This window comes from Coregonus clupeaformis, chromosome 4, assembly GCF_020615455.1.
Source record: "Coregonus clupeaformis isolate EN_2021a chromosome 4, ASM2061545v1, whole genome shotgun sequence".
Classification (NCBI taxonomy): domain Eukaryota; kingdom Metazoa; phylum Chordata; class Actinopteri; order Salmoniformes; family Salmonidae; genus Coregonus; species Coregonus clupeaformis.
The window spans coordinates 879204-1023382 of NC_059195.1; the positions used below are offsets into that span (position 1 = coordinate 879204).

At 45.5% G+C, this 144179-nt stretch overlaps 3 protein-coding genes and 1 pseudogene across 5 annotated transcripts; 1 reads left to right on the top strand and 3 right to left on the bottom strand.

The window, feature by feature from the left end:
* The first annotated feature begins 1296 nt into the window (after nucleotides 1–1296).
* LOC121549050 (platelet glycoprotein 4) lies at nucleotides 1297–8683 on the top strand. The gene is made up of 12 exons (XM_041860867.1): nucleotides 1297–1503; nucleotides 1864–2024; nucleotides 2362–2509; nucleotides 3042–3188; nucleotides 3410–3501; nucleotides 4414–4463; nucleotides 4677–4746; nucleotides 5525–5709; nucleotides 6039–6157; nucleotides 7836–7909; nucleotides 8008–8062; nucleotides 8213–8683. The coding sequence occupies exons 1-12, from the start codon at nucleotides 1381–1383 to the stop codon at nucleotides 8381–8383; spliced, it is 1395 nt and encodes a 464-aa protein (XP_041716801.1). The 5' UTR covers nucleotides 1297–1380; the 3' UTR covers nucleotides 8384–8683.
* A 1691-nt stretch (nucleotides 8684–10374) lies between these two features.
* On the bottom strand, nucleotides 10375–61092 carry LOC121549059 (semaphorin-3C-like). Of its 3 annotated transcripts, none has more exons than XM_041860876.2 (18): nucleotides 60679–61092; nucleotides 56218–56392; nucleotides 36547–36707; nucleotides 35758–35820; nucleotides 33258–33377; nucleotides 31940–32030; nucleotides 30689–30808; nucleotides 28993–29135; nucleotides 28770–28884; nucleotides 28104–28173; nucleotides 25997–26141; nucleotides 23961–24183; nucleotides 22452–22540; nucleotides 21628–21669; nucleotides 21244–21401; nucleotides 19680–19747; nucleotides 18729–18859; nucleotides 10375–12984 (listed from the first exon to the last, which is right to left on the bottom strand). In XM_041860876.2, exons 2-18 carry the CDS (start codon nucleotides 56351–56353, stop codon nucleotides 12553–12555), a joined length of 2307 nt encoding a protein of 768 aa, XP_041716810.1. In that variant the 5' UTR covers nucleotides 56354–56392; nucleotides 60679–61092; the 3' UTR covers nucleotides 10375–12552. The 3 variants fall into 3 exon arrangements, with proteins under 3 accessions (XP_041716810.1, XP_041716819.1, XP_041716826.1); XM_041860885.2 differs by lacking the exon at nucleotides 60679–61092 and adding an exon at nucleotides 60473–60572; XM_041860892.2 differs by lacking the exon at nucleotides 60679–61092 and adding an exon at nucleotides 60445–60565.
* Nucleotides 61093–88111: 27019 nt separating this feature from the next.
* LOC121547934 lies at nucleotides 88112–89505 on the bottom strand (annotated as a pseudogene).
* Nucleotides 89506–90356: 851 nt separating this feature from the next.
* On the bottom strand, nucleotides 90357–109838 carry LOC121555333 (protein FAM180A-like). The gene is made up of 3 exons (XM_041869164.2): nucleotides 109331–109838; nucleotides 103782–103879; nucleotides 90357–91270 (listed from the first exon to the last, which is right to left on the bottom strand). The coding sequence occupies exons 1-3, from the start codon at nucleotides 109431–109433 to the stop codon at nucleotides 90920–90922; spliced, it is 552 nt and encodes a 183-aa protein (XP_041725098.2). The 5' UTR covers nucleotides 109434–109838; the 3' UTR covers nucleotides 90357–90919.
* Nucleotides 109839–144179: the final 34341 nt, after the last annotated feature.

Sequence of the window (144179 nt, forward strand, 5' to 3'; positions counted from 1 at the left end):
ATTCAGATAGTAGTTTATTATGTGGAATGCATATGCTGCTTTGGCATATTGAAAAAGGAATCACACATAAGCTTTATTCATGTTTGGCCCAGCTTTGTGCACCTGTTGTAGTGATTCTTCAGGTGGAGTTTGATGCCCTCCTGTGGATTAAATACATTTAAATAAAAATGTGTCATTTAGCGGACGCTCTTATCCAGAGCAATTAGGGTTAAGTGCCTTGCTCAAGGGCAAATCAACAGATTTTTCACTTAGTCAGCTCAGGGATTCAAACAAGAAGCCTTTCGGTTACTGGCCCAACGCTCTTAACCACTAGACTACCTGCTGCCCGTAAAGGGGAACAACAGGGTGTGGCAGGTCAGGAGAGCAGAGGAGGCTGGTGGGAGGCACTATAGGAGGATGGACTCATTGTAATGTCTGGAATGGAATATATGGAACGGTATCAAACACATGGAAACCCCACATTTGAATCCGTTCCATTAATTCCAATCCAACCATTACAATGAGTCCGCCCTCCTATAGGTCCTCCCACCAGCCTCTTCTGGGTCAGGGTGGTTAATAAAGTAGAGATATGGATGTTGGACTGAAGGTCACCTGGAGGGAAGAGGAGGAACCTATAAACTTTAAGATAACAACATCTGAATAACAGATGTCAATACGGTATTGCAATAATGAATACACCTGTTCAACAAAATATGTATGTCTATATTTGTAACACCAGGGGGCATATTTGTGACACAGAATCACCCACATACTGTATGACCTGACAAATGACCAGACCGAGGGAGAAGATAACTCCAATATCACTCAAATGTATGGCTGTCATAAGCATGGTTTGCCATAATCATAGAATCAAGATAACATATCTTATTTTTCGTTATCAGCATGGGATTGATAAAGCTCTGCAAATTCCCTGAAAAGTACCCTATTCGTCTCCTCTGACACACCTCCAACAGTGACCATCTCATCTCTTCCACTAAGCAGGGGGAGAGTTTAAAGCAATCTTCACCCCATCAGGAAATAATATTAGAATAGAATATCCAGTTAACACAACACGATATAAAGACACCTGCTCTGTATTTAAAGGTACATAAATCACAGTGCCTCTCAGAGCATCTCCTTCCTTCTAGACTCCTCCTCAGTTAAGCAGAGCTCTAATCAGCTGTCATATAGTACAGTGATACCTGTGGGCCAGGAGTCATCATCACCCAACCTTCAACCCCCAGCTGTGACATTATTATATACCTCCTATCAGTGGGCTGCCTGGTTTATGACCAGCTATGTCTGTCTGTACTTGTCCTTCAGTCTCAGTCTCTCTGTCTCTCCACTGGCACGGCTGCTGCTGGGACCTACATACACCAACAGACAGAAACACACACCACCATGAGTTGCTGTAAAATGCTGTGTGGGCTAAAGGCTGGAATTGCGGCTGGAATTGCGGTGGCCATATTAGGTATAATCCTTATCCCTGTGGGGAACAATATCATCCGTGAGACTATTACAACGGTGAGTGTCAGCTTGCTAGAGGTGTAAACATTGTGGATGTTAATCAAAGCATGAGAGGTGGTCAAGAGAAAAATAGAAATAGGCTATGCATAGAGGATTTCTGAGAGGTCCATTTAGGAAAAAGTGGTTTGATGCTAGCAAGAAAGGGACATGAGTGTAGATTATAAACAGTAAGTGAAAGAAACTTCTCCACTTGTTCAATCTCTTGCGTTACTAGGTCCCAGGTCATATTTTCCAAATGCATCTAAAAAGTTGACAGCCACTTTGGACATAACTTAAATAAATGAGTGAAAAGATTGCTGCTTTACTTAAAACCAGGGCACTGTATAGAAAGTGTTTCTGTCTGTCTGGTGAATGCAGGAGTCGGTCATCGAGCCTGGGACCACAGCCTGGGACAACTGGGTGTCTGCAGAAGTACCTCTGTACAGACAGTTCTGGCTCTTTGACGTGCAGAACCCACTGGACGTGGTGGAGAATGGGTCAAAGCCAAAATTGGTGGAGAAAGGGCCCTACACATACAAGTAGGTCCCTGCTCACTCAAATGTCTCTAAAAGTTCAACAGAATGATGTATATACGATGTGCATAATCTCTGTTAGGTGATTTCAACCCTGTATAGAGAAACAAAACCTATGGTGTTGTTAATCTCCACTTTGTATTCTGAATATAATTGGTTGACTTTGAATTATAAATTGCTCTTTAATATCTACAATGAATATAGATGAAGAGAAAACACCTCTATTTTAATACATCTAATCTAGAGTCTAATCTGATATAATGTACAAGAGAGTCACTGGGTGAGAAAGTAGGAGACGAAAGGGTGTGTGACACTCCTCCGTGTGTCTCTCTCTACCAATCAGGACGCGGTACCTGCCCAAAGAGAACATCACGGCCAACCCAGAGAACCACACCATCTCCTTCCTGCTCCCTGCGGGGGCCATCTTTGAGCCGTCCATGTCTGTGGGGTCTGAGGAGGACAGTGTCACCTCTCTCAACCTGGCTGTGGCTGTAAGTGGGTGACTCCTCAATACCATGTGATGGCTCTCCACCTGTCTGAGTGGATGTTGTGTAATCCACCTCTGTCAGGGTTACTTTGTCTGGAGGAGAGAAGAAGGAGAATAAGGGGAGCTGGGGTTGAAGGGAGCTGAGTGTCTGGATTGTATGAGCACAGTTATGGGGCCCTAGCGTTTACGGTTTCTACAAACCACTACTTATTTTGTTGTGAGTCTGGCTGTGGTGGTCTCGCAACACTCCAGTGTTGTTATTGTGAATGTTTGGTTGAAGTGCACATGTATATACCAGATTGGGACTTTTGTATCCTATATGTTCAATGCTCTATACGGCTAGAGGCAATAATACAGCAATTTGTAGGACACAGCCCTCTCTCGCATGTCACCATATCAGTCATAAAACGTTGTTGTTGTAATCCTCTATCTGTATGAGCTGGGGAAGCAGTAATATGCACGCGTACTGACATTGTGTAACGTACTCGTTTTGAATAATGGAAATGCAACTTCATTTTTCTTCTCCTTCCTTTCAGGGTGGGTACAAGTTGTTTCCCCCATGGGCACTGGAAGCTGCAATAAAGTTAAACAATGTCTCACTCTTCCAGCGACGGACAGTGAGGGAAATACTCTGGGGTTACGAAGACCCCATTCTGAAAGGGACACTGGGCCTCTTTTTTCCTGTAAGCTCACCTGCATATCATTTTCATACACCTTCCCTATATAGAATAATACAAATCCTTTATTTATTTGAATATGTACATTATTTCGAAAATACTAATCTACATTATTTATGTGACATTCACTGAAAATGTGAGAATAACTTAATCAAATGTATTGTTGTAAAACCCTTTTGAGTTGTAGCTACCTAACTGTTCCATGATGTGGTGTGCTGTTTCCTCAGTACAATGGTACCTATGATGGGCCATACAGGGTCTTCACAGGCAAGGATGACATCTCTAAAGTGTCTATCATTGACAGCTGGCAGGGGGAAAAGTGAGTCTTTCTTGAGCCTCAACACACTAAAGTTGATGGAGAGTTGTTGTGAGGGTGGAATCGAAAATTGTGCAATGAGTACTTACTAACCTTCCCCCCATATCATAACAGGGGCCCATGATGTAATTATCTTACCGTTATTCCGTTACCGGATGTAAATCCACTTAATCTACTGTAATTTCAATAACCCAAATAAAATTAAAATAAACTCCAGGTGTCATGTCATAGCTGACACCCCATTCTTTCTGCAGACATCTTTGATATATAACAGATATTTTGGAAAAAGTGGTCGCATAAACAAAATAAGGGACATTTTACCGTAATTCTGTTACCAAAATTTGCAACTGCACAGTTCTTCTAGTAAATGTGTTTTTGTGACATTTTCTGTATACATTGTTCAAAGTAGTCCTTGTGCAATTCAGTCTAATGACATGGTTTGTTAAACTTTTAAATCAATATTTTTTGTTTGGCATACATTTTAAAGTGAAAAATCTGAGTCTGTTACTGTGGAATTGCCAATATTGTCAATTCAGTCTAATGACATTATGTCATGCAGCATCATCTGTAGAACTCTCCCGGCAAACCATGTAAAGCCACAGGTCTTTGGTGATTGTAGGCAGGTGCGGACGGGCCATCTGGTATTTTGGGCAAATGCCAGATGGGCTGGTCCATTTTTAGCCTAGTCTAACTAGTTTTTCTTGCCCAAAATAATTATCTGACTAATAATGGGAGCCTCAAAGAAAAAAAATTGGCCGGAATGGGGGCCTCAAGGAAAAGAAATGGGCCGGTGTGTTTGAAATGCCAGGGCCAATTTATTGTCCCAGTCTGCCCCTGATTGTAGGTAGTTGTGTGTCTGGGTCATATTATCCAATAACTGATGGCTTTACTGATGAGCCCATTTCTCTCTAATAGGAAGGTGTCTTTCTGGAAGGACACATACTGCGACATGATCAACGGCACAGGTACAGTCACCCAAATAGCCAGGCAGCAGACAACTTGCATTGCATCACTGTCTTGTTGAATTACATTTTACTCTATCATCACGTAACTAAAACATTTCAAACCAATTAAGAATACTGGAGAATTATTGCTAAGTCATCTCATACTCTCATGGTTAATATATGAAATTCTAAATGATGTTCTTTACCGTTCTGACTAACTTGTATTTTCACCAGATGGCTCGTCATTCTCTCCCTTCCTGGACAAGAAGAAGCCTCTGTACTTCTTCTCCTCTGACATCACCAGGTGGAGTGATCTTCATTTACATATTGGGGTGGATAGTAATGTTCAGATCTAATGTAGACTGGTGTTATGGTAAACAAAGACAAGTGGAGATGATAACTCATCAATGTTCAGATCTAATGTAGACTGGTGTTATGCTATACGAAGACAAGTGGAAATGATAACTCATCAATGTTCAGATCTAATGTAGACTGGTGTTATGGTAAACAAAGACAAGTGGAGATGATAACTCATCAATGTTCAGATCTAATGTAGACTGGTGTTATGGTAAACAAAGACAAGTGGAGATGATAACTCATCAATGTTCAGATCTAATGTAGACTGGTGTTATGGTAAACAAAGACAAGTGGAAATGATAACTCATCAATGTTCAGATCTAATGTAGACTGGTGTTATGGTAAACAAAGACAAGTGGAAATGATAACTCATCAATGTTCAGATCTAATGTAGACTGGTGTTATGGTAAACAAAGACAAGTGGAGATGATAACTGATTGTTTTGCAGTGGCCCTAATCTGTAAGGCATATTATATCAGCTTTAATCCTGTTCATTGCCATCATACAGCCAATAAGCATTTACTACTTGTTTATCATCCCCCTTGAAGTCTGGAAGGGACTCTTCACTATGTCCTTTGGCCTAATATTCACATACACTGTAGTCAGATCTGGGGCCATATGCATCGAGCATCTCAGAGTAGTTCTAATCATTACCACAAGAGGTCAGGCCCCCGCAAAAACAAAGAGCCTTGTCTCCTAACAGCGCTGTTCTTCAATGTCTTCAGGTCTGTGTCAGCTGAGTATGAGAGGAGCCTGAACCTGAAGGGGATCGAGGTGTACCGGTTCAAACTGCCCCCGCTCACCCTAGCCTCCCCTGCAGTCAACCCAGACAACCAGTGCTTCTGCACAGACTCTGTGGTCACTAAGAACTGCACATTGGCCGGAGTCCTGGACATCAGCGCCTCTCGCGGTAAGGGACACAGGCAACAATCACTAACTGGTTCCTGCACTGCTGGGCATCAGCGGATAAATAACATAATAGGATCTAATCATCTATTAGCACTGTATGAATGGCACAGAAGTCTAATACATTTATATTTTAGTCATTTTAGTAGACGCTCTTATCCAGAGAGACTTACAGGAGCAATTAGGGTTAATAGCACCTAGCATTTACTGCAGTTCCATTGGACTATAAGCAGGTCCCAGAGTTTTTCCTGGTCAGGGAAACTGTTGGTTCTACACATACTGTATGCATGTACTGTATACAGTACCAGGTCCATCTTTGATTTTCTCAACCAGGACAACCAGTCTACATCTCCCTGCCCCACTTCCTGCATGGTAGTCCATACCTGGTTGACGATGTGGAGGGCCTTAGTCCTAGTGAGGAGCATCACGTCACGTTCCTGGATGTGGAACCGGTGAGAGCCCTGCATCCATTCACCTTTAACCTCTGACCTCTAGGATATGTCAAATGACCTTACCAACTAAATCAAATCAAATCAAATCAAATTTTATTGGTCACATGCGCCGAATACAACAGGTGCAGACATTACAGTGAAATGCTTACTTACAGCCCTTAACCAACAGTGCATTTATTTTAAACAAAAAAAGTAAAAATAAAACAACAACAAAAAAAGTGTTGAGAAAAAAAGAGCAGAAGTAAAATAAAGTGACAGTAGGGAGGCTATATATACAGGGGGGTACCGTTGCAGAGTCAATGTGCGGGGGCACCGGCTAGTTGAGGTAGTTGAGGTAATATGTACATGTGGGTAGAGTTAAAGTGACTATGCATAAATACTTAACAGAGTAGCAGCAGCGTAAAAAGGATGGGGTGGGGGGGGCAGTGCAAATAGTCCGGGTAGCCATGATTAGCTGTTCAGGAGTCTTATGGCTTGGGGGTAGAAGCTGTTGAGAAGTCTTTTGGACCTAGACTTGGCACTCGGTACCGCTTGCCGTCGCGGTAGCAGAGAGAACAGTCTATGACTAGGGTGGCTGGAGTCTTTGACAATTTTGAGGGCCTTCCTCTGACACCGCCTGGTATAGAGGTCCTGGATGGCAGGAAGCTTTGCCCCAGTGATGTACTGGGCCGTACGCACTACCCTCTGTAGTGCCTTGCGGTCGGAGGCCAAGCAGTTGCCATACCAGGCGGTGATGCAACCAGTCAGGATGCTCTCGATGGTGCAGCTGTATAATTTTTTGAGGATCTGAGGACCCATGCCAAATCTTTTTAGTCTCCTGAGGGGGAATAGGCTTTGTCGTGCCCTCTTCACGACTGTCTTGGTGTGTTTGGACCATGATAGTTCGTTGGTGATGTGGACACCAAGGAACTTGAAGCTCTCAACCTGTTCCACTACAGCCCCGTCGATGAGAATGGGGGCGTGCTCAGTCCTCTTTTTTTTCCCTGTAGTCCACAATCATCTCCTTTGTCTTGGTCACGTTGAGGGAGAGGTTGTTGTCCTGGCACCACACGGCCAGATCTCTGACCTCCTCCCTATAGGCTGTCTCATCGTTGTCGGTGATCAGGCCTACCACTGTTGTGTCGTCGGCAAACTTAATGATGGTGTTGGAGTCGTGCCTGGCCATGCAGTCATGGGTGAACAGAGAGTACAGGAGGGGACTGAGCACGCACCCCTGAGGGGCCCCCGTGTTGAGGATCAGTGTGGCAGATGTGTTGTTACCTACCCTTACCACCTGGGGGCGGCCCGTCAGGAAGTCCAGGATCCAGTTGCAGAGGGAGGTGTTTAGTCCCAGGATCCTTAGCTTAGTGATGAGCTTAGAGGGCACTATGCAGTCATCTGTCATATGCTAACGCTCCCCAAAAAATAGCAAGTCTTAGCACACATGGTATTCATGTGCTGGCCTCTTAATAAGCTACACCCTTTTGCATTTGCATCTATTTTGATTTTGACAGGGGACCTACATACACCCACAGACAGAAACACACACCACCATGGGTTGCTGTAACATGCTGTGTGGGCTAAAGGCTGGAATTGCGGCTGGAATTGTCTGTTCCTGGCATGTACAGTACAGTAGGCCTAATTGCTGTGGGAATAAATGTGAGTCTGATTTGATTTGGTGTTTGTTTGTTTCTGTCAGACTACAGGGTTCAGTCTGAGGTTCGCTAAGAGACTGCAGGTGAACATGATGTATGGCCCCTCCAAGATCATCACGTAGGTTTAATGTCTTGGTCTATAATTTCCCTGTACTTTACTATTGTATATACAGACACTCATCCAATAACATCTCTCTCTCATTACATATTCTCCAGGGTGTTAAAGAAAGTGAAGGATTACACCATATTCCCTATAGTTTGGCTAAACGAGGTAAGTCATTTGAGTTGTATTTACTGCTGCCAGGTCTTACTTCTAAAGCTTTAACTTGCCTTTGTTATTGCATATTCCCTAAGTATTTCCTAAGTATATAACCTCTCATTTCTGTAAATGCTATACCTCAATGACTGTCTGTTTCTGCAGACGGCATCCCTGGATGACGAGACAGCAGACAGGTTTAAGAAGGAGCTGTTATCTCGTATTGACATGCTGGAGACGGTGCAGTTCACACTGATAGGCTTAGGGTTATCAGCCTTTGTACTCTGCATAGTGGCCCATTGTTTGGTAAGCAGAAACGACAACAAGCTTGCGTGAGAGGGACAATGCAGCTGTACAACAGAGGAACAGCGCGGGTACACGGATATCAGTGTTAATATCATGCACATTCTTAATTTCAATGTTATTTACAACGTAAATATATATTGTAGGCATTGTGTGAGTTAGAATGTACATTTTCTTGTAAAAATTATTATAAACTGTTCTTTCATGTAATTGTAATTTGATTTGCTAGATTTTGGTCAGGGATCTTGAAAGCTAGAATATACAGTGGTTGAAATTGCTGTAACATTCATGTAGCTAACATTCATGACTCCAATAAAAATAAATCAATGCTGATTCAAATGTATTCAGCTTAATCTTGGCTCACACTGAAGTTGAGCTATGAATATCAATGGAGGCAAGAACGGGGAGGAAGTAAAGTAATTGTTTTATGATACCCTGCTTCTCAAGGGGTCTTAACTAGGGTTATGAACATGGCATGAGTCTAGCAAAACTGGTCCATATCCCCATGGGAAGTAACCAGCTTAGGTTCTCTCATTGCTGGAATAAACCGCTCTATTGTACATTTGAAGCCAAATTATTCAGTTTCCCTTTCACCTCATGTGGCCCGTAAATCAAAATGATAGTGAAAACACCCCCATACGGATGGTTATTCTGTGGTTTCTGCATGGCACTTGGGTTTGTTTGGTGAGAAAGCACTGTTTTTGCCCAGCAGGAACCCTCTCTTAGTTTTATGGGGTTTTAAATAACCATCTGCTGGTTCCCGGGGCTCTTTGATACCTCTGTTTACATTTTAGTCATTTAGCAGACGCTCTTATCCAGAGCGACTTACAGTTAGTGAGTGCATACATTAAAAAAAAATTTTTTTTTCATACTGGCCCCCCGTAAAGTAACAGAGGAAAGTGTTTCATTGAGATTGAAGGAGACATCTTTACTTGCCTTCATACTCCTCAGCTCTCTCGCCTTCTCTGCACCAGTGCACTCTGTAAGGCGACCATTTTCTTTCTAAGCCATATGTTCTAAGATGTGTGGCTGTTTGAAAATGAATATTAAGTGCTGAATACGAATCTACAAACGGAAACTAACCAATATTCAATGCTAGTTTCAACAGAAGCTACTGATATCTTTATTGAAATATTCTGAAGGAAAGTAGGCCAGGCCTAAGTATAATTTCTCATGTTTTTAAACTTGTGGGTACATAATAAATCACATTGTAAATCTATTCAGCCATCACTTGGAGTCATTACACTGTTTCCCAGAATTCTTACCCGTTTCCGTTTCCCAGATCCACTGCGTTTGCATGGGCAGCTTCTTCCTACCTAGAATTCCTCAGAAGTGACCCCTGACCACATTCTCAGTATTAATGCCGCGTTCACGTGCTAGTCGGAACTAGGAAACTGAAATTTCCGACTTGCTAACTGGTTGTAGTTATTATACACGTGCGCGGTCAACCAGTTAGCAAGACGGAAATGTAAGTTTCCTAGTTCCGACTAGCACATGAACACGGCAAATATCTAGCCAATAGTACAGTAATGTGATTGTTTTAATTCATAATGCAATTTCATCAGTGGAGGCTGCTGAGGGGAGGATTGCTCATAATAATGGCTGTAGTCCCCTGTAGCTCACTTGGTAGAGCATGGCGCTTGCAACGCCAGGGTTGTGGGTTCGTTTCCCACGGGGGGCCAGTATGAAAATGTATGCACTCACTAACTGTAAGTCGCTCTGGATAAGAGCGTCTGCTAAATGACTAAAATGTACATGTAATTGGAATGAAGTGAATGGAATGGCATCAAACACATGGAAACCATGTGTTTGATACATTCCACCCATTCCGCTCCAGCCTTTACCACAAGCCCATCCTCCCCAATTAAGGTGCCACCAACCTCCTGTGAATTTCATTCATTAAATAAATATATGTAATTCCTAAGCATGAATGTGAAAGTGTATCACATCTGAAGTGAAATATGGTGACTCCCCTGTCAGATTAATCTAGGACTACTTACAGCCAAAATGTATGAAATTCAAAGTAGTTTTTAAATGCATTTATTCAGGCTGTCATTACATCAATAAATAGACATACACAAGTTTCATGATAACATGGAAATGACATTGAACATAGACATTCACTAAGACGACACTTCAACTTCTTCGTTAAAAGTTTGAAATGATCTCAAAACTTAAAATGAGTCATCAGTCTAGAGATTTATGTTAAGGAAAAGCCAGACCTTCAAAAAATATTTTGTCAAAACTAAAATATATCTCTACGATTTGCAGATACGGTCAAGAATATTTGATGAAATATGTTAAATTATATACACTAGGGTCACATTCAAAAGCACAGATCCACAAAAACTGGACACAATGACATAAGTTACAATGATGAAAATACAGAATGAAAAACACACTGTACACATCCCAACCATGACTATATCTACACAGACTATACTTCTGAGACAAACAGGAAAGAGATATTCACACTATATAAACAGAGAACGCCAATCTGACCATCTCACAAACTGTGAATTTAATGCATTATTCAAAATGATTAAAATGATATTCAAGTTAAATGGTCATCATGATTCTTTTTGATCATGCATGTCTGCCTTGCTATACGTGAAATTAAAACTCAGTAAGGAGATGATATATATCTCCTTATCAAATCGTGGATCAAGAAAATGCAAACCCCAAAATCAGGTGTGTATACATGTCTGTACCTGAATACAAAAGCTAGGATGTCTGTGACTGCTATACTCCAGTGGTATAAAACCAATCCAGCGATGTATTGCAAATAGCCACAAAGTTTAGAAGGATTTTATATACATTAACATGCTTATGTGCTGAAAACACAACACAGTATCATACACTATGAAATAGATACTTGTACTGTATGGCACACTTCTTGTCAATGTCCCGTACCATTTAAGAACATCATAATCTTCCAAGTAAGGTGAATAAATACAGGAAAGAAGGCAGAATGTAAGGATGCTGTGACCTAACATTTTACATTACCTTTGTCCTATTAAACGTGATGTTTATAAAATGACTGAGTAAGGATTGTGAACATGCAGGGTAGTCTTGCCTGTGTTCCTGTAATAAATTGAGCAGAATCCCTCCAAACAAAGTATCTTTGCTCACACAGTGCTACATGTTCTAGTGTAATGGTACTGTCCATATGGGTGGCAGCTGAGCTGGAGGTGTACTTTGGCCTAGCCACTATGTTTTAATTTCCAAGGCTGGAATATTTTTATTGGGACCACTTAGTATGGACAATATGCCCTTTGTATAGACAGTGCTGCTATTTTATCTGGTGTTAGACGGGATAGAGTTTCTCCATAGAGACAGAGCTACAATGTGTACATAGAAACGGTTCATACAATGAGAGATTTGTTTTGATCTTGATGATAGCCCTATTGTTTTGTCAAATGTAAAGCTGTAATATGTGTTAGTTGTAAACAGTGTTCATATAGATGAATATTATCTGAATATGACTCAATGTATAGTTGCAGAGCAGAGTGTAAACAGCTAGGGTGCTCCCTATAAAACATCCCTCTCGGATATGCAAATCAAAATGCCAATGATTTCCCTACTCAATCACAATCTTTACCATCTGTAACTCCAGGTTTGTTCTCCTTGGACCAGACATCCATCCATATTAAGCCATTACATGCTGCCTGATGCATTTCCCCATTCTGTAAATGTCTACAGTGCAATATACTACAATACTGCTATTAGACCATTGCCTACAGTATAGCATGACTACAGTATATATGTGTGGCAAGTATTATCATACATCTTTGGGAGCAGCAGTGAATGCAGTAAGTCATCCTGTGTATGTAACCTACAACACCTGAACCTGATGTCTAAATCCACACATCTTCATGTGTCCTGATCCAGGGTCAGTGCTTACACCTCTGTCTAAATGGCGAGTGTGACAGGATGTGAGGTGTGTATGTATATCACAGTCATCTGGTCAGCGTACCTCATGCATATAAGACTACAGACAGCCCCAGGCAGGGTGAGTCCCACTCCCACTTCCTCCTTGTAAACCTGCAGTAGCCTAGGTGGAGCTGGGGAAGCGTGCAGTTCAGGTCCATTGCCTTTGGGCAGGGCAGGAGATCGGGGGTTGTGTGTGTGTGTGGGGCCAGGTGTGTGTGTTCATGTATACCCCCCTCTCCACAGCCCTGTTAACCCCTTGTCTCCTCCAGTCAGACATCATCAGGCAGTTCCAGGTGGTTCCTGCGGTTGCGGCTCTTCCTGCGGTCTAGCAGGGGCTTGAGCTTGGCCATGTCTCCCCGGAGAGGAGGCCCTCCCCTCGGCCCCTGCTGCTGGGCCCCCTGCAGGCTCTGGAGCTGCTTCCTCTCCTTACAGTACTGCTGTATGGCCAGGCTCTCTGCAGGGCTGAAAGCTGAGAGCAGAGCCTTGGGGTGCAGGGTGCTGGCCCAGGCCCAGGGAGACTGCTGCTTGTCCATCAGCACCGACACCATGGCCTCACTCAGGACACGCAGGCGGATCTTGGCCACGGTGCGCTTGAAGGTGTTCTCCGTGGCCAGGCAGTAGTACAGGCCCTGGTCGGACAGCTGGACGGAGCGGATGAGCAGGCCATGGTCAGTGGTGACCAAACGGTCACCCAGCTTCACCTGGAAGGGGGAAAGAGAGGTGTCAGCAGCATGGTCTTAAATTACCTATATCATAACACATTATACCACACCATGATCTATAGTCAAGTAAATCGAGCCAAGACAAATCGACTTAAAGTGGCACTCCAGTCTCCTTTTCACCTAATTGAACACTGGATTTACTGTATGTGAACTTTCATGTGCCTTCATAACAAAGTTGTATGCCATCTGTAAATACGAATAAAAAAAAGTAATAATTACAAGCCTAGTTGGTTTAGCCATGGAAAAAGACAGCAACCTTCCCGCTAGCCATGATTGGCAGAGATAATGAGTGGGCTGGACATGCCGAGAGATGAGTTCGGATTGGTCTACCATGTAACAGCTTCTGTCTATAATATGAGCTGGTCAGTTTGTGTACAGTGAGGGAAAAAAGTATTTGATCCCCTGCTGATTTTGTACGTTTGCCCACTGACAAAGAAATTATCAGTCTATCATTTTAATGGTAGGTTTATTTGAACAGTGAAAGACAGAATAACAACAAAAAAATCCAGAAAAACGCATGTCAAAAATGTTATAAATTGATTAGCATTTTAATGAGGGAAATAAGTATTTGACCCCCTCTCAATCAGAAAGATTTCTGGCTCCCAGGTGTCTTTTATACAGGTAACGAGCTGAGATTAGGAGCACACCTTTAAAGGGAGTGCTCCTAATCTCAGTTTGTTACCTGTATAAAAGACACCTGTCCACAGAAGCAATCAATCAATCAGATTCCAAACTCTCCACCATGGCCAAGACCAAAGAGCTCTCCAAGGATGTCAGGGACAAGATTGCAGACCTACACAAGGCTGGAATGGGCTACAAGACCATCGCCAAGCAGCTTGGTGAGAAGGTGACAACAGTTGGTGTGATTATTCGCAAATGGAAGAAACACAAAAGACCTGTCAATCTCCCTCGGCCTGGGGCTCCATGCAAGATCTCACCTCGTGGAGTTGCAATGATCATGAGAACGGTGAGGAATCAGCCCAGAACTACACGGGAGGATCTTGTCAATGATCTCAAGGCAGCTGGGACCATAGTCACCAAGAAAACAATTGGTAACGCACTACGCCGTGAAGGACTGAAATCCTGCAGCGCCCGCAAGGTCCCCCTGCTCAAGACAGCACAAAAAACAGGGCCGTCTGAAGTTTGCCAATGAACATCTGAATGATTCAGAGGAGAACTGGGTGAAAGTGTTGTGGTCAGATGAGACCAAAATCGAGCTCTTTGGCATCAACTCAACTCGCCGTGTTTGTAGGAGAAGGAATGCTGCCCCACCGTCAAACATGGAGGTGGAAACATTATGCTTTGGGGGTGTTTTTCTGCTAAGGGGACAGGACAACTTCACCGCATCAAAGGGACGATGGACGGGGCCATGTACCGTCAAATTTTGGGTGAGAACCTCCATCCTACAGCCAGGGCATTGAAAATGGGTCGTGGATGGGTATTCCAGCATGACAATGACCCAAAACACACGGCCAAGGCAACAAAGGAGTGGCTCAAGAAGAAGCACATTAAGGTCCTGGAGTGGCCTTGCCAGTCTCCAGACCTTAATCCCATAGAACATCTGTGGAGGGAGCTGAAGGTTTGAGTTGCCAAACGTCAGCCTCGAAACCTTAATGACTTGGAGAAGATCTGCAAAGAGGAGTGGAACAAAATCCCTCCTGAGATGTGTGCAAACCTGGTGGCCAACTACAAGAAACTGCTGACCTCTGTGATTGCCAACAAGGGTTTTGCCACCAAGTACTAAGTCATGTTCTGCAGAGGGGTGAAATACTTATTTCCCTCATTAAAATGCAAATCAATTTATAACATTTTTGACATGCGTTTTTCGGGATTTTTTTGTTGTTATTCTGTCTCTCACTGTTCAAATAAACCTACCATTAAAATTATAGACTGATCATGTCTTTGTCAGTGGGCAAACGTACAAAATCAGTAGGGGATCAAATACTTTTTTCCCTCACTGTTGGTAATCCTTTCTAAAGTGGCTTTTTTACATTTTAGTCATTTAGCAGACACTCTTATCCAGAGCGACTTACAGTTAGTGAGTGCATACATTTTCATACTGGCCCCCCATGGGAAACGAACGCACAAACCTGGCGTTGCAAGCGCCATGCTCTACCAACTGAGCTACAGGGGACTTTTTGAAAGATATCACGTAGTAGAACTGCATAAGTGTTGCTCTCCACTTTCTGGAGGACCGAGTTTTGAAAATCAGTGGAATTAGAGTATGATAGCTAAGGAGATGGAGAAAATTGTGGCGTTTGATTGCAAATATGCAGACGGAGTCGAAAAGAGAACACAGAAAGCTCCGGAAGTTAAAGTGTACTGTTAGCTAGCTAGCTAAAGTTAGCTGGCTAGCTAGCTAATGTTACATGTATGATCTGTGTAGTAATATTATTCGTATCTCAGAGCCATTTGCATTACTAGTTATAGCCTAATGTTAGCTAGCTAACATTGAACCTGGTTGGTTAGCTACCTGCAGATTAATGCAGGGTAGTAATGTTATGAGTTGGGATAATGGTTAATTGTTTAGCTAGCTAGCTACATGTCTAAACAAGACTCCACTATGCAAGTAACTATTTCCATAGAATGTTTATGATGTCACTGCGACACCTGTCGATAGATGTAGCTGGTGAATTCGCTCTGGCTATCTACTCTGATTTCAGAGCACTCTCGTCTGAGTGTGCCAGAGCGCAGAATAACTGACAAATTTACGAACACTCAACACCCGTTGAATATGGCCGGTGTCAGTAAACGTTGCAGTCACCAACACTCCGGATAACATAAAGACAGCCTAACCAGCTCTGCTAGGGTGAGTAAAATGGTCAGAGTGAGCTGTTCTCTCATTTGTGTCTGGAAGTAGCTAGCAAGCTAGCCAACGCTAGCCAGTTAGCTTGGGTGCTTGACTGCTGTTGTTAGGTCAGAACGCTCGGATCAACCCTACTTTTCGGCCAGAGTGTCCAGTGTGCGCTCCAAGAGGGAAACGCTCAGAATTTACAAACGGCCAATCTGACAACGCTCTGAAATTACGAACGCCCAGAGCACACTCTGGCAGATTACATTTACGAAGACACCCGTAGTATAAACCAGCCTTTATTCTTGAAATCTTGGTTGTTTAGTACATAGCCTCACATGTGAATCCTTCAAGAGATGGGTGGGTCGAAAGTTTAAAAGGGTGTGAACGATGCTGAATGGGTGTAGACAAAGAAGAGCTTTCCAGTAGATACCAAAACATTCAAGGGCCATTTTCTCAAAAGTGAGGTTACAAGTTTATCAACTTTCAAAGCAGAATTACTTTCCCATTGTTCCTCAACTGTAGTGTTTTATCCAATGTAAAAAACACAATTTAAAATTTTGCTACATAAGACCGAATCAAGCCGGTCGGTCACATTTTTTTTTACCCTTTAATGTGTCCTTTACTGTATGTATACTGGGGATATCGCTTTTCAATAGTAAAAGGTCAAAAATTGCTGGAGGACGTCTTTAAACAGTTCACCTGGAATACTCATTCTCATAGAATCTCTGATATAAATATTATGCATGAGCTATAAACAACTGTCAAATCTGTAAAATATGTTAATCTTTATCAAAGAGCAGGTGCTCTCTTTGCGCAGCCCCATATAATTTGTAATGGCCTGATTGGGAGCAGTAACAGTTTTAGAGGGTGTCAGTTATTTGTGAAATGTTTCCCCTGTTGAGAATGGACTCATTAATTAGGTCCCATATCATATCTGATCTACAGTATATCACTACTCATTATCTTGTTACACCGCCAATAAAACACTTTGCAATGTCATCCCGAGGCGTGACATGTTAGTGGTCTGATGCTATTTCAAACACGTCATCACAGTCGAATGATTGTGTTGAATGCCTTGATATACAGTACCAGTCAAAAGTTGACACACCTACTCATTCCAGGGTTTTTCTTTATTTTTACTATTTTCTACATTGTAGAATAATAGCGAAGACATCAAAACTATGAAATAACACATATGGACTCATGTAGTAACCAAAAAAGTGTTAAACAAATATATTTGAGATTCTTCAAAGTAGCCACCCTTTGCCTTGAAGACAGCTATGCACACTCTTGGCATTATCTCAACCAGCTTCACCTGGAATGCTTTTCCAACAGTCTTGAAGGAGTTCCCACATATGCTGAGCACTTGTTGGCTGCTTTTCCTTCACTCTGCGATCAGACTCATCCCAAACCATCTCAATTGGGTTGAGGACGGGGGATTGTGGAGGCCAGGTCATCTGATGCAGCACTCCATCACTCTCCTTCTTAGTAAAATAGCCCTTACACAGCCTGGATCATTGTCCTGTTGAAAAACAAATGATAGTCCCACTAAGCCCAAACCAGATGGGATGGCGTATCGCTGCAAAATGCTGTGGTAGCCATGCTGGTTAAGTGTGCCTTGAATTGTAAATAAATCATAGACAGTGTCACCAGCAAAGCACCCCCACACCATAACACCTCCTCCTTCATGCTTTACGGTGGGAACTATACATGCGGAGATCATCTGTTCACCCACATCGCGTCTCACAAAGAAACAGCGGTTGGAACCAAAAATCTCCAATTTGGACTCCAGACCAAAGGACAAATATCCACTGGTCTAATGTCCATTGCTCATGTTTCTTGGCCCAAGGAAGTCTCTTTAGTAGTGGTTTCTTTGTAGCAATTCGACCATGAAGGCCTGATTCACACAGTCTCCTCTGAACAGTTGATGTTGAGAAGTGTCTGTTACTTCAACTCTGTGAAGCATTTATTTGGGCTACAATTTCTGAGGTAACTCTGGGTCAATCTGTGGCGGTCCTCATGAGAGCCAGTTTCATCATAGCGCTTGATGGTTTTGGTGACTGTACTTGTAGAAACTTCTTAAAAGTTCTTGAAATGTTCTGGATTGACTGACCTTCATGTCTTACAGTAATGATGGACTGTCGTTTCTCTTTGCTTATTTGAGATGTTCTTGCCATAATATGGACTTGGTCTTTTACCAAATAGGGCTATCTTCTGTATACCCCCCCCCACCCCACCCTGTCACAACACAACTGATTGGCTCAAACACATTAAGAAGGAAAGAAATTCCACAAATTAACTTAAGGCACACCTGTTAATTCAAATAAAATAAAATTTGTCACATACACGTGTTTAGCAGATGTTATTGCGGGTGTAGCGAAATGCTTGTGCTTCTAGCTCCGACAGTGCAATTGAAATACATTCCAGGTGACTACCTCATGAAGCTGGTTGAAAGAATGCCAAGAGTGTGCCAAGCTTTCATCAAGGCAAAGGGTGGCTATTTGAAGAATCTCAAATATAAAATATATTTTGATTTGTTTAAGACTTTTCTGTTTACTACATGATTCCATATGTGTTATTTCATAGTTTTGATGTCTTCACTATTATTCTACAATGTAAAAAATAGTAAAAAATAAAGTAAAACCATTGAATGAGTAGGTGTGTCCAAATGTTTGACTGGTAGTGTAGATCCAACTAGATCAAGGCATTCGACACAATAATTTGATTGTGATGATGTGTTTGATATCGTAATAGTCCACCAACAGCCTTTGGACTCAGTCTGTCCCGTGTGTTACTGACTGAGGAAAAAGGATGCCTCGGAATTGAACCAATTGAGCCAGCTCTGATGTTGAACACATAGAATGAATCATTCGATTTCTATGGTTCAACCCAGCTTCTCAATTAACTTTGACTCTGGAAGTTGTCTGACCTCTTTCCTTCTGTCATTGTCTCTGTGGATGAGCCAGCGGACGGAGGCCTGGGGGGACTTAGGAAGACACTCTAGGAAGGTGGTGTTGTTCTTCACCCCATATTGGGTAATCTCCACCGCGTTCCTGTACGCTGAAACAAGGGCAGTTCACACACACACACATCAATTCGCTGACAGACATAAACCACACAGCTGGATGATGTACGTCCCAAGACTTTCAACAGTCAGGGTCAAAAGTTGACCTGAGGGTTAGGGACACCTGCAGTACAACCAAACCCTCCCAGTCACTAGGAGGAGAATCCTAACTTAACTTTTCACTTAGTCTCCCATTGACTTCAATGTATGACGAAGTGAACATTTCACTCAAGTTAAGATTATCCCCCAAGCATGCTTGTTTGTCAGATTGTATTCCGACTGAGATGCACTTCATATCTGTATTGTAGAACAAGCTTGGTTGACCTGGTCTTTAACTGTCAGCATTGTCATCTGATGTTTATGTCCCAGCCAATGAGCTCATCCCCATGCTGGATGGATGACAGGGTATAGACTAATTAGCACCAATGACCATATGGTTTAGTCCCATGACACATGTTCATTTACACAGACTTATACTGGAATGTAGCACTCTGGGGACCGTAGCTCCTCCCCTTGTTAGACTGCTTGCCGACAGCTGACTGTGTGAATCATCTCTGTACAGTCTGTTTACACACACACACACACACACGGGGACTATACAGTAAAACACTATGCACCGGCTGCTGAACCATGAGAGGAACTCAAATTACCCATAAACCAACAGAATCTATGACCCTTTTAGAGTAAAATGAGTACAGCTGGTATAGACTAGCCACAGAGCAAATGAGTCAGCACACCAATGCCCTCTGTTGGCCAATTCAACAGAGCTGTGGGCTTCTCAGGCATTTGGTGCACGTTGGCTGGATGTTGTCATACCTTTCAGGTTGAATCCTCTGCACTGAGTTAGTGGGTTGCCATGGATGATGTCCTGTCTTCTGCTCCTTCTGTATAGAAACCATAAATAAATATTTCCAATGCCACAATACAGTACCCTATATATGTTATGTACAGTGAAGTGGCCTAACCGTTGAATCCTGCCAAATATATTGTATATCTAGTTTCAGTGCCTACATAAACTAGTTGGAGAATACATACATTTCACAAAGCCCAGTAGCTTTGAAACCCTGTTATTCCAACCCTCCAGCCCATTATGAAAATCTCTAAAATCCCATAATATCAACAGTTAGGAAGGACCACTTTGAGCCAGACACAGCGGTGTGAGGAACATTTGACAGTATTATTCCACTGTATGGTTCAGTCATCTCCCATCCAACATCTACAGGGAGAGAGAGTTCAACAGCAGGCACATTTCTAGCAGATTTTCTGAGGAGTAAGGGGGCAGAGCCTCTGTTCCCTAACCAAGCTAAACTTGAACTGCGGTTGACTGTAATGGCAGCTGAGCAGCCGGCGAGGAGGGAAACCAGAGGGGGGACTGTTCAAAGTAGAAAGGTATCACTCACTGTGCTACGGCTGTGTTATGGCTATGGTTGGATCAATTCAAGAATACATGGTGTATACACAGTCATTTGGGATGTCCTTTGGGTGGTGGACCATTATTTATACACACAGGAAACTGTTGAGCGTGAAAACCCCAGCTGTGTTGCAGTTCTTGACACAAACCGGTGCGCCTGGCACCTACTATCCCACCCGTTCAAAGGCACTTACATCTTTTGTCTTGCCCATTCACCCTCTGAATGGCACACATACACAATCCATATCTCAATTGTCTCAAGGCATAAAAATCCTTCTTTAACCCATCTCCTCCCTCTCATCTACACTGATTGAAGTGGATTTAACAAGTGACATCAATAAGGGATCATAGCTTTTACCTGGATTCACCAGGTCAGTCTGTCATGGAAAGAGTATGTTTTGAATACATTTTACATTTTTAGTCATTTAGTAGACGCTCCTATCCAGAGCGACTTACAGTTAGTGAGTGCATACATTATTCTTGTTTTTTTGTTTTTTTTCATACTGGCCCCCCGTGGGAATATACGCAGTGTATAATATGATTACAACCTGCAGATACATTGTATAACCAGCCTAATACACTGCCTTATACCAGTGGAATAACCTAGCTATGTAATTACAGTAACAGGCTAGGACGTGCATGCAGTATGCATATCTTTAGCTCAAACCTTTTGGTATTTTTGGGAAAACCAAACAACTAAGAGCTGTATAATTACTTGTACTTATTCCCCACTAATTCCCCATGAATAACACCTAAACTATGTGAAGTGTTGCCCTATACTGCACCCCTTAACATCCTGGGTCCTCAGCACCAATGTTTTATGGTTAAAATAAGACTGCACTGCACCATAGAATGGAATAACACTGTAAAATGTTAATTGTGCCACTTGGTTTGCTTTAAAGTGCTCCTTTCTCACAGCTGGTATTGTACTGTTGATGTTGACCCAAACCAGGGTCTGTAGTACCGTACCTCTTGCCGGTGGGGTAGAAGCGGGAGCAGCTCAGGCCATCCCAAGCACAGTAGGGGTCTCTGGCCAGGCAGCAGTCGGCGCAGGCTGAGCCGTAGGCATGGCAACGGTGCAGAGACACTTGGGACATGCCATGCTCGGAGCTTACGTACAGCTGTTGCTGCAAGGCAAAACAGTTCAAATGTCAACCACACTGTTTGTTTTAATAAGTGGACGAGTGACTTAATTAAGTTAAGCTCACGGACAATTATGGCTTATTAGTTGGCTTTCCGACTGAGTCACAATTTTAATGCAGAAAATAAACTATTGCACTAGGCAATAGCAATGAGCTAATCAGAAACATTTTGAAACAATATTGATATGCATTAAGCACTGCATATACTTACTTTTTTGGAAGATATTCTCAAGTTTGTCACTGGAGCTTGGTTCTGGAAAAGAGAGAAAGATGGCAAAATGTCAACAATCTTATGTAACAAATGCTGTGACCTTATGTCATAAATGTAATGGACTATATAGCGTTCTTATCTTATCATATTACATAAGACTGTAGGTGTGTTTGAGCTAGTTCTTGTTGCACACCGTAAATCTTAGGCAATTCCTTTTTGGTCCTTTACATTCTGTGGAGGGATCTTTTTATCAACACTCTCACATCTCACACTCCGGTCATCTAACATCCTATTGAATACCACACAATCTTCCACTGCGCAGCACTAGTAGGAACACTATGCGAGATCTCTATGACACATCAAACCACACTAGTGGGAGACTGGGAGACCGATGTAGTCCAGGTGCAGAGAGAGATTAAAGCTTGGTTGGGCCTTGATCACACGGATGACTTGCTTTGTTTATCAGGCTAAGATAAAACAGCGCGTGTGAGAGTTGGTATGGGTGACTGGCATTGCCCTCTACTGTCCATATGCTTCCCATTAGTCTTGTGTGGTGGTCTAGTGCCCGGGTCATCACTCTCCTGAATGCCCCTTCCTTAGGAGTACAGTCTGCAACCCTTTCTGAAGAAGCCAAGAGCCCCTAGTCTGTCTGCCTTTGATGTCTGTCTGTCTGTGAGTGAGTGAGTGAGTGAGTGTGAGAGTGTGAGAGTGAGAGAGTGAGAGAGTGAGAGAGTGAGAGAGTGAGAGAGTGAGAGAGTGAGAGAGTGAGAGAGTGAGAGAGTGAGAGAGTGAGAGAGAGAGAGAGAGAGAGAGAGAGTTCAAACCTTAAACACTTCCAGCTCCTCTAGTATCAGATCCTGGTCCAGGGAGCGGTTTGTGGGGAGAGCGATGACCTTTTGCACTGTCCCTTTGTCTGAGGGGACACGGGTCACACACACACAGACAGATTTTGATTAGATTTACTAGGATCCCCATTAGCCGATGCCAATGTTGACAGCTAGTCTTACTGGGGTCCGACACATAACGAAAAATACATTACAGACAAAATACTTTACAATTGACATACATTTAAAAACATGTAATTTAGTATGTGTGTGCATCTATCAGTTCCATATACATGTCAGAGAATGGAGACAGTCATTAGACAACCAGTTCACAGGCACTGACCCCTACACACACCAACCTCACCACAGACCCAAATTAGAGTGGCTAGTGAAATTAGAATGAAAAAGTAAATGAACACAGCTCTGGCTCTTTATTCTCCTCGCACATATTTGGGTTTGAATGAAACATGACTGCTGTGACCGGCATCCACAGTAAAGTCAGTTGTGGGTGTGTGAGCTTTAGAACCCACAGAGAGGAGAACAGACAGAGGCCATGGAAAGGGGAGGAACTCTGTTTGTCCAGGAGTTAGCTAGCGAGCAGAGGGAGGAGAGTTACAGCAAGATCTCCTGGAAATCCCTGATAAAAAACTCTCCACATCCCTGAAACAAAGACCCCGCCTCTCCGCCCTGCAGTCTGATATTACTGGCATGTCTTCAGGAATCCTGGAGGACTGGGAGGCTGATAAACATAAACAGCTGTGTGAGAGAAAGGAGAGAGGCTCCCTGGGATGCAGGACTTACAGCCAGATCCACACTCAGACCTGTACTATTCCTCTTCTACCTCTACCTCCACCCAGTGGGCTGCATCTCCCTCCTGGACGTCTATTTGTCTCTGTTGCAGCTCGTTACAGTGTAGTCTATTGTTCTATTCACTGAAGAGCGAGACAGACTACTTATCTTGTATCTCAGCACGACCAGAGTTCATATCCCCTCTATAATCATTTGCTTATGCAACGCCTGCGTTATGGCACGAGAGAGCAGAGATGGATCATTGCAATATAGAATATAATGGAATTAAGTGGTTTATGGATAATGAGGGCATTGTGGTAGCGCCACACCCTGGTGACAGAGAGAACAGGCTGTTTAGGCTGTCATGTTGAGGGCTGGAGGTCTATTAGCATCTGTAGCACACATGGATGCTCCATCATTGACGATGTCACGCTCTATACTTAGCATCCCACTCATGTAACCCACCGCATTAGTCAGACCTCTTTAAAGCGTATCTCTGATGGTTGTTGAACACAAGTGGCGAGACGAGGAATATGAGAATGTTAGTCTGAAGGAGAGATCCTGAACAGGCATCCTGAACAGCTACTTAGGTGCTGATGTAGGCGACGTACAGGCTTGACCCTGTGCTGCTCCCAGCCTGTGGTGTGTGTATGTTGTATGGTGGGACTGGTTGCTAGTTGTCTCTAATGGAACAATAAATATGTATTATTGAGTACAAACCTGTGCCCAGGAAGAGGACCTGGTAGTGCCCGTCTGCGGCGGTCACCTGGTCCACAGCGATGGAGGTGTACTTGTAGTCAGCATGCGTTCTGACCACCAGGGGCCTCCTACCCACGGGGTAGATAGGATTGAACATGACCGGGTGGTTCCTGACAAACGTCACCACGTCGTCAGGGAACTCCTTGGTGCTCTGAATGTAAGGGGTGAAGGCTCCACCTGGACACTGGAGGGAGCGAGGGAGGCAAAGGGAGAAGGAGAGAAGAAGAGAGAGAGATTTGTTATAAAGGTGAATAAATCCCTACCACTCAGCTCTGTGACAAAGGTACATAAAGGAAAAGCCAACCCCTGACCCTGAACTCTGCTGACACTGTCCTCATCCTCATTGCATAATGTTTCTCTGACCTCATTTCCTCCACTGATAGACACAGTACAGTCGTGGTCAAAAGTTTTGAGAATGACCCAAATATTAATTTTCACAGTCTACTGCCTCAGTTTTTATGATGGCAATTTGCATATACTCCAGAATGTTATGAAGAGTGATCAGATGAATTGCAATTAATTGCAAAGTCCCTCTTTTCCATGAAAATGAACTTAATCCCCCCAAAACATTTCCACTGCATTTCAGCCCTGCCACAAAACGACCAGCTGACATCATGTCAGTGATTCTCTCGTTAACACAGGTGAGAGTGTTGATGAGGACAAGGCTGGAGATCACTCTGTCATGCTGATTGAGTTAGAATAACAGACTGGAAGCTTTAAAAGGAGGGTGGTGCTTGAAATCATTGTTCTTCCTCTGTTAACCATGGTTACCTGCAAGGAAACACGTGCCGTCATCATTGCTTTGCACAAAAAGGGCTTCACAGGCAAGGATATTGCTGCTAGTAAGATTACACCTAAATCAACAATTTATCGGATCATCAAGAACTTCAAGGAGAGAGGTTCAATTGTTGTGAAGAAGGCTTCAGGGCGCCCAAGAAAGTCCAGCAAGCGCCAGGACCGTCTCATAAAGTTGATTCAGCTGCGGGATCGGGGCACCACCAGTGCAGAGCTTGCTCAGGAATGGCAGCAGGCAGGTGTGAGTGCATCTGCACACACAGTGAGGCAAATAATTTTGGAGGATGGCCTGGTGTCAAGAAGGGCAGCAAGGAAGCCACTTCTCTCCATGAAAAACATCAGGGACAGACTGATATTCTGCAAAAGGTACAGGGATTGGACTGCTGAGGACTGGGGTAAAGTCGTTTTCTCTGATGAATCCCCTTTCCGATTGTTTGGGGCATTCGGAAAAAAGCTTGTCCGGAGAAGACAAGGTGAGCGCTACCATCAGTCCTGTGTCATGCCAACAGTAAAGCATCCTGAGACCATTCATGTGTGGGGTTGCTTTTCAGCCAAGGGAGTGGGCTCACTCACAATTCAGCCTAAGAACACAGCCATGAATAAAGAATGGTACCAACACATCCTCCGAGAGCAACTTCTCCCAACCATCTAAGAACAGTTTGGTGACGAACAATGCCTTTTCCAGCATGATGGAGCACCTTGCTATTAGGCAAAAGTGATAACTAAGTGGCTCGGGGAACAAAACATTTACATTTTGGGTCCATGGCCAGGAAACTCCCCAGACCTTAATCCCATTGAGAACTTGTGGTCAATCCTCAAGAGGCGGGTGGACAAACAACATTCTGACAAACTCCAAGCATTGATTATGCAAGAATGGGCTACCATCAGTCAGGATGTGGCCCAGAAGTTAATTGACAGCATGCCAGGGCGGATTGCAGAGGTCTTGAAAAAGAACGGTCAACACTGCAAATATTGACTCTTTGCATAAACTTAATGTAATTGTCAATAAAAGCCTTTGACACTTATGGAATGCTTGTAATTATACTTCAGTATACCATAGTAAAAATATCTAAAAACACTGAAGCAGCAAACTGTGTGAAGACCAATACTTGTAGATACGGGAGAACAACAAGGAACTGTACATTGCATTGGAGAAATTGTCTTATTTTGATTTCAACATGGATATTAGACCCTAAACTCACTGTTCCAGGCCGGGGGTAGGGGATCCGTCCCTGGTACGCCACCCACTGAAAGTTTGGCCCATCCCTGTGAGCGAACGGCCCGTTGAAGACTGTCAAGATGTCTGCCATGTTGTAGACACACACGGCCGAGCCCTTGAACACCGAGCTGTGGGAAACGACACACATACATTCCGGCGGTCAGTGTGATGTGGAGAACTGACATCCAGGAAGCCCCCAGACCCACCCAGTTAAAACATCAGTCCTTTAAACATTTACATTTACATTTTAGTCATTTAGCAGACACTCTTATCCAGAGCGACTTACAGTTAGTGAGTGCATACATCATTTTTTATACTGGCCCCCCGTGGGAATCGAACCCACAACCCTGGCGTTGCAAACGCCATGCTCTACCAACTGAGCTACATCCCTGCCGGTCATTCCCTCCCCTACCCTGGACGATGCTGGGCCAATTGTGCGCCGCCCCATGGGTCTCCCGGTCGCGGCCGGCTACGACAGAGCCTGGATTCGAACCAGGATCTCTAGTGGCACAGCTAGCACTGCTCTTCATAGGATATCCAAGCCATCCAATCCGGGTGAAGCTTATTGCCACCTTACTCTGCCCTACCCCAACTTGCCCCTCTTCCCCCATTCTTGCTCCATTCCCAGAAGGATATGAGGATATGATGTGGTTTGGACCGGACCTAAAAACCACATGACCATCAGTAATACAGAGAGAGCCTTTGTACAGCGAGGGAAACAGAGGAGAAGGCCTGAAGGAGCTGATAGGAATGACAACGTTGCATGGAGACTACAGACTGTTTGTGTTGGCTATAGAGAGAATATGAATCCCAAATGGCACCCCTACTGCCTATATAGTGCACTACTTTAGACCAGAGCCCTATGGGCCGGCTCAAACGATGTGCACTATAAAGGCAATGCGATGCCATTTGAGATGCAGCCTGAGAGTCAAGCTAATCTACTCTTGATCTGCTCCTTGGGATACAAGTGTTTCCTTGGGTTACAAGTGTTTCCTTGGGTTACAAGTGTTTCCTTGGGTTACAAGTGTTTCCTTGGGTTACAAGTGGATCATGGGGATTTATGGAAGGGTTACGGTACATGGTTACAATAGCCAGAAGGTTGAGTAACCCTGATCTAGATGCTGCCCAATTAGCCTTGATGATTGAAGAAACCAGGATTGTATTCATTAGTGCACACCGTAGAACAACATTTCGTAATGTAAAAAATAAAAAGTATGTCTTATTGATAGTTCCCTTCCTGTTTCTGCACGTTTGCTTCCGTTTAGTTACTAGTGGATACAACCCAGTGAGTACACGGTAACAGGCACGTGTAGCCATCCTGCAAAAGCCCTTGAGGATAAATAAAGTTGACTGAAGTTAATTGAACACAGTGTCTGGGTTACCACATACAGTAATAGTAGACCTTAGCAACCAACAGGGTACTACATGGTGATACGCATGCATAATGAACTTGCTGTCAACATTGTGGAAGGAAACAGAGCTCACTAACTGTATTGCTAGTACATCAGGAAATGTAATGCGAACGGTATGGTAAAGTTAAGTCAATGAGCCAAATACTGTAGTACCAGAGGAGGCTGGTGGGAGGAGCTATAGGAGGACGGGGTCATTGTAATGGCTGGAATGGAATAAATGGAACAGTATCAAACGCATCAAACATATGCGGCAGGTAGCTTAGTGGTTAAGAGCGTTGTGCCAGTAACCGAAAGGTCGCTGGTTCTAATCCCCGAGTCGACTAGGTGAAAAATCTGTCGATGTGCCCTTGAGCAAGGCACTTAAACCTAATTGCTCCTGTAAATCGCTCTGGATAAGAGCATCTGCTAAATGACTAAAATGTAAATGGAAATAAATATGGAAACCACATGTATGACTCCGTTCCATTTATTCCATTTCAGCCATTACAATGAGCCCATCCTCCTATAGCTCCTCCCACCAGCCACATCTGGTGCTATATGCAGATCACTAGAGTATGCTACAATAAGGTGATACTGGAGGTCTCTATCCAGGAGCTACTGTCATGTCTGTGATATCCGGTGCTGCCATGCCAGTCAGCATAGTCACTAATGCTTGAGCAATATTACCGTTGGCCTCACCTTGTGGACGTGAAGACGCCGAACACCAGGAGGCTCTTGGGGTGATCGGTTTCCAGCAAAAACACACTCTCTGGAAGGGAAAACACAACGTTGTGTTATGTAGTCAACGTTAATCATGCACCTTATCGTTTAATATTTCCGGAATGGATGAGTCTGAAGTGGAGAGGAATTTAATGAATGTCCGTGTTGATAGACCTCCATAGACTCACAGAAGACTAAAATAATACTAAGGGATGAATTGGGTCACTATTTATTTGGATATTTTGGATTATCATACTATCAACAAACTATCTGTTACTAAGCAACTGCTTGTTAGGTTTAGAATAAGGGTTAGGGTTCAGGTTAGGGCTATGGTTAGTAGATAGTTAGTTGAAATGTTACTAATAGTCTGTAGATAGTCTGTAGAGCATCCACAGATGGACTATCCAAATAAAGTGCTACCATGAGTTTTTTCAATACTGAGGAGCAGGTCAAGAAATGTGTGTAAAGACGCTGTTTATAATCAAAAGCAATCGAAAACACCTGAGAATCTGAGATACATTGGTATTTGTAGAGACTGGCCAGGGAGATGTTTAGTTCTAGGTAAACAGGAGAAGCGGTTTGGGTTGGAATAGAATGTTCCAGGCCTTGGTAAATACAGTAAGTAGGTGTTGGCGTATTCCTCACCGAGCTCGTCAAAGTGTGTCTCGGTGCCGTCCTCCTCCAGAACTGAACACACCATCCGGGCCTTCAGGAACGTGGTCCACTTGTTCACCAGGCTACGCTGGCCACCTATGTCATTCTGTAGACATCGAAAGAGATGCATGTTAATGTCTCATGCATGCACACATATGCAATGCAGACACGCACATACTTCCTGGACACACACACTTCCTGAACACACACTTACAGGACACACTCTAGCCACCATGGTGTGGATGTTCTTGGTATTCCCACTGTTGTCCGTCAGTCTCTCCCGGAAGAAGAAATACAGTTTAGCATCGTTGATATCCGATCCATCTGGGATTAACTGGGCATCTATGAAGATGGGTTCTATGGAAAATAAATAAACAGGCTAAAATGATATAGCATAACATATTCTGTCCAATGTCTCAACATCTTCCTTACATGCAGCACCAGTATCAAAGTAGTTGAAGTACATTTGATGAACTAAATGGGGGTCTCCAACTAACACAGATGTGTTCGTGCAGGGCTGGAACAAAAGCCTGCCCAACCAGTAGCTCTTCAGGGTCACAGTTGGAGACCTCTGGTGTAGAGTATACAGTGGGGAAAAAAAGTATTTAGTCAGCCACCAATTGTGCAAGTTCTCCCACTTAAAAAGATGAGAGAGGCCTGTAATTTTCATCATAGGTACACGTCAACTATGACAGACAAAATGATAATTTTGAATCCAGAAAATCACATTGTAGGATATTTAATGAATTTATTTGCAAATTATGGTGGAAAATAAGTATTTGGTCAATAACAAAAGTTTCTCAATACTTTGTTATATACCCTTTGTTGGCAATGACACAGGTCAAACGTTTTCTGTAAGTCTTCACAAGGTTTTCACACACTGTTGCTGGTATTTTGGCCCATTCCTCCATGCAGATCTCCTCTAGAGCAGTGATGTTTTGGGGCTGTCGCTGGGCAACACAGACTTTCAACTCCCTCCAAAGATTTTCTATGGGGTTGAGATCTGGAGACTGGCTAGGCCACTCCAGGACCTTGAAATGCTTCTTACGAAGCCACTCCTTCGTTGCCCGGGCGGTGTGTTTGGGATCATTGTCATGCTGAAAGACCCAGCCACGTTTCATCTTCAATGCCCTTGCTGATGGAAGGAGGTTTTTACTCAAAATCTCACGATACATGGCCCCATTCATTCTTTCCTTTACACGGATCAGTCGTCCTGGTCCCTTTGCAGAAAAACAGCCAGTTACTGATGGTAGGCTTTGTTACTTTGGTCCCAGCTCTCTGCAGGTCATTCACTAGGTCCCCTCGTGTGGTTCTGGGATTTTTGCTCACCGTTCTTGTGATCATTTTGACCCCACGGGGTGAGATCTTGCGTGGAGCCCCAGATCGAGGGAGATTATCAGTAGTCTTGTATGTCTTCCATTTCCTAATAATTGCTCCCACAGTTGATTTCTTCAAACCAAGCTGCTTACCTATTGCAGATTCAGTCTTCCCAGCCTGGTGCAGGTCTACAATTTTGTTTCTGGTGTCCTTTGACAGCTCTTTGGTCTTGGCCATAGTGGAGTTTGGAGTGTGACTGTTTGAGGTTGTGGACAGGTGTCTTTTATACTGATAACAAGTTCAAACAGGTGCCATTAATACAGGTAACGAGTGGAGGACGGAGGAGCCTCTTAAAGAAGACCAAATACTTATTTTCCACCATAATTTGCAAATAAATAAATTAAAAATCCTACAATGTGATTTTCTGGAGAAAAAAATCTCAATTTGTCTGTCATAGTTGACGTGTACCTATGATGAAAATTACAGGCCTCTCTCATCTTTTTAAGTGGGAGAACTTGCACAATTGGTGGCTGACTAAATACTTTTTTTCCCCCACTGTATGTACTTCATATGTTTCTGCTGTATGTGCTCACCACTCAGCCACTTGGAGTTGTGCTGGTCTGTCCTCACTGCGTTCCTCCTGGTGAGGCTCCTGAAGATGGCAGCGTCCGTCCCCATGAAGTCTATGTACATGCCTGAGAACAGCTCCTGGTCTGGAGCACAACAGAGACGCATTACAGGGCTGTGTTCATTAAGGCACAACATGGAAGAAAACGAAGTGAAACAGGTTAGGTACTACCTGAACTTGTCCACTAAGAAAAGCTTGTTTTCATTTTCCATTGCGAAAAGTTTTGCTATGGTGTGCCACAAATGAACACAACCCTGGCTCACAGCTGAACCATCTCACTCCCATCTGACCAAACAGAACACTTCCCCCCCACCCCACAAGCCCCTGACCCTAAAGACTTGGCAAGACAATATCAATCCCTGACTATTAACAGCCAATGGAACAAATATGTGCCTGTGTCCATTACCATTGACAGCAATGGAAATTATGGGTTCATATTCAATAGTGAATTCAATGGTGATGGATTGATCTACCAGAGACAGGACATCACTGTAGAGAGGGAATGGTGACAGTAAACAGTAATGGAGCCAACAGTGGATATACAGCCATAGTGTTTGATCTCCCTGTACTCTGCTAATGACCCCGGCTGTGAGCTCTCTCCCTCCCTCTTTCTTTCCTCTCTCCATACCCTCTGTGCATTTCATCATTCCATTACTCTATCACTTCATCATTCCATCAGCCCAGCATGCAGCAGCCTGTACTCTGGCGGTATGGCTCAGGTCCAAGTGTGAGTGTGTGTATGTGTATGTGTATGTGTGTGGTTGACTGTTCTGAGTGGAGCAGTGGTGTCAACATCCCCCAGACAGCACTGGCTTATATGAGGGGTTCAGTATGGAGATAGAGCCTTTTATCTAGCCCAGACACAGGCCTGATTGTCCCCTAGTGTGACTCAGAGTCCCCCTCTCTGGTACCACTAACCCTCCTCTCTGCCACCACTACCCCTCCTCTCTGCCAACCCTCCCCTTGTTACCAGATTTCCCGGGCTGGGCTTGAGGGGCTGATGATGGGTAAGGCTGCTGACACCACGGCGCTTGGGTGTCAGAAAGGCGTGCTGTGCGTGCGACGAGGGTGTGCAGCCCGACCCACGGCAGGGTCACCGATAGGTGGGGTTGGGAGTTTGGTTAACCATAGGGTGGAGAAGTATAGCGGGTTGTGTTTTTGTATGATGTGTGCTGCAGGGACATACATAGAGCCAACAGAGGGAGAGAGAACTTACTAAGCATGACGGAGACGGTGTTGACTCTAGGATTGAAGGAGCACCTTCCCTTCCCAGATTCCGCTCTGGAGTCAATGTGGAACACCTGCTCCTGCAGGAAAATAAAATGTAAATAACAGATTTTATATGGGAATTTGGCGGAATTCTACCCTCCGCTCTTTTTAGCAACAAATATGAGATTATTATCCAAATGTTCTTAAGGTTTTTTCCCTCTGGTTGAAAGAGTTACAAAGCCAGCGCTGGGCTTTACCTTTACTGGTCTGTACGCGACATTAAAATAACTTTCCATTAGGGAGGAATGTCCTCCGATGGGCAGAGATGCTGTGATTCCATCTCAGACCTGGCCCTCTGCCACCCCTCACAGTGAAATGGATCATCCGGCATTACAATCTCTGCGGTCAGCGGGAAAATCCCCCCGTCCCATCCCCCGGTTTGGTTCAACCCACACTTCGACAGCTCTGACTGGGGGAATAAAGGGGAAGGAGGCGCCATCAGCCCAGGGACGTGATGCGTGAAGATTTGGACTCTGCCTCATTCCCTTTGGCTCTGGCGGAGAACCGTGGCCATTCATCACAGGGTCTGAACGGCAATACACTCACACAAGGGTGACCTGTCTGTGACACTGTGATATCCTCCTCACTAGGCTCCCATACAACGTAACACACGCTTAGGGGCCAAAGAGCCCAGGGAGTTGCGTGTCAAAGTCCCACAATAGCAGCTTGTTATGGTTAGCAGACCCAGTCTGAGACGCGATACTGACACATCAAAGCATTGGCTGAGGGGAAAAACAGAGCAATGCTGCTTTTCAAACAAAACCCTAAATGACAAAGACACCAAACTGCAGAAAGAGCCTGGTTTCGAGCTCTGTGCCGATTAGCGTTTGGCAGGCGCTGCAGACTGCTGCAACTGCCAGTGAGTTCAGTGAGCGCTTTTCTCCTGGAGGGGTTTCCCGCTCTCGTTTCCAGGGCCGGGTGGCCAGAGACCGGGGCAGACAGCTCCTCCTCTTCTACTCCATCCCTCTCTTCTCTGTCTCAGAGAGACTGACACACAAGGCTAACCTCAACTGTTATGGCTGCTTTCCTGAGGATGTCTTGGATCGAGACAGACTTCCTCTTGCCCCAGATGAAACATTACAAATTCTGTAGTTTGGTTTCAGAAGCAGACGCCCAGCCGTAAACTTACCAAGCTTTAGTTTCAGCAATAACCACATATCCACAGGAATGTCCATTTGTATGAGAATATGGTGGTAGAGACTGTACTGTAGGTGAAGTCTAGCATTGTGGTCATGATCTGACTATAGGTCAAGGAGCAGACTAACCTCTGGTCTCCTGCCCCTGTTGATGAAGGCACAGACAGGACTGTAGGCACCACTCCCACAGATGAACAGATGCGTTCTGTTGAACGGCTGGACCACCCGGATAAAGTTCCCACATCCATGCTGCAGAGGGGTGGTGAGGAAATTGGTTAGTACATGTATGAAGTCACCAAAGTATCCATACATCAGTCAAATCAATCTATCATGCAATATTGCATGTTCAACAGCAAAATCCTTCCAGACTGCAATTGTTGAGCATGGTCAAGTTAAGTGGCCAATTTTTGATTGGTCAGGGCCTATGATTCATAAAGAACAATTACACAGTTCCAAATGGTTAGCTACCAATGTTATTCCAACTTGCTACTTATATACTGTCATGAAGCACAATCAGAATAGCTATTTCCAGTTTGCTCCCTGGCACTGGAGTGGAAAAAAGCGTGTCAACAGTGAAATTGATATTTTGTCAAAGCCCCGTCTCCAGGGCTGAGTATACACAGCCCAGTGATCTGATTACAGATCCAATCGAGATCTTTCCCTCTTCAGCACGAGGTGGGAGTGGCCGGAGCACTGGGCTTTGTGCGTAATAAAAACTCAGACTGCGGAGCGAGCCAGCTGAGGAGAGGAGCGAGGAGCACCCGGGGAGCCATTAGGAACTTGGCCATCCCCACGGAAACGGGGCAGCTGCGGCCGCTCACACTCCGCACACCAACTCCACCGAAAAAAACAACGATACGTCCAACAATACACACCCTTCATTCCCTCTCTCGCCTTTTCACTTTCTCTTTCATTCCTGCTTTCTCTCCTCCTAGCATATAAACACCCCTCAGACGACACCCTCCAACTCTACGCCCCCAACTGTCTGCTCATATCAAATTTACATATGAACTAATATCATGTCCCAGGGCTTGCTTGTGTTAACTATCCAGCCACAGGCCACCTTTATAGACAAGCCAGAGCAACTGTAGTAGGGGATTTAAAAACCAGGAGGATGGCCTTTAAGAGAGGATCACACAGTGAGGGAACTTTTAAACATGGATTTAATCAATCTCAAGCTTTTATACATACAATAAAGGAATATTCCTCCCCAAATGCCACACATTGTTAAGCACTGGAGGAGTGCTTAACAATGTGTGGTCGTAGTCTGGAGGCCCGGTGACCCCAGATTCTATCCTAAAGGAGGAATTGAATATATACACATCAGGAGGGTAACCATAACAAACTGACAAGGGCTGCGATTCAGGAACACAAATAAAATGTCCAGGAGAAACGGCATTATAAAAACAGAGTTTAAACAGAGAGAGCGAAAGAAAGAAAGAGTGAGTGAGGGGTAGAGTAGAGCGAGACAGTACGAGTAGAGCGAGAGAGAGGGGAGAGGCTGAAACTGCAAGAGAGAGAGACCAGGCAGGGCTGTGGAAGAGAGGGATGACAGAGTAGAGGAGGAGGAGAGGAGGAGGAGAAGAGGAGGAGGAGAGGAGGAGGGAGGTAAGCCGACCACCAGGGACAGCGACGGCTCAGCCAAATATTTGTACGAGGCTGTCCACAGAGCTGGAGCCATTACTCTAGGCAGCACTAATCACCCTCCACTGACTGGAAACAGGTTTTTTTTTTTTTTTTTTTTTACCCTCCGCTCTTCACCACAGCTTCTTCTCTACTCCTACAGCACCAGACTATGATCCTACACTATAGTACTGTACAAGACCACAGCTATCTGCCATGGTTGCTGTTGTTACTAACTACGGCTACTAGCTCCATAACAGTACACTGCATGCATGCCTTTGAAGTCACAGTCCAAATAAAAACAGGCCAACACAGTCCAATAAAAACAATGGAACAAAAACACAGTCTAAACAGATGAATTACAGAAATGTTGTCCTAACATGCAAAACAGCCTAATTAGTTACAGAAAACTGAATCACCAGCTGCTGTTGTTTTATTTATTTTTTATTTATTTAACTAGGCAAGTCAGTTAAGAACAAATTCTTATTTACAATGACAGCCTACCCCAGCCAACTGTGCACCACCCTATGGGACTCCCAATCACGGCCGGATTGTGATACAGCCTGGAATCGAACCAGGGTCTGTAGTGACACCTCTAGCACTGAGATGCAGAGCCTTAGACCTCTGCGCCACTCGGGAGTTTTGAGGTTGTCAATGTTCTATATGCTAATACAACAGACAAGCAGTGCAGTAAGGGATCAGGCCAGGTTATGAGATCTGTTGTCAGTCACAGTGGTTAGCGTACTGCTTTGATGCTTGTATATTTTCTCTGGGGTGGATTTGAGCACTCCTACACCTCATTCTCCTATCGACTAACATAAGGAATGCCAGGAGGAGTCAATGGCTCTCCTCAACTCCACATCTGCAGCCCCACGTGTTTGGAACCCAGGATGCTAACATGCTAACACATGCTCATGGAAAAGGACCAGAGACTTCAGTACAGTGTGTTCATTTTAGTGGATTTAGTTAGCGGTTAGTGCTACATATTGAGTGTTAGTGTTCTTACCGTGGGGTCCTTGCCAGCCATTTGGCATTCCTCAATCTTGCTAACAGATGCAGGCCAAAACACCTGGTGAGAAACACAGAAAACAGCTTCATTAGGGACCATTGCACATCCTGGTCTTCTTGGAAAGCTGGGAAAAAACTACCCAGAAACCAGGGACAGCTTGTGGGAGCAGAAGGAAGGAAGAGATGAGAACATATTGAACAGAAATAAACAGACTCTGAAGCAAACTGACAAACTTCACTCACTGTAGTGACTTCCTAATATGGATGCCCTACACTTTAGTGAACTTCCCAATAATGATGATAACTTGTCTCCAGTAAATGCTATATTTCCAAACCTGTGAGGTGTTTGAAGGGTCTAATGCTGGGAACATATCAGGCAATTACTTTGCAAATGGATGTGCTACAGCACTCTCTGGGGTGAACTAAACACATTCCCATCTGTTCTGCTCTTCACGCCTGTCAGTTATAGACAGGGTAGCTCCCTCACTGCACACAGAGATACAATTAGCAGGGAACTGCTGCTACTGCATCACAGAACTGCATCAAGCACCACTAATATATGTCATACATTTTGCTCCATGAAATGGGTGTGATCTAGCATGTAAAATGTACTTTATTATAATTTAATTACCACCATTACTGTTCTTGTATAATTAGAATAATGTATTCAGCCATGATCTGTCACATGCAAGGAAAGCTAAATGAGATCAATGTCATTTTGTCTCCTTTAGTGAGAGCCTGATAAATAGGATGGAAAGTAATGGAAGTCATGCTAAGAGGACCTCACCTTGAGTGTCCCATGGGTGATGTTGTTGATGTCCATGGACAGGACATGGTCTTTACAGCCTACATACATCCTGTCCTGGTCCTCATCCATCAACAGGATCCTGTAGTCCATGGCCTTGTCTGACAGACTGTAGAACTCCACCGTCTGGGACGCCTGCAGGTCTGGGGGATAAAACAAACAGAGGGAAAATGTTACGGTGGGAAATAATGGGGAATCTGTAGCATTTACAGTAGGACTATACCAAGTCAGCTAACACTGACTAAACAACAAGTGCATAAAGGTGATTGCATCCGTTTTGCAATGCATGCAGTAGATACCACACAAAACAACTTTCAACTTTCCACTCAAGTCCAGCCACTTTATGAACACTGGACAGTCATGGTAAGCAAAAGAGATCTGTGGGAAAACCATTTATTTTCTCTCTGACCGACCAGCTACTGTAAAAGCCCTTATTGTCCTAAAGCTAGAAGGAAGAAGTAAACATCCCCTGTCTTTAAGCATCCAGAGAGGGAGAGCTCTCCACCCAAACCATCATAGGCCTTCACTGTCTATGCCAAACTCATGCATATTCATCACTTTTTCAATCACTATTGAGAGGGGGCAGGAGTGGAGGAGTTGAGAGCAAGTTGATCCAGGCTTTTTTTCCCCTTCTTCCTCTGTCTTCTCTCGCTAATCAACAAACAGGTTGGCTATGCTCTCCTTCAGGCCTCCAGGCTAAAGTCACTTTCATTATTCTATTCAATGGTATCGCACATTGCTTTTGAGGTCGAGGCCCCTTTATCCTGAATGAAAGCTGTTTTCCAGTGCCTCCCCTCCCCCTCTCTTTCTGGTCATGGATGTGTGTTTAGTGCTGTTGCCGTATGGAATAAAGCTAGAGTTGTTTACATTAATAAGTACAATTTCTCACGCCTCTTCACTCTATTGATCTTGACATACCTCTATAAGCATCCTCATATCATATGCCCCAATCATATGTACATAAATCAACTTAGGCGATATTCTTAAAAAAGCAAAAAGCAGTCAGTTGGTGAATCATGTATAATTTTAGGCATGAGCATCATCTCACAGCGCCTAATGAAGAACACACACACACAAAATATGCTTTGTTTCCACCAGACTCAAATCTAATATGAAGGCCCTTGTCAAACTCCAATAAGCCAACGTGCATTTAATAAAGGGAACCTCTCGACAAAGAAGGAGAACATCACATCTCCAAAGCTTTAGAGCCTAGGAGATAGCATTGCATTGGGCTCAGGGTGATATTAGGTTAGCTCAAGCCTTCGGCTCATCAGGCTAAAGATGTTCAACGGCAGCTCGGCCAGAGAACAGGGAAGCCAGGCGTGTCACCAGGGGTGAAGGAGTAACTATAAGAACTAATTAAAACCATGCTTTACTCCAAACCACAGCCAAAACAACTATCTTACCTACATCTCTCCAGAATAAGCAGGTAAGCGAGAGATTTAAAGACCTTCTTGGAAAGGGTTTTATTTTAGTTTCTTATGCTTGAGGGAAAGGAGTGTTCAGTTTACAAGCCTGCGGGCTCCTGCTTCTGTTTTTCCTGGAGAAAAAGGTGCTGACTCTCACTTACTAATGATGCCTGTTTACAGAAGGGTTTATTGTAGCTCTGCTTAATGTGGATCTGGAATCCCCCCTAAAGTCAATGCTCTTGGTACAGTCTGATTCTATCCATATTGTCCCTCTGGAACATTCCACAAGGGGAACAAATTGTTCAGAGGGGTGTAGGTTGAGGCGGCCCGGGTGAAATAACTGTTATTATTATCATGAACTATTGTTTTCTCAGTGGAGGAATTGGAGACTCATGTTTCCTCCCGTCGGTGGAAGCCCTAACTAAGTCCAGTGTTTTGGGGGGAAACAGAGCGGCAGGCGTGCGTCACATAACCCTGCCACCCAGCTGATCCACAGTGAGGCGAGCCTCTGGTGCATACCATAGGATCCAGTGTCTGTCTGCTCATTATGACCCCAGCAGGAAACACATGAGTCATGCCTGGGTAAGCATTACATCCTTCTATCACAATGTCACAATAGCAGTTAGTGTAGTGCACCTGCACTCTCTGAGGAAAACATCAAGACTCACTTCAAGTGTTTTCTCTACCATTTTCTGCCTGAGATACATGGGATTTGCACAATTTAACATGTGTCTAATTTATAATGAGGTAGACTTACAAAGAGAGATGGTGGCAGGCAAGTCTGTGGATGTTTATTCTACTAGCCATTAACCTTTGACCTGATGGGATCGGAGGTCATCCTTGTGGGACGAGTTAAGCTTTTGACACCATAACATTAATACGTGGCTGTGGAATTGTTTTCTTGAGAAAAACGAAGAATGCTATTTAATCAAAGCAATCCTTAAGCAATATAATGGCTGTCATGGATTAGTAATAATACGTCCCAGAAGTATCGCTTAAAGCATTTGAGGACAGTGGGTGATACGTTTACAGTACTGTCTGTTGCCATAGAAATCATTGGGTTGACAATCAAGCCCATGCTCTTACGATGAGCTCGGGACGGTTTATTCAAAACCGACATATGAAATGGGAGCTCCCATATTCTCTCATCACAATGAATTATAAATCCATGAAGTTGTACTAATATTCACTAGCCACGTGATTTATTAGTCATATGTTTAGCCTGTGTTCCACTGTGATGACATCACCAGCAGAGATCCTGAGTATATCATGAGTGTTTGTGGATATCATTGGCTAAAGCGTACTTGTCGGTCCAGACTGCTATGGGTGGTGCCGTTGATGTACACTCAGATGTGGCTTGATGATAAACTGGCTATAACTGTTAAACATAATGAGTAAGAATGTTGGTCAATGTTATTGGCTTGGTTTAAATATTCAGGGGATCGTAAAATGGGAGGACACCACCCTTTACAGTAAGACGTTGGGGAGGTCTGGTATGTAGGTTGAGCTGCTGTGGTGATGACTGTGATGATGAAATGGCGTATCCCTTGTTGTTTAGGCATCATGGACAGGATACAAAAACATGTCTGCCCTCATTACAGAACACGCCCACAGGAGGAGAACGCAGAACAGTGGTGAGGACAGAGTAGAGGATAGTGGGTAGTCTATTATTAATGTGGGCAGGTGGGCCGCACCTTCCCCCATGTGCCTCCTGGTAGGACTCCCGAGTTCACTTTGACTGTGAGCGTTTACCCATGGGGGCTCCGCTGTGCAGGTATAGCGTTCTGACCAGGAGCGGTCATCCATGTAGTGGACTGCAGGTTGGCAGAGCAGCCGACCGCTGCAGGTGACCGCACCGTAATACCTCTAGTCCCTTTGAAGAGTGCTTCATTTGTGAAAGCTTGGTCAAGCGGAAGCGGCACAAAAACCTTATGTAGGGGCCAAGAGACCGCAACGGTCATTCAATATTTAAGAGTGGTGGTGGGTTGCGGTCTTCACATGGTCATACACTGCCGCAGAGCAACCGCAGATGTTATCTAGTCTGAGTGAAGTAGTCTACATATTTCACATGCAAGACTAAAACCCATATATAAATCCATACTAGAGGTCACCCAAGACAGCAGGTCAGAGATCCTCGGTGGTGATAATGTAACTAATGAATACACATTCACCTTGACATTACAGCAGGATCTCAGATGATCTATATTTCATCATCTTATTAACACACCTTCAATTCACATTTGCATTGATCCCCTGTCCAGTTAACCCTGCATGGAGGGCAAATCCAAGGCTGTTTTAGACAAGCAGACTTTTAATCCAGTCTAAAATGTACCCACCAGGAACGTCTCGTGATATGACCCGACTACAAGCTTTGATCACCATTCCCTATAAATGAGTCTTCTGTAAACTAAGGGAGGAGTTGATCGTTCAAGAATACACGTCTTTGTATGATAGCAGAGAAAGGCAACAACCCTCCTGCATACAGTGGGGGAAAAAAGTATTTAGTCAGCCACCAATTGTTTAAGTTCTCCCACTTAAAAAGACGAGAGAGGCCTGTAATTTCCATCATATGTACACGTCAACTATGACAGACAAAATTAGAAAAAAAAATCCAGAAAATCACATTGTAGGATTTTTAATGAATTTATTTGCAAATTATGGTGGAAAATAAGTATTTGGTCAATAACAAAAGTTTCTCAATACTTTGTTATATACCCTTTGTAGGTAATGACACAGGTCAAATGTTTTCTGTAAGTCTTCACAAGGTTTTCACACACTGTTGCTGGTATTTTGGCCCATTCCTCCATGCAGATCTCCTCTAGAGCAGTGATGTTTTGGGGCTGTCGCTGGGCAACACGGACTTTCAACTCCCTCCAAAGATTTTCTATGGGGTTGAGATCTGGAGACTGGCTAGGCCACTCCAGGACCTTGAAATGCTTCTTACGAAGCCACTCCTTCGTTGCCCGGGCGGTGTGTTTGGGATCATTGTCATGCTGAAAGACCCAGCCACGTTTCATCTTCAATGCCCTTGCTGATGGAAGGAGGTTTTTACTCAAAATCTCACGATACATGGCCCCATTCATTCTTTCCTTTACACGGATCAGTCGTCCTGGTCCCTTTGCAGAAAAAACAGCCCCAAAGCATGATGTTTCCACCCCCATGCTTCACAGTAGGTATGGTGTTCTTTGGATGCAACTCAGCATTCTTTGTCCTCCAAACACGACGAGTTGAGTTTTTACCAAAAAGTTCTATTTTGGTTTCATCTGACCATATGACATTTTCCCAATCCTCTTCTGGATCATCCAAATACACTCTAGCAAACTTCAGACGGGCCTGGACATGTACTAGCTTAAGCAGGGGGACACGTCTGCCACTGTAGGATTTGAGTCCCTGGCGGCGTAGTGTGTTACTGATGGTAGGCTTTGTTACTTTGGTCCCAGCTCTCTGCAGGTCATTCACTAGGTCCCCCCGTGTGGTTCTGGGATTTTTGCTCACCGTTCTTGTGATCATTTTGACCCCACGGGGTGAGATCTTGCGTGGAGCCCCAGATTGAGGGAGATTATCAGTGGTCTTGTATGTCTTCCATTTCCTAATAATTGCTCCCACAGTTGATTTCTTCAAACCAAGCTGCTTACCTATTGCAGATTCAGTCTTCCCAGCCTGGTGCAGGTCTACAATTTTGTTTCTGGTGTCCTTTGACAGCTCTTTGGTCTTGGCCATAGTGGAGTTTGGAGTGTGACTGTTTGAGGCTGTGGACAGGTGTCTTTTATACTGATAACAAGTTCAAACAGGTGCCATTAATACAGGTAACGAGTGGAGGACAGAGGAGCCTCTTAAAGAAGAAGTTACAGGTCTGTGAGAGCCAGAAATCTTGCTTGTTTGTAGGTGACCAAATACTTATTTTCCACCATAATTTGCAAATAAATTCATTAAAAATCCTACAATGTGATTTTCTGGAAAAAAAAATCTCAATTTGTCTGTCATAGTTGACGTGTACCTATGATGAAAATTACAGGCCTCTCTCATCTTTTTAAGTGGGAGAACTTGCACAATTGGTGGCTGACTAAATACATAGTACTGTACAAAAGGAACAAAACAGTTGTGATGTCAGTCTGTAGAATCTAAGTGAACGATTTGGGCAGCAGCAGGGACTTGTGATTCCGCCCATGTTGGTTTTACTTCAATTAAAATCTTGGAAGAGATTGCAGTGTTCATTTCACAATTGTTTTAAATATAGATGGAATAGGCCTTGTCTTGTTTCATGGTGCTGTGATTACATTGAGGGGGAGGGAGACAGGAATGGTGCCACCACAGAGAATAAGAAGTTTCCCTCCGGCGAAGTGAAAACCCATAACACGAAATGACAGACTAACTCTCCCATTTGTTTGGCTGATCAAAGTAGCGGGCCTCCACCATGGTCCCCACCAGTAAACAAGCCAGTGGTGTTTTGGATTTGGCTCGCCATACAAGAAGCGGTTTATCACATTGCAGGATCGTAAAAAGAGAGATTCAGCGCCGCTGGAAAGTACGCTGTCTGGCTTTTACAAGAGCGATGACTATGTGGGTCCCCTCCAAGATTGGGTTTAAGGACGTGGAGCTAGCAGTCTGTGCTGGTTGGCCCTCTGAGACACCCTGACAGGCTCATTCTACTCTCCCTTTCTCTCTGTGGGGGGCACCAGCTGGGGACTGACACCCTCAGGCTGTACTGAGCCATGACACCTGTAGTCCAGCTGTGTCCAGGCACAGTCAGGTGCACAGAGAGGCAGGAGAGGTATCAAAGGATCAGGATTACGGCATTGTGACATCTGACAACTTCCTAATGTGGATGCTGTACATGGTAAAGGTTGCTTCGAGCCAAGGCTTTATCTGGGGCTGAAGTTTAGAGAACCATGTCTCAACCAAGATTTAATCCACTCTACTCATAGGAGTACTGAAAAGCTAGACTAGGTTAAATGGTTAACTAGGCTTGTGGAGTGTGAGTTCTTGCTGGATGTTGGCTACCTCAGTGTCTGAGAGCCAAAGGCCCAGAGGTCTTCAGACCCCATTAACACCACAGAGTTGGGCAGGCGGCCAATCACAAACCTCCCTTTGTGTCTCAGATTCAATGCAGTCCTTTTCAAATGGGCCACACCCTCAAAGGCCATCATGAATTCATTAACCACATGCAAATGAGGCATTGTCTATTTTCGGCAAATAGGACCTGTGTTCAACTGTTGACAGGAGCAGGAGTTGGCGAACCCCAATCACTCGCCTTGATAAATATTGAAGCATGGGCTTAGTACACCCCCGCCCACTGATTCATGTACCGAATGAAGATGGAGTGGGTTTCTTTATAAAGGTCTGACTTTAGACCTCTTGCCAAATGTCAGTGCTCTTTGTGAGGACAATGCCACAGCTCCTTGGGTTCAGTTGTGCACGGCTACACTCCTCTAATACAATGTTGGTACATTCACACATACTGCGCCACTCACAACCTTTATCCTGGCAACTCAAAGCTTCGGTCTGGCTCTGGGGACACAAAATGGCGCTGACTCGCACTAGGACATTACTTCCATCTCCATGGGGATATAGGCCTAGACCATAGTACCTCTACTGTATACAGTGATTTGGCATGTGGTATATAGGCAGGTAAAGCAGAGGGGATGGGTTGGGTATCGTGCCAGCGCATGGTCTCTCCCCCCGTGAGAGGGGACCACCCAGAGTGGTCAGTGCAGGGCGACAGTCATCTGGCTTTTCCACATTCTCGGCCAGGCAAGAGGAGCAGGAGCACACACTCTCACCGCTCAAGCGTCAACACACTCCTCTCCATAGACATACAGTGCCTGCTTGTCAGGAAGAGGGACAACCGCTCGGCTGACTAACTCTCATCCCATCCAATGTCATCATCCTCTTCCCACAGTTGTCTATAAGTTACTCCAGACATAATGTCATGGGAATCTCACGGTCATATGTAGGATGCCTATTCGCCTATTAGCTTTTGGTATGACTTCTCTATCATTGATTTTTTATGCAGAGGCCACTCCATCTTCACTATATAGGACACAAGGGTAGGACACGAGGGAATGACAGGAGGGTGTAGAGTAATCTTTCTCCTTGGCAGTGAGAGTGTGGTTCTCTGAGACTCTGCAGGGTGAGGTTACTCAGCACCAGCACCAGCGTCAGAGCAGTCTTCGTTACACGGATGACCTGCGCTGCAGCGGAGTTGGGTAATATTCCCTTCAGGAGTCTGAAACCGGAGACGCCAACCAACCTGTCCATCACACCAGCTAGCGTTAGCCTTAATTAGCACCTGGCCTCTTCTTCACCTGCCACAGCATCCCACCAACCCTCCTTAGGGCCTCTCACGACCTTTCACCTAACCAGTCCTCCAGTTACCCCTTCACCCCGCCCGCAGATACTAAATCAATGTATTTTTACTGTCAGTTCAGCTACAGACTACAGGCCCCATGAGACCAGAGGGAGTGTCAATATTAGACTATAAATTGTGCCTTCCTGTATTATACTTATGCTAAAATGTTTATTCTATTCTACGGCCATTTACATTGCATTCGTATTCTTAACTTCTTCAGTTGAAGTCTGAAGTTTACATACACCTTAGCCAAATACATTTAAACTCAGTTTTTCACAATTCCTGACATTAAATCCTAGTAAAAATTCTCCCGTCTTAGGTCAGTTAGGATCACCACTTTATTCTAAGAATGTGAAATGTCCGAATAATTTTAGAGATAATTATTTATTTAAGCTTCTATTTCTTTCAGTGGGTCAGAAGTTTACATACACTCAATTAGCATTTGGTAGCATTGCCTTTAAATTGTTTAACTTGGGTCAAACGTTTCGGGTAGCCTTCCACAAGCGTCCCACAATAAGTTGGGTGAATTTTGGCCCATTCCTCTTGACAGAGCTGGTGTAACTGAGTCAGGTTTGTATGCCTCCTTGCTCGCACACGCTTTTTCAGTTCTGCCCACAAATGTTCTATAGGATTGAGGTCAGGGCTTTGTGATGGCCACTCCAATACCTTGACTTTGTTGTCCTTAAGCCATTTTGCCACAACTTTGGAAGGATGCTTGGGGTCATTGTCCATTTGGAAGACCCATTTGTGACCAAGCTTTAACTTCCTGACTGATGTCTTGAGATGTTGCTTCAATATATCCACACAATTTTATTTCCTCATAATGCCATCTATTTTGTGAAGTGCACCAGTCCCTCCTGCAGAAAAGCACCCCCACAGCATGATGCTGCCACCCTCGTGCTTCACGGTTGGGATGGTGTTCTTCGGCTTGAAAGCGTTCCCCTTTTCCCTCCAAACATAAGAATGGTCATTATGGCCAAACAGTTCTATTTTTGTTTCATCAGACCAGAGGACATTTTTCCAACAGGTACGATCTTTGTCCCCATGTGCAGTTGCAAACCGTAGTCTGGCTTTTTTATGGCGGTTTTGGAGCAGTGGCTTCTTCTTGCTGAGTGGCCTTTCAGGTTATGTCGATATAGGACTCGTTTTACTGTGGATATAGATACTTTTGTACCGGTTTCCTCCAGCATCTTCACAAGGTCCTTTGCTGTTGTTCTGGGATTGATTTGCACTTTTCGCACCAAAGTACGTTCATCTTTAGGAGACAGAACGCGTCTCCTTCCTGAGCGGTATGACGACTGCGTGGTCCCATGGTGTTTATACTTGCATACTATTGTTTGTACAGATGAATGTGGTACCTTTCAGGCATTTGGAAATTGCTCCCAAGGATGAACCAGACTTGTGGAGGTCTACACATTTCTTTCTGAGGTCTTGGCTGATTTCTTTTGATTTTCCCATGATGTCAAGCAAAGAGGCACTGAGTTTGAAGGTAAGCCTTGAAATACATCCACAGGTACACCTCAAATTGACTCAAATGATGTCAATTAGCCTATCAGAAGCTTCTAAAGCCATGACATCATTTTCTGGAATTTTCCAAGCTGTTTAAAAGGCCACAGTCAACTTAGTGTATCTAAACTTCTGACCCACTGGAATTGTGATACAGTGAATTATAAGTGAAATAATCTGTCTGTAAACAATTGTTGGAAAAATTACTTGTGTCATCCACAAAGTAGATATCCTAACCAACTTGCCAAAACTGTGGTTGAAAAACGAGTTTTAATGACTCCAACCTAAGTGTATGTAAACTTCTGACTTCAACTGTATATCTACAGGCATCTTATTTTTGTTGCATTGTTGAGAATGAACCTGCAAGTAAGCATTTAGTTGGACAGTGTACAGTCATGGTCAAAAGTTTTGAGAATGACACATAGAAGAAAGTCCAGCAAGCGCCAGGACCATCTCCTAAAGTTGATTCAGCTGCGGGATCGGGGCACCACCAGTGCAGAGCTTGCTCAGGAATGGCAGCAGGCAGGTGTGAGTGCATTTGCACGCACAGTGAGGCAAAGACTTTTGGAGGATGGCCTGGTGCCAAGAAGTGCAGCGAGGAAGCCACTTCTCTCCAGGAAAAACATCAGGGACAGACTGATATTCTGCAAAAGGTACAGGGATAGGACTGCTGAGCACTGGGGTAAAGTCGTTTTCTCTGATGAATCCCCTTTCCGATTGTTTGGGGCATCCGGAAAAAAGCTTGTCCGGAGAAGACAAGGTGAGCGCTACCATCAGTCCTGTGTCATGCCAACAGTAAAGCATCCTGAGACCATTCATGTGTGGGGTTGCTTCTCAGCCAAGGGAGTGGGCTCACTCACAATTTTGCCTAAGAACACAGCCATGAATAAAGAATGGTACCAACACATCCTCCGAGAGCAACTTCTCCCAACCATCCAAGAACAGTTTGGTGACGAACAATGCCTTTTCCAGCATGATGGAGTACCTTGCCATAAGGCAAAAGTGATAACTAAGTGGCTCTGGGAACAAAACATCGAAAATTTGGGTCCATGGCCAGGAAACTCCCCAGACCTTAATCCCATTGAGAACTTGTGGTCAATCCTCAAGAGGCGGGTGGACAAACAAAATCCCACACGTTCTGACAAACTCCAAGCATTGATTATGCAAGAATGGGCTGCCATCAGTCAGGATGTGGGCCAGAAGTTAATTGACAGCTTGCCAGGGCGGGATTGCAGAGGTCTTGAAAAAGAACGGTCAACACTGCAAATATTGACTCTTTGCATAAACTTAATGTAATTGTCAATAAAAGCCTTTGGCACTTATGGAATGCTTGTAATTATACTTCAGTATACCATAGTAGAAATATCTAAAAACACTGAAGCAGCAAACTGTGTGAAGACCAATACTTGTAGATACAGGAGAACAACAAGGAACTGTACATTGCATTGGAGAAATTGTCTTATTTTGATTTCAATATGGATATTAGACCCTAAACATTTTAGTCATTTAGCAGACGCTCTTATCCAGAGCGACTTATCCAGAGTGAGTGCATACATTATTTTTTTATTTTTCATACTGGCCCCCCGTGGGAATCGAACCCAGAACCCTGGCGTTGCAAACGCCATGCTCTACCAACTGAGCTACATCCCTGCCGGCCATTCCCTCCCTTACCCTGGATGACGCTGGGCCAATTGTGCGCCGCCCCAAATAGTAAAAATAAACAAAAACCCTTGAATGAGTAGGTGTCCAAACTTTTGACTGGTAGTGTGTGTGTGTGTGTGTATATAAATAAATGAAATATCACATTTACATAAGTATTCAGACCCTTTACTCAGTACTTTGTTGAAGCACCTTTGGCAGGGATTACAGCCTTGAGTCTTCTTGGGTATGACGCTACAAACTTGGCACACCTGTATTTGGAGAGTTTCTCCCATTCTTCTCTGCAGATCCTCTCAAGCTCTGTCAGGTTGGATGGGGAGCGTCGCTGCACAGCTATTTTCAAGTCTCTCCAGAGATGTTCAATTAGGTTTAACCCTCGTGTTGTCCTCCCAAATGCCTTACGCCTTTTGTCCTCTGGGGTCAAAAATGACCCCGCCTGGTTTGACTGTTTATAAAGCATACAGTATAAATTTTCAATCAATTCTGTGTTACATCTTTAATCTTACTTCTGTTCAACCCATTACTAGAATTTTTTAAATTTGTTTTGGAATTTAGAGCCAATAGACCTTGTTTACATAAAAGTATACCCTGTTTTTAAGTAAAAATACAATGAAACTATGAAATATTTTGACCTATTATTATTTTGACTATTTGACTTATCACTGAGTGGTATTTGTAAAAGTTTAGTGAGGATGCTGTTTTTGAATCATTTTATTTTTATTAATGACAGCCCATAATCACACCTTTTTGTCCTCTAAGGCGTCAAAAATGACCCGCCTTGGTTTGACTGTTTATAAAGCATACTGTATACATTTTCAATCAATTCTGTGTTACATCTTTAGTCTGAAAATAACGTTAGTTGTTTAATACTATGCTCTTTATGATTCAAACAAATTTGAAGTAATTTGATTGAATTATGGGTGTTTTACTAAATGTAATAACTTCTGTTGTTCTCTGGGATCAAAAAGACCCCGCAGCACAAAGTTTACATACTGCTTGGCAAAACATCTTTGATCATGTTTCTTTGATGTGTGGGTAGGTCAAAACATCTTTGATCATGTTTCTTTGATGTGTGATCAAGCAATGGTTATGACAAAAAAAAAAAAAAAAATTTTCTCACAGGTGTTTGGGCATTTCACATTTAGTCTGAGAGAGACAGGCAGCACAATGAGGAGGCAGAAGTTTTATAATGCACAGGAGGCTTGCAGAAATAAAAGAAAATAATGACCAGGAGGACAATGCTGCACATAATGAGGATGAATCAACTGATGGTTCAGGGTCAGAAGAGGAGGAACATGGTGGAGTAGATGATCCAACATACAGACAGCATGCTACTCCGTCTTCCTCCGAATAGCTGCAGAAATGGAAGATGATATAGGAAATGGATGAATGCGATGATGACGTAGAATCTGAAGCTGGTATGGAAGAAGTGTCAGAAGTGGAGCACTGCAATCTTATTATGATGAAGAATCAACAGATGAGGTAGAATCTGAAGTTGAATGGAAGAAGTGTCAGAAGTGGAGGACATCATCTAGCAGATGAAGACGAAGAATCAACAGATGAGGTAGAATCTGTGGAATCAACAGATGAGGTAGAATCTGGGGAAGAGGACCCATCTCAGCTGGGTCCTCTTCCTCAGATTCTACCTCATCTGTTGATTCTTCGTCTTCATCATAATAGATGATGTCCTCCACTTCTGACACTTCTTCCATTTAACTTCAGATTCTACCTCATCTGTTGATTCTTCATCATAATAGGCAGTGCTCCACTTCTGACACTTCTTCCATACCAGCTTCAGATTCACGTCATCATCATGCGTTCATCCATTTTATATCCATAATCATCTTCCATTTCTGCAGCAGGAGATGTGGGGGAATCTTCGGAGGAAGAAGTAGCATGCTGTCTGTATGTTGGATCTATCACCTCATCATTATGTTCCTCCTCTTCTGACCCTGAACCCTCTTCATCAGTTGATTCATCCTCATTATGTGCAGCATTGTCCTCCTGGTCATTATTTTTTTATTTCAAGAAATTATCTTGCAAGCCTCCTGTGCATTATAAAACTTCTGCCTCCTCATTGTGCTGCCTGTCTCTCTCAGACTAAAATGTGTAAATGCCCAAACACCTGTGAGATACTTTTTGTTGTTGTTGTTGTTGTTGTCATAACCATTGCTTGACCCCACACATCAAAGAAACATGATCAAAGATGTTTTGCCAAGCAGTATGTAAACTTTTGTGCTGCGGGGGTCTTTTTGACCCCAGATGACAACAGAAGTTATTACATTTAGTAAACACCCATAATTCAATCAAATTACTGTCAAATTTGTTTGAATCATAAAGAGTGTAGTATTAAACAACTACCGTTATTTTCAGACCAATTGATGAATAAAAAACATATTTTGTCGGCAAAAGATTTAATTTGGGGTCAGAATGACCCCAGGACAACAGGAGGGTTAAGTCCGGGCTCTGGCTGGGCCACTCAAGGACATTCAAAACTTGTTCCAAAGCCACTCCTGCGTAGTCTTGGCTGTGTGCTTAGGGTCGTTGTCCTGTTGGAAGGTGAACCGTCGCCCCAGTCTGAGGTCCTCAGCGCTCTGGAGCAGGTTTTCATCAAGGATCTCTCTGTACTTAGCTCCATTCATCTTTCCCTTGATCCTGACTAGTCTCCCAGTCCCTGCCGCTAAAAAAAATTAAATAAATCACCACAGCATGATGCTGCCACCACCATGCTTCACTGTAGGGATGGTGCCAGGATTCCTCTAGATGTGACGCTTGGCATTCAGTCCAAAGAGTTCAATCTTGGTTTCATCAGACCAGAGAGTCTTGTTTCTCATGGTCTGAGAGTCTTTAGGTGCCTTTTGGCAAACTCCAAGCGGGCTGTCATGTGCCTTTTACTGAGGAGTGGCGTCCGTCTGGCCACTCCTGATTGGTGGAGTGCTGCAGAGATGGTTGTCTTTCTGGAAGGTTCTCCCATCTCCACAGAGGAACTCTGGAGCTCTGTCAAAGTGACCATCAGGTTCTTAGTCACCTCCCTGACCAAGGCCCTTCTCCCCCGATTGCTCATTCTAAACTTCTTCCATTTAAGAATGATGGAGGCCACTGTGTTCTTGGGGATTTTAGAATAAGGCTGTAACGTAACAAAATGTGGAAAAAGGGAAGGGGTCTGAATACTTTCTGAATGCACTGTATGTAATAGTCTAGGTTTTTCCCTTTTGTTATGTAGAGAATCTTGGCCTTTTCTATGGAAACTCACTTAAGCTCAAAGCCATTATGAGAATAGTTCTGTGTGCAAAATAAAATATTTAATGATACAGCTGTAAAAAAGACAGAATCAATAGCCTAAATTCCCAAAGACCAACCGTCACCATTTCCATTTGACCTTGTGTATCTTGCAGAAAGACACTGTCTCTTTCATATTGATGGCCATTGATTACCTTTCAACATAGTGCACGGGATGAACACTAAAACATTCATCTGGGGCGGCAAGGTCAAAGACAGGAATGTCAAAACACAGACACAGGAAGAGAAACGAGGAGAAACGAGAGAAAAGGTATGACTGACAGAAGGCTTGTCAAACACGCTCTGCAAACACAGCAGCTGTAGGCTTTGCTTTAGCCTAACCTTTACTGGATAAGGTCCAGGTTCTAACTCAATCAATTAGCTTGGCTAGCAATAGGACACATGCCTGGAGACACAACAACCACACACCCAAAAAAATAAACACAGTCATCCTGGTTATTTGTATGTCTAAACATCTCTCCATCGACAATCTTGACAGGTCTCTGGTTTGTATAGCCTTGAACTCCCTGGAGCATACCATCACGGATTTGTGATTTCACTTCAAAAGGCAAATTATATAGAAATTTACAAGTTTAGATGCACTCTGGTAAAAATAATGTAGAATGTAAAGCAGATATGGGATGCTCTGTCAAATTATAAGCATTTTACTTCCATGCCCCTGAGCACTAATGCAGACACACTGGTCCACTTTTGCCTCGTGTCAGCCCTGCCCATAACCTTTGACGACCTTTAACTTCCTATTGACCCTGCTGACGACCCTGCAGGCAGCGGTCTGTTTGACCTATCCAGGCCCCATAATGGCGGAGGGGTCAGGGATAGAAGACAGAAGGGCAAACCCATAGAGAATACATTACCATGAGATCTGGGGCAAGTTAGGCGATTTATGGTCAGATTTAGAGGTTTAGGTTCAGCAAGGATAAAACCTTGAACATCAAATCACTGGCTTTGACCTTCCCATTAGATGTAAAGTTTGAGACATTATCTTACAGGAGGTGAATGTTACATTGGCAAAGCTCTGCTGTTTATCTTCCAAATGATCCCTTCACGTAGGAATGCAGAAAATATTTTACCTTGGCTATGTTTCAGTTTCACTGAATGCAACTCTTGATTTTCCTCAGTAAAACGCTGAGGAGTGTCTTTAGGGTTAAATCGGAAAGGGGTCATACTTTTCCAGGAGACCTGAAGTATTCCAAATATTCACTTAACAGCTCACAGGCTCTATTTGTTTTATAAAGAGGGACAGAAAAAAAAGAGTCAGTGTCCATGGGGATTCAGCGGAAAGTTATGCCACCAGAAAGTAATCAAATGTGAAGAATTTGCATGCGCACACACCCACACACCATCCCACAATTAAATAAACATACTTCACAGTTGGACGACCACCTGATATTCATCCTTTATGAATAATGAGGGGCAAGAGGAGATTCTAATGACGCATGATAAAAGTAAGAACTAATCTGTGGAAGCTGGGGAATCAGAGCATCCGTTCTATGGTGAAAGGCTGTGAGACAGATGGCTGTGTGTGTGACACGTCTGGTTCCGCTCAGGGTTTGGCTGAGAACAGGAGTAGCTCCCAGAGAGAGGGAACACTCATTACAGGAACACTTCCTTAATCAATCTCCCACACGTCTCAAACTGCAGCTACGCGACCAAGGCTCTCTACCAAGGACTAGACTGGAGGAGTCAAATAGACACCTGCTATACACACACACACACATTTGATTTTTTACATCAAAATACTTTAATATTTTTTCTTAAACACAGTGACACCCTGACCACCAGCAATGTTTTACCAGGACAGAGAAGGACATTAATGACATCTTAAACAAAGACCACCAACCACCCTGAGCCACACGTACCCTGTCAGCGGTGACAGTGACCATGATCCACTGTGTTAGTGTATAATCCTCTTCACAATCACCCAGAGATAAACAAAACCCAAATCATCCTACCAGACCATATACAGACAGCCTTAGATGTGTGGTAAGTACCATACAGCCATAGCTCTGAGCAGGCACCTCGTTAAAATGGCCCCCTAACAATTAGATCAGGGCTAAAACATTGTCGTATTTGCTTGTAAACTCACTGGCAGGTGCTGAACACAGCCTAACAAAAGGTTGTGAAATGTTGTGAATTGTTTCACCTGGGTCAAACAACAGAGAGTATCAACATGGCATGCTATCATGTGAGACAGGCCTCACAAGGCCCTCAGTCTTTCTGACGAAGAAACTGATGATCCAAGTTCTTCCATGCTCAGTCATTTGGCTAAATAAACTGAGATGAATTCCAGATACTGTATGTTTGAAAATCTTTTTTTTGCCATTACATTTTCTCTGCGTTTGTCTGAATCCTGACATAGGATTAGACCTAGTCCAGTCTAATCTACACCTCACCTGCTCAGAGAAAGCTATAGGATGCCTGACTGTTAGTGGTTTATTATTCAGTCCTTAGTCCTGGGCTTTGTACCATTCCCACATTTGAATGATTCATGGGAAAATATGGCCCTAATCTTCTTTTATCCGTGGTTGACAAAACACTGACTTCGGAGCGCTCCGCTATTCATTATTTTAGCTTTCACTGAGACAACAGATGGAGTTTGTGGTTTGGAATATGTTAAATGAAAGGGGACGCTAGAATAAATATTGGGGAAAATAAAAGTGATTCAAAACAAAAGTTTAAAAACAAATCTCTTATCATGCTGGTAAATCCATAATGATTTCTGCTAAGAATGGACCCCCCCCCAGCTTTATTTTCCAGCTTTACTGAAACGTATGCCCGTATTTGACTGTTTATTATATAGGGCTGCATTCTGGGGCCTGTGTTTCTCACTGTTTATTATTGTGTTTTGGTTGCTGTCCCGTTGCGTTTGCCTCTCCAAGACAAGATTAAGCAGTGTGAGGGAGCAGGAATGTCAGTGACAGCAACTTCTCCTGGAGACGAGAGCTGACTCACTCAGCCATGTGAACCTGCCTCACCCTCAGCTAGAGTTTCAGGAGAAAGGGAAAGAAAGATGGGTAGATAGAGGGAGGGAGAGAGTGAGATACTGTGTACTGACCCAAGCCTCCTCCCAGAGTTTATTTTCTCTTGTTTTAGTTTAGTGAGTTTAGGCTGTAATAATAAAGAGTCCTTACCCTAGGGAACTACAGTATATCTCGCCTCCAGTGCAGAACCTTTGACACACACCCTTACACTTGCTGCTGACTGGACCCCCCACCTGTTACCCTCTCTGGGTCCTGCACCTCTCCTCTTCCCCACCCTGGCACTGGAGAGAGCCCATGCACCCCAAATACTTCCCTCAGTGAGGACATCCACACTGGAGTTTATTGGAGAGAAGAGCCCTCTCCCTGCGTCAGAGGAGTCTCCAGCTCGCTACATCTGGATCTCTCCCAGGCAGAAGCTCCACTGAAGGCAGGGAGAAATATGGAGCCTGTCCGCCCTGACGGCAAATTATTTCCATCTCCACCAACAAAGATCAGTTCAGCTCAACTCCCCTGTGCTTAACATCCTGGATAGAATAGCTCTAAAATCACAGGATGGAAGCTAACCCACACCTGAAATCTTGGCTCCCAATCAAATCTCCATTCCTTTCTTTACCTTGAAATGTACTTCCAGTCACTGCCAAATCCCCTCCGCTTCTGTTTTCCCACTAATTCAATCCAATGAGTCCCATGGGAACGAAGCACAGCGAAGCACCCACATAGATCATACTAAGTGACAAAGACACACACCTGACTTTTCAAATTTCAAGACAGAGCTATTACCGGTCCACCACAAAACCAGAGCTACCCAACCAAGAACCACTTTATAACCTATTTTTACTGATAATAGCTCCCCTCTACGTTTCACTCAGATACAGTAGAACAGAACTAAAGCAGGAAATGGGGACAAATCAAATCCACACATGCAAAAGGGATTAACCAATCCCATGATCAGCAGTAGGGATATATTCATTCCCAGCATGTTGACCTTGAATCCTGGAGGTCAGCCATTTTAACAGGGCAGGATTGAATAGGCCTACCGTGGTTGTATGTAAAAGCCACAGAGGTATTTGAGTGGTTTGGTCTGTTTGCAGTGAGTGAGCAGGCTTTTTCCAAGCCACCCGCCACGCTCCACACATCCCCTAGACAAGAGTCTATACAGTCTGGGTCCTGTCTGTTAGCAGCTCTGCTGAGTGGGGTGTTTCACTGCCTGTCTCAGTCTGACAGCTAGGCTACAGCACTCGGAGGTATGCGAGACAAATCACAGAGAAACACAGAGAGAAGAAGAGAGGGAGAGGAGAGAGAAAGAGTCAGGGAAGAAGAGAGAAAGAAGGAGATAGTAGGAGAAAAGGGACAGAGAGAGGACGAGAGACAGTGAGAGGAAGAGAAAGTTGCTGGGAGTCAAGGAAAAAGATGACCCCAGTACATCACAGCCTTTCCAAAGACAACGATTCACAGTCACAACACCTCTTCACACCATCTGAGCACTCAGACGCCGCACGGACACATGTGCAACACAGACATAGCACAACCACATAGTCTCTCCTGCATTGGGCAAAATAGTCGGCCTGGAGGTACTGAAAGGTGATCAAACATACCCAGCAGTCCCTGTACAACATCAACACCAGTGTACAGTTACACCACTTATTAGGAGGGGTGGGTGGTTCCTGAAAGTATGAGAAACAAGAAACAACCCCTCCAGCCTCCTCCCCCGCAAACTCTTTCCTAGTTCAGAGAGTTAATAATTCACCCAATCATCATGTGTCAAGAAAATTAAATAAAACAGAATCAAACCCAGAGGCTGTAACAACACTCACATGCAAAGGAAACACTGCCTCCATCCACTGTGTGTGTTTAAAGTTTAACCAGGAACAGGCTGAGCCAGGGCAGTCAGTCATGACACAGTACAGTACAATCTCACAGAGGTACGGCTCTGGCCCGCCTCACTGACATGGAACAGAACAATGGAGCCACGATCTCAGGGTCTCACAGGCCCAAACCAAGAACATGACAATGTTAAGGCCCACAGGGTCTAAGCAGCATGGGTACTATAAAGGTTAGAGCCGCGCTCCCACTATCTGACGCAGAACGCTGGTTAAACGTCAATCAAAATGCAAACGTCTAAGGGAACGTTCAATAATCTCATCTCAGACAGTGCAGAGAAGGTAATTATAGAGTATTTTCTTGTTAGTTCAAAATGACAAAGAGGATTGTACATCCTCTGGTTGGGCATCAATCGGTTATTGGCCATTTGTGAGACATTAACACCATAAACTAATAGCTTAATTGTGTTCTGTAAGCTCATCACAGCTGTGGTGAAACGCAGCAGACTAGGATGAGACAAAGCCAGAGGTAACGCTTCACAGGTGTTCTGTAGAAGGTTAGATGGAGGGCATATCTGCGATGCTTAGGGATTCACTGTTGGAGTAAACAGGCATGACCGTTTCTTTACCTTCGAAGGGGAGGAAGACTCTTGGCAGTGGCTGGAGGAAGCTGGAGACACAGGTGAGGAGGAGAGAGAGATTCAGGAGGGTGTGTCCAACTCCTACCCAGGGCGGGGTCTTCACGGCACCCTCCGGCCACCCCATGACAGCAGGGCCTCAGGAACCACACCTAGTCCAAATGACCTGAGGGAGGAGGAGAGAGGTACATTACTGGTCAGACTACAGTACCACAGATACGGCAAGGATGCTCAAATCCAGTCCACGAGGGCTACACCACTGCAGGATTTTATTTTCTTCCCGGTAGTTAATAGATCCCAGTAATTGATTGATTCACTCATCTGGTTTCCCAGGTCTAAATCAATCCCTGATTAGAAAGGTAGGATGAAAACTAGCAGGGCTGCAGTCCTCCATTTACTATCCCATTCCTATGGTGTCTACATACACTACTACATTTTTTACTACTACTACTAGTACTACTACTTCAGCTACTACTAATAATAATAATGCTTAAAATAAATCATAAGGATCCGTTTTAAAGGAAAGAGATCAGAGCGTTACATGACAGTTAAATCCATCTGTTACCAAATCCTTTAACATGGCTCACTGTTAAATATGGATGAGATACTTCTACACAAGAGCTGGGGGAGAATCTCATCTCTGCCTTCACCCTGCATCCATTATTGGACAAGAGGAGCTCAATTATTGATAAAGACAGGTATTACCAGGGGACTTTCTCCTGTAGAGAGATTATCTTACTGCTAACGAAAGACTGAGCTTCTCACTGCCTCTGGAATAACTGAGCAGGGTCTTCTGCTCATGGCCACGCCACTCAATGTATTGTGCGCAAAGTATCCATATTTGTTTAATATAAAATAAAAAAATGGGGGAAACAATAAAATGCACCCACACAAAGGCAGATCTATATTCTGATGGCTTACATAGATGAGGGTGGGATATGGGATATCTATGAAACTTTCAATTTGGGATACAGCTGACAGAAAGGTTGATGCACTGGGATCAGATGGACCATGGACAATATTTCACCCAGCTGAAATGTAACCATAACTGCATGAGGGGCTAGGGTCGTAGTTTGAGGGGCTGTGCATGCGTGGGAAGCGTTAGAACGCATATGGAAAAGTCCAGAAGGGCTAAGATCTCTTTGGCAGCATGGCTTCCTAAACTGGCCCTGGCCCTAGCCCACCCCTCCCTAACTGGGGTGCGTTCCCGGAGAGAGAAGCCCTTGTGCTGGACTGGAGATGTCAGCCTCACAGCTGCTTAAGCCATCGCTGGAGACCGGAGCCTCTACTGCTGCTGAGTGCCAGGCGTCATTACTGTGAGATAAGACACAGGCCTGCCATGAAACACCACCTCACCAGGATTAGACACATACAACTGGAACTACTCTCTCCTGCTTTAAATCTACCACTGCCATACTGTATAACCTTGTCAGGTGATATCATGGCGATACCTACAAATATGACTGGCACCTAGTTAGTAAAACTGACCTGACTAATCTCCTAAGGCATGTCTGGCAGCATGGTAGTGTTCCATATACTTAACCAAGCTCCACATTGATATACGTAACAGCCTTATAAGGAGCAATGCTTCACATTCTAGTGTACAAAGCCACATGGAGAGCCATAAACATTCACATTAATTTGTCTGTCGGTACTCAGTCCACTTGAATAAATACAGCAATACATTACCGATGGGGTATAATGATAATTGGGTTTATTGTGTGTTGCTTGGCCCTTTGCCTAATTAATTTTCCATCTCACCACTTCAGAGGGAGTCTCTCTTTTCAAAAACTAATATCGATGAATGTATGACATTTTAAGGCAGATTTGTTTTTCCTGGATGCCGAACAGGAGATCTGATCGTCTGGCTCTGCGGTAATGTCTTTATTGAATGAGAGCAATTCCCCTGTCTGTCTTTTGTAATGGACTATTAACATTTTACACAATTGAGCGTGTTTACAGTGCATTCGGAAAGTATTCAGACCCCTTGACTTTTACCTCATTTTGTTACATTACAGCCTTATTCTAAAATGGATTAAACAAAACATTTTCCTCATCAATCTAAACACAATATCCCATAATGACAAAGCGAACACAGGTTTTTAGATTTTTTAGCAAACGTATTAAAAATAAAACACAGAAATACCTTATTTGCATAAGTATTCAGACCCTTTGCTATGAGACTTGAAATTGAGCTCAGGTGCATCCTGTTTCTATTGATCATCATTGAGATGTTTCTAAAACTTGTTTGGAGTCCACCTGTGATAAATTCAATTTATTGGACATGATTTGGAAAGGCACACACCTGTCTATATAAGGTCGAGGCACAGATCTGGGAAGGGTACCAAAAATGTCTGCAGCATTGAAGGTCCTCAAGAACACAGTGGCCTCCATCATTCTTAAATGGAAGAAGTTTGGAACCACCAAGACTCTTCCTAGAGCTGACCACCACGCCAAAATGAGCAATCTGGGGAGAAGGGCCTTGGTCAGGGAGGTGACCAAGAACCCGATGGTCACTCTGGCAGAGCTCTAGAGTTCCTCTGTGGAGATGGGAGAACCTTCCAGAAGGACAACCATCTCTGCAGCACTCCACCAATCAGGCCTTTATGGTAGAGTGGCCAGACAGAAGCTACTCAGTAAAAGGCACATGACAGCCCGCTTTGAGTTTGCCAAAAGGCACCTAAAGACTCTCAGACCATGAGAAACAAGATTCTCTGGTCTGATGAAACCAAGATTGAAGTCTTTGGCCAGAATGCCAAGCGTCACGTCTGGAGGAAACCTGCTACCATCCCTAAGGTGAAGCATGGTGGTGGCAGCATTATGCTGTGGGGATGTTTTTCAGCGGCAGGGACTGGCAGACTAGTCAGGATCAAGGGAAAGATGAACGGAACAAAGTACAGAGAGATCCTTGATGAAAACCTGCTCCAGAGCAACAACCCTAAGCACACAACCAAGACAACGCAGGAGTGGCCCAGCCAGAGCCCGGACTTGAACCCGATCTAACATCTCTGGAGAGACCTGAAAATAGCGGTGCAGCGATGCTTCCCATCCAACGTGACCGACCTTGAGAGGATCTGCAGAGAAGAATGGGAGAAACTCCCAAAATACAAGTGTGCCAAGCTTGTAGCGTCATACACAAGAAGACTCCATGCTGTAATCGCTGCCAAAGGTGCTTCAACAAAGTGCTGAGTACAGGGTCTAAATACTTATGTAAATGTGATATTTCAGTGATTTATTTTTAATACATTTACAAAATTTCTAAAAGCCTGTTTTTGCTTTGTCATTATGGGGTATTGTGTGTAGATTGAGTTGGAAAAAAACAATTTATTCCATTTTAGAATAAGGCTGTAACGTAACAAAATGTGGAAAAAGTGAAGGGGTCTGAATACTTTCCGAATGCACTGTACATCGAACTTAATGAGGAAAAAGCAGTCCCATCTGGATTACGACTTGATAAATGGATTGTTTTGGTCTATATTCACTCTTCTTCCTGGTTCTATTTGTACAAAGATTCCTACTTTAGATAGAGATAATCACACTGTACTTACAACACATAAATTACACTGTCTCTCTCTGTAGTCATGACAGAGATGCTATTTAGAGGATATAAATAAAAACGGATGGTAAACAACAGATAATAATATACTGAGATTAAAGAGTTGAACTCTGTGTGAATTGTCTGTATCGGCGTGTTCCCTCTGCCTACAGGATCTAACAGAGGAGCTCCGAGTGTTCACACCACACCCTGTCACTCACCAGTCAACGGCTCGGTTACACGGAATACGTTGCCAAGCACACGCTTGACTAGGGAAAGCTAAGAAAAACTGAGTGATTGTATAACGTTTGGTTTATAGTCAATCATCTGACTCACAACCTTCTATTTTTACTCATATAGTTAATGTCAGACAACCTGACATGAATCTCAGTCTCTCAATCCCAGAGCAGAGCCACACTTGTTTTCACCCTGATATATTGGTAATAGTACGTCCTATAACAGTTATACTTATTTCTACTCAATGTAAATGTAAATGTAAATATAACATAAATACAGTATGGTTTGCAAACATCAGTGATGGAGAATAATAAAAAACACATTCAATGATCAGCATTACTTTTCAGACACCTCACAACATGTCATTTCAGACATATCATGTGACAAAACTCAACACAGAAACCATCAAACAGATATCCAAATTAACAAGACACAAATGTAGTTACATTTGTCTTTTGGAGCTTTTCGTCATACTTGTCTAAATGTGTTCCCTTTCAGCCCTCCTTATTCCCCTTCAGTCTCAGTCTATTGGGACCCTGCACCTGTTAGCCCAAGTCCATGCAGCTCTCTCCCACTACCGCCTCTCTCTTTCACCGCCCCGGTGAGTGATCTCTCTGTCACAGAGATTGACTGTCCACACACCCCTGTCCCAGCCTAGGACAGCCCAGCCTAGCACCCACCTTATAAGGCTTCCTCTCCTGCTCTGTCTCTGTCCCGATCCCAAGCCCTGGTTCCCTGTTTGTTCCTGTGTTGACCCAGTCCTTATCCTCGTCAGGCACTTAAGTACCACTGAGACGGTTCCCTGGTGACTCTCCCAGAGAGAAGGCTGAGAAGACAGTGCTGCTGCTATTCCATCCAACCGCCTGCAGGACAGACTTGACGAGTGAAAGGGAGAGATGAAAGAGAGAAGGGGAGAGAGGAAGAGAGAGAGAAAGGGCTGGTTTCCTATTACATACTCTACTGAAGTCCCCCCTCCTCCTCAACCCCTCTTCGCTTCTCTTTCTCTCTCCCCCTCCGTCAGCTAACGAGACAGCGGACTGATCACCCAATCCCTCCCAGTACTAACATTGGTCCAGTGGTGGATTCCCATCTCATACAGACACAGGCAGACAGAGGACTCCTACCTCACACAGACAGACAGAGGCAACCAGGGAGAAAGCAGGAGAATATCAGAGAGAGACTGAGCCAGTACCAATCAGTTATGTCTAACAGGGCATCTATGGAAACTCACTGCCCACTCCAAACACATTCAGTCATATTGCCCTTCAGCGGCAGATAAAAATCAACACAGACACTTCCTCCTTCACTATCTACACTACACACCAACCCAATACTAAATATTATTCCTGTTGAACATTTCCAAATAATAAAATCACAACTAACATGGTCTAGAGCCAGTTTAAAAAAACACACATTCAATATTTCATTGTAGTGTCATAAAATGATATAGCCCAGATATTGAGTTAGTCGGGGGACATGTTTTCTTAATGCTGAGATATTAAAATTGGTTGTGTGACGTTATTTGAATTCTGATGATAATTTGATATCCTATGGAAGTTACTATTGCATTCATACAAATATTCCTAAACTATTCATTTCCTCCACTTGCGTTCTTTTTATAGCCTGGCTCTCCATTATATACAGTTGAAGTCTGACGTTTACATACACCTTAGCCATATACATTTAAACTCAGTTTTTCACAATTCCTGACATTTAATCCAAGTAAAAATTCCCTGTCGTAGGTCAGTTAGGATCACCACTTTATTTTAAGAATGTGAAATGTCAGAATAATAGTAGAGAGAATTATTTATTTCAGCTTTTATTTATTTCATCACATTCCCAGTTGGTCAGAAGTTTACATACACTCAATTAGTATTTGGTAGCATTGCCTTTAAAATTGTTTAACTTGGGTCAAACGTTTCGGGTAGCCTTCCACAAGCTTCCCACAATAAGTTGGGTGAATTTTGGCCCATTCCTCCTGACAGAGCTGGTGTAACTGAGTCAGGTTTGTAGGCCTCCTTGCTCGCACACGCTTTTTCAGTTATGCCCTGTGATGGCCACTCCAATACCTTGACTTTGCTGTCCTTATGCCCTTTTGCCACAACTTTGGAAGTATGCTTGGGGTCATTGTCCATTTGGAAGACTCATTTGCGACCAAGTTTTAACTTCCTGACTGATGTCTTGAGATGTCGCTTCAATATATCCACATAATTTTCCTTCCTCATGATGCCATCTATTTTGTTAAGTGCACCAGTCCCTCCTGCAGCAAAGCACCCCCACAGCATGATGCTGCCACCCCCGTGCTTCACGGTTGGGATGGTGTTCTTCGGCTTGCAAGCACCCCCCCACACACACTTTTTCCTCCAAACAAAACAATGGTCATTATGGCCAAACAGTTCTATTTTGTTACATCAGACCAGAGGACTTTTCTCCAAAAAGTACAATCTTTGTCCCCATGTGCAGTTGCAAACCGTGGTCTGGCTTTTTTATGGCGGTTTTGGAGCAGTGGCTTCTTCCTTGCTGAGCGGCCTTTTAGGTTATGTCGATATAGGACTTGTTTTACTCTAGATATAGATACTTTTGTACCTGTTTCCTCCAGCATCATCACAAGGTCCTTTGCTGTTTGAGATTGATTTGCACTTTTGGCACCAAAGTACGTTCATCTCTAGGAGACAGAACGCCTCTCCTTCCTGAGCGGTATGACGGCTGTGTGGTCCCATGGTGTTTATACTTGCGTACTATTGTTTGTACAGATGAATGTGGTACCTTCAGGCATTTGGAAATTGCTCCCAAGGATGAACCAGACTTGTGGAGGTCTACAATAATTTTTCTGAGGTCTTGGCTGATTTCTTTTGATTGTCCCGTGATGTCAAGCAAAGAGGCACTGAGTTTGAAGGTAGGCCTTGAAATACATCCACACGTACACCTCCAATTGACTCAAATGATGTCAATTAGCCTATCAGAAGCTTCTAAAGCCATGACATCATTTTCTGGAATTTTCCAAGCTGTTTAAAAGGCAGAGTCAACGTAGTGTATGTAAACTTCTGAACCACTGGAATTGTGATACAGTGAATTATAAGTGAAATAATCTGTCTGTAAACAATTGTTGGAAAAAGTACTTGTGTCATCCACAAAGTAGATGTCCTAACCAACTTGCCAAAACTATAGTTTGTTAACAAGAAATTTGTGGAGTGGTTGAAAAACGAGTTTTAATAACTCCAACCTAAGTGTATGTAAACTTCCGACTTCAACTGTGTGATTAGATATATCTATCTATCTATCTATCTATCTATCTATCTATCTATCTATCTCACACACACACACACACACACACACACACACACACAGTGCCTTCGGAAAGTATTCAGACCCAATGATTTTTTCCACATTGTTACGTTACAACCTTTTTCTAAAATTGATTAAATTGTGTTATTTCCTCATCAACTGACACACAATAGCCCAGAATGACAAAGCAAAAATAGGTTTTTAGAAATTTTGCAAATGTATTATTTTATTTTTTTTGAAATATCACAGTTACATAATTATTCAGACCCTTTACTCAGTACTTTGTTGAAGCAACTTTGGTAGCGATTACAGCATGGAGTCTTCTTGGGTATGACGCTACAAGATTAGCACACCTGTATTTGGGGAGTTTCTCCCATTCTTCTCTGTAGATCCTCTCAAGCCCTGTCAGGCTGGATGGGAAGCGTTGCTGCACAGTTATTTTCAGGTCTCTCCAGAGATGTTAGATTGGGGTCAAGTCCAGGCTCTGGCTGGGCCACTCAAGGACATTCAAAGACTTGTTCCAAAGCCACTCCTGCGTTGTCTTGGCTGTGTGCTTAGGATCGTTGTCCTGTTGGAAGGTGAACCTTCACCCCAGTCTGAGGTCCTGAGTGCTCTGGAGCAGGTTTTCATCAAGGATCTCTGTACTTTGCTCCGTTCATCTTTCACTCGATCCTGACTAGTCTCCTAGTCCCTGCAGCTGAAAAACATTGCCACAATATGATGCTACCACCACAATGCTTCACCGCAGGGATGGTGCCAGGTTTCCTCACGACGTGACGCTTTGCATTCAGGCCAAAGACTTCAATCTTGGTTTCATCAGACCAGAGAATCTTGTTTCTCATGGTCTGAGAGTCTTTAGGTGCCTTTTGGCAAACTCCAAGCGGGCTGTCATGTGCCTTTTACTGAGGAGTGGCTTCCGTCTGGCCACTCTACCATAAAGGCCTGATTGGTGGAGTGCTGCAGTGATGGTTGTCCTTCTGGAAGGTTCTCCCATCTCCACAGAGGAACTCTAGAGCTCTGTCAGTGACCATCGGGTTCTTGGTCACCTCCCTGACCAAGGCCCTTCTCCCCCGATTGTTCAGTTTGGCTGGGCGGCCTGCTCTAGGAAGAGTCTTGGTGTTTCCAAACTTCTTCCATTTGAGAATGATGGAGGCCACTGTGTTCTTGGGGACCTTCAATGCTGCAGACATTTTTTGGTACCCTTCTCCAGATCTGTGCCTCGACACAATCCTGTCTCAGAGCTCTGCGGACAATTCCTTCGACTCCATGGCTTGGTTTTTGCTTTAACATACTGTCAACTGTGGGACCTTATATAGACAGGTGTGTGCCTTTTCAAATCATGTCCAATCAATTGAATTTACCACAGGTGGACTCCTATCAAGTTGTAGAAACATCAAGGATGATCAATGGAAACAGGATGCACCTGAGCTCAATTTCGAGTCTCATAGCAAAGGGTCTGAATACTTATTTAAATAAGGTATCTGTTTTTTATTTTTAATAAATGTGCACAAAAAAATGTAAACCTGTTTTTGCTTTGTCGTTATGGGGTATTGTGTGCAGATCGATGAGGATTTTTATTTAATCAATTTTAGAATAAGGCTGTAACGTAACAAAATGTAGAAAAAGTAAAGGGGTCTGAAAACTTTCAGAATGCACTATATATAACACAAATACATATATACACTCACACTTTATTATTCCATTGCCTTTACTAAGGTATAGCCTAAAGCCTAAATCAAAAGTCACAGGATAGGTTAGTGCATCCCTAAGAGATCTACTATAGTAGGGTAGCCTCTGTGAGCGTATGGTTCATGTTCTGAGTGGTATGCCCTCTCTTAGACCAGAAGCATGCAACCATACTATGCAGAGACCATATCACTTTTAGAGTCACCTAAAAACACACCCACCAAACACACTTCATCTTTAAAGGGGTCATTGGAGTCCTGGGTCATGTTCCTGGGTCCTGTTCAAACCTTTTGCAACATAATATGAAAATTAGCATTTCTCATTAGACAAGTCCAGGTAGTCTCTCCTTGTTTCAGTACATTTTATTCCATTTGGTAACCTAATGAACACAGCCCTGTTGCGCTGAGTCAGCATTAGGGGTTACAATGAAGGGGGTCCTGAAAAGAGGAAGAATATAACTACTTGTATTTTCCACCAGTGAGTTGAGTAGGAACCTCAGGATGAGATATGTAATGATATCTCCTCGTTTGTACCTCTACTGCCCAGTGAATGGTGCCAAAACAAAACCATTGTTCAAAGGCCTGACACACACTTAAATAAATGAATGAGATATGTGTTACCACACATAGTAGCCAAATGCAATTGTGTGGTATATTTACACAGTCTGCTCCAGAGAGCTGTGAGGTATTGTAAATTGTACCCAGGTTGTGTTTCCATGAATGGGCACATTTGTGTTGCTCTTGGAATGACTTGAATTCCTGTCAGTTTATGGGTAAAGGCAAGCATGCAGGATTTACACTTTTACATTTTAACAGCTTTGAGCTTTCACAGATTTTGAGTGCTGGGTGAAAACCGCCCCATTGAAAATGTATATTTGTCAATATGTTATGGTTTCAGTACATTTTCAATATACAATAAACTTGAAAAGTGCATTCCAAATGTGTTTTCTGAAACAGACTCTGAGAAAATTGGTTAAAAATACATTGCAACACAATATTAAGACAAACGCATTTTCAACACATTTATAATAGTGTGTGTGCGTGTGCGAGTGTGTGAGCATTTGCATGTATTTACTTCTACTGTATGTGTGGGCGTGTTCCTACATGTCTATTTAAGGGAGGAAGAGAGGGAGGTACAGCTGGTAGCAGAGACACAGGAAATAATTACCCCTCTCTCTGACAGATGGACTGATTTATGCCTCTCCAATTAAACTGTCAGGATATGGGGCAGCGGAGCGGGAGAGACCATTTCATAGGGCCGTAAAGCCTCGTCTCTTCACCCAGAGAGAATAGAGGTAGAAGGGGCTCCTCTTTAACCAGCCCCTCTACAGAGGAGAGGAGGGAGGAGAAGTAAATTACTCTAATGGCTGTGATGAAGCTGAGAGCATGTCAGCCCCAGACAGAAGGGATGGGCTACAAGTATCTTCATGACATTACATACAGAAATGAGAGACATTATTATAGAGGACGAGAGGAGGGAAATGCCCTGAACCTTTCTGAATACAGCTCTCTCAGACTGTGAGAAAAGGATGCATTCTCTGTGCTGTCATGTCAAACGTGTGGGCTTTGGCTAGGTATGCGCCGTGTATAAATTCTACAGGCCGGCGATGATAAAACATTAGTATGCTTCTTTTGGAGTTTTCCAAAAACTTCTATTGTTGAGAGGATAAATAAATATTTCAAAATATAGAATTCATCACGCAATCTGGACTGTCCACCTGTACTTCTGACTGCGTCTTTGTTTCACAAGCATGTGCACACACACACACACGTTTTTTGTTTGTCACACTGAAGTTAAATACATTGAGCGATGGCTAGGGTTAGGGGTGGTTCCACTCTAAGCCAAAATATTCCGTCACACACATCTGTTTTCATGGTATGTGATTCTATACCAGGGCGTTCATAGTGTAATACAACAAAAACTGTCATCAGAGAGTATATGGACAATCTATCAGGCTGAGCATGGAATATTCCTTCCTTCAAGTTAGGTTCAAGGTCTTATTCTTAACACAAATCAAGATTTCTCCACACTCATCTTTCTATTGACATTTGCCTTCAGCTTCGCATCATTTAACAGATGTTTCTAGCGAAAGTGACTAAGATAGCTGTATTCAGTGGCCTGTGCGGGAATTGAACCCACAACCCTGGTGTTGCCAGCATCATGCTCTAACTCACTGAGCCAATGAAACCTCCAATTGGTTCCTACTGTGTGAGTACTGCCTGGTGAAACAGTACAGTTGGAAAGTCATTATCACAGCTACAGGTTCCAACTAATTATCTACAATAAACAACTAATTGGAGATTATAAAAGATGTGAGGCGGAGAGCTGACCTTGTCCTGCTCCCCCAGTGTGTATCCAACACATGGGTATTGAACCCCCACCAGCTTGAGTACAAGCACTCCATGTCTGCGTCTGAAATGGCACCCTATTCCCTTTATAGTATACTACTTTTGCCCAGGGCCCATAGTGCTCTGGTCAAAAGTAGTGCGCAATACACTGAGTGTACAAAACATTAAGAACACCTGCTCTTTCCATGATAGACTGACCAGGTGAATCCAGGTGAAAGCTATGATCCCTTATTGATGTCACCTGTTAAATCCATGTAGATGAAGGGGAAAAGACAGGTTAAAGAAGGACTTTTAAGCCTTGAGACAATTGAGACATGGATTGTGTATGTATGCCATTCAGAGGGTGAATGGGCAAGTCAAAAGATTTAAGTGCTGTTGAACGGGGTATGGTAGTAGGTGCCAGGCACACCGGTTTGAGTGTGTCAAGAACAGCAACGCTGCTGGGTTTTTCACGCTCAACAGTTTCTCGTGTGTATCAAGAATGGTCCACCACCCAAAGGACATCCAGCCAACTTGACACAACTGTGGGAAGCATTGGAGTCAACATGGGCCAGCATCCCTGTGTAACGTTTGACACCTTGTAGAGTCCATGCCCTGACTAATTGAGGCTGTTCTGAGGGCAAAAAGGGGGTGAAACTCATTATTAGGAAGGTGTTCCTAATGTTTTCTACACTCAGTGTATAGAGAATAGCATGTCATGTACCTCTGATAAATACTACCCAAATAGCACACGACATCCCAATCAACAGACTGAAGCTTATTGCAAACCCTCTCCTCAATTACCATGGGAATGATGGGCGTGTTAACGAGGCAGGAGCGTGAGTAGTGGACGCATGAACAAGCTAATGATGGATTGATTCGCGTGTTGTGCGTGTTATGAGAGGTGGAATAAGGACATATTGTTTTCTCTGTTGGTGCAGCTGCTCTGGTTTTGCATATCTCTCCCTCCATCTGTGCACATAGTTGTGGCTGCCGCTGCCACTTAGCCATGAAAGAGTGCAAAAACAGCAGAAAACGTGAATAGTGGAAATAATGGGATCCCTGCCAGAGGGGGAATCTGATCTGAAAAGCACTGGACGGCCCCTCTGTGTGTTAGATTAATAGAGAGGCCGTAGCCACCCTGGACGGACGGAGAGAGAGGAGGAATTCAGCCGGAGTCATGGTCGGTGTTGAAACAGCTTGAGGTAGATCTCCTCAGACACTCGTCTTTGAAAGCGCTCCCCTCGGACCATGTTTAAGAATTCCATTACTGTAGTACAGTTGCAGTTCTGGTGGAATCAGCACAGCAGAGACTTCTTCAGTCTAATGTGGAATGACTTGGCATTTGAGAGGGAAACTTTTTATAAACGAGGGCATTTACATATCTAAAGGACATCATGTGATCTCACAGCGGAGGCAAGACGGAAGGTCCAGAAATAACAGCCTATAGAGAAAGGAGAGGAGGAACTCAATTAACTCAGTGACTCATAATACCCAGACAAACTCATAAGAGCGAGTCTGTGTCAAAATGAATGATTACTTCTAAACTAGCTTCTGGCTGACTTCTGTTTGACCCCAGACTACATGAATCCCACAAACTAAATTCAACCCAGAACACTTTATAATCTCCCTTCATACCTGATCCTATTATGAATCGCATACCTTCGAGGTCGCCCAATGATGACTAAGGCAGCCAGGGTGCGAGGATAGAAAGACATCATCGAATAATAACGCTGCTTCTCACTGTTACCAACTGTTACCTCTCATACATACCAACTCCCAGAAAGTCCCACAGGAAGGGCCAGAGTTAGAATATGGGATCAATCAACGGTTATAATATCTCCACCTTCCTACTACTCTCCTCCTTTCTTCCCTGAGGTGCACTGTACCAGTCAACTTTAATATCAACTGGTCCGTCTGTGTCTGTGACCTAGACTGGCTCTGTGTGAGGCCTTCCTGTTGTTTATGACATGTATACAGCAGACCTGGGTTCAAACACTATTTGAAATCATTTGTAAATACTTGTGCTAGGCTTGAATGATCTTTTCTGGCCAATAAAGTAGTCGCAAAAGTGCAAACCCTGACCATCTGGCACTCCAGGCAGGCTAGAGCAAACACTAATTTCAAATAGTATCTGAACCCAGGTCTGGTATACAGCACAGTGAACTGTTTGGCGAACCCCTCCTCACCCCTCACCCCCTGCCACTGAACAATATTGTCTGTCACAGTGCCAGACACCTCAGCAAGGGGTACAGCATAATATATCATATGTGCCCTCGCAGGTATTATCTTCTCAATTACATCTGTCTAGCTCAGGCATTAACTTCAATAGGAAAAACTAATTGGAGTTGGGTTATAAGATCTATACCACTTCCTGTAGTTTTGTCTAGCCATTGTCTGTGATAAAGGGTACAGTTACTAGCAGAGATAATTCTGACCTTCCTATCCAGGGATCTATGGCATATCATTTCGATTTATGGATTTTGGAGGATGACAAATGGGTCTAGTACAGATGCATGTTACCTTCTGTCATGATGAGAACGTGAAGTTATCAGGTAAAGGTCAAATTTGAAGGACCAGTGTCCCATGTACACTGTAATAATTGCCTCCTCCAATGATTCATAAAAGCGAGTGGACTAGTCTATTTCTTTCTGTCCATGTTTCAGCTGCTCAAAGGGCTCCATTCACATTCAGAAGCCACAGACATCTGTGTACCATTACTCAGCGGATGTTACCAGCTCCTAAATAAGTTATTCAAATGATGAGCATGTAAGTGAGAGTGAGAGAGTGACACAGAGAGAGACACAGAGAGAGAGACATGGTGCTGAGGGACAGAAAGACTGACCAATAGGCAGATACAACAGTATGTTTCACCTCATGACCAGAGCTATAGTGTAGTGCTTCTCATTCTCTTCCATTATCATAGCTTCCTCTATGCTTGTCAAGTACATGGTTATTGGTCATTACTCTCCCATAAAGCCCCATTCAATTTCATTACAATGACTTCTGCCTTCTACTGGATTTGATTGCATTTCATGCCTCATTTCACATCCCTGATATTGTGTTGATTTATTTCTCCCATAAGCCAACAGGCACTACTGATAGAGTTCTACTGCCTTTGTGGTGGAACATTGAAACAATATCAAAGCAAGTGGCCAAAGGAGGTAAATTACCACAGTATGAACAGATCAGAACAGCACCGCCAGCTAGGCTCCTGCTCCTGGAATAGGAACACCTGAAAACACTCTCCTTCAATCCCAAGTGTATCAGTTCCCAGGATCTAACATGGAGCACAAAACATGGCTCCTGTCTGGAACTCATGTGACCCTGCTGACAGAAAACAAGTGAACACACGGGACGCAGTTTGGCCTTCCTTTAGACAGGTGGAGGACTTGTTAACTCTTCCTCCTCAGAGGGGATATAGATGGATACTAGTTTAAAAACACACAACCGAAGCCTTGGAAAGAATGCAGCCCTATTCGTGCCGACCCGCCCAGTTAGTTGGAAGCTGAAAATCTGGTATGAAAAGCAGCTTTCCGTCTTGTAAAGGGGATTGTTGCTTTAACCTCTGACTAAACTCTCCTATCAGCAATGTGCTAGTGATTTGGTTAGTGGGTCAAAAGCTTTTGATAATACCTCCTCTGATTACTTTGACACTGAACACCCCTGAAGACAGACACTGATGAGTTACTAGGGAACCAATCAGAGCCTAGAGAACCTTTAGAAAACAACAACATTCCACACAGACCGATCCATCATAATCTACATGGCTGCAGCTGACAGTTTAACATGGGGGTGAAGGCAGAAGGTTCCTTTAGGGCGTTTTTAGTTCTGCATCTAGACTCCTGTAATTTGACTGTCATCTTGGATCATCACCGGGATCTTCAGCTGTTCATTGGGATCCTCTGCCGGAATTTTAATCAGCTCGTGTCAATGTAGAAGAATTCTCAACGGGACATTCCTTCTTCAATCAGATCACGGCGGGGGCGAATTGCTCAATACTCAGTATTCTATGGCCATTCTTCCCTAAGCAGATCATGTCAATGTCAACTGGGAATGGTCATGCTTCTCCGATTGAGCCTCCGTCACAATCCAAGTGTCAATCAGAGTAATGACCTTTCTGACCGCCGAGGAAATAGAGAATGCCTGATTCACTGCTTCTGCCACCACCGTTCATCTCTACCCATTCAACACAGAATAGCTGTCAATGGTCTGTCTGGCAGCCCAAAGTCTAAGCCCAGTTTGTGTATGTGGAAGTCCAAGCCTCTCGCTACGTAAATGGTAACAATAAGTTATAATGTACACAAAGTCTCAGAGCAAGGGAAAGTCAGTGACATCCATCTTGGAACATGTAAACTCCTCATATTCCCCAAAGACTCTCATTCACAATAGCTTTCAACATGGATGGAGACCTGAATGGCCCACAGATGAACAACCTCAATGTTATTTGAAATGTCTATCTAGATAGCAAATTAATCTAAATATATAAATAAATGTTGAGTTTAGCCTGACTTTCAACTCAACCAAAGCTGAGTTTCATAGAAAGTTCAAAGTTCAAGAAAAAACACCTCATTAGATAAGGTAAACCTCTTAGGATAGGCAACATAAATTGACGAGGGTCAGGCTATCCCAGAGCTTACAACTCCAACTGCCATCCATTTCCATACACCAACAGACTGCTCTGGATGCACAGAAGCCTTGGCCCAGTGGCCCCACATGCTGCCTGCCTCTGAACAGATGTGCTGGGAGCTGCCGCCCCCTGATCCAATGATGCGTGACGAATGGCTGGATTTCTCCAGAGGTCAGGGGTCAAACCATATCCCTTACTCGGTCTGGGCATTAAACACAGATGCATGACGTTAGTTTCCATGCCTATGCTGCCTTGGGAGACCCACGGTGGTGCCTGTGACCGTGGCCCTCCCCACGGATCGGCTACCCCAACAACCACTCACCATGAACCCAAACTAACTAGCCCCATGTACCCAGCCCTATTTCATCCATGATCCATCCCTATGGAGCTATGTAGACCTACAACCCCACATCCACTCAAGGTTACCCCAGACCGCCCCCCCCAGATACCCACTAAAGCCACTCACCTGTGGATGTAGAAAGCCTGAACACAGAGTGTAGGGGAAGGTCAACATGTTCCCTAAGCCTAGGTCAGGGATTCAATTTTCAATCTGCCGTGGCCTTCAGTCTTTCCCAACCCAGATGTGCTTCTCTCTTCCTGGGAGATAAACACAGATTCAGCAAAGGCCCGACCGATGTTTCCACGGCTAGATCATCTGCACAATATTATCAGGGATTGTTATGATCCGTTATCTGCAGCATAATTGGATAATCATTGGTTGTATGGAGCTGGTTTAGCATTTGAACGTAAACAAGACCCAATTCTGAACAAAAGTGTGTTGCCAAATGCTCCACCATTTCCAGAAATCTGATGTTTTAGATATAATTTTCCACTTCAGAGCAACGTTTTGTTTACTAGCAGATACCATTCCTGGAACCCAGTCACCAGGAAAAATGCTTTTAACCTCTAACATCCAGCAAAACATGACAAAATGTAACCCACTCCCTAATCAAAACAAACGGAATTGCATTGTGACCATGCTTTCCCTTCACCAAGGACAGAGTGCCTTATCTAGAAATCACATGATCAATAAAGCTATACATTTTCATTTTACCTGGTGACTTCATTCTCCATGAGTAACTGTAGGCAGGGGGCCCTGTGTATTGTTGTCCCTCCCTCCACATGCTGTATAAATTAGGTAGAAACTAAGACAAATGTATCTGATTAGAGTGGACTGGCAGGTTAGCACAGAGAAGGGAGGGGATATTGGCCACTGTGTCTCGCAGCACTTACAAATTAGCCTTGTGCAAACATCCTGCTGTTTTATATGCTTCCTGGGGTCATGGGTCAACAGACGTGCATGATCAATCACAGCCCTAAATCAGGATCTGAATGCATTCTGTCATCAACACAGTGGAATTCAATTAGGTTTAATTCATTTTAAAGACCTGCTATCAGCCTCATTGTTACTTTTGTTGATGAATGGGTTTTTTAACAGGTGAAGGCTATGCTAGGATTGCATGCCTCCCCATGTCAAAAGGAACTGCAGCGAGTGCATTAATGGAAAGAGGAGAAAAGTGACACTTGATTTCCGCTTACCAGCTGCATTCCAGAAGCTCTTTTGGTCTATGCCAGCAGACCATTATTTATGTTGGTTCCACAATTCAATCAGGAGGTCCCCTAAGACCAGACCAATCAGAAGCAGAGAGACTGATTTGAGCCTCAGACATGTTAATCAATAACTGTATTATTGGTGTGTGGATACAGTGGCTTGTGAAAGTATTCACCCCCCTTGGCATTTTTCCTATTTTATTGCCTTACAACCTGTAATTAAAATGGATTTTTGGGGGGTTTGTATCATTTGATTTACACAACATGCCTACCACTTTGAAGATGCAAAATATTTATTTATTGTGAAACAAACAAGAAATAAGACAAAAAAACAGAAAACTTGAGCATGCGTAACTATTCACCCCCCCCAAAGTCAATACTTTGTAGAGCCACCTTTTGCAGCAATTACAGCTGCAAATATCTTGGGGTATGTCTCTATAACCTTGGCACATCTAGCCACTGGGATTTTTGCCCATTCTTCAAGGCAAAACTGCTCCAGCTCCTTCAAGTTGGATGGGTTCCGCTGGTGTACAGCAATCTTTAAGTCATACCACAGATTCTCAATTGGTTTGAGGTCTGGGCTTTGACTAGGCCATTCCAAGACATTTAAATGTTTCCTCTTAAACCATTCAAGTGTTGCTATAGCAGTATGCTTAGGGTCATAGTCCTGCTGGAAGGTGAACCTCCGTCCCAGTGTCAAATCTCTGGAAGACTGAAACAGGTTTCCCTCATGAATTTCCCTGTATTTAGCGCCATCCATCATTCCTTCAATTCTGACCAGTTTCCCAGTCCCTGCCGATGAAAAACATCCCCACAGGATGATGCTGCCACTACCATGCTTCATTGTGGGGATGGTGTTCTCGGGGTGATGAGAGGTGTTGGGTTTGCGCCAGACATAGCGTTTTCCTTGATGGCCAAAAAGCTCAATTTTTGTCTCATCTGACCAGAGTACCTTCTTCCATATGTTTGGGGAGTCTCCCACATGCCTTTTGGCGAACACCAAACGTGTTTGCTTATTTTTTTTCTTGAAGCAATGGCTTTTTTCTGGACACTCTTCCGTGAAGCCCAGCTCTGTGGAGTGTACGGCTTAAAGTGGTCCTATGGACAGATACTCAAATCTCCGCTGTGGAGCTTTGCAGTTCCTTCAGTGTTATCTTTGGTCTCTTTGTTGCCTCTCTGATTAATGCCCTCCTTGCCTGTTCCGTGAGTTTTGGTGGTCGGCCCTCTCTTGACAGGTTTGTTATGGTGCCATATTCTTTCCATTTTTTAATAAGGGATTTAATGGTGCTCCGTGGGATATTCAAAGATTCAGATATTTTTTTATAACCCAACCCTGATCTGCACTTCTCCACAACTTTGTCCCTGACCTGTTTGGAGAGCTCCTTGGTCTTCATGGTGCTGCTTGCTTGGTGGTGCCCCTTGCTTAGTGGTGTTGCAGACTCTGGGGCCTTTCAGAACAGGTGTATATATACTGAGATCATGTGACACAGATTGCACACAGGTGGACTTTATTTAACTAATTATGTGACTTCTGAAGGTAATTAGTTGCACCAGATCTTATTTAGGGGCTTCATAGCAAAGGGGGTGAATACATATGCACACACCACTTTTCCATTATTAATTTTTTTGAATTTCTTGAAACAAATAATTTTTTTCATTTCACTTCACCAATTTGGACTATTTTGTGTATGTCCATTACATGAAATCCAAACAAAAATCAATTTAAATTACAGGTTGTAATGCAACAAAATAGGAAAAATGCCAAGGGGGATGAATACTTTTGCAAGGCACTGTAGGTTTCTCTGCAGAAGTAGTACCTCTGATTAGTGTCTGCATTTTGAACAGGAAGTGAGTACTCTTGTCCATCCATTGTTTAGGACCTTGTTTAGTCTTTTCAAATAAGGTTTAACATATTCCAGTCTTTTTAAACTTTTTGAATTAGAAAGGCATTTGCCTTTGCCTCCACTCATATTTCAGATAGGTGAAAGAAAAATAGCCTTATAGCTATTCTTATTCTGGGCATTTAAAGAAAATAGCTTAGTAACAAAAAAAACTCAGCTTAAAGCCACTGAACAAGCAGATACAGCTAAATGAAGAGATAAGAGACCATTTAAACCTACCCATTCATTTCATTCCAGGCTTTTTGTAATGTCATCCGTAAAGTATGACAATAACAAGTAGTAGGAGTACATAGGTATTTACTGCATATAACAAGGTCCTACAATTTCTGGTATTAAATAAGAAAAAATCATCAATCAAATACACATTCATTTACTGATATGTGGATATACTGTAATTCGCTAGACAACTTGCAACTTTTCACAATTTCCAAAAGCGTTCTTACCAGTACATCTTGATGATCTTAGACTTTTCGTATAGCCCACTGATTGCAATATTTTCTTGACCATATCCTGGAATCACTTACATATTGCTTGTTTGGTTCTTCATGTTGTAAGGTCAGATATGAGCTCATTCTCTGAGGGAGGGTTGCTGCAGTGTTAAGGCCAGCTCTGTATCATAAGAAACATGCTCTTACACCAAACCATCAGGCAGTCAACAGGCTGGATTACAAACACATGTGGACAACATGAGGCAAGGCTGGGAGTAAGGTGACGATAAGACATAAATATTGGGTAAACAGAAAACAAACAAGAACACCCTCACAGACCGTTCACCCACCACAAGCTACGGGTGTGAGGGTGAAACGTTGGCACAAAATAAACAAGTGTTTTAGGGATACTGCTTGAAGCTACTCCTTCTTTTACCACCACGTCCAACAATTGAATTGCACCCAGGTCTCTGACCTAACAGTACCAATCAGTTATATTACTCTAACAGTGTGACCGCACTATTGAGTCCCTCATGTTTTAAAGGGGATGACTTCAGGCCAGATCAATATGGTCCAATCCACAGGGGGATAGGCTGATGGGGTGGGGGGATGCCCACCCGTGTTCTAATCCCAGAGGAACAGCCACTCACCCACCCTCCTGAGCCAGCAATACCGTAAATGTGTGTGTGTACAAAAGTGTGTGTGTGTGTGTGTTTGTGTGTACATGGCTGTATTAATACTAGCTATTTAATTGGCCCAGCCTCATAGCGCTCTAGTATAGTACTTTGCTAATTACGTGAATGGATGACCTGGGGACCCAGGCGGGACACACTTAGGTAATTCTACTTAGGCTCTGATTGATTTTGTCAACATTAACCTGTGGTTCATATTCCTCCAGCACGCTATGGGCCCTCTTCCTCATTACAGCCCCAGAGAGGACCAAGGTTAATCTGCCATGTGTCCGGCGCTGGGCCTGCGGTCACATCTTCCATTGCTGCATCTGCAAAAGTATGAGAGGTTCCCTGCATGGCGTGTGTTGAGTCATGGACATCAGAACCTGTTATTACTGTTACAGTGAGTTTTGATTCTCCGTATTTAAAGATGAATGGGCTCCATATCAGGGAGTATCGACCGCGTTAATGGACTCATGGACTTATGTATGGAGCTGTCATTGGGTCAGGACGCTTCAAGCCATATACTGAACCAGTTTCATTACTAGTCTACATATGAACACATTTACTGTTCTGCATAATCAGCATACAGAAGTGTCCTTGAGAGTCTCCACAAAGCTGTAAAGCAATGACTTGAATGTGATGAAGAGAAAGCCTCTTATCTGATCATGATGTGTTTAGGGTTCCATGCTGATTCCATGTCTGAACTCCATGTCTGGACTATGAGACTGAACACGCTGCAGGAGCACCAGAGCCAACGTTCAGGACAAAGAGCAGATGTTCGCTAGATAACCTCTCTCTGGGCAATTTTGGCACCCTAACCAGACAAGGATTTCCTGGGTAAACTACAAGTTGGCTGTATCGGGAAGGAATCACAAAAGCCGGGCTGAAGTTAAGCTTTGTGAATATGGATATACAGTATGCCTTCCACATACATCAGTGGGATCAGGAACAGTAAAAGCAAAGGCCTAGAGCTATATGCATACTTTAGTTGATTACACATCAATCATAGGTATATTTAACAGATAGGAGATAGGAGCAAACATGATCATAACTGTAAAGTCTGTCAGTGATGCCAAGATATACAGTGCCTTCGGAAAGTATTCAGACCCCTTGACTTTTTCCACATTTTGTTACGTTACAGCTTTACTCTAAAATTGATTGAATTCTGTTTTTTTTCTCATCAATTTTTTGAAATTGTTGCCATTTTATAATACATTTTTTACATAAGTATTCAGACCCTTTACTCAGTACTTTGTTGAAGCACCTTTGGCAGCGACTACAGCCTCGAGTCTTCTTGGGGATGACACTACACACTTGGCACACCTGTATTTGGGGAGTTTCTCCCATCTTCTCTGCAGATCCTCACAAGCTCTGTCAAGTTGGATGGGGAGCGTTGCTGCACAGCTATTTTCAGTTCTCTCCAGAGATGTTCGATCAGGTTCAAGTCCGGGCTCTGGCTGGGCCACTCAAGGACATTCAGAGACTTGTCCTGAAGCCACTCCTGCGTTGTCTTGGCTGTGTGCTTAGGGTTGTTGTCCTGTTGGAAGGTGAACCGTCACCCCAGTCTGAGGTCCTGAGCGCTCTGGAGCAGGTTTTCATCAAGGATCTCTCTGTACTTTGCTCCGTTCATCTTTGCCTCGATCCTGACTAGTCTCCCAGTCCCTGCCGCTGAAAAACATCCCCACAGCATGATGCTGCCACCACCATGCTTCACCGTAGGGATGGTGCCAGGTTTCCTCCAGACATGACGCTTGGCATTCAGGCCAAAGAGTTCAATATTGGTTTCATCGACCAGAGAATCTTGTTTCTCATGGTCTGAGAGTCTTTAGGTGCCTTTTGGCAAACTCAAAGCAGGCTGTCATGTGCCTTTTACTGAGTAGCTTCTGTCTGGCCACTCTACCATAAAGGCCTGAGTGGTGGAGTGCTGCAGAGATGGTTGTCCTTCTGGATGGTTCTCCCATCTCCACAGAGGAACTCTAGAGCTCTGCCAGAGTGACCATCGGGTTCTTGGTCACCTCCCTGACCAAGGCCCTTCTCCCCCGATTGTTCAGTTTGGCCGGGCGGCCAGCTCTAGGAAGAGTCTTGGTGGTTCCAAACTTCTTCCATTGAAGAATGATGGAGGGCACTGTGTTCTTGAGGACCTTCAATGCTGCAGAAATATTTTGGTATCCCTTCCCCAGACCTGTGCCTCGACCCAATCCTGTCTCGGAGCTCTACAGACAATTCCTTCGACCTCATGGCTTGGTTTTTGCTGTGACATGCACTGTCAACTGTGGGACCTTTTATAGACAGTTGTGTGCCTTTCCAAATCATGTCCAATCAATTGAATTTACCCCAGGTGGACTCCAATCAAGTTGAAGAAACATCTCAAGGATGATCAATGGAAACAGGATGCACCTGAGCTCAATTTCGACCTCATAGCAAAGGGTCTGAGTACTTATAAGGTATTTCTGTTTTTTATTTTTAATACATTTGCTAACATTTCTAAAAACCTGTTTTTGCTTTGTCATTATGGGGTATTGTGTGTAGATTGCGGAGGATTTTGTTTTATTTAATCCATTTTAGAATAAGGCTGTAACGTAACAACATTTGGAAAAAGTCAAGGGGTCTGAATACTTTCCGAAGGCACTGTATATATATATATATATATATAATCTCTTTCTCTATCTTTTCTCTCTATCTTTGTCTCTCTACATTAATCCTCATGTGGACACATTTATCACCACATTATATCCCTCCTACTGTGTGTGGTGTATTCTCCGGGACACTAATGCTTCAACTCCTCAACCCAAAGCATCTGCAGAGTCGTTATGTGACTCAGTCAACACATCTGTTCCACTGAAAAACATCATTAACAAGAAAGGAGGGGAAAGAGGGATTCACCAAGCCAACAGCTATTTAGTTTCTACTATCTGATCCAAGTAAACATACTTTCCCCATTGTGGAATAAAACCTGGGGCGTGTTAGGTCAAACAATGTTTGTCAGATAGATACCTCCCATAAGGCACCACGGTGACGACTTAGGGATGATATAGGGAGGGTATGTGACATGTGTCTCTTACTGATGAGGTCATAAAGTGGAGACTGCCATACCCCCTAAGGTCCATCATACTGTAGGTGGACATTCCCCTGGAATACAAATCAGATGGCGTGTTGAAATGGAAGGATAAGCAGTTTGACTAAACGGCTCACAGGTTCAGGCTGGCTGCCTGAGGGCCACACGCTTCTTCACAGCTAGTTTCACACTGAACACACACACACACACATAATGGACCTGCTGCCTATGGTGACTGGCAGCTCAGGGGTGGGTTGGAGCAGTGTCTGAGGGGAACACACACACAGACGAATGCGCGAACGCACGCACGCAAGCAAGCAAGCACACACACACACAGGTACTGTATGTGCACACTGACGCACATGCACCTAATTTCACGGTTTACTCTGTGAGAAATAAACACTTTAATTCCCCGTACATCGAGGCCTAACACTGGGTTTCCTGTATGTGTTGACACAACAGCACGATGCACATTAAAACCACACGAAGATGGCTACAGAGAAAACAGAGCCTGCTGACCACAGATCCTAGAGTCACTTAAAGGGGCAATCTGCAGTTGCTACATCCATTTCTGGACTTATAAATTAAGGATATGTACTCATTGATTCTTGAAGAATATAAGTTATAAATGCCTCGAGCTTAGTTACTCAAATATTTGTAAACAAAGTAAATGTAAACAAACACTACATACCCTCAAAACAAAGTTAAAACTGTAATGTTGATATCATGGACAGTCAGTCCTTGTATCTATAGCTCTGTCTATGAATTTGAGAGTGGTTACATTTCTCCAGCCCAATCCCTCAGCTAAATGTATTACCAAAACAGAGGCGGGGATTATGCCTTGTTATTATTTCAACTGCGGATTACCCCTTTAATGATTCATTCTTAAATAAACAGAGAAAATGATAGGATGGAAATCTGCCAAGGACCTAAACAGTGTGGAGTTCATTTACAGTCAAGTGTTTGACTGTTTCAGTCCCACCTTCTGTTTCTGGGTCAGTAACCATTGGTCACAAACCTCACTGCAGGAAAGCACAGTGTTTATTCTCAAGGTGTTTTCCAACAGTCAGCACACCTCATGGAGCCAGTTGTTTACTCAATACTCACAGTTATCTTCTTACGTTTTCCAAGAAAATCATGCAAGAGTTTCTCCTTGGACGACAACCAATAGAAAAATCAGTTGTGTGATTCCGCCTCCATAAAGATGCCAAGCAACAAGGTGAGACAAATCCTAGCCTGTGATGAACTGGCTAAATGGCAGATATATTTGCACAATGTCCAAGGTGAGTCTATTAAAAACAGATTGCTGTAACCACATAGCTAATACACTGAGTCTATTGTGGGGACTGAGCAGTAAGGGGCAGTGTGGGCACGTGATAAGGCTGTTGCTCCTCTGGCAGTAACTGCTGGGTGGTGTTCAGTAGAGAGAAAACGTTTTGGTGTAGAGAGAAACGTGGAGGTATACTACCAAATGTGTCCAGTAAGAACACAGATTTTTTTTCTCCGGTAGCTAAAAACGTCCCTGGTGGGCTGAATGATTGTGGGCTGAATGGTTGTGGGTCTTGGCCGGCCTCATGCCAAAGTGATCAGGGGCCTCTGGGTCCTCCTGACCCCCTCCTTCTCCTTCCTCCTTTTCTTCTACCGTTTAATCAGTGGGCCATGACAACAGCTATTTGAGTCAACAGACCCTTACCAGAGAGTGCAACTAAAGACTCCCTGAGGGATACAGCCACCCGCACTCACCCCCTGACCCCCCCCCCCCCAATACATCCTCTGACCCCCCCAATACACCACTGACCCCCCAACTCACCCCCTGACCCCCCCAGACCTCCCCAACACACCCCATGACCCCCCAACACACGCCTTGACCCCCCAACACACGCCCTGAACCCCCAACACACGCCTTGACCCCCCAACACACCCCCTGACTCCCCACCAACACACGCCTTGACACGCACAATGTGATTGAGAACTCTGACTCATCTGGAACACATTTAAATTAGAACGAGCCCTGTTTTAAATGTTATTTTTTCTGTTTATATTGCCTGCATCAATCCCATGTGTCATCAAATAAATGACGATGACTCGAAAAACCGAACGCTGGATACAAGATGGAAAATGCTGTTTGTCACGGCCTACATTACAGTGACAGTGATGAGTTCAGATGTGATTTAACTGCAGCATGCTCCACTCTCAATTGGTTCCCTGCCAGGGCTAGTGTGAGCTGACATAGCTCTTCAGGAGGATCAGTTTTGTTACAGATTGTCTTTACCTAATGGAAGAAATGATTCACCTGTAAGCAACCAAATCTAAACCAACCACATCTGAGCTGTTCATGGTCTCCTCTCCAGCCTTGTGGAAGTCAATCAGTACCTGTAGAACACCTGTGATTCCATGTTTAATGGACCAATCAAATGCTGAGGTGTAACAAAAACAGACTCAGCAGGCATCCAGTATCCGCGAATTACAACCGTTACCACAAGGGAATCTGTTCTAGATATGACACAAAATGAGGGTTGCCTGAATTCTTGGTTGGGGGTACCCAAGTAGTTAAACCACATGATCCAAAGATATAAGTACACCGAACAAAAATATAAACACAACATGTAAAGTGTTGGTCCCATGTTTCATGAGCTGAAATAAAAGATGACAGAAATGTTCCATACGCATAAAAAGCTTATTTCTCTCAAATGTTTTGCACAAATTTGTTTACATCCCTGTTAGTGAGCATTTCTCCTTTGCCAAGGTAATCCATCCACCTGACAGGTGTGGCATATCAAGAAGCTGATTAAACAGTATGATCATTACACATGTGCAGTTTATGCTGGGAACAATAAAATGCCACTAAAATGTGCAGTTTTGTAACACAACACAATGGCACAGATGTCTCAAGTTTTGAGGGAGTGTGCAATTGGCATGCTGACTGCAGGAATGTCCACCAGAGCTGTTGCCAGATAATTTCATGTTCATTTCTCTACCATAAGCCACCTCCGACGTTGTTTTAGAGAATTTGGCTGTACGTCCAACCGGCCTCACAACCGCAGACCACCTATATGTTGTTGTGTGGGCGAGCAGTATGCTGATGTCAATGTTGGGAACAGAGTGGCGGTGGGGTTAGGGTCACCTAACCTAAGAAGCAGTCACCAAAAAACCACATCAAAGCGGGCATGATAATGCACGGCCCCATGTCGCAAGTATCTGTACACAATTCCTGGAAGCTGAAAATGTCCCAATTCTTCCATGGCCTGCATACTTACCAAACATGTCACCCTTTGAGCATGTTTGGGATGCTCTGGATCGATGTGTATGACAGCGTGTCCCAGTTCCCGCCAATATCCAGCAACTTCGCACAGCCATTGAAGAGGAGTGGGACAGCATTCCACAGGCCACAATCAACAGCCTGATCAACTCTATGCAAAAGGGATGTGTTGCGCTGCATGAGGCAAATGGTGGTCACACCAGATACTGACTGGTTTTCTTTTTATAAGGTATCTGTGACCAACAGATGCATATCTGTATTCCCAGTGTTGTGAAATCCATAGATTAGGTCCTAATTTATTTATTTCAATTGACTGATTTCCTTATGAACTGTAACTCAGTAAAATCTTTGAAATTGTTGCATGTTGCATTTATACTTTTGTTCAGTATGAATATGTAAATGCTCAGATATTTAATTTCAAATGGATCGACATAGAAATCGGCTGAAACAATATGTTATTTATCTCATCAGTATCATATTGGCATGATAACTATTATGGATCTATTGTGACAACTGTATCTACCATTGCTTTTCTAACTGAACTGAGAAACATAAATGGAGAAAAAACATTATTAAATGACACACACACGCTGGATGAGCATTACCCCTTGGGAAGCCAGCACCTGTGGTTGGATTACACCGGGCCAAATTGAGTTAAAGGCCCTTGCAGTGCGTTGTGTTGAAACAGAGCATACCAGAAGTCTCATGAGAACCCAGCACCCCTACATAACAATACTAGATAAGACCTGTAGGGGAGAGTAGGAGAGAACCACCTCATGCTTAAGCCTCATCACTCCCTCTCTGACAACTATCTCCCATTGCTTATCGACTGTGTCAGCGGTGCTATGCCCAACAAATTCATTTTGTGGGAACTTGGAGCAGAATGCCAGAATTCCAAGAGCTGTCATAACTGTGGCCGCTTCGGTTACTGAGCATTATGGGGTTTTGGAGGAGAAGCAGTCACCAAAAAAACACATCAAAGTGGGCAAGTGCTTGGCAAGAAGTAGAGTGACAGTCTTTGCTGTGAGATTCACTTTTGAGGGCAAAAACAGTGACAGAAGCATATATTAACCCAATCAAATGAATGCATGGCATATGTAAATGTGCAAAACAGCTTTTCATCAGAACACACAGAGCATTATTTATTTTCTCTGTTTTGAGACGTATTTTTATCTATTCTTGGTGACATGATTCCAAGTAGTGATAGTGTGTTTATTTCATTTCAGGCTGATCTCATGAGCACATGCAGGCTGTTAAAGCAGACTGTTATGGGTTGGACTGCCCTCCTCATACTGTGTAATTGGCTGTTGGATACACTGATGTATCCCATTCCCTGACTAACACATAGAAAACACACACACACACACACAAGTACGCAAGCGCACACACTGTAGGCACCATCTCCCTTCTCCCCTCTCACTGTCAAAGCCAGGCTCCCCTGCCATTATACACGCTACATCAGTCTGTCAAAACTCTATGGAAGGATGGGGAAATACCTCAACCATCCCTTCCACCTCCCTACTAAAAATGTGTGGGTCATATTTCTAAAATCCTACGTCACTATCAGCCCCTGGGGAGTAGTGATTCGAGATCTAGTGTTCTGTGTGCTGCCCACTTAACATGGCATGGACCCTAATCAGAGCATTACAGGATTTGTACATTGCCATGGTTACTAGGTGGCACCATTATCTGGTTAATAGCATCACACTGTGCATGGCTCATAAATCAGAACATCTGAACCTAACATCTGGAGTCTCTGACTGTGTCTCAAAACCTCTCCACTTCGTCCTCTTCTCTACCGCTGCCATGTGTGACAATAATTAATACAAATGTTTTCTTTTAAAATCACTTTAATCTATTTTTCCCCTTTTTTCGGCCCACAACAAGAACATATTCTTTCAATGGAGTTTCAAAAGGAGGAATTTGGTCCATATGGGCCGTGCTGAGGGGCTGCCAGTGGAATGTTTTCCATGGAGCGTGTGTCTGATGGATGAGATACAGGCGCTGCATTACTTCCTCCTTATAATAATAGGGGGGGACGCCAAGTCGCACCACAAGGCTGCTTGTGGATGGAAGGAAGGTTAGAAGGATAGACTCCACTGAGTCTGTAAAGGTTTAACGGCATGGTGGGTTTCCAGATTGGGCATTTATCCTTCATCACCAAACAAGGCATTGGTTTAACGGCACGGCGGGTTGCCAGATTGGGTAATTATCCTTCATCACTAGACAAGGCATTGGTTTAGTAGCCTACGTAGTCCCAGCAACACAGCACAAACAGATCTGGGACCAGGCTATTGGTTTAACATATGAGCAACACATGGAGATGTTTAGGCCATTGGTCCCCTTTGCCAGAATGGAGTGATCTGAAGTGAGAATACATGGGTGACAGCTGTAAAAAAAAGAAAGAAAAAAAAAAGTATGCAGTTGATAAGAGTTAAAGGCAGTGTTGATCATTCTCTCAGCTGATATTAATAACACTACATAACACCTCACTAGAGTTTGGAATCCAAACCAGGGCAGCTAGAAAACCGCAACTCAACCGTGACCGAGCAGCCAAGGTCTTAACCAAGGTCTTTAAACAGAAAGGGTTCCCCATAAGGACTTTGATGAAAGGCCGATGTTGACCATCTCCTCTTCTTCCTCCTTGTAATTGTCAGGACCTTGACCACTATAGCAAATAAAGCAGCAGACCAGTCATTTAAGAGATGCTGCAATGCTGCCACCTGGTGAGTAAAAACAAATCCAACCAATATTGTCTCTCTTTAATTTTGAGAATAGGGCCCTAACAGATAATGAAGCTACAATTATAATGGAGATAGTCCAGGAGGATCTTAGAGCTTGGAGGGGACAGAGGGGTCCTGTCTTTGGTACAGGTTCTTCTAAAGGAAGTCCAGGATCCTCCTCCATTTGTACTGCCCTTCCCACAACATGATCACTGCAACAACACATTACAGATTTACAGTAGGGTAAAAATACTAATGAAAACAATCACTTTCAGAGACTTATAATGTAATGTGTAATGTCTAGTGATACTATCGACTGGGTCCTTGATCTAGCCTTACAGTAAATAAGAGCAGATGAGAGATACTCTGTAAATTCCCTCACCTTTGACCCTGTTCTTGGTGTAAAGCCTAAGGAAGGTGCTGGAGTGGAAGTGAGGAGTGTAGGAAGGTTTGATCAGGTGACCAGCCCCAGGGTAGGACACAGTTGTCAGCAGGTGACCGTTCCCTGTCCTCTCCATCATACTGCACATCTGTGCATAGAGGTCAGAGGTCAGGTGATATCTGGGATAGGCCTTTTAGTGTGCCAACTTATACTGTAATCAATGTATGTGTATGTATGCATTATCAGGTAGTGACAGGTAGCCTAGTGGTTAAGAGTATTGGGCCATTAACTGAAAGGTTGCTGGTTCGAATCCCCGAGCTGACTAGGTGAAAAATCTGTCTTGAGCAAGGCACTTAACCCTAATTGCTCCTGTTTGTTGCTCTGGACAAGAGCATCTGCTAAATGACTAAAATGTGCAGTATATCCTGGACAGATTCTTCAGTGGCACAGTTCTGGTCAGCTTCTCCAACGACCATCAGTAATGGACACTTTAACCTCGACGGGATTGGTGTCCCATATACGGGACGGTTGAGCTAACATGCGCTAATGTGATTAACATGACTGTTGTAAATAACAGCAAACTTTCCAGGACATAGACATGTGTTATATGGGCAGAAAGCTTAAATTCTTGTTAATCTAACTGCACTGTCCAATTTACAGTAGCTATTACAGTGAAAAAATACCATGCTATTGTTTGAGGAGAGTGCACAACAACAAAATACTTATCATGGCAACTGGTTTGATACATTAACCTCTGAAGGTAAATAATGTACTTATGTGACAGGTTAAAGGAAATATTCATAGCCTGTTATACACTAAAAAGTATTAGTAAGTTCATAGTATGTGAGGATCTTAAAATATCTAAGGTTAAAAAGATCATGCATTCAGTACTAGTTCATTGAGATTGATAAAATTCATAACTGTGTTAAAAGTTTAAAATCCGTCAAGCGTAAGAGGAATGTGTAAACGTTATATTGACTACTTTATTTTGTGGTGCCTAATTTAAGGGTAAAAGTGTTAATCTGTGATCTACTAAATGCTCTTAATCTATGAGCCTGAGATCGATTGCTCTGGTCTCCACCCAAGTTCCCGGGGAAATTGCGGTCTTCATCATTACACTCAAGTTTTCAGTGAGGAAACATAACTGCATCACTCTCGTGATTATTTCTCCCCTTTTTCAGGTACGGTATTGATAAAACAGAGTTAATTTAAATGTAATAACTAGCTAACATGTCAATAGTGTTTAAGGTGTGTTTTAGTAACATCTTGAGTAAGTTAGAGTTAAGTTTGCAGAGTGTAATATGTGCGTGTGTGAGTGGAACCCTGCTTGGTTGCAGCGAAGAATAGCTTCGTACTGAGAGTAGCTGCCATTTTATGTTAACACTTACATTCAGTAATCTTGCTCTGATTTGTCATCCTGAGGGTCCCAGAGATAAAATATAGCATAGTTTTGTTTGATGAAATCCATTTTTATATTCAAATGTAGGAACTGGGTTCTACAGTTTGAACCCTTGCTGTCTCTGGCTCCACACCCACCCCACCCGGCCATCTAGATGTGTGAAAGTTAGTGTATAAGCTAATGATCAATCATGTATGACATTCCTGGGAGTGTGTAAACTTACATTTTGTATTACCATATCATTTTTGTATGTTCTCTATAGTTATGTACTTGATAATGTATAAATTGACCAATTCGGCACATTTGGCAGACTTTATACAAAATAGTCCAGTATTGCAATGCTTCACTGGATCAATCTGAAACGTTGCTGCCATCTAGTGGCCAAAATCTAAATTGCGCCTAAACTGAAATTTAATATTGTGGCCTTTCTCTTGTATTTCAAAGATGATGGAACAAAATATGTATAGAAAACACATTTTTTTTGTTTGTATTATCTTTTACCAGATCTAATGTGTTATATTCTCCTACATTCATTTCACATTTCCGCAAACTTGAAAGTGTTTCCTTTCAAATGGTCTCAAGAATATGCATATCCTTGCTTCAGGTCCTGAGATACAGGCAGTTAGATTTGGGTATGTCATTTTAGGCGAAAATTGAAAAAAAGGGTCCGATCCTTAAGAGGTTTTAACCTCCTGACCTATGGGGTCAAAAAGAGGTCCAAACACATGTCAGTTCCTCATTGTACAAATGCATACAGTATAGTGTACATACAATGCAGTCAGAATAATGTGTGAAAGATGCCATCACCTCTACTTTAGGGTCACTCTCAGTGATGGGCTGGATCATTTCTCTCCAGATCAAATGGTTGTTCTCATCAAAGTGCATCTTGTGCATATTTCTAGAGATTTGAGCAAAATGTAACTATAATTTCAGTGCATTCCAAATGAGGTCATTTACCATTCCTTCATAATAGGTTAAAACACACTCACTTGTTGTACTTGTCAGCTATTTACACAAGGGATCTTTTGAAAGGGAAAACATGGCTGCCACTAATACACACCATACATCTGGGCTGAAAAAGTTGGAAAATATGAGAGAGTTGTGTCTACACAGCAACTTAAAAGTAATTGTTTACAGTATTTGCATTCACTAATTAACTGGTTATCAATCAAACAAGTCAAATTCAAAGAGGAAGGTGTGGAATAATGACATCAGAATAAACGGCCAGGGATAAGGATACAGACCTTCCCAGTGAGAAGCCAAACACAGCCACTCTATCACTGGCCACCTGGGGGTGGTCTCTCAGCATACTGAAGGCTGTCTGCAGTAGGGGAGACAGTGTACATTTCTCACCCAGGTTCACAACAAACTTGAGAGCACACACACTTCAGGCCTTTTGCATCTTTTTCCACAATAAAATGTACATACCTCAAAGTATGTATCCTATGGCAACTGTTGTGGAGAAGTCCGTGAGGTACTGCAGCACTAGGGAGACGTAGCTTTGGGATGCTAACAGGGAGGATCGATGCTCAAACAGCCCCCCCCCCCTCCTCCCCCAGACAGCTCCAGCACAGCAAGGAATGGTCCAGGACCTTATAGAGGAAAACACATGCAGTAGTATAGTATAGTATAGTATATATTGATGTCTATCTTTTGGACTCCAGGGGCCATACACCAGCGCTCTACGACGGTACACGATACAGCAGCCTGCTCACTGAAGTCAATGCTGATGTGGCCACTGTACACAGAGATCTGGACCAGTGTTGGAGTACGGACTTCCTTCTTCCTCAACCTGACAGGGAGAAAAGAAACAGTCAACTATGTAGGGAGAGCTAACTGAAAATAATTCAGAATTCATACTGGAGCAGTATGTCATTTGGTGTGTGTGTGTGTGTGTATGTGTGTGTGTGTATTATACCTGAGTCCTGTTCCACTGCCAGACACTGGCCTCGTCCTCCACAGTAAGCCCACATAGGAACCGCCAAAACAGATGTCCTCAGCAACTTCACACACGGTACAGGACAATAACACACACCTCAGTTGCTTTACTATAGCAATTTGTACAGTTGATAAACGAGTCAAAATATTGTATTTTTGTTATTTTTTACATCTTTGCATGAAGTATCACAAACATAGATAGTAACACCTGGCAAAACAACAAGTAGGAACACAAGCCCAAAAGCATAGTTGTTCTTACCTTTGACCATCCCTGTAACATCACTGGCATAATGGCCGAACGCCTCCCATCGTCAGAGAGGTGAAAGGAACGAAGGGTGATCTTTAAAAAATATTATCTCTGTAGTTTCTCTTCAATGAGGGCTCTACTGGGCTCTATCAGGAGCATGGGGCATGGACTCACCCCTGCCATTATGTGTGACCACCAGGAGTGCTAGACCAGTTCTATCACCATCCAGAAACAACAGCAACTGGACACAGAGAAGGAGAGGAGTTTTCCATGCAAAATGGCCACCAACCTGAACCTGTCATCTGTTGGCTGTGGAAGAGTGAGAAACCTTGAGAGACGTAGTAGACAGTATGTCAATGGAAAGTCCGTTCTAGCAGCGGAGGACTATGTCGCAAACAGGACACAGATTAGGCATTCACCTTTTTTGTAGCCATTGAAGAGCTGGAGTGTGAAGATATGGGGGATATGTTGAACGCCTGAGGCCCCGATGTTTAACATCTAGTCTGACATCCTCCCTGCAGGCTAGAGCAGCTAAAATCCTCTACTTCCAAAATAAAAACAGGTTGGGACTGAGGCAAATCCCTGCCGACATTTTGCAAATGTGAGTGAACATTCTCAAGTCATATCACTCATTTGCACATAATCATAACATGGCATTTTTCAAAAGAGGACCATAGCACTCTCCAAAAAGTATTGTTGGTGCATAAAACCTGTGAATCCAGATAAGCAAAAAAATGTGTAATGGGTCCGCAGTCAAAAAGATAAAGCTTACTGCATGAGTATAGCATACGCATTCTTTTCAGCTGAACAGCCTTCTTCAGTGTGTAGGTTGGTTCATAACATGCCCATAACCATGGTACAGTTAAACAAAAATCATGTTGATAATTATTTTATTATAACATCAATTACAGAGAAATAAGCTGAGTAAATTGATACCCCTGTCTTCATCCAAAGCAATGTTCCAGTTCAATGCAATATTTCTGCACCTCATGGGACTATTTTTTAAATGAAGCTCCTTTTGGCATCAGGACCATGCTGGGGAAAGTTTATGTGATTGTGATAAACAGCTGAGAAGATTATGACAGAAGATTTGATAAAGACCTGTAATGAATCATGACAGAGTGACTGACAAAGTATTACAAATATTTGTCTACATCTGAAGTCCAGGAACAAGGCAGAATCCGATAGATAGAACATGAACAGGATATAGTTCACATGCCTCCTTTTCCCACATCTTCCCTTCAATATGACTAGATTATATCATCATTTGATCATAACCAAAAATATTACATTATCAGAACAGTCAATTTGATAATACAATGCAACTCGATAGAAAACATCCTTTGTACTCTCTGCCAAAAAGTGACTTCTGTTACAGTATAAAAGAGTCAGTATATTACAGTATCTAAAAGATGTGTCCACATAAGTCCATAACACTAGTTGTGCTGAGGTGTCCTGGGTGGGGGCGTCAGATCTTCTTGTATGGCCCTAAACAGCTGCAGCAGGGCTTCTCCCCACAGCGCCTTCTGGTGTTGGGAGGTGGTATGATCCAGAGTCTGGGCAGTGTACACCATAGTGAGCACTGTGCGCTCAAAGTCCTCCCTGCTAAGGGCACCTCTGCGCTGGGACAGGTGAGAGGTCAAACGTCTGATCTCTGAGAGTTTCTTGGGCAGAATGTCCTCACAGATGACCTCCAGCTTTTGGACCCTCCTCAGAGACGCCAGCTCCTGGTCTGGGATCACGAAGGGCTTGTCCTCACCCTCGATCTGCAGGCCTGCCAGCAGGATCTAGAAGACATCCACAGTGGTATCAGATTCTTTAAAGGTTCTATCAGATCCACTTTTCATATATCCATCTGTCATGTCAATACCTTCATGTTCTGGGATTGTTTGATTGATTTAATCAATTGGCTGATTGAATGATTCGATCAACAGAGCGATTTCCCACATTTAACATAGTCAGGGTGAAACTCACCTCATGCACCCCCAATGGTATAACTGGAACACAAGTCAAGCTCTTACCACCAGGGGGCATACAATACATTACAAAATATGTTTGCTGCCTTATTCTTCTGTTGAATCGGACTAAACACTCAATAATTAAGACCTTCCCAGCTCTGCAGATTTTGCTGCGAAGAGACAGAATCATTAGATCATTTGTTTTGGTACTGTCCATTTGTAGCTTGTTTTTGGTCACAGTTCCAGGAATGGCTGAAGAATTGCAATATTTATCTAGAGCTAACCATGCAGATAGCACTACTGGGTGATCTGAAAAGTCATAGTCAATCGAGCTATAATATATTAAATACTTTTAGCAAAAATGTTTATTTTCAATTTACAATCTGTAGAAATAATGAGAATAGAAAGGTTCAGAACTTTCGTGAAACATCACAGCATAGTTGAAAAATATATGGCAAATATAAAAATCCAATATGTTGTTTAGAGATAGATGGGAGGTTTTAATGGAGCTGAAGGTTGGGACTAATAACAACTAATAACAATAAGATAACTAATGTAAAACATACTGTGTCCATAATACAGTTGTGGTCAAAAGTTTTGAGAATGACACAAATACTAATTTTCACAAAGTCTGCTGCCTCAGTTTTGATGATGGCAATTTGCATATACTCCAGAATGTCATGAAGAATGATCAGATGAATTGCAATTAATTGCAAAGTCCCTCTTTGCCATGAAAATGAACTTAATCCCCAAAAAAACATTTCCACTGCATTTCAGCCCTGCCACAAAAGGACCAGCTGCCATCATGTCAGTGATTCTCTCGTTAACACAGGTGAGAGTGTTGATGAGGACAGGGCTGGAGATCACTCTGTCATGCTGATTGAGTTAGAATAACAGACTGGAAGCTTTAAAAGGAGGGTGGTGCTTGAAATCATTGTTCTTCCTCTGTTAACCATGGTTACCTGCAAGGAAACACGTGCCATCATCATTACTTTGCACAAAAAGGGCTTCAGGGCATCGGGATCGGGGCACCAGCAGTGCAGAGTTTGCTCAGGAATGGCAGCAGGCAGGTGTGAGTGCATCTGCACGCACAGTGAGGCGAAGACTTTTGGAGGATGGCCTGGTGTCAAGAAGGGCAGCAAAGAAACCACTTCTCTCCAGGAAAAACATCAGGGACAGACTGATATTCTGCAAAAGGTACAGGGATTGGACTGCTGAGGACTGGGGTAAAGTCATTTTCTCTGATGAAGCCCCTTTCCGATTGTTTGGGGCATCCGGAAAAAAGCATGTCCGGAGAAGACAAGGTGAGCGCTACCATCTGTCCTGTGTCATGCCAACAGTAAAGCATCCTGAGACCATTAATGTGTGGGGTTGCTTCTCAGCCAAGGGAGTGGGCTCAATCACAATTTTGCCTAAGAACACAGCCATGAATAAAGAATGGTACCAATACATCCTCCGAGAGCAACTTCTCCCAACCATCTAAGAACAGTTTGGTGACGACCAATGCCTTTTCCAGCATGATGGAGCACCTTGCCATAAGGCAAAAGTGATAACTAAGTGGCTCGGGGAACAAAACATTGAAATTATGGGTCCATGGCCAGGAAAATCCCCAGACCTTAATCCCATTGAGAACTTGTGGTCGATCCTCAAGAGGCGGGTGGACAAACAAAAACCCACAAATTCTGACAAACTCCAAGCATTGATAATGCAAGAATGGGCTGCCATCGGTCAGGATGTGGCCCAGAAGTTAATTGACAGCATGCCAGGGCGGATTGCAGAGGTCTTGAAAAAGAAGGGTCAACACCGCAAATATTGAATCTTTGCATAAACTTAATGTAATTGTCAATAAAAGCCTTTGACACTTATGGAATGCTTGTAATTATACCATAGTAAAAATATCTCATAACACTGAAGCAGCGAACTTTGTGAAGACCAATACTTGTGTCATTTTCAAAACTTTTGACCACGACTGTATGTGTATAGGTTATAGGTTAAGAATTTTTGTGAAAGAGCACAGATATGGCATATAGAAGCAAACCGGATGGACATCATGAAAACGATCGGAGAGGTTTAGGGTAGAGGAAGTTCAGGAGTAAAAATAAACAAAATAGAACTATTGTAAAATTGACTGTGTCCATAAAATGTATATAGTATGTATAAGCTGGAAGTAGAGGCCTAAGCGTTGTTGTTCACTAGTTTGCTCCAATTAGGGGAGGGGTGGTAGGGTTAGAAGGTAATAAAGGAACATATATTTTTTTAAAGGATATGTATATATATGTATGTATATGTGCAAAGCTGTCATTAAGGCAAAGGGTGGCTATATATTTTTTGCTTACTACATGATTCCATATGTGTTATTTCATAGTTTTGATGTCTTCACTATTATTCTACATTGTAAAAATATTTAAAAATAAAGAAAAACCCTTCAATGAGTAGTTGTGTCCAAACTTTTGACTGGTGGTGTGTGTATATATATATATATATATATATATTGTGATGTCACGAGAGGCTGTGTCCTGGAGGGACGTTACATCCCCCTGAGGTGGCTGCAAACCCAGACAGCTATGGCTCCATCTGCTGGTATGGTCGGGAACTCCACCCCTCTATGGCCAATCTTCCCACGCAGCTGAAACAAATGAGGAGCTGATGAGCTGAAGGTTTGGGAAGGGGAAGAGACACACTGAGGGGAGTGTGTGGGGGTGAAGAGACACAGTCTCCAACCTGGGCTCTCTGGAGGACAAGAGTGCTGCACGTCCACTTCCATGAGGAATATAAGGATTTGGAGATACTTACCTTTGGGAAATACTCACCTTTGGATATATGCACCTGTGGAAATACGTGAGAGACATTTGGAAGGACTTTTTGCTGGGTTGGCCACTAGCTGCAACGTGGACTACAGTAAGGCTGGGGAAAAGTTATCTGAGCGAGTGAGAATTATGATTTTGGATGTGGAAGAGACATCCCTGAACTGTTAACCCTTAAAGAGCCACAAGAGAACAGAATTTTGTTATATTTTCGTTAATTTCCCAAGACCTATAATAAAATCCTTGTTTTGTTTGAACCTTGTCTCCTTGCACTACTTGAGCAATCCCGCTGAAAGCTGTGTAGCCTCTCGTGACATCACAGATGGTGGAGAATACAGGCACGCTCAAGCGTTAATAGTGCATGTCAGAGGAGGATACCGAAGGTTTGATCACCCAGTTTTCCAAGTTGGCCGTAGGCTCCCCGCCGACTGAAATGGAGGACATATTGAAAGCCCTTGTTGCTGGCCAGCAAGCCCAGATGCAAGCAAACGTGGCTCTCTTGGAGGAGCAAAGAAAGCCAACCTTCTGAAGGCAGAGGAATTGCAGTTGCAGAGACAGAGGGTTGTCCAAAATACCCGCCCAATAAAGGCAAGTGACTTTATATCTAAGATGGGAGCTACCGATGACATTGAGGCATACCTGCATGCATTTGAGGCCACGGCCACTAGGGAAGCCTGGCCCAAGCAACAGTGGGTTGGTCTGTTAGCCCCCTTTCTAACCGGGGAATCGCTGAATGCTGTCCGGGACCTGGGCCCTGACCAGGTTACTGACTATGATGCCCTGAAGTCTGAGATCCTCAGCAGATATGGACTCACAAAGTTTGGTATGGCCCAGCGCTTTCACAGCTGGACCTTCCAACCAGACCAACCTCCTCGGGCGCAGATGCATGAACTTGTCCGAATCGCAAGGAAATGGCTGGATCCGCAGAGGAATACAGCAGCGGCGGTGGTGGAGGCCGTTGTGGTGGATCGTTACCTACGCGCCCTGCCTTATGAGGCAAAACGGTTCATCAGTCAACAGGCCTTGACCACGGCTGATCTGACCGTGGAAGCTGTGGAAAAGTACCAGGCCACAGCGGAGATGCTGAATGCTTCCCGAAAAGACCCCAGGAGTGCGGCCCCACCACAAATGGGAAGAACCCGGTCCAAAGGACCCCAAGGTCTCGAACCCAGCCACGTCAGGACTTATCCCGGCTCCAGGGGGAGCCAGAAACCAGGCGGGTCCAAGAAGAGTACACCAGGAGGGGGGAAACTCGACAGTGTTACCGGTGTGGGGAGATGGGACATATCTCCTGGCAGTGTGGGAAACCAGCCGATGAACCTATGCCCACTGCGGAGTCCTCCAGCTCAGCACCCACACACCGTGTTGCCTCGCTCTTGGGAGTCGTAGATGGCGGCCCAGATCGACCCCCCACCTGCCCGGTAACTGTGAATCACCATGATGTGGAGGCCTTACTGGATTCTGGTAGCCGGGCCACCCTGGTGCGTAAGGATTTGGTGGGCCCAACGTGTCTGACCCCCGGGGAAAGTCCTCCCAGTTTCCTGTGTCCATGGGGACACCAGAGAATACCCCATTACTGAACTTACAATGACCAGCACACGGGGAACCATACACACGACGGCGGGGTGGTTGATTCCCTCCCCGTCCCTGTCCTAATTGGACGAGACTGCCCAGCCTTTTACCCACTCTGGAGAGAGTCTCAGGAGAGGATAACCCGAGTACCTCGGAAACGGAGAGGCAAGACTCATCCTGGGAAGGCTCCGGTGCAATCCTCCGAGTTACTCACTCCCGCCCGGGCTCTGATAGGGATGGCAGGTGCCCAGACCGACACAGAGACGGAGCTACAGAATCTGGACAAAGAACTGTCTGGTCTGGAAGGGGACCGCTGAGAGGTATCGTTTGTTAAAGCAACAGTTAGACATGAAGACAGAAGAGTTAGATATCCTCCAGGCTAAACTCCAACAGAGCTCCTTCCCTAAGCAACAGGAGGAGCTGGAGAGGCTGCGCAGGACCATCGAGGAGTGTGAGGAGACCCTGCGCAGTAGTAAGGAGGTCCAGAAGAAGGCAGAGGAGAAGTACAAGGTGTTGGAGAACAAGATGAAGAATGCGGAGGCAGAGAGAGAGAAGGAACTGAAAGCTGCTCAACAGAAGCTAAACTCTGCTAAAACCAAGGCTGATGCGTTCAGTAAGAAACTCAAGGAGAGACAACAGGAGGCTGAGTCCCTGGTCCTAGAGTTGGAGGAGTTGAAGAGAGAGCAGTCTGGCAAGCACCACGGCAAGGCGGACGCCCTCTCCCAGCGTGATGCCTTCTTCGCTGCCTTTACCCGACGAGGACGTCGGTCCCGAGGAGGGGGATGTGTGATGTCACGAGAGGCTGTGTCCTGGAGGGACGTTACATCCCCCTGAGGTGGCTGCAAACCCAGACAGCTATGGCTCCATCTGCTGGTATGGTCGGGAACTCCACCCCTCTATGGCCAATCTTCCCACGCAGCTGAAACAAATGAGGAGCTGATGAGCTGAAGGTTTGGGAAGGGAAGAGACACACTGAGGGGAGTGTGGGGGGGGTGAAGAGACACAGTCTCCAACCTGGGCTCTCTGGAGGACAAGAGTGCTGCACGTCCACTTCCATGAGGAATATAAGGATTTGGAGATACTTACCTTTGGGAAATACTCACCTTTGGATATATGCACCTGTGGAAATACGTGAGAGACATTTGGAAGGACTTTTTGCTGGGTTGGCCACTAGCTGCAACGTGGACTACAGTAAGGCTGGGGGAAAAGTTATCTGAGCGAGTGAGAATTATGATTTTGGATGTGGAAGAGACATCCCTGAACTGTTAACCCTTAAAGAGCCACAAGAGAACAGAATTTTGTTATATTTTCGTTAATTTCCCAAGACCTATAATAAAATCCTTGTTTTGTTTGAACCTTGTCTCCTTGCACTACTTGAGCAATCCCGCTGAAAGCTGTGTAGCCTCTCGTGACATCACAATATATATATATATTTGCAAAAAATATATATTGGGGATTGGAAGTGATGCAGACAATTACATTAATGGAAGTTACAATATATCTGCAATATTAAAGCTGACCTACCCCCTAAAAAACTAAAAAATATAAAAAATAATAATCACCCTCAAAAAATTAAGACCTTAAAAATACATTTCTGTTCCTTCCATGGATAGAGGGACGGTTTACCTTGAGTAACCTGACTCCTGTTTGTCAGTTGCTGAGTGTAGATGCGGTGTGGAAATCAAGCGCAGGAAACACGGGCGTTCGTGAACAGACTTTAGTCAACGAAAGCAGCACCAAACAGGCGAACAGCCAACCCAACCGGGAGGCAAAATACAAATTACGCACAAATAAACACAGTGCGTAAAACAACGATAGCGCACACAGTGCGGACTCTCGAACCACAACAAAACACGAGAGAAAATCCCGAGAGCAACAGCTTGACAAAAAACAATCACACATAACACCTGACCCAACACACGATAACTAAATAGGAAACAAAATCAAACACTAACAAGGGACAGGTGTACAAACAGACAAAACCAAACAAACATGAAACATCGAACGGTGGCAGCTAGTACTCCGGGACGACGACCGCGAAGCCAGCCCGAACAAGGAGGAGGAGCAGCCTCGGCCGAAACCGTGACAGTACCCCCCCTTGACGCACGGCTCCAGCCGTGCGCCGATCCCGGCCTCGGGACGACCAGGACGACGCGGAGCAGGGCGCGTAGGATGACCCCGATGGAACTCGGTCAGCAGGGACAGGTCTAATATGTCCCTCCTCGGCACCCAGCACCGCTCCTCCGGGCCGTACCCTCCCACTCCACGAGATATTGGAGACCCCCATCCGGCGTCTCGAATCAAGGATGGACCTCACAGTGTACGCCGGAGCCCCCTCGATGTCCAACGGGGGCGGAGGAATCTCCTCTATCTCATAGTCCTGGAGTGGACCAGCTACCACCGGCCTGAGGAGAGACACATGGAACGAGGGGTTAATATTCCTGTAATCAATAGGCAGTTCTAACCTGTAACACACCTCGTTCAACCTCCTCAGGACTTTGAATGGCCCCCACAAACCGCCGACCCAGCTTCCGGCAGGGCAGGCGGAGGGGCAGGTTTCTGGTCGAGAGCCAGACTCGATCTCCAGGTGCGTATACAGGCCCCTCACTGCGGTGGAGATCGGCGCTCGTCTTATGCCGACGGATGGCCCGCTGCAGATGGACGTGGGCAGCGTTCCATGTCTCCTCCGAGCGCCGCACCCACTCATCCACCGCAGGGGCCTCGATCTGGCTCTCGTGCCAAGGTGCCAGAACCGGCTGGTACCCTAACACACACTGGAAAGGGGTTAGTTGGGTGGAGGAGTGGCGGAGAGAGTTCTGCGCCATCTCGGCCCACGGAACGTATCTCGCCCACTCCTCCGGCCGGCCCTGGCAATAAGACCTCAGAAACCTACCCACATCCTGGTTGACACGTTCAACCTGCCCATTACTCTCCGGGTGGTAACCCGAGGTAAGGCTCACCGAAACCCCCAACCGTTCCATAAAGGCTCTCCACACTCTGGAGGTGAACTGGGGGCCTCGATCAGACACTATATCCTCGGGTACCCCGTAATGCCGGAAGACATGGGTAAACAGAGCCTCAGCGGTCTGTAGGGCAGTAGGGAGACCCGGCATGGGAAGGAGACGACAGGCCTTCGAGAACTGATCCACAACGACCAGGATGGTAGTATTCCCCTGTGAGGGGGAAGGTCTGTAACAAAGTCCACCGAGAGGTGGGACCAGGGTCGTTGTGGAACGGGCAGGGGTTGTAGCTTACCCCTGGGCAAATGTCTGGGCGCCTTACACTGTGCACACACCGAACAGGAGGAGACATAAACCCTCACATCCCTGGCTAACGTTGGCCACCAGTACTTAGTGCTAAGGCAGTGAACTGTCCGGCCGATACCTGGATGTCCAGAGGAGGGGGACGTATGAGCCCAATAAATGAGGCGATCGCGTACCTCGAGCGGAACGTACGTCCGACCCACTGGACACTGTGGAGGACTTGGGTCGGTGCGTAACGCCCGCTCGATCTCTGCATCGACCTCCCATACCACCGGTGCCACCAAACAAGACTTTGGTAGTATGGGAGTGGGCTCAACGGACCTCTCCTCTGTGTCATACCGCCGAGACAGGGCATCTGCCTTCCCGTTCTGGGACCCAGGGATGTAAGTGATTTTAAACACAAACCGGGCTAGAAACATAGTCCAGCGGGCCTGGCGAGGATTCAGTCTCCTAGCTGCCCGGATGTACTCCAGGTTACGGTGGTCCGTCAAAATGAGGAAAGGGTGTTGAGCCCCCTCAAGCCAATGCCTCCACACCTTTAGGGCCTGTACTACGGCTAACAGCTCCCTGTCCCCTACGTCATAATTCCGCTCCGCCGGACTGAGCTTCTTAGAATAAAAAGCACAGGGGCGGAGCTTAGGTGGTGTGCCAGACCGTTGTGAGAGGACGGCCCCAATACCGGCCTCGGGACGCGTCTACCTCTACCTGGAATGGTAACGCGGGATCCGGATGCGCCAACACCGGCGCCGAGGTAAACAGGTCCTTCAGTCTCCCAAAAGCCCTGTCCGCCTCAGCTGACCACCGCAAGCGCACCGGACCCCCCTTCAACAGAGACGTTATGGGAGCTGCCACCTGTCCAAAACCCCGGATAAACCTCCGGTAATAATCGCAAAACCCAAGAACTGTTGCACCTCTTTCACAGTGGTTGGGGTTTGCCAATCTACGCACAGCTGACACCCGGTCAACCTCCATCTTCACCCCTGACGCAGACAACTGATAACCCAAAAAAGGAGACCGACTTCTGAAAGAACAGACATTTCTCTGCCTTGACATATAGGTCATGCTCAACAGTCTCCTCAACACTCGGCGCACCAGGGCTACATGCTCAGCTCGGGTAGAACTGTACACCAGAATATCGTCTATGTACACGACTACTCCCTGCCCCTGCATGTCCCGGAAAATCTCATCTACAAAGGATTGGAAGACTGAGGGAGCATTCATTAACCCATATGGCATGACGAGATACTCGTAATGACCGGAGGTCGTGCTAAATGCTGTCTTCCATTCATCGCCCTCTCTAATGCGCACCAAGTTATATGCGCTCCTGAGATCCAATTTTGTGAAGAACTGAGCACCGTGTAATGACTCCGTCATAGTCGCAATCAGAGGAAGTGGATAACTGTACTTCACCGTAATCTGATTGAGACCGCGGTAATCAATACACAGGCGCAAACCTCCATCTTTTTTCTTCACAAAAAAGAAGCTCGAGGAAGCGGGTGAAGTGGAGGCCCGTATGTATCCCTGTCTCAGAGACTCGGCGATGTAAGTTTCCATCGCCTTCCTCTCCTCTTGAGACAAGGGATACACATGGCTCCGCGGGAGTGCTGCTCCTAACTGGAGATCTATCGCACAATCCCCCTGTCTATGAGGCGGCAGCTGCGCCGCCCTTGTCTTACTAAACACCAGTGTCAAATCCTCATACTCGGGGGAATATGCAGTGCGGGCATTTGATTTGGACTCTCCACCGAGGTCGCCCCTATGGAAACACCCAGACATAGCCCCTCACACTGAACAGACCACCCTTTAAGAGCTTTCTCTACATCGAAATAGTAGGATCATGGGTAATCAACCAGGGAAGTCCCAGCACCACCGGATACGCAGGAGAGTCAATCAGATAGAGCTGAATCGTCTCCTCATGACCCCCTGCGTCTTCATCCTAAGGGGCGCTGTGACCTCCCTAATTAACCCAGATCCTAACGGACGGCTATCTAGGGCATGTACAGGGAAAGGCTTATCAACGGGAAGGAGAGGAATCCCTAACTCTACACAGAACTGGCGATCTACAAAATTCCCAGCTGCGCCTGAATCTACTAGCGCCTTATGCTGGGAACGAGGTGCAACCTGTGGGAAACAAACAGGCAAGGTTATGTGAATGACAGAAAGCTCTGGGTAAGTAGGGCGCCTACTCACCTGGGAGGACTCCCCAATGCGTGGCCTGCCTTCACCTCCACCGGGGGACCTTCCCCAACACCTAGCTGCGGTGTGCCCTCCACGGCCACAGTTGGTGCAGGGAATGGCCCCCCTCGGGTTCCTACTCCTCCGTTCTCTAGCGCCAGCACCTCCGAGCTCCATAGGGCTCGGCTCGGAGGTGCCGGAAGGTGGAATGGGCAACCCCCACCCGGGACGTCCACGGGTGGCGAGCAGGGTGTCCAGCCGAATGGCCATGTCGACCAGTTGGTCAAATGACAACGTGGTATCCCTGCACGCCAACTCTCTCTGGACGTCCTCCCGGAGGCTGCAGCGGAAGTGGTCTATGAGGGCCCGCTCATTCCACCCTGCATCTGCCGCTAGAGTCCGGAACTCCAAAGCAAAATCCTGTGCGCTCCTCATCCCCTGTCGGAGGTAGAACAGACGCTCCCCGCCGCCTTCCCTTCTGGTGGATGGTCAAACACGGCACGGAAGCGGCGGGAGAACTCCGCATAGGTAATAGTAGCGGCGTCTATTCTCCTCCATTCGGCGTTGGCCCACTCCAACGCCTTGCCGGTGAGACAGGAGATGAGGGCGGAGACGCTCTCGTGTCCCGAGGGCGCCGGGTGTACGGTGGCGAGGTAGAGCTCCACTTGCAGCAGGAACCCTTGACACCCGGCAGCGGAGCCGTCATACGCCCTCGGGAGCGAGAGCCGAATCCCGCTGGGTTCCCGGAAGGGGGACAGGAGGACTGACCGATGGGGATGGTCCGGTAGGTGGGGGCGTGGGTACCCCGCTGCTTTCCCATCGGTGGAGAGTGTTCATCACCCGATCCAGGGCGTGACCGATCTGGTTGATCCTGTCCTCCTGCCCACGAAGACGGTCCTCCATGATGTCCGTTGGCGCGGTTGCTCCTGCTGATTCCATGGGTTGATGTGTGATTCTGTCAGTTGCTGAGTGTAGATGCGGTGTGGAAATCAAGCGCAGGAAACACGGGCGTTCGTAACAGACTTTAGTCAACGAAAGCAGCACCAAACAGGCGAACAGCCAACCCAACCGGGAGGCAAAATACAAATTACGCACAAATAAACACAGTGCGTAAAACAACGATAGCGCACACAGTGCGGACTCTCGAACCACAACAAAACACGAGAGAAAATCCAGAGAGCAATAGCTTGACAAAAAACAATCACACATAACACCTGACCCAACACACGATAACTAAATAGGAAACAAAATCAAACACTAACAAGGGACAGGTGTACAAACAGACAAAACCAAACAAACATGAAACATCGAACGGTGGCAGCTAGTACTCCGGGGACGACGACCGCCGAAGCCTGCCCGAACAAGGAGGAGGAGCAGCCTCGGCCGAAACCGTGACACTGTTGCCAAAGTTAAAGTTTATGAATTTCAGAAACTCTGGAGTTTGAACCCATGAGGACCAGTGGCTTCCCCAAAAAGATATCCAAGAAAAAAGGTTTTCAAATAAATTATCTTTCGTCTATCAGTGTTTCATAATTTTCCTTCAATTTGCAAGAGGCTAAATGTATCTCAATGGAGAAAGCATTAGAGTAAGTGAAACAGCGCTCCTCTGTCTGTATGTGTAGGCCATCTATCTGATGATGTCTGGTCAAAAAGAGTATGGAATTAGGCCTCCCTTGATAAAAATAAATAAAAATAAAATAGCCAATCAGTGTTGAGCTAAACTGAGTGAGCTCAATTGTGAATGGTCCTGGCGCACCAAAAGAAAAGTGTCAAGGGAAGCCAGTTTGGATTTGGCTTCACTCCAATCACATCACATCGAAAGCCAAACGTCATTGACAGAAACATCTTGAATTGTTGCATCTTGTTGTCCTCCGGTGGCTAGCTAGCTAGCTAAAATTGGCCCTTTCCTAAATTAGCCATGGATGGAGATAGGGATTTGGACTTGTGGTTGACTTGAGCTTTCAGGTATGTTTCACTTGTTATGCCTAAGATATTTTATTTATAAGCAATGCCGAATGTGGCATTGATTTTGATGCAACATGTTTTGCTGCTACCCCACAAGATTCACAAACCTTGAATAACATATAACCTCTGTGTCCATGTTTTCCACTCAAACAGCAGAGTGGTGGATGGTTGAGCAGTATATGTCCAGACATATTGTTTGCTCCTTGGGCTCCAACATACCAGCTGTAATATGTATGGATGAATCTGTGTTGTGCCCACAGTGGATATGGTCTGGCTCAACAACGAGAAGAAGCAGGGGCCTCTGGGATATGGAGTTCAATATCAGTACATTATTAAGTATTAAAGACAAAACTATCTGACAGGAGGGTCTCTGGATGATCCATTGTGGGTCGGAGAGAAGAGACAGACTGTAACAGACAGAGCCTGGAATAAAACTTTAAGTTTGTGGAAGATTTGACTTTATCTGACAATCTTCTTGTTTCCATGTAACATTCACAATGGATTAAATTCCCTTTAAGCTCATTAAGGTAATTTAAGCAGAGCTGGCTATTTTCGACTCACCTCAAACAGCAGGTTAACATCTTCCACAGAGTTATGGAAGGTGGGGTTGACCAATGAGTGTGCGCCACGCTTCACTCTAAAAGCTGATGGGTAAAGGGCTGAAGAGAGAGGAAAGAAAAAGTGAGAAGAGAGATAGCATTTTGAGTAATTGAAGGACTCATTAAACCAACGGCAACCAAAAGGAGGCCCGAAATACAATAGATCCTGAATTTCTCGTTGAGTGGGTGAATGTGGATGCCATTGTTGAGACCAGGAGGTCAGTCAAACTCAACACATGTTGCAGGATTTACATAGTGCCATAGGTCTACAGTATAGCATACAATATATTCAAATACATTCACACAGTGGCTATAGGTCAGGTAAAATCCTACACTTACTGCATACTGCAAACATGTCTAAGGTAGGTTAAACTATCTAGTCCCAGGTTTGTGTGGGAGACAACTGGGGTGTAAACTGCAGCAGATGTCCCTATGTGAAACCGGGTGAAAACCCTTAAACCTCTGACACCGGTAATTGCTGGTATGTCCCACGTTATAGATGCCCCCTCCTTTCAAAGACCCATGTGTGTCTATAGGGTATAGGCTATAGGGTAGGGTGGTCAGATTTCAAAGTGTCAGGGCATATGTGCCGCAGCAGGCCTGAGAGTTCAGGAGCTGTGGTCTGCTCCTCATAAAACTCTCTCACCCTTCAGAACTGCAAACTAAGGCAGCTCTGTCTTTTATAAGGGGAGCTAACCAGGAGCAGAAGCAGAGAAACACCTGGGCACAAGCTTACCAACTGGGTTCGAACCTTGGTCTCTTGCATACCACAAGACTGCTGAGCTAAAGGCAGCTCCTGAGCTAAATGCAGCTCCTGAGCTAAATGCAGCTAAGGCAGGTATTCTGATCTCAGATAAGATCATTCACTGAACCACCTCCTTCACACCTATCATTTTACCTGTAGGGGAGATGTGGTAGTTCTTAGGTCTACAAATGACATTAAGTGAGATAATAGGACTTTGAGTGGCTTCTTTTGACAGGGTTTTCTCTTTATTACTCAGAGCGGCTTCTTAACAGTGAGGGGATGATTTGAGGCAGGAGTCACAGTACTGACATGAGAATATCCTTTACCAGTTTGAGAGACAGCTACAGTACATAGTGGAAATACTTGTGGTTTCCATGTGGTTGATGCCATTCCATTGACTCCATTCCAGCCATTATTGTGAGCCGTCCTCCCCTCAGCAGCCTCCACTGCTAGAGATGACCCAGCCCAACCCAAGGAAAGTTTGGTGCAAGCAGCATCTCTCCCTCAATACCTTATTTGCTTTCTTTTCCATTACAGCCCTGAATACCTGGCAGGGACTCCGACTGTGTGTTGAAAGTACAGGGCCATGTGCTTTTGGGTTGAAGGGTCAGGTACAGACAGACAAGGTCCAAATAAGTAGCTTGATTGGAAGTCGGAGCATGTTTGAAGTGGACACAAACAAACCATCGATCATGCAGTGCTTCAGTCTGTCTGAGGAATGCCTGGGCCCTTGACAGAACAGAAAGGTCATGGTAGGAACACAGCGTGACTAGGGGGTAAATCACGTTTTCCTCTCAACAGCTCAGAGTTCAATGATGTTGTGACTGAGCTTTATGAAATGCAACATGCAGGGCTACTGTTCGTCCATACTTTACACCATCAGGTACTCATTCTCTCATACATACAACATCTGACAGAGAGAGTGACATTCTTTCTGAGCTTGGTTAGATTCCCTACTACTGTACAGTCGTGGTCAAAAGTTTTGAGAATGACACAAGTATTGGTCTTCACAAAGTTCGCTGCTTCAGTGTTATGATATATTTTTGTCAGATGTTACTATGGTATACTGAAGTATAATTACAAGCATTCCATAAGTGTCAAAGGCTTTTATTGACAATTACATTAAGTTTATGCAAAGAGTCAATATTTGCAGTGTTAACCCTTCTTTTTCAAGACCTCTGCAATCCGCCCTGGCATGCTGTCAATTAACTTCTGGGCCACATCCTGACTGATGGCAGCCCATTCTTGCATAATCAATGGTTGGAGTTTGTCAGAATTTGTGGGTTTTTGTTTGTCCACCCGCCTCTTGAGGATCGACCACAAGTTCTCAATGGGATTAAGGTCTGGGGAGTATCCTGGCCATGGACCCATCATTTCAATGTTTTGTTCCCCGAGCCACTTAGTTATCACTTTTGCCTTATGGCAAGGTGCTCCATCATGCTGGAAAAGGCATTGGTCGTCACCAAACTGTTCTTAGATGGTTGGGAGAAGTTGCTCTCAGAGGATGCGTTGGTACCATTCTTTATTCATGGCTGTGTTCTTAGGCAAAATTGTGAGCCCACTCCCTTGGCTGAGAAGCAACCCCACACATGAATGGTCTCAGGATGCTTTACTGTTGGCATGACACAGGACTGATGGTAGCGCTCACCTTGTCTTCTCCGGACAAGCTTTTTTCCGGATGCCCCATACAATCGGAAAGGGGATTCATCAGAGAAAATGACTTTACCCCAGTCCTCAGCAGTCTAATCCCTGTACCTTTTGCAGAATATCAGTCTGTCCCTGATGTTTTTCCTGGAGATAAGTGGCTTCTTTGCAGCCCTTCTTGACACCAGGCCATCCTCCAAATGTCTTCACCTCACTGTGCGTGCAGATGCACTCGCACCTGCCTGCTGCCATTCCTGAGCAAGCTCTGCACTGGTGGTGCCCCGATCCCGCAGCTGAATCAACTTTAGGAGACGTCCTGGCGCTTGCTGGACTTTCTTGGGCGCACTGGCGCCTTCTTCACAACAAAATTAGTATTTGTGTCATTCTCAAAACTTTTGACCTCGACTGTAGAATGTGCTCTTGTTACTAATCCAAGCCAGATATCCAATCACTGCTGTTTGAGCCAAGAGAAATATAGGCTCACAGAGCTTAACGAGGATCATAGTTTAAACATTGGCCCTCTCTCTCTATGGAAACTGATCAGGAATCAACTCCTGGTCAACTGACACCCAGCACAATTCCACTGTTCTCCGACTGTACTCCTTATGGAATCCGATCCAAGATCAGCTCTTGCCACTCCCAGTCCCCCTCCACTGTACTCCTACCGTCCGGCCACCAAGGCCTCACACTCTCGATGGGACAACACTGGCCACATTCTCCCCATTCAGAAACAGGGTTAAAGCAGCAGTATTGGAATGCATAAGCATACAGAACACACCCATAGGGACAATAACAACTTTTATTGGCACAGAGCCAGTGTGAACAGTGGGGTTATGAGGTCTATGAGGTTCATTTGTATGCTTCATTTTCCATGAATCGTTTGATGTTAAGGCGATGCTGTACCTCTGTGGAGATGTTAGCTCCAAAATGGCTGCTCCAACCAGCCATACATTTTTATGGGTTTCACCACTAGTTGCACAGGCGCCATACATACAGCAGCTGTGAGGAATGCCAGACATTGATGTCATAGTTTTCACCCAGATTTGGGCTGATATGTGCTACTGTGCATCCAAGTCTGATACTGATCAGTATGTACTGGAAAGCCGAAGCCCCAATGTTGACTTTTATCCAGCAGCACATCCTTTCCTAATGCCTTCCAGTGTGAATCTGTAAGTGGAGGAAGGTGGAGCTGGAATTCCACACACAGATGATGAGTTGAGTCCACTGTGTTGAGCTCGAGGCAGAAGTGAAGAACAGGAGGGAACCATCTATTCACCTCAGCAGAACAACAGCAACACAAAGAAACATCTATGTGCAATGCTCATGTGATGTGTAACCTTGCCTGAGACCTGAAGACTCATGTAATGCCTAGGCTTTAGCTCAGCGGGTTAACACAGTCATCTGATATACAGTAGACTCGGTTTCTAAATTTAGCTGGTCACATATGGAATAAGTGGTTGCTGGTTTAATGTGGATGATCCACTTCTGAAAGCAGATCTCAGTATTCAAAGCTCTGAGCTAGAAGAAACCAATCATCGTTCATGATTCTCGGCCCACTGTAGCGCTAGAATAAATAATCAGTGTTTGCTAGGACACTGTCCCCTGTGTCCTCACAAATAAGCAGGGAACTTGTAATCTCCCTCTAAGCACTTGCAATGAGCCAGGGGAAAACACAAAGCCAATAATTACAAGCAGTGCTGAATGGTCTTGGCTAGAATTGTGTCGTGATTAGAGAAAAGCAGCCAAAACAGAGGTCACATTACCTCAGGTTTACAGTAATGGTTATTTGGCTTAAAGTTGGAGCCAAAACCAAAGTCAGGAACATTTCCCATACTACAACTGATGAATTATGTTTCCTTAACCAGTTTACATTTTTGTATTGTGATCTCTTAACTGATATTTTCCACAAAATACACACTCTGGAGCAAGCTAAATATATGTCCTAATCAGAACTTTCCCAGTGAAACCGAAGACCTAAGAGCTCCAAATATGGGACAAGATATGTCTCAATATTGAAGGGATAACAATACATCAAGTCAGATATGCAGATGTTTTGCCAAGCTGCTGCAGTCAAAACAGCTGGGGAAGAATTTGGCAGCAGTCAGAGGGACACAGGGGCCAGAGACAGTCACATTGGCTACACTTACAGTTTGTCCCCAATTCTAAATCACTGTCTGTTTGTCCCCTCTATCAAATCCTAAATATTCAGATGTGGTCTTTAGGGGTGACCTGAAGTTCAATAGTCATACAGTAGATAGGCTTAGTACTCGTATGAGATGGATGTAATAATATTTTCCTAATGGATACTGAGACACATGATTGACAAACCAGTTTCCCCTCTGGGATAAATAAAGTTTGTATTATTTTATCTTACCATGTCAGTATCCATTACTGGATCTCATCCGCCAGCAAAGACCTGAGCTAAGTTGCGTTTCCTGAAGCAGGTTCAACATCATGTGACTGATTCAGTGATTTAAATCCACCCTCCTACATTCCTTAATTCGGAGGGATCTATTTTCGGCAGTCGACATTTCCAAGGAACTAAATGTTGACGTGTGTGGGAGGGAGGGACAATGTATGAATGTGGATCCAAATGTTTGGATTCAATAACAACAAGGCACTTGAAGTTGTTTTTCACTGGGAACCTTGTTGAAAGATATTCAGAACATAGCATTCTTCTCCTTCATATCAACACAATCACATACATACAGGAGCCCAACACCCACAGCCTTGCCAAAGCAAACAAAACATTTGTATTTTCTTCAAAAAACATAAAATCTTATAAAAGTCTGCAAACACATCAGATAAAAGTCTGCAAAAATCTGCATGCATAAAACAATAGAGCCTACTTAAATACACCTAAATAATCTATTTGGCAGCAAAATGTTCAGTTATAATAGCACACACCAATACAAAATACATAACCATATGGTTTTGTTTTTTCCTTTGATTCATTAAGATTAGATTTTAAAAAATCCATAATGCAGTTCATTTCTTCCTATTGATACTAGTTCTGAGAACGTCTACACAACAGCCATTAACTTTCTATGAAAGCATCTATGTTGACCCCTCAAACTGACCTGAAGTCAGTCTAAGCTCTGTGAGGTGCTCAGGTGTCCTACCTTTCCTCCAGTGTTGAGCAGCAGCCAGGTACAGCTGGCAGTAGAACACAGTGATGAGTAGACGCCACCGATGCATCATGATGACCCTCGGCCCAGCACACATACACTGACTACCGTCCTGCCCTGATGTCTCTCTTGCTCTCTCCCTCGGGCCCAGTAGACATCCACTGACACTGCCCTGTCGTCTGTCTGTCTCCCTGGGCTTTGAATGTGAGTCAGTCACTAGCCAATCACAGCAGCCAGCCAGGCCCCAGCTGGAGAGAGCTGAATACAAACAACCATCAGGAGAACGAGGTAAGAATGCTGACTGGAGCACTGCTAAACCACTTCACATGCAACTGCTTCATTCACTCACTCACTCTCTCTCACTCTCTCACTCTCCTCTTTTTCTCTTCTTCTACCTCTCTTTTTCTCTCACTCTAGTCTCTCTCTCTCTCCCCCTTCTCTCTCCCCCTCTGTCTGTGACTGAGTGCTGAGTTCTCTCTGGCCAGGCTGTCATCTGGAAGTCATCAGGACCCAGGGAATGCCTGCTCTGTTAGTGGCTGGACTGCTGCTCACTAAGCTACTGACTGAGGTAGAAATGACACCAGACTGACTGCAGCAGTAACAACCTGTAAAACCTGTCCGATATCATCATCATCATGGTCACCGTCGTTTCCAATATGGTTTCCTTCATCATTAGCATAATGGTCATCATCGTCATATTGTAACCTCGTCCCCAGGCTTATTGCTACCTCACACAGAGACAACGATGGTGGCTGAGACTATCACTATTGTGAGGAATACCACATCACCATCATCATCATCATCATCATACTCTGTCTCAGAATCCACTTGCATTCCTCATATTGACTACACAGTAAGTGTCTAACGGCTTCAGCACAGACAAGAGTAAAACACCAATAGCTGCCCACTTCAAATACATCCACTCCACATACAATAGGTTATAGTACAGTTTAGCATTTCAGAATTCTCTTTGTCTCTCCATTGTCCTCTCAACAGTTTCTGTTCTCTTTGTAGTCACATAATGTCCGTTACAATAACATTCAGAGCTCTTGCTACCCAGGGCCAAGGAGCATAGTGGTTTGCTCAGGAATCCAGGGGCTTTGCTTTGGTTGGCCTGGCCTCTGACATGAAGGAAAAGAACAGGAAAAAACAAGATATTTCAGAAATGAATCTGCTATTATTAAACAGAATTACACCATTCTACCTTAGCTTACTGACTGTGGATGACAAATGTTTTTGCAGTATGCATTTCAGAGCTCAACCAATATCTGCTATATGAGTACTCTACTGCTGAGAACTAATGGTCTATGCATAAATTATAATTTGGGTTAAATGTTTTGTTTTACAATTACGGCTTCTATCTTGTCAGCTCATGATCATAAAAAATGTGACTGATGACATATAAAATCAAAATGAAAAGCTGAATTGCCAGCGGTATTAATGATCCACATCACATCACTATTACCACCACCATGATTAGGTAACTTCAAACATTTCACTGATATACCAGGCAATGCTGGATGGCATGATTAATTCAGCGCCCTCTGACTTTCAAGTTATTTGCTTTACGAACACCATATGTTGATTTGAAATGTTCTCCTCTAAAACCAGATGGGCACCTGAGGTATTCTGCCCTTCCGTGTCTCACTGAAGGAACACAAAGTATATTCAAATAAAGGATGATGAGAGAAAGTGATGATATTCCCAGTGGACAAACTTTAACACCTGTCTTTCAGTACATTACACAGTCAACTCATAAGGTAATAACAGATGGTGTTCTGAGTCTGAGAGAACAATGTCCAGAAGGTAAAGAAAACATCCTCCCCACAGTGTGTCTCTCATCTCCTTGCTGGAAGGTGCATGGTAGAGGGGAACTCTAGTCTTTTTGTTGACCTACCCAGAACCTTTACTCTTAGAAGAAAGACAGTAGTAAATCAGCCTGTTGAAATGGATGAGGAGGTGACACCGTGACACAGGACCATGTACACAGCCAGGATTTACTCAGAGTAAGGTCAAATGGTCGAATAAAGCATATGCCAGTGGTCACATGGTCAAGTAAAGCATATCCCAGTGGTCACATGGTCAAGTAAAGCATATCCCAGTGGTCACATGGTCAAGTAATGCATATCCCAGTGGTCACATGGTCAACTAAAGCATATCCCTAACTGTAGGCAAAACAATTAAATTAGTTCCAGAAGTTCCTGGATACCTGACCAGGAAAAACTACTGGCCCTAATTATTTCTACTGACGTGTAGTTCTCCATTTACCAGCAGGGGGCAGGCTAAGAACACATTATGCATGTTAATTTTTTTTCCTTCACTCCAGCACCCTGTCAGACTGATGCCGTTTTCAAACTATTTTGGTGATGCTGCATGAATTTGAGAATGAATTCTATTAAGATAAGTGCTCACGATATGAATGCACTTGAGAGAGATGTAAGGGTTGTTTGGGTTCAGGTCCAGGTGGGGACCCTTGAGAAATCGCTCAAGCGCTTAATTGCCCAAGTCGTGCTATAAAGAAAGCTCTGTAATACATAAAATATGCAAATGAATAGGAGTCCATTATAAGTCTGTAAAAGCCTCAATAGTCAAATAATTTTTTGACAAGAGAAGTGCAGCTGCAGTCCCTACATGAGAACTACAAAATAAAAGCATATTTGTTTATACACTCCAGACTTTAAATGTCACATGACTGTAATTACCAGCAATCAGGATGGGGCAGATTATACAGAATAGTTATTTGAGCTGTAGCCAAAGGTTTAATGGAAAATATAAATTCTTGGCAGGGTCAGCACCAGTGCCTATCTAATACGTCTTCCACCACACAATTCTGAGTCATCCGACATCAAGATTGACTTGTATTTCCCTAAAAACATACAACATAAGAGACCCATTACGAATAGACAAACCATTACTGTGGAAACGTATCCTAAACCCTGTCATTAGTTTAGAGCTAATTTGTCTGGACACAGACAGCGGCTCAGCTGCTTGGTCCCTCTCCACTGTGTCTTAACTGCAATGGAGCAGACGTCTCCTGGCCCTCTCCCATGACAGCTCCTCTTATTATGGTTGGCCAGAGGAACACAAACCATCCAGGCTCTTTTAGAGAGATTCCACTGCTGCTGCTGTTGGTTATGCCTCCGCCCAAGACCAGCGGAGCCTGCAGCACTAACCAGCCAAATCACAACACCAACACCAGCCTCATTACTCAGACATAAAGACAATTACAATGCAATAATGACTCATTATGGACATTATGGTTTGTAATTGCTTAGCAATTAATGACCACCGGTGGCGAAGTTCCCTGAAATGCTCTTTGGGTTTTTCTGTTGCACCCGCCACCTTTTGACCAGTCCAGCACTTCAGTAATGAGAAGAACAACTTAATTGGTGTCTGAAACTTCACCAGAAGGCGGTATTTGCTCCTTGTTTCAATCATTAGTGTTAGTCATTGAAGTTCCAGGTACAGTATCCTGAAGCTTGTCTCTGTATTGATGTCAGTGTCTCTGTGTTGAGCCATTATTGCATGTCTTGGCTGAATTCCTCAGAGCTGCAGGTTGTTGTTGGTGTGTCGTGGGCAGTGACACATTCGCCCTGGACAACAGCTTTTCCTGTGACTTTCCTGTGGAGAGTGAGAGGTGTTGATGATGGTGACACGCTGAGAGCTACCTGCCTTGTTACATGTGGGCAGAGTGATTATTTCTGACACAATGATCAGGGAGGTACACAGGTGTCAGGTCACGCTGTAGCAATTACCAATTATAGCGCAGCATTTGTAATGAATACAATGAAGGCATGTTCGCTGACCGGAGAGCCATCACCACCTCTACCTCCTGACCTCCTCTCCCTCCCCCTGTCCCCCTCCTCTCCCTCCCTCCGTCCCCCTCATCTCCGCCTCCAGGGACAACGCTGTCACCTGCAGAAAGGTTGAGGGGAGTGTCACCGGACCAGTCTGTGAGTGACAGGTGCATGGTAATGGTGGCATTGCCTGGTGATGCGACTCTGGTTGACGGAAGGTTTGGGAAGGGACATTTTGGTCGCTACGCCCACGGACTGCACACACAGGTAGGCTAATGTTGAGAGAAATGCATCTGCTGTTGAAATAGTTGGGGATGACTCAACATACAGACAACAGCTGGTAGAAGTCGCACCAACTTCAAAGGACAAAACATTAAATGTATCTCTCTCTCTCTCTCAAAATCTCTCCAACCCTTCTAATAATAATAATAATAATAATAATAATAATAATAATAATAATAATAATAATAATAATAATAATGTGTTTGATACCATTCCACTGATTCCGCTCCAGCCATTACCACGAGCCCATCCACCCCAATTAAGGAGCCACCAACCCCCTGTGTATTTAATATAGTGTTTTTCATACAGAATCTCAAAGTCACTTTTAAAAAACAAAAACAAATTCAGGGAGCTGGCAGTTGATGGGAGATGGTCTTCCACAGCTAGATGATGATGCAGTTCAGTAAAGGAGTAGCTTGAGTGGAGGTGGCGTCAATGGTTCAGCCAGGGAGGGAGAAACAACAGTCGGGAGCTCTTCATCAGGAACCTCTGTCTCTGAAGTTCACTGCTACTCCTCCTCTGTAGGTAGGCTGGAACATCCACCACCGAATGTGTAGCACCCACTTGGGTGATGCTTCGGCAGCTATAAGCACCTGAGAGACCACCACACCTCGTCAGTAATCACCAAGAGTCTCCTACAAGGCAAGCCTCGGTCATCCCCTCACACCACAGTCCACATCCTTCCAGAAACCAAGGCAGGTGGAATAGAAATTTGGTGCTGTGTTGATCAGTTGTTGATGCATCATTCAAATTAGATTCGCCAGCTAGCTAGCTAATGCTAGCCAAGCCAAGTGGCGCAGTGGTCTAAGGCACTGCATTGCAGTGCTAGCTGTGCCACTAGAGATCCTGGTTCGAATCCAGGCTCTGTCGTAGCTGGCCGCGACCGGGAGACCCATGGGGCGGCACACAATTGGCCCAGGGTAGGGGAGGGAATGGCCGGCAGGGATGTAAATCAGTTGGTAGAGCATGGTGTTTGCAATGCCAGGGTTGTGGGTTTGATTCCCAAGGGGGGCCAGTATGTAAAAATAATGTATGCACTCACAAACTGTAAGTCGCTTTGGATAAGAGCGTCTGCTAAATGACGTTAATGTAAACAGACTTTCCAGCTAGCTAGTTAATGCTAGCCAAGCCAAGTAAAACAGACTTCCCAGCCAGCTAGCTAATGCTAGCCAAGCCAAGTAAACATACTTCCCAGCTAGCTAGTGCTAGCCAAGCCAAGTAAACAGACTTCCCAGCTAGCTAGCTAATGCTAGCCAAGCCAAGTAAACAGACATCTCAGCTAGCTAGCTAATGCTAGCCAAGCCAAGTAAACAGACTTGCCATCGTCAGTCCTGCAACTCCATGGGCCACCACCAGATATTTTTGCTCAACCCTCACCAGGTTATCAAAAAACACAAAAAATAGTTTCAAAATGCAACATAAAACACTTAATTATACAAATATAAACTCCGCAAAAAAGAAACGTCCTCTCACTGTCAACTGCGTTTATTTTCAGCAAACTTAACATGTGTAAATATTTGTATAAACATAACAAGATTCAACAACTGAGACATAGACTGGGGGGGGGGGGGTAACAGTCAATATCTGGTGTGGCCACCAGCTGCATTAAGTAATGCAGTGCATCTCCTCCTCATGGACTGCACCAGATTTGCCGTTCTTGCTGTGAGATGTTACCCCACTCTTCCACCAAGGCACCTGCAAGTTCCTGGACATTTCTTGGGGGGATGGCCCTAGTCCTCACCCTCCGATCCAACAGGTCCCAGGCGTGCTCAATGGGATTGAGATCTGGGCTCTTCGCTGGCCATGGCAGAACACTGACATTCCTGTCTTGCAGGAAATCACGCACAGAACAAGCAGTATGGCTGGTGGCATTGTCATGCTGGAGGGTCATGTCAGGATGAGCCTGCAGGAAGGGTACCACATGAGGGAGGATGATGTCTTCCCTGTAACGCACAGCGTTGAGATTGCCTGCAATGACAACAAGCTCAGTCCGATGATGCTATGACACACCGCCCCAGACCATGACGCGAATCCGACCATCACCCCTGGTGAGACAAAACCGTGACTCGTCAGTGAAGAGCACTTGTTGCCTGTCCTGTCTGGTCCAGCGACGGTGGGTTTGTGCCCATAGGCGACATTGTTGCCGGTGATGTCTGGTGAGGACCTGCCTTACAACAGGCCTACAAGCCCTCAGTCCAGCCTCTCTCAGCCTATTGCGGACAGTCTGAGCGCTGATGAAGGGATTGTGCTTTCCTGGTGTAACTTGGGCAGTTGTTGTTGCCATCCTGTACCTGTCCCGCAGGTGTGATGTTCGGATGTACCGATACTGTGCAGGTGTTGTTACACGTGGTCTGCCACTGCGAGGACGATCAGCTGTCCGTCCTGTCTCCCTGTAGCGCTGTCTTAGGCGTCTCACAGTACGGATATTGCAATTTATTGCCCTGGCCACATCTGCAGTCCTCATGCCTCCTTGCAGCATGCCTAAGGCACGTTCACGCAGATGAGCAGGGACCCTGGGCATCTTTCTTTTGGTGTTTTTCAGAGTCAGTAGAAAGGCCTCTTTAGTGTCCTAAGTTTTCATAACTGTGACCTTAATTGCCTACCGTCTGTAAGCTGTTAGTGTCTTAACGACGTTCCACAGGTGCATGTTCATTAATTGTTTATGGTTCATTGAACAAGCATGGGAAACAGTGTTTAAACCTTTTACAATTAAGATCTGTGAAGTTATTTGGATTTCTACGAATTATCTTTGAAAGACAGGGTCCTGAAAAAGGGACGTTTTGCTGAGTTTATCTACAATATTGACAGAGCTCTCTGCCTAGGCTTCCTCACGGTGCCATGGCAACAAAAACATCCCAACTTTGTATGCTGTGTGTACTCTACAGAAGAGTCTGCCTTGAGCTTAGGAGCGGATGAAAGCGGGGGGAGAGAGAGAGCGAGACAATGAGAGAGACAGAGAGAGAGAGGTCTGAAGTGAACCCGCCTGAAAAGGTGAGCTGGGACACGACAGGCTCTCTTGGGGGGCATTCTAGGACAGGTGTAGGGAGGCATGTTCAATGAGGTCTAATAGTCAGGGTGGAGGAAAACGGAAGGACCTCAGAGTAGCGTGCGTGTTGTTTTCCACAAGTGGACAGCGAACAGATCAAAGCCTGGACCAGAGGTGGCTAATGGGAGGATTAGCTGCTTGATGCACAACACAGGAAACATGCACTGCCAGCAGAAACAGAGAGAGAGAACAGAGAGAGAGAACAGAGAGAGAGGAAAATAAACTTTAGTCTGCACTCAGATGGGGAAAGGATGGGAAGAGTCTGAACAAAGTGGGGTTAGGATAGACCAAGAGGGAATATGTTAAAATGCATCCAAGTCAACGGTATTGGTTGAAGAGGATATAGGTGTTGTTGAGTAGCCAGCACTCTTATGTTGGTTTACAGATGTCCATAAACCCACAGCAGAATAAGAGGATGTTGTAACTGTTGGCTGCAGAATATACAGTATGTTGTGTTCACCCGTAATGCATTATACTGTATATACTGTAAACGCACTACAAACGCAACAATTTCAAAGATTTTAATGAGTTACCATTCATATGAGGAAATCGAATCTATGGATTTCACATGACGTGGAATACAGATATGCATCTGTTGGTCACAGATACCTTTTGTGCATTCAAATTACCATTGATAAAATGCAATTGTGTTCGCTGTCCATAGCTAATGCCTGCCCATACCATAAACCCACCGCCACCATGGGGCACTCTTTTCACAACGTTGACATCAGCAAACCGCTCGCCCACACGACGCCTGACACATGGTTTACGGTTGTAAGGCCAGTTGGACGTTGGAGGCGGCTTATGGTAGAGAAATTAACATTAAATTATCTGGCAACAGCTCTGGTGGACATTCCTGCAGTCAGCATTCCAATTGCATGCTCCCTCAAAACTTGAGACATCTGTGGCATTGTGTTGTGTGACAAAACATTTTAGAGTGGCCTTTTATTGTCCCCATCACAGGTAAACCTGTGTAATAATATTCCTGCTGTTTAATCAGCTTCTTGATATGCCACACCTGTCAGGTGGATGGATTATCTCGGCAAAGGAGCAATGCTCTCTAACAGGGATGTAAACAAATGTGTGTACAACATTTGAGAGAAATAAGCTTTTTGTGCGTATGGAACATTTCTGGGATATTCTATTTCAGCTCATGAAACATGGGACCAACACTTTACATGTTGCGTTTATATTTTTGTTCAGTGTAGTATATGATGACTGTGGTTATTATGTCACTCTGTTACTCTTCAATAAGGGCGTTAGGGTAATAAGCTCCCACAAAGCAGAACCATTATGTGATAATTCCATTAATCTCCCCTGAGACAGTGATGCAGCTGCAATAATATAAAATATTATGTTTGGCACTGAGAGGATTTACATTTCTCTCCCATTCTCTACTCTCAGGGATTGTCTTGTTGCTATGCAGTGTAATCATTTCCCTAACCACAGAGTTCTATGTAAAAAAAAACAAAGAAGAAAGAAAAACAAAGGGTGAGCTTAGCTACATTTATGACCTTACCCACTGGGCAAAAACTGGTTGAATCAACGTTGTTTCCAAGTAATTTCAACCCAAAAAAAATCAACATGATGATGTTGAATCAATGTGGAAAACAAAGTGGATTAGCAAAAAGTCATCAAATCAACATTAGGGCATTTCAGTTTTTTTTTTACCCACATTTGAACTTAAATCCAATGACATGACCATTTTTTGTTGTTGATTTCATTTTAGTTGACAACTCAACCAAATGTAAATCAAATCAAGAAGTTGAACTGACATCTGTGCCCAGTGGGTATGTCACGCCCTGACCTATAGAACTCTAGTTAGTTTGGTCAGGGTGTGCATGTTTAGTTCTAGGTTGTTGTATATCTATGTTTAGATTCTAGTTGTTATACTTCTATGTTTTGCCGGGTATGATTCCCAATCAGAGGCAGCTGTCGCTCGTTGTCTCTGATTGGGGATCATACTTAAGTAGCCTGGTTGCAGTCCTTGTTGTGGGATCTTGTTTGTGTTTTGGTGTGTTTGGCTTGTTTGTGTATAGCCTTCTGACATCACGTTTCGTTGCCTTGTTGTTTTGTCAGTGTTTATTGTTTTAATAAACATGTCTGCATTCCACGCTGCGCCTTGGTCTAATCCGTTTCTCAACGAGCGTGACAGAAGATCCCACCAACAATGGACCAAGCAGCATGTCCGGGAGAAGCAGACACCTTGGACACAGGTGGGGAAGAGTTTTTGGACATGGGAGGAGATATTGGCAGGTAAAGGACCCTGGGCGAAGGAGGAGGCCCAGGTAGGAGAGGAGAGAGAGACAGCCCAAAGATAATTTTTTGGGGGGGCTAAAAGGGTGGTCGGGGATCGATAGAGAAGAGCCCCGACCACTGCACTCGTGGGGGCTCAAGGGGGAGTCCTCACTGGAGGAGGACTGGGCGCGGAGAGTAAAAGACTGGTATAGTCGGAGATCTCTACAGTTCCCAGTCCGGGAAGACCTCGTACCTGCGTCTCGCACCAAGCTAGTGGTGCATGCTCCCAGTCCGGTACGGCCCGTACCTGCTCCCCGCACCAAGCCAGTGGTGCGTGTTCCCAGTCCAGTACGGCCCGTCCCTGCTCATCGCACCAAGCCAGTGGTGCGTGTTCCCAGTCCAGTACGGCCCGTCCCTGCTCCTCGCACCAAACCAGTGGTGCGTGTCGCCAGCCCGGGAAGCCCCGTACCTGCTCCCCGCACCAGACCAGTGGTGCGTGTCCCCAGTCCGGCCCGGCCCGTTCCTGCTCCTCGCACCAGACCTGTGGTGCGTGTCTCCGGTCCGGCCCGGCCCGTTCCTGCTCCTCGCACCAGACCAGTGGTGCGTGTTCTCAGTCCGGCCCGGCCCGGCCCGTGCCTGCTCCTCGCACCAAGCCAGTGGTGCGTGTTCCCAGTCCGGCACGGCCCGTGCCCGTTCCACCGGTGCCTGGTCCAGCACCGGTCAGCTGCTCCACTCCGGAGTCAGAGCAGTCCGCTCCACCGGTGCCTAGTCCAGCTACAGTCAGCGGCTCCACTCCGGAGTCAGAGCAGTCCGCTCCACCGGTGCCCAGTCCAGCTCAGGTCAGCGACTCCACTCCGGAGTGAGAGCAGTCCGCTCCACCGGTGCCCAGTCCAGCTCAGGTCAGTGACTCCACTCCGGAGTCAGAGGAGTCCGCTCCACCGGTGCCCAGTCCAGCTCCAGTCAGCGGCTCCACTCCGGAGCTAGAGCAGTCCGCTCCACCGGTGCCAAGTCCAGTTCCGGTCAGCGGCTCCACTCCGGAGCCAGAGCAGTCCGCTCCACCGGGATCCGGTTCAGCTCTGGTCAGCGGCTCCACTCCGGAGCTAGAGCAGTCCGCTCCACCGGTGCCTAGTCCAGCTCAGGTCAGTGACTCCACTCCGGAGTCAGAGGAGTCCGCTCCACCGGTGCCCAGTCCAGTTCCGGTCAGCGGCTCCACTCCGGAGCCAGAGCAGTCCGCTCCACCGGGATCCGGTTCAGCTCCGGTCAGCGGCTCCACTCCGGGTCCAGACGTCAGCCCCTCTCCAGGTTCGGGGTCTCTCACACCAGGGTCCAGACAGGGATCGGTGCATCATGGGAGGACTGAGAGGGGAAGCTCCGCGTTGAGGTCCAGACCGGTCCAGGGGTGCAACGTGGAGGCAGTAAGGGAGAAGACGTCACGCCCGGAGCTGGAGCCGCCACCGAGGCTGGAAGCCCACCCGGACCCTCCCCTGTTAAGTCAGGTTTGTGCGGCCGGAGTCCGCACCTTTGGGGGAGGGGTACTGTCACGCCCTGACCTATAGAACTCTAGTTAGTTTGGTCAGGGTGTGCATGTTTAGTTCTAGGTTGTTGTATATCTATGTTTAGATTCTAGTTGTTATACTTCTATGTTTTGCCGGGTATGATTCCCAATCAGAGGCAGCTGTCGCTCGTTGTCTCTGATTGGGGATCATACTTAAGTAGCCTGATTGCAGTCCTTGTTGTGGGATCTTGTTTGTGTTTCGGTGTGTTTGGCTTGTTTGTGTATAGCCTTCCGACGTCACGTTTCGTTGCCTTTTGTTGTTTTGTCAGGGTTTTATTGTTTTAATAAACATGTCTGCATTCCACGCTGCGCCTTGGTCTAATCCGTCTCTCAACGAGCGTGACAGGGTGCCTGTAATAACTTAGGCTACTGTACTGCATGTAAATGAGACTGTGACTTCAAGCTGATGTAAAGAACCAACATTCATATTCAATGACCATGTCAATCTTGTCAATGAAAGGGATGCATAGCAAAATGACTGGCTGGATGTACTGTAAGGTTAGTGTAATGGACATACAGTATGATAGAATAAACGAAAAGGCAAGAATGTCAATAGATAACCCAATACACATTTATTTCCAGCTTTAGCAGAAAGAGAAGCATCTTTGTATGAAAAGCTAGTTCTACAGCTTTAGCTAAATTGGAGGCATTTTTTATGTTACAAAATGGCAGTTCAGGGCTTTGGTTTCATATATCCAATTTTAAATAGACGCACAGCATTTGAGTGGGTGGGACTCAGCTTGGAGCCCATCTTGTTTTTTGTTGCACTCCTTTTCAACCTTTTCTGCGCTCAATGCTTGCCAAATCAAATCTTCCCCTTGTTAAAATCTCACACTTCCTCTTCTGAAATCCCCTCAAAGCTGTCTACCGCAGAGCAAAATGCCTCGTTAGATCAGAGGCAGAGCTGCCGTCTATATTCCAGAAAGAGACATTTCCAAATTCAACAATGGCTCTTACATGTAACAATCAGCCCATCCAAAAATATATTGTTGCACTAAAAAGCCCCTCACAAAAAGACACCTGCACAATCCCCTACACACATACAGACATACAAAAAGAATCATATAGCCTGTAGTCCTTACACACTCACTCATATGCACTCATTCATGCACACGCACACACTGATGAGGACAGAACGAACATTAGTGAGGTGGCAGACACAGTCGATGTGTATTCGGCTGAGCCCGGTGAAGCACGAAGCTAGCTAACCCACTACCTGGACTAGCTAGCGGGTAGCTACTGGTAACTATTAGCAACTGTGGATAGTTGTTTCATGCCTGAGAGTACCTGTAATTACGCTAGCTAGCTGCCTACAATAATTACATATAATAATGCCTACCATTCAGCTGTTTTTCTAACCTCATTGTCTGAAGCGTTAACATTAGGTAGTAAGTGGCTACTGTGCTTGAAATGTAGCTAGCTTGTTGCTACCTGGATAGCTACTAAACAATAGCTGGAATGACCTAGCGAACAGACGCGAACTGGCTGAGTCAATTCAGTGGCTAGCTTTGCACTTGGCTAGCTAACAGTAGCTGCTAGGGATAAGATATAACCTACATTTGTGTTTTGTTTTTACATACTGGTAGCCAGAGTCGTTCAAGGGAATTCTGGACATGGGTGACTAGTTAACGTTAGCTTGGCTCTCTCTGTGTGTTCGTGCCGTGGAAGGAGGGGTTTCTTCGTTGTCAGAAAGCAATGGCTAGCTAGTATGATAACTATTCTAGCTAACTAACTGGCTGAATAAGTTTGACGACGGACTCGCTCAAGCTGTCAGGACTAACCCACAACGTTAGACACGGACACGAATGATCTGCTTGGCGTGTTGACACACTGGTGGTTTGTTGTGGCCGAGTATTGGTGCTAAACCGTGTTGTTGGAGTCCGGCATGCTAGTTGGCTGTGGCATCATATGACTAGGTGCCCTGGACGGTTTTCACGGAAGAATACTGTACCAAGTTAGCTAGCTGAATAAACTAAGTTAGTCTATTCCTAGAAAACATTGAACCGCTGTAGTTTACAACAATTATAGTTTCTGAGGTGGAAGTTGGGAGAGTTATATTTGGGTGTTTCAGTGAAACGTAAGTGAGGGAGGCCCCGCTCTCTCGCTTTCCCAGATGTTTAGTTAATTTCATTCCGATCTCCTTTGCATTATTGGAGCCATTTTTTGTAGCCTGTCAACTATGTGTCTGTCTATCCCTGTTCTCTCCTCTCTGCACAGGCTATACAAACGCCTCACACCGCGTGGCTGCTGCCTCTCTAACCTGGTGATCCCTGCACGACTTCTTGGCGCTGACGGAAACATGGATTACCACTGAAAACACTGCTACTCCTACTGCTCTCTCCTCGTCTGACCATGTGTTCTCGCATACCCCGAGAGCATCTGGTCAGCGGGGTGGTGGCACAGGAATCCTCATCTCTCCCAAGTGGACATTCTCTCTTTTTCCCCTGACCCATCTGTCTATCTCCTCATTTGAATTCCATGCTGTCACAGTCACTAGCCCATTCAAGTTTAACATCCTTGTCATTTATCGCCCTCCAGGTTCCCTTGGAGAGTTCATCAATGAGCTTGACGCCTTGATAATTTGACCTCACCCTCTCACAGTCCCCCCCTACTCACAAGGCAGGCAATACGCTTGACCTCATCTTAACTAGATGCTGTTCTTCTACTAATCTCACTGCAACTCCCCTCCATGTCTCCGACCACTACTTTGTATCCTTTTCTCTCTCGCTCTCCTCCAACACTACTCACTCTGCCCCTACTCAGATGATAATAATCAGTCGCAACCTTCGCTCTCTCTCTCTCCCGCTACTCTCTCCTCTTCCATCCTATCATCTCTTCCCTCTGCTCAATCCTTCTCCCTCCAATCTCCTGATTCTGCCTCCTCAACCCTCCTCTCCTCCCTTTCTGCATCCTTTGACTCTCTATGTCCCCTATCCTCCCGGCCGGCCCGGTTCTCCCCTCCTGCTCCGTGGCTTGATGACTCATTGCGAGCTCACAGAACAGGGCTCCGGGCAGCCGAGCGGAAATGGAGGAAAACTAGTCTCCTAACTAATCTGTTTCTGCTGCTAAAGCCACTTTCTACCACTCTAAATTACAAGCATCTGCCTCTAACCCTAGGAAGCTCTTTGCCACCTTCTCCTCCCTGCTGAATCCTCCTCCCCCTCCCCCCCTCCTCCCTCTCTGTGGATGACTTCGTCAACCATTTTGAAAAGAAGGTTGACGACATCCAATCCTCGTTTGTTAAGTCAAATGACACTGCTGGTCCTGCTCACACTGCCCTACCCTATGCTTTGACTTCTTTCTCCCCTCTCTCTCCAGATGAAATCTTGCGACTTGTGACGGCCGGCCGCCCAACAACCTGCCCGCTTGACCCTATCCCCTCCTCTCTTCTCCAGACCATCTCTGGTGACCTTCTCCCTTACCTCACCACGCTCATCAACTCATCCTTGACCGCTGGCTATGTCCCTTCCGTCTTCAAGAGAGCGAGAGTTGCACCCCTTCTCAAAAAAACAACACTCGATCCCTCTGATGTCAACAACTACAGACCAGTATCCCTTCTTTCTTTTCTCTTCAAAACTCTTGAGCGTGCCGTCTTTAGCCAACTCTCTTGCTATCTCTCTCAGAATGACCTTCTTGATCCAAACCAGTCAGGTTTCAAGACTGGTCATTCAACTGAGACTGCTCTTCTCTGTGTCACGGAGGCTCTCCGCACTGCTAAAGCTAACTCTCTCTCCTCTGCTCTTGTCCTTCTAGACCTGCCTTTGATACTGTGAACCATCAGATCCTCCTCTCCACCCTCTCCGAGATGGGCATCTCCGGCGCGGCTCACTCTTGGATTGCGTCCTACCTGACCGGTCGCTCCTACCAAGTGGCGTGGCGAGAATCTGTCTCCGCACCACGTGCTCTGACCACTGGTGTCCCCCAGGGCTCAGTTCTAGGCCCTCTCCTATTCTCTCTATACACCAAGTCACTAGGCTCTGTCATATCCTCACATGGCCACTCCTATCATTGCTACGCAGACGACACACAACTAATCTTCTCCTTTCCCCCATCTGATAACCAGGTGGTGAACTGCATCTCTGCATGTCTGGCAGACATATCAGTGTGGATGACGGATCACCACCTCAAGCTGAACCTCGGCAAGACGGAGCTGCTGTTCCTCCCGGGGAAGGACTGCCCATTCCATGATCTCGCCATCACGGTTGACAACTCCGTTGTGTCCTCCTCCCAGAGTGCGAAGAGCCTTGGCGTGATCCTGGACAACACCCTGTCGTTCTCCGCTAACATCAAGGCAGTGAGCCGATCCTGTAGGTTCATGCTCTACAACATTCGGAGAGTACGACCCTGCCTTACACAGGAAGCGGCACAGGTCCTAATCCAGGTACTTGTCATCTCCCGTCTGCATTACTGCAACTCACTGTTGGCTGGGCTCCCTGCCTGTGCCATTAAACCCCTACAACTCATCCAGAATGCCGCAGCCCATCTGGTGTTCAACCTTCCCAAGTTCTCTCACGTCACCCCGCTCCTCCGCACACTCCACTGGCTTCCAGTTGAAGCTTGCATCTGTTACAAGACCATGGTGCTTGCCTACGGAGCTGTGAGGAGAACGGCACCTCCGTACCTTCAGGCTCTGATCAGTCCCTACACCCAAACGAGGGCATTGCATTCATCCACCTCTGGCCTGCTGGCCCCCCTACCTCTGCGGAAGCACAGTTCCCGCTCAGCCCAGTCAAAACTGTTCGTTGCTCTGACACCCAAATGGTGGAACAAGCTCCCTCACGACGCCAGGACAGCGGAGTCACTCACCACCTTCCGGAGACACTTGAAACCCCACCTCTTTAAGGAATACCTGGGATAGGATAAAGTAATCCTTCTACCCCCCCTTACCCCACCCCACCAAAATTTTTTTAAAATATATTGTAAAGTGGTTATCCCACTGGCTATAAGGTGAATGCACCAATTTGTAAGTCGCTCTGGATAAGAGCGTCTGCTAAATGACGTAAATTTAAATGTAAATGTACACTGCTCAAAAAAATAAAGGGAACACTTAAACAACACAATGTAACTCCAAGTCAATCACACTTCTGTGAAATCAAACTGTCCACTTAGGAAGCACCATTGATTGACAATACATTTCACATGCTGTTGTGCAAATGGAATAGACAACAGGTGGAAATTATAGGCAATTAGCAAGACACCCCCAATAAAGAAGTGGTTCTGCAGGTGGTGACCACAGACCACTTCTCAGTTCCTATGCTTCCTGGCTGATGTTTTGGTCACTTTTGAATGCTGGCGGTGCTTTCACTCTAGTGGTAGCATGAGACAGAGTCTACAACCCACACAAGTGGCTCAGGTAGTGCAGCTCATCCAGGATGGCACATCAATGCGAGCTGTGGCAAGAAGGTTTGCTGTGTCTGTCAGCGTAGTGTCCAGAGCATGTAGACGCTACCAGGAGACAGGCCAGTACATCAGGAGACGTGGAGGAGGCCGTAGGAGGGCAACAACCCAGCAGCAGGACCGCTACCTCCGCCTTTGTGCAAGGAGGAGCAGGAGGAGCACTGCCAGAGCCCTGCAAAATGACCTCCAGCAGGCCACAAATGTGCATGTGTCTGCTCAAACGGTCAGAAACAGACTCCATGAGGGTGGTATGAGTGCCCAACGTCCACAGGTGGGGGTTGTGCTTACAGCCCAACACCGTGCAGGACGTTTGGCATTTGCCAGAGAACACCAAGATTGGCAAATTCGCCACTGGTGCCCTGTGCTCTTCACTGATGAAAGCAGGTTCACACTGAGCACATGTGAAAGACGTGACAGTCTGGAGACGCCGTGGAGAACGTTCTGCTGCCTGCAACATCCTCCAGCATGACCGGTTTGGCGGTGGGTCAGTCATGGTGTGGGGAGGCATTTCTTTGGGGGGCACAGCCCTCCATGTGCTCGCCAGAGGTAGCCTGACTGCCATTAGGTACCGAGATGAGATCCTCAGACCCCTTGTGAGACCATATGCTGGTGCGGTTGGCCCTGGGTTCCTCCTAATGCAAGACAATGCTAGACCTCATGTGGCTGGAGTGTGTCAGCAGTTCCTGCAAGAGGAAGGCATTGATGCTATGGACTGGCCCGCCAGTTCCCCAGACCTGAATCCAATTGAGCACATCTGGGACATCTGTCTCGCTCCATCCACCAACGTTGCACCACAGACTGTCCAGGAGTTGGCGGATGCTTTAGTCCAGGTCTGGGAGGAGATCCCTCAGGAGACCATCCGCCACCTCATCAGGAGCATGCCCAGGCGTTGTAGGGACGTCATACAGGCACGTGGAAGCCACACACACTACTGAGCCTCATTTTGACTTGTTTTAAGGACATTACATCAAAGTTGGATCAGCCTGTAGTGTGGTTTTCCACTTTAATTTGGAGGGTGACTCCAAATCCAGACCTCCATGGGTTGATACATTTGATTTCCATTGATAATTTTTGTGTGATTTTGTTGTCAGCACATTCAACTATGTAAAGAAAAAAGTATTTAATAAGATTATTTCATTCATTCAGATCTAGGATGTGTTGTTTAAGTGTTCCCTTTATTTTTTTGAGCAGTGTATGTATCCACAGTCCCTCCCTCCCTCTGTGTTGTTTACTGTGTGTGGACGTGATCCCCCCTCCTCCAGTCCCCCTGCTGTGTGTCATTCATTCCCCTCATTAGATATCTCATGATATACCCCCTCTAAAAGCCTCTCTCATTACATTCTTTCCTCTGCAGCAGCAGATCCACTCTGGTGACTCTCTTCTCTAACACAGCTTTCAGGACAAGGGGGACCAGGCAGCAAATAGCCAACAATGTGCTCTGCCTCACAGATACTGTAAATCCCTGCTAAACTTCTTAACCCAGCTAAAAGTTTTAATTGAGCCTTGTTAGAGACAGAGACATTGTATGAATTCCTAAACCACTGTACCCACCATAGAGGACTAAGAACTTGTTTTGTCATCACTATCATGTTCATAAATATCTATCCAAACTATCTACAAATGCCATATTAAGCACTGCTTTGCCTGCTGGGCTCTTCTGCAGAGTGAAAACGCAAGGGGGCAGGGAGGGAGGGATGGAGGGAGGGAGGGAGGGAGGGAGGGAGGGAGGGAGGGAGGGAGAGAAAAGTGTGTGCCCTCAGTTCTCGCTCCTCTCTACTGGTGGTCACCTCTGCAGAGGTCAGAATGATTACCAACAAGGCTGCTCAAAGGCACAATCTCCTGTCTGAGCCTCTGGATGGAGCACTCCCTTCCGTTTCCATCAGTCCATCTCTCCCTCCTTCTCTCTCCACCTCCACCTCTCTCTCTTTCCCCCTCAATTTCCCTCTCTGTTTTTCACTGATTCTGTCTCTGCCTCTCTCCGAGTTGCCTGTTGTGAGCGTGTGTGAGTTTCACTCCTCAACCTCAAGGTCAGTTTTAGGTATAATCAGAGGTAGACAATGCCTGACAAAAAGTGTTATGGCTGACCTGTCTGAAAGGTCTGGCAGGTCTGGCCTTGAACACAGCGAAGTAGTACACTCTTACAAAAAAAAGGTGCTGTCTAGAACATACATGGATTCTTCAGCTGTCCCCATAGGGGAACCCTTTGAAGAACCCTTGTTGGTTCCAGGTAGAAACCTTTTGGTTCTTAGTAGAACCGTTTTGGGTTCCATGTAGAATCCTCTGTGGAATGGGTTCTACATGGAACCCAAAACGGTTCTACTTGGAACCAAAAGGGTTCTACCTGGAACCAACAAGGGTTTTACCTGGAACCAAAAAGGGTTCTCCTATGGGGACAGCTGAAGAATCCTTTCGGAACCCTTGTAGTTACAGTGTTCCTGCTTTGTCCACATTCCCCGACAGTAACTATCTCCACCCCCCCCTCTCTCTCTCTCTCTCTCTCTCTCTCTCTCAGACAAGGTGTTTGGCTTTCATCCTTTTCACTGGAGAGGTGTGTCCTGAAAAATAAGGTTTTGTGTTTTTGTGTATTCTGTCTCATCCCCAGTAGGGCTGTTCTGAGAGACAGGGTACACAAGCCCCTCCCAGCCCTAACTGACCTGACCTCTAGCGACACGTGACACGAACACACACACACACCCACCACCACCCTGTACGCATGCTAACAGATGGAATATGGCCACCGGTGGGGCTAATGGATTTTTCCTGTTATTGGTCAGGGCTCAGTGACCAGCACCTGGGGACATATGTGATCCAGGGGAGAATTGATTACCCCTCGCAGTAAACAAACAAATCCCAAAGCTCTTTTTATCCTGATCTCAAAGCCATCCCTGTTGCCGAGTGTCGTCAGTAAGAACACGCTCGGGGGGGACTGTGGTTTAACAATGCAAACCTGAACTAGAGCCAACTTGTGCTTCAGAATCTCTTTTGGATTCCATGGAAGCCCAGGGGAAGTTGGGCATCTCTCGTGATGACGATTTGATCATCCTAGATACAGTAACTTAGATGCCATTTATCGTCCTGGAGTAGGGTGACCACATTTAAAATACCCAAATGCGGGACAAAGTGTCACGATCGTCTGAGGAAACGGACCAATGCGCAGCGCGTGGAGTGAACATGATGACTTTATTTAATAAAGCAACAAATGACGATAGTGAAGTCCTCTGTAACACTGACAGAAACATGGAACAAAAACCCACAAATACAATGTGAAAACACACAGTTTAAATATGGCTCCCAATCAGAGATAACGAGCCGACAGCTGACACTCGTTACCTCCGATTGGGAGTCATATGACTAATAAAGAACAATTAACCCCAAACATAGAAATGAACAACCAGAAATCCCCAACATAGAAATACACCCAAACAATGAAAATGAACAACCCTGGCTCAAATATCAACGTCCATGGAGCCAGAGTGTCACAGTACCCCCCCCTAAAGGTGCGACCTCCGGGCGCACCAGCATACAGTCTAGGGGAGGGTCTGGGTGGGCGTCTGTCCATGGTGGCGGCTCTGGCCCAGGTCGTGGTCCCCACCCCACCTTAGTCACTATCCGCTTCCGTAGCCCCCTCCACATGACCACCCCCCAACTAAACCCCACTGGATTAAGGGGCGGCACCGGACTAAGGGGCAGCACCGGACTAAGGGGCAGCACTGGACTAAGGGGCAGCACCGGACTAAGGGGCAGCACCGGACTAAGGGACAGTACCTGACTAACTGGCGGATCCTGGCTGGCTGGCTCTGGCGGATCCTGGCTGGACGGCTCTGGCGGATCCTGGCTGGCAGAAGGCTCTGGCTGATCCTGTCTGGCGGAAGGCTCTGGCTGATCCTGTCTGGCGGAAGGCTCTGGCTGATCCTGTCTGGCGGAAGGCTCTGGCTGATCCTGTCTGGCGGAAGGCTCTGGCTGATCCTGTCTGGCGGAAGGCTCTGGCTGATCCTGTCTGGCGGAAGGCTCTGGCTGATCCTGTCTGGCGGAAGGCTCTGGCTGATCCTGTCTGGCGGAAGGCTCTGGCTGATCCTGTCTGGCGGAAGGCTCTGGCTGCTCCTGTCTGGCGGAGAGCTCTAGCGGCTCCGGTCTGGCGGACGGCTCTGAAGGCTCATGGCAGACGGGGCGGCTTTGCAGGCTCAGTACAGACGGGCAGTTCCTGCGGCGCTTGGCAGACGGACAGTTCAGACGGCGTTGGGCAGACGGGCAGTTCAGGCGCCGTTGGGCAGACGGGCAGTTCAGACGGCGTTGGGCAGACGGACAGTTCAGACAGCGTTGGGCAGACGGGCAGTTCAGACGGCGTTGGGCAGACGGACAGTTCAGGCCCCGTTGGGCAGACGTCAGACTCTGGCCGTCTGAGGCGCATCGTAGGCCTGGTGCGTGGTGCCGGAACAGGAGGTACCGGGCTGAGGACACGCATCTCAGGGCTAGTGCGGGGAGAAGCAACAGGGCATGCTGGACCCTGGGGGACGCACCGTAGGCCTGATGCGTGGTGCCGGAACTGGAGGTACCGGGCTGAGGACACGCATCTCAGGGCTAGTGCGGGAAGCAGCAACAGGGCATGCTTGGCCCTGGGGACGCACTGCGTAGGCCTGATGCGTGGTGCCGGAACTGGAGGTACCGGGCTGAGGACACGCATCTCAGGGCTAGTGCGGGGAGAAGCAACAGGGCATGCTGGACCCTGGGAACGCACATAAGGGCTAGTGCGGAGAGCCGGAACAGGGCATGCTGGACCCTGGGGACTCACATTAAGCCTAGTGCGGAGAGCAGCAACAGGGCATGCTTGGCCCTGGGGACGCACATAAGGCCTAGTGCGGAGAGCAGCAACAGGGCATGCTGGACCCTGGGGGACGCACATAAGGCCTAGTGCGGAGAGCAGGAACAGGCCGGGCTGGGCTGGCGGCAGCGCACCGTATCTCTGGTGCGAGAGGCCGGAACAGGCCGGGCTGGGCTGGCGACGCGCACCGTATCCCTGGTGCGAGTGGCCGGAACAGGCCGGGCCGGGCTGGCGAAGCGCACCGTATCCCTGGTGCGTGGAGTAGGAACAGGCCGGGCTGAGCTGGCGACGCGCACCGTATCCCTGGTGCGAGTGGCCGGAACAGGCCGGGCCGGGCTGGCGGCGCGCCCTATCCCTGGTGCGTGGAGCAGGAACAGGCCGGGCTGGGCTGGCGACGCGCACCGCATCCCTGGTGCGAGTGGCCGGAACAGGCCGGGCCGGGCTGGCGTAGCACACCGTGGACCTGGTGCTTGGAGTAGGAACAGGCCGGTCCGTACCGGGAACACACACCACTGGCCTCAACCGAGGATCAGGAACGGGCCGGACCGGACTGGCAACACACATCAGTCTTTCACGCCGTGCACACACACTTCCCTCCCTCTACTCGCCAATGGCTCCCGTACTCCGTTAGCCTTCTCTCCTTTTCTCCCTGTGGCAGCCTCCTGCTGCCCAGCCGCCTAAGCCATGTGCCCCCCAAAAAATTTTTTGGGGTTGCCTCCCGTCCTTCCGACGATGGCCCTGCCGATGCCGTTGCTCCTCTCGCCGTCGCCTCTCCACCGTCTCGTTCCATGGTCGGCGATCCATACCATCCAGGATCTCCTCCCAAGTCCAGGACCCTTTACCGTCCAACAGTTCCTCCCATGTCCAGACCCTTTGCTCCTGGACGCGCTGCTTGGTCCTTTTATGGTGGGTTTTTCTGTCACGATCGTCTGAGGAAACGGACCAATGCGCAGCGCGTGGAGTGAACATGATGACTTTATTTAATAAAGCAACAAATGACGATAGTGAAGTCCTCTGTAACACTGACAGAAACATGGAACAAAAACCCACAAATACAATGTGAAAACACACAGTTTAAATATGGCTCCCAATCAGAGATAACGAGCCGACAGCTGACACTCGTTACCTCCGATTGGGAGTCATATGACTAATAAAGAACAATTAACCCCAAACATAGAAATGAACAACCAGAAATCCCCAACATAGAAATACACCCAAACAATGAAAATGAACAACCCTGGCTCAAATATCAACGTCCATGGAGCCAGAGTGTCACACAAAGTGATGATTTTGCGGAACACTCGAGGGACAGCGTATACTACATGTCAAATTTAACAATACATCCATCCCACTATATGAGCAACTAAATCCAGTGAAAATTGGCAACTTAGTTTCTTTGTGTTTTCTTCCAACACAATAAAGTAATGATGTCTTTGTACGCTCAAGTGATTTCCGTGTGGCTTTGCCTTCGCTCGTGCTAAAGATGTCTGGCCCTAATCAAGATGAATTAGCCACAGAGAGAAATTGGATGGGCCCTTGTGAGCTCTGCCTTCTTTGCGCTCTTACCCCTCTCCGTTTGACAACTGAATTGCTAATGCAGAGATCCTGAGCAATTAAAGAACACCACTGTTGACAGAAAGGGCCTGGAGAGGAAAGAGCGACTAGACAGGGGACGAGATGGAGAGTCTTAGCAACAGACAGACAGAAGGTGTTCTAAGAGGGATTCTCTCAGAGCACACAACAATGCTGACAAGAAAATAAAAAACAGATTGCTGAGAAGATAATGCAGAGGGTAAGAGTGACACGGATAGAAAATACTGGATATAAAACCTCCCGCTAAATGTTGTCATGTCAGCAGGATTTTGGGAGCTCAGAGGATTAGCGAATAACCGGGCCTGCTGGGTGTGATGGATGACTTTTAGTGTCACTACCTGCAGGGGCTTCAGCTGTGTGACATTTCCTGCCCCTCATTATAAATCTCCCTTTGTTAGCCATGCTGAGAGCTGGGTTGAACAAGGTTGAGCATGGTTGAGATGAGGACTGGATGGGATGTTTTCCCTGGTTGTCACCCAAGGAGCAGTCTGGCTCAGGATGGGTCCCCTGAGGACCGTGAGGACCACTGGGCTGGGCTGGTCTGGGCTGGTCTGGATAATGAGCAGTTCAGACATCCAGGGCAGTGGACTCACCTCCAAGGTCAGCCCTGGCCCAGACCACTCAGCCCAGACGGCTAGGGACAACCCTGAGGTGGGTGGTAGTAGAGGTTACACACACAGACAGAACTAGTCCATGCTTTTACTCTCACATTAGCATGTACAGATATACACACACACACTCACACATGCACACACAAACACACAGGTAACAATGTACAACAATAGAATGTTGTGGCCACATGAGTTTGAAAAATATACATTAGCTCAATATAACTACCTCACAAATCACAATATCATTCATTTCATGATTAGCTGTGGCTCCATACTGTCCATTTAACAGAAATCTAAAGTAGATTACATTTTTAAACAAGATTACAGAATATTGGCAGACCGGTTAGTTAGACAAGCAAAATGATCTCAGACAGTTACTGTCCCAAGACGTAGTTCCCACCTATACAAATGTCCTGTCCATTAAGCATCATCATTCACTGTCAATCTTAATGCTGTTCTAAGCACACAGTTAGCCTACACTATGATACACTGTCCTGTGCTGCAGATAAATCAGACACATCGTTCCGACAGGAGAAGAGACAAATTACTTCTGGCTAATCATTCGTACCTCTATGTCAAGTCTTCACCCCTCTGGCCTGCAGAGAGCTCTCCTAACCCCTCTCTAAGACAGAGAGACTCATACATAACTTGATGTCATCACACTGACAGAGAGAGTCCAACAGATCCACATCCCCAAGGTAACACAAAAGCTCCCTTCTCCAGGTGAAGTCTGGTTTGTTTCAATAGTTTGCGAGAGGGAGAAAAGTTGAAGCTGTTTTGACAGCATGCACAAACACTCAAGAGAGACCAAACTTAAACTCTCCTAACCCCACCTAACCCACCAAGAAACACCCACTCCAAATCACTTGCTGTCTAAACTCAGACTCAAATAGAGCTTGTCTTGGGGCGTGTGATAAACAAACAAGCAAGAGAGACAAAACTGAATTAAAACTGTTGTTTATCTTTAGTCTGGTAATTCCAACAGCCTTACTCAGTGAGAAGAATATTGAACTCTCTGCAATACCATACCAACCCCCTAAGCACTCTGAATGCAACAGACCAAATAATCAGCTCTGAAACAGTATAAATGTCAATTCTCAGTCTGTGACTGTTAGCAACAAAATCTCAAAGAGTGCACACTTTTTGATTAGCCTGTTTGTTTATTGGCAGGTTTTGGATAGGTACAGAGTTCATTTATTTATGAAAATGCAGAAATGTAATGGGAGTTGAGTTGTAAAAACAATAAATCATAAATAACAAGGCATTGTGGCGCTGAAAGATAAAATTGTCTGCATAACTATTATACTGGGCCACTAAATCAGCCTTTGAAAATGTAATATGTCTTTCTGGAAGTGTTAACTTGCTTTTGTCAATAGTCCTAGATTAATTTAGGATGTTGACAACTACAGTAACTCACTTCTGCACAAGTCATGCATTTATATCAATAGGGCATTTACACGGTTGGAGTACCTTGTGCGTATCTCAAATTAGCATTCAACCTATTGTGACCAAGGAGGAAAAGTTCATCGAACTAGAAAGTACAGTGCAGTAAGTGATTGGTAAGTAAGAGATTGTGAAAAGTCATTATCATGACACTCCAATGTTCATAACAACTATTTAAGAACTTGGGTTCCCTAAATCAATACCACATATTGCATGCTTAGAGATCTCCTCTGTCTTTGTCAAATCCATTCCCTCATTAATTTCTCTTCAGCAAGGAAAGATGTTCCAGAAACTAACGTCTGAAGGGTCCTGTTTAGAAGCCACTCGGGGACTCTGTGACTCCATAGCCAATCAGCTGAGAGCTCTCCATAACATCATTAACCACAATACACCATTAAGGAGCTCTGTAGTCAACTTGAACAGTCAGACCTGTCCCTGACTAAAGCCTGCTGTCAGGGCGTGTTGTAGGTGTAGTGTAGGAATCAAACGCAGGACGCAGACTGAATGTTCCAAAGGCTGTATTACTGGCCCAACACAGGCAACAGGACAACTAAGCCCGACAGCAAAACCCGCACGAAGGCGAAAGGTAAATGCGCACTAACAGGTGCGACAAAATGTAACGGTGCACACACAAGTGCAAAATAAGCTCCAGCACAGTGGAGACAATACGCTCAACCGAGCAAAACACAACACTGACGGAAACAATCACACACAACACAAGACAAACACAACGAGACACTTATAGGACACTAATTACGTCAAACAGAAACAGGTGTGTAAACAAACAGACAAAAGCAAACGAACATGAAACATCTAGCGGTGGCAGCTAGAATTCCGGAGACGACGAACGCCGAAGCCTGCCCGAACAAGGGAGAGAGGCAGCCTCGGCCGAAACCGTGACAGTACCCCCCCCTTGACGCGCGGCTCCAGACGTGCGCCGACTCCGGCCTCGGGGACGACCAGGGGGACGCGGCGCAGGGCGCGTCGGATGCCTCCGATGGAACTCCGTCAGGAGCGACGGGTCCAACACGTCTCTCCTCGGCACCCAGCACCGCTCCTCCGGACCGTACCCCTCCCACTCCACTAGATACTGGAGACCCCCCATCCGACGTCTCGAATCCAAGATGGATCTCACGGAGACGCCGGTGCCCCCTCGATGTCCAACGGGGGCGGAGGAGTCTCCAAGATCTCATCTTCTTGGAGTGGGCCCGCTACCACCGGCCTGAGAAGGGACACATGGAACGAGGGGTTAATACACTTATACTCCACAGGTAGCTGTAATCTATAACATACCTCGTTCAACCTTCTCAGGACTTTAAATGGCCCTACAAACCGCCGACCCAGTTTCCGACAGGGCAGGCGGAGGGGCAGGTTTCTGGTAGAGAGCCAGACTCGATCACCAGGTGCGTACACCGGTGCCTCACTGCGGTGGAGATCAGCGCTCGCCTTCTGACGTCGGAGGGCCCGCTGCAGGTGGACGTGTGCAGCGTTCCAAGTCTCCTCCGAGCGCCGCGCCCACTCATCCACCGCAGGAGCCTCGATCTGGCTCTGCTGCCAGGGTGCCAGAACCGGCTGGTAACCTAACACACATTGAAATGGAGTTAGGTTAGTGGAGGAATGGCGTAGGGAATTCTGGGCCATCTCGGCCCAGGGAACGTACCTTGACCACTCCTCCGGCCGGTCCTGGCAGTATGTTCTGAGAAACCTACCCACATCCTGGTTTAAGCGTTCCACCTGCCCATTGCTCTCCGGGTGGTAACCCGAGGTGAGGCTCACCGAGACCCCCAACCGCTCCATAAACGCTCTCCAGACTCTGGAGGTGAATTGGGGACCCCGATCAGTCACAATGTCCTCGGGTACCCCGTAGTGCCGGAACACATGGGTAAACAGTGCCTCGGCAGTTTGCAGGGCCGTAGGAAGACCCGGCATGGGGAGCAAACGACAGGCCTTAGAGAACCGGTCCACAACGACCAGGATGGTAGTATTCCCTTGGGAGAGGGGAAGGTCTGTTATAAAGTCCACTGATAGGTGGGACCATGGCCGTTGTGGAACGGGCAGGGGTAGCAACTTACCCCTAGGTAGATGTCTAGGCGCCTTACACTGGGCGCACACCGAGCAGGAGGAAACATAAACCCTCACATCCCTTGCCAACGTGGGCCACCAGTACTTGGCACTAAGACAGTGCACTGTCCGGCCGATACCCGGATGTCCAGAGGAGGGTGACGTGTGAGCCCAATAGATCAATCGATCCCGAACCTCGAGCGGAACGTACTTCCGACCCTCCGGGCACTGTGGTGGACTAGGGTCGGTGCGTAACGCCCGCTCGAGTTCAGCATCGACCTCCCACACTACCGGTGCCACCAGACACGACTCAGGCAGTATGGGAGTGGGCTCCACGGACCTCTCCTCCGCGTCATACCGCCGAGACAGCGCATCTGCCTTGCCATTCTGTGACCCAGGGATGTACGTGATCTTAAAAGTAAACATGGTCAAGAACATACTCCATCTTGCCTGGCGAGGGTTCAGCCTCCCTCGCCGCCCGGATGTACTCCAGGTTACGGTGGTCCGTCAAAATGAGGAAAGGGTGTTGAGCCCCCTCAAGCCAGTGCCTCCACACCTTTAGAGCCTGTACCACGGCTAACAGCTCCCTGTCCCCTACGTCATAGTTCCGCTCCGCCGGACTGAGCTTCTTAGAATAAAAAGCACAGGGGCGGAGTTTAGGGTGGCGCGCCAGACCGTTGTGAAAGCACGGCTCCTAAACCGGCCTCCGACGCGTCCACCTCTACTTGGAACGGCAAAGAGGGATCCGGATGCGCCAGCACCGGGGCCGAGGTAAACAGGTCCTTCAGCCTCCCAAACGCCCTGTCCGCCTCGGCCGACCACTGCAGACGCACCGGACCCCCCTTCAACAGAGACGTGATGGGAGCTGCCACCTGTCCAAAACCCCGGATAAACCTCCTGTAGTAATTTGCAAACCCCAAAAACTGCTGCACCTCCTTCACAGTGGTTGGTGTTTGCCAATTACGCACGGCCGACACCCGGTCTACCTCCATCTTCACCCCTGACGCAGACAACTGATAACCCAAAAAGGAGACCGACTCCTGGAAAAACAGACACTTCTCTGCCTTCACATACAGGTCGTGCTCCACCAGCCTCCGCAACACCCTGCGCACCAGGGCCACATGCTCGACACGGGTAGGTGAGTACACGAGAATGTCATCAATGTACACCACCACCCCCTGCCCCTGCATGTCCCTGAAGATCTCATCCACAAATGATTGGAAAACTGATGGAGCGTTCATCAACCCGTATGGCATGACCAGATACTCGTAATGGCCCGAGGTGGTACTAAAGGCTGTTTTCCATTCATCACCCCTCCCTGATGCGCACCAAGTTGTACGCGCTCCTGAGATCTAATTTCGTGAAGAAACGCGCCCCATGCAACGACTCAGTCATGGTCGCAATCAGCGGGAGTGGATAACTATACTTCACCGTAATCTGATTGAGACCACGGTAATCGATGCACGGACGCAAACCACCATCCTTTTTCTTCACGAAAAAGAAACTTCGATGACGCTGGGGAAGTGGACGGCCGTATGTATCCTTGTCTCAGCGATTCGTCTATGTAAATCTCCATAGCTTTATTCTCCTCCTGAGACAGAGGATACACATGGCTCCGTGGGAGCGCAGCTCCTGCCTGGAGGTTTATCGCACAATCCCCCTGCCTATGGGGTGGCAACCGCGTCGCCCTCGCCTTACTAAACGCAATAGCCAAATCCCCATACTCAGGTGGAACGTGCAATGCGGGCACCTGGTTTGGACTCTCCACCGAGGTAGCCCCTACGGAAACGCCCAAACATCTACCCACACACTGAGCAGACCACTCCATCAGAGCCCTCTCCTGCCACGAAATCGCTGGGTTATGGGTACTCAACCAGGGCATGCCCAGCACCACCGGATACGCAGGAGAGTCAATCAGGAACAGCTGAATCATCTCCTGATGATCCCCCCTGCGCACACATCCTAAGTGGCGCCGTGACCTCCCTGATTAAGCCCGTACCCAACGGACGACTATCTAGGGCGTGAACGGGAAAAGGAACATCAACAGGAATGAGGGGAATCCCTAACGCTAAACAAAACTTTTTATCAATAAAATTCCCAGCTGCGCCTGAATCTACCAGCGCCTTATGCTGGGAATGAGGTGCTACCTGTGGAAAACGTACAGGCATACAAAAATGGGCAACAGTGAGCTCTGGGTGAGTGGGCGCCTACTCACCTGGAGGGAATCCCCAGTGCGGGACCTGTCGTCATCTCCCCTAGGAGGCCATCCCCAGCACCTAGCCGCGGTGTGTCCTCCCCGACCACAGTTGGTGCAGTGGATGGACCCCCTAGCCTGCCGACTCCTCCTCTCTCTAGCGCCAGCGCCCCGAGCTCCATAGGACAAGGCTCGGAGACGCTGGAGGGTGGAATGGACGGACCCTCCGCAGGACGTCCGCGGGTAGCCAGCAAGGTATCCAGCCTGATGGACATATCAACCAGCTGGTCGAAAGTGAGGCTGGTGTCCCTACAAGCCAGCTCCCGACGGACGTCCTCTCGTAGGCTGCATCGGTATAGATCGATGAGGGCCCGATCATTCCACCCTGCATCTGCCGCTAGAGTACGGAATTCGAGCGCGAATTCCTGGGCACTTCTCCTCCCCTGCCGGAGGAAGACCAGACGCTCCCCCGCCGCTTTCGCCTCCGGGGGATGGTCAAACACCGCCCTGAAGCGGCGGGAGAACTCGGTGTACGTAATCGTCGTGGCGTCGATCTTCCTCCACTCCGCGTTGGCCCACTCCAACGCTTTTCCGGCCAGGCAGGAGATCAGGGCGGACACGCTCTCATGCCCTGAAGGTGCCGGGTGCACTGTGGCCAGGTATAGCTCTACCTGGAGCAGGAATCCCTGACACCCAGCCGCGGTCCCGTCGTAGGCCCTCGGGAGAGATAGTCGGACTCCTCGAGGTTCCGGCGCTGGAATGGGCGGGCTGGCCGATGGTGCTGGCAGGGCGGGCGGCGGTGGAGGCGAACCCCAGCCTCGGAGTGTGGTAATCACCTCCTGCAGGGCGGTCCCCATCTGCAGGAGTTGCTCTTGCTGGTCCCGAACCTGGGCTTCCAGTCTCGTCTGGGCTGCTTCGGCTCCTGCTGATTCCATTGCAGGTGTGTGATTCTGTCAGGGCGTGTTGTAGGTGTAGTGTAGGAATCAAACGCAGGACGCAGACTGAATGTTCCAAAGGCTGTATTACTGGCCCAACACAGGCAACAGGACAACTAAGCCCGACAGCAAAACCCGCACGAAGGCGAAAGGTAAATGCGCACTAACAGGTGCGACAAAATGTAACGGTGCACACACAAGTGCAAAATAAGCTCCAGCACAGTGGAGACAATACGCTCAACCGAGCAAAACACAACACTGACGGAAACAATCACACACAACACAAGACAAACACAACGAGACACTTATAGGACACTAATTACGTCAAACAGAAACAGGTGTGTAAACAAACAGACAAAAGCAAACGAACATGAAACATCTAGCGGTGGCAGCTAGAATTCCGGAGAACGACGAATGCCGAAGCCTGCCCGAACAAGGGAGAGAGGCAGCCTCGGCCGAAACCGTGACACCTGCTGCTGGAGCCAAATCGAAAAGTTGGCAGAAAGGGCTCCTGATGCAACAATGAATAAAGCAAAACAAGTTGCTAATACAATTTCTCTGCACAGTAAACAAATAAATGTTCAGGTAAATTGGAACTATTAAGAGGTGCAGGGTAATTATTCTGAGAGACACATCAATGTTTAACAGACAGAACTCCCATCTTGCTGTCCAGTTCATCTCAATTCACAGCAGTTCATCTAATCTCCTGATGCCCTCTACTGTTCTCCCCATCTAATCGGCTTTAATGTTCAGCCCTCTCCTGTTCTCCCCATCTAAAGGTCTTTAATGTTCAGCCCTCTCCTGTTCTCCCCATCTAAAGGTCTTTAATGTTCAGCCCTCTCCTGTTCTCCCCATCTAAAGGTCTTTAATGTTCAGCCCTCTCCTGTTCTCCCCATCTAAAGGTCTTTAATATTCAGCCCTCTCCTGTTTTCTTTCTCCCTCCTCCACGTCATCCTCCTCCTTCACCACCTCCTCCTTCCCATCCTCCTGTTCCTCCACCTCTTCCTCCTCCACCCCCCCCCTTCTCCTCTACCTCCTCCACCACCTCCCCTCTTTCCCCCACTCCTCCACAGCCCCCTCCTGTAATCCCTATTCACCCATGACTGCGTGGCCACGCACGTCTCCAACTCAATCATCAAGTTTGATTACAACACAAACAGTGGTAGGCCTGATTGCCAACAATGACGATACAGCCTACAGGGAGAAGGTGATATGGCGGAGTGGTGCCAGGAAAATGTGTGGACAGTGGTGAAGAAGGCGCAACAGCGCGTCTTCGACCTCAGGAGGCTGAAGAAATGTGGCATGGTCCCTAACACCCTCACAAACTTCTACAGATGCATAATTTATATTCCGGACTCTGACATTGCTCGTTCTGATATTTCTTAATTTCTATCATTTTACTTTCTGGATTATGTGCGTATTGTTTTGTATTGCTAGGTATTACTGCACTGTTGGAGCTAGAAACATAAGCATTTCGCTGCACCTGCGATAACATCTGCAAATCTGTGTACGAGAACAATAAACTTTGATTTTGATTATATTTTCCTCCCCTCTCCATCAAAGTGGGCTTCCCTCTCCACACCACCTGCTAGACATTTCCTGTGAGGCTCAGGCCTCAGGACACATTAATGCACTGACCTTTCCCTTAATAACTGATGATTAGCTTTAAATGACTTTATAATCTCCCTCTCAGGCCAGCTCCTCTAGCACCAGGGCTAATGCTGCCTCCCCCCTCAGTCTCCACCTCTCGCTCTGTCTCTGTCCCCACCTTTGTCCTCTGGGCCCAAAGCCATTAATGATGATATCGGCCGGGGCCACAACCTACGCATCCTGCCTCCTCCTCCGTCAGTATTGCTACCATTAATATGATGATATGGCATGTTGGGAGAAACTACGGATGATGAACACAGCACAATCTAAAGGGTAGCAAGACTGTTGTGATGCCGTCATCATTCAGTAAAAATAACACCAGGGATGCAGTGGAGGGTAAACGCTAGTCCCCACCCGTCATCATACAGTAAAAATAACACCAGGGATGCAGTGGAGGGTAAACGCTAGACCCACCCTTCATCATACAGTAAAAATAACACCAGGTATGCAGTGGAGGGTAAACGCTAGTCCCCACCCTTCATCATACAGTAAAAATAACACCAGGGATGCAGTGGAGGGTAAACGCTAGTCCTCACCTGTCATCATACAGTAAAAATAACACCAGGGATGCAGTGGAGGGTAAACGCTAGTCCCCACCCGTCATCATACAGTAAAAAGAACACCAGGGATGCAGTGGAGGGTAAACGCTAGTCCCCACCCTTCATCATACAGTAAAAATAACACCAGGGATGCAGTGGAGGGTAAACGCTAGTCCCCACCCTTCATCATACAGTAAAAATAACACCAGGGATGCAGTGGAGGGTAAACGCTAGTCCCCACCCGTCATCATACAGTAAAAATAACACCAGGTATGCAGTGGAGGGTAAACGCTAGTCCCCACCCTTCATCATACAGTAGAAATAACACCAGGGATGCAGTAGAGAGTAATCGCTAGTCCCCACCCGTCATCATACAGTAAAAATAACACCAGGGATGCGGTGGAGGGTAAACGCTAGTCCCCACCCGTCATCATACAGTAAAAATAACACCAGGGATGCAGTGGAGGGTAAACGCTAGTCCGCACCTGTCATCATACAGTAAAAATATCACCAGGGATGCAGTGGAGGGTAAACGCTAGTCCCCACCCGTCATCATACAGTAAAAATAACACCAGGGATGCAGTGGAGGGTAAACGCTAGTCCCCACCCTTCATCATACAGTAAAAATAACACCAGGGATGCAGTGGAGGGTAAACGCTAGTCCCCACCCTTCATCATACAGTAAAAATAACACCAGGGATGCAGTGGAGGGTAAACACTAGTCCCCACCCGTCATCATACAGTAAAAATAACACCAGGGATGCAGTGGAGGGTAAACGCTAGTCCCAGCCGTCATCTCGACAGGCGTTTACTTTACTTTTTCTACTATTACATCCCTGAACACAACACTGCACCTAGCGCAGAGGTAAAAGCATTGGTTTCATCATAACATTTGGTTTTCTACTGTACTGTGGAGTCATTTCATTAAACTTTCATGTTTTATTTTTCAGGTAAAGGATAGCTCCAAAATGGTAAACCACACACGTTGCTAGTGTAAACTTAGGGAAATTAATAACACTCCTAAACCAACATCACACATATGTAGATCAAAACCTAGGAGACCTGTATGGATGGGGGAGGAGTGGGTCCTCCAGTCAGGATATAAGGAGATGTCAACTAGACCGCCAACACTCCTACCTGACCATTAATATTTTATGGACCCAACCTTGATTTTTTTATAGGACACGTCTTGATAGCTCGAGAGCTCAAGGATAACATTTTTTCTTCTTAAATTCAAAGCGGAACGATCTTCTTAAGAGGTTATCCGATGAGGGAAAAACACACTTAAAAATATAATAAATATAAAGACAAATGGCCAAAGAGGAGCCCAAATAATGACTTATTGATTGAGAAATTAAAATTAATACCTTTCCTCTCGCCCCAAGAAAGAGACACGTGCTGAGGGGGCAAGGAAAAAAATCTAGGCGATTCTCCAAACGAATCATTTCCAAACCTGTGAGTGTCGCCCACCCTGCTTTGAGGGACTCTCGGGATGCACAATCTCCAAATCTCCATCTAATTTTCATTCTATTTCTGTCCTTCCTCTCTATATATTACGCCTTCCAGTCTTTATCAAACAGATTGAGCAGAGATAGAGAGGTGATAAACCTCCAATGAAGGATTATTTGGCCAATGAAACGAGAAGGAGGAATTTCTCTCTCCCTCTCACTTCTTGAAATTAAAAGTATAACATTGCAATCATCTGCCTCTCGACGGACATCCCACTAACCCATCCGTCTGAAGCCATGCGGAAAAGTCGATTCAGTTTGTTTGTGTTCCAATGAGGTAGAACTTGAGGAGGAGAGATAAGGAATCTAAATGTCCCCATTCTGTTGATGGCTGAAGAGGAAACATAGGCCTCTATCTCTATCAGAGGAGGCTGGTGGGAGGAGCTATAGGAGGATGGGCTCATAGTAGTGGCTGGAATGGAATTAATGGAACCGAGTCAAACGTGGTTACCATATGTTTGATGTGTGATACTGCATTCCAATTATTCCATTCCAGCCATTACAATGAGCCCGTCCTCCTATAGCACCTCCCACCAGCCTCCTCTATTCTATTCTCTATAATACTATGTTATGTAAAGGCCTCGTAACCCCAATATCAGTCTTCAGATAAGAAGAAAGGCTGACCAAGCTTTGGTCTCTCTATATACAGGAGTGTACTACTACCCCCATAATAATCATATAAAGTACCTCATATTTGTTGAGGATATTGAGTCATTAGGAGAAACCTGGATAATCACAACACCATCATCTTAAAACTAGCTACTTGATGTTTTTAAAGTTATTGTTCATCACACAATACACAGAGTACAGTATATGCTTCTTCAGACTGTGGGTTGGTGCTGGACACATGGAATTACAGTGAGGGAAAAAAGTATTTGATCCCCTGCTGATTTTATACGTTTGCCCACTGACAAAGACATGATCAGTCTATCATTTTAATGTTAGGTTTATTTGAACAGTGAGAGACAGAATAACAACAAAAAAATCCAGAAAAACGCATGTCAAAAATGTTATAAATTGATTTGCATTTTAATGAGGGAAATAAGTATTTGACCCCTCTGCAAAACATGACTTAGTACTTGGTGGCAAAACCCTTGTTGGCAATCACAGAGGTTAGACGTTTCTTGTAGTTGGCCACCAGGTTTGCACACATCTCAGGAGGGATTTTGTTCCAC

Excerpts from the sequence above, each read along its gene's own strand:
- LOC121549050 (XM_041860867.1), top strand. The coding sequence starts at position 1,381 with ATGAGTTGCTGTAAAATGCTGTGTGGGCTAAAGGCTGGAATTGCGGCT. Across the intron at positions 1,504-1,863 it reads TCCGTGAGACTATTACAACG|GAGTCGGTCATCGAGCCTGG; the intron begins GTGAGTGTCAGC and ends TGGTGAATGCAG. Across the intron at positions 6,158-7,835 it reads CGTTCCTGGATGTGGAACCG|ACTACAGGGTTCAGTCTGAG; the intron begins GTGAGAGCCCTG and ends TGTTTCTGTCAG.
- LOC121549059 (XM_041860876.2), bottom strand. The coding sequence starts at position 56,353 with ATGGGGTGGCCGGAGGGTGCCGTGAAGACCCCGCCCTGGGTAGGAGTT. Across the intron at positions 30,809-31,939 it reads CACCGTCTCCGTCATGCTTA|ACCAGGAGCTGTTCTCAGGC; the intron begins GTAAGTTCTCTC and ends GTTGTGCTCCAG. Across the intron at positions 29,136-30,688 it reads CAACTCCAAGTGGCTGAGTG|AACCCATCTTCATAGATGCC; the intron begins GTGAGCACATAC and ends TATTTTCCATAG.
- LOC121555333 (XM_041869164.2), bottom strand. The coding sequence starts at position 109,433 with ATGTGTGCTGGGCCGAGGGTCATCATGATGCATCGGTGGCGTCTACTC. Across the intron at positions 103,880-109,330 it reads TGCTCAACACTGGAGGAAAG|CCCTTTACCCATCAGCTTTT; the intron begins GTAGGACACCTG and ends CTCTCTCTTCAG. Across the intron at positions 91,271-103,781 it reads ATGTTAACCTGCTGTTTGAG|ATCCTGCTGGCAGGCCTGCA; the intron begins GTGAGTCGAAAA and ends GATGTCTTCTAG.